This window comes from Prunus avium, chromosome 6 (genome assembly GCF_965620075.1).
Source record: "Prunus avium chromosome 6, drPruAviu1.hap1.1, whole genome shotgun sequence".
Classification (NCBI taxonomy): domain Eukaryota; kingdom Viridiplantae; phylum Streptophyta; class Magnoliopsida; order Rosales; family Rosaceae; genus Prunus; species Prunus avium.
In genome coordinates, this window is record NC_142289.1 from 4511999 (window position 1) to 4641002 (window position 129004).

General features: G+C 37.1%; 8 protein-coding genes, 3 long non-coding RNA genes and 2 pseudogenes across 17 annotated transcripts; 5 read left to right on the forward strand and 8 right to left on the reverse strand.

Annotated features, from left to right (window-relative positions):
* The first annotated feature begins 3260 nt into the window (after positions 1-3260).
* LOC110768381 (uncharacterized) lies at positions 3261-3865 on the forward strand. The gene is made up of 2 exons (XR_002528451.2): positions 3261-3416; positions 3520-3865. It is a non-coding gene; the product is annotated as an uncharacterized LOC110768381 (long non-coding RNA).
* A 17302-nt stretch (positions 3866-21167) lies between these two features.
* On the forward strand, positions 21168-27134 carry LOC110768382 (G-type lectin S-receptor-like serine/threonine-protein kinase At1g61500). Its single transcript, XM_088254113.1, has 5 exons — positions 21168-21216; positions 22839-23062; positions 25844-25857; positions 26659-26809; positions 26931-27134. Exons 1-5 carry the CDS (start codon positions 21183-21185, stop codon positions 27132-27134), a joined length of 627 nt encoding a protein of 208 aa, XP_088110239.1. The 5' UTR covers positions 21168-21182.
* On the reverse strand, positions 23662-25378 carry LOC148293512 (uncharacterized). Its single transcript, XR_015836440.1, has 2 exons — positions 25042-25378; positions 23662-23844 (listed from the first exon to the last, which is right to left on the reverse strand). It is a non-coding gene; the product is annotated as an uncharacterized LOC148293512 (long non-coding RNA).
* Positions 27135-27147: 13 nt separating the features above from the next.
* Positions 27148-27775, forward strand: LOC110768408 (cationic peroxidase 1 pseudogene; annotated as a pseudogene).
* A 540-nt stretch (positions 27776-28315) lies between these two features.
* On the reverse strand, positions 28316-32043 carry LOC110768390 (uncharacterized). 2 transcript variants are annotated; one of them, XM_021972117.2, is made up of 6 exons: positions 31884-32043; positions 30904-31005; positions 30528-30736; positions 30048-30245; positions 28966-29025; positions 28316-28740 (listed from the first exon to the last, which is right to left on the reverse strand). In XM_021972117.2, exons 2-6 carry the CDS (start codon positions 30992-30994, stop codon positions 28576-28578), a joined length of 723 nt encoding a protein of 240 aa, XP_021827809.2. In that variant the 5' UTR covers positions 30995-31005; positions 31884-32043; the 3' UTR covers positions 28316-28575. The 2 variants fall into 2 exon arrangements, with proteins under 2 accessions (XP_021827809.2, XP_021827810.2); XM_021972118.2 differs by lacking the exon at positions 31884-32043 and adding an exon at positions 31786-31809.
* A 1588-nt stretch (positions 32044-33631) lies between these two features.
* Positions 33632-36729, reverse strand: LOC110768392 (WEB family protein At2g38370). 2 transcript variants are annotated; one of them, XM_021972121.2, is made up of 2 exons: positions 36379-36729; positions 33632-35410 (listed from the first exon to the last, which is right to left on the reverse strand). In XM_021972121.2, the coding sequence occupies exons 1-2, from the start codon at positions 36532-36534 to the stop codon at positions 33899-33901; spliced, it is 1668 nt and encodes a 555-aa protein (XP_021827813.2). In that variant the 5' UTR covers positions 36535-36729; the 3' UTR covers positions 33632-33898. The 2 variants fall into 2 exon arrangements, with proteins under 2 accessions (XP_021827813.2, XP_021827812.2); XM_021972120.2 differs by having other exon boundaries at positions 33632-35413; positions 36379-36728.
* A 2234-nt stretch (positions 36730-38963) lies between these two features.
* LOC110768384 (uncharacterized) lies at positions 38964-39977 on the forward strand. The gene has a single exon (XM_021972107.2). It carries the CDS (start codon positions 39174-39176, stop codon positions 39741-39743), a length of 570 nt encoding a protein of 189 aa, XP_021827799.1. The 5' UTR covers positions 38964-39173; the 3' UTR covers positions 39744-39977.
* An 8277-nt stretch (positions 39978-48254) lies between these two features.
* LOC110768373 (cationic peroxidase 1-like) lies at positions 48255-50490 on the reverse strand. Its single transcript, XM_088255153.1, has 4 exons — positions 50157-50490; positions 49158-49349; positions 48910-49075; positions 48255-48772 (listed from the first exon to the last, which is right to left on the reverse strand). Exons 1-4 carry the CDS (start codon positions 50385-50387, stop codon positions 48387-48389), a joined length of 975 nt encoding a protein of 324 aa, XP_088111279.1. The 5' UTR covers positions 50388-50490; the 3' UTR covers positions 48255-48386.
* Positions 50491-53266: 2776 nt separating this feature from the next.
* Positions 53267-55282, reverse strand: LOC148293513 (protein NETWORKED 1D-like). The gene is made up of 2 exons (XM_088255154.1): positions 54872-55282; positions 53267-54187 (listed from the first exon to the last, which is right to left on the reverse strand). The coding sequence occupies exon 2, from the start codon at positions 54064-54066 to the stop codon at positions 53356-53358; it is 711 nt and encodes a 236-aa protein (XP_088111280.1). The 5' UTR covers positions 54067-54187; positions 54872-55282; the 3' UTR covers positions 53267-53355.
* A 2094-nt stretch (positions 55283-57376) lies between these two features.
* Positions 57377-60560, forward strand: LOC110768378 (uncharacterized; annotated as a pseudogene). Its single transcript, XR_015836640.1, has 7 exons — positions 57377-57745; positions 57857-57940; positions 58098-58567; positions 58672-58807; positions 58928-59080; positions 59173-59633; positions 59724-60560. The product of XR_015836640.1 is annotated as an uncharacterized LOC110768378 (transcript).
* A 15116-nt stretch (positions 60561-75676) lies between these two features.
* Positions 75677-83405, reverse strand: LOC148293514 (cationic peroxidase 1-like). The gene is made up of 4 exons (XM_088255509.1): positions 83068-83405; positions 82069-82260; positions 81820-81985; positions 75677-76194 (listed from the first exon to the last, which is right to left on the reverse strand). The coding sequence occupies exons 1-4, from the start codon at positions 83296-83298 to the stop codon at positions 75809-75811; spliced, it is 975 nt and encodes a 324-aa protein (XP_088111635.1). The 5' UTR covers positions 83299-83405; the 3' UTR covers positions 75677-75808.
* Positions 83406-87304: 3899 nt separating this feature from the next.
* Positions 87305-89807, reverse strand: LOC110768375 (uncharacterized). Of its 4 annotated transcripts, none has more exons than XR_015836299.1 (5): positions 89138-89807; positions 88677-88775; positions 88494-88572; positions 88165-88377; positions 87305-87600 (listed from the first exon to the last, which is right to left on the reverse strand). It is a non-coding gene; the product is annotated as an uncharacterized LOC110768375 (long non-coding RNA). The 4 variants fall into 4 exon arrangements; XR_002528444.2 differs by having other exon boundaries at positions 88677-88778; XR_002528443.2 differs by having other exon boundaries at positions 89317-89806.
* An 18730-nt stretch (positions 89808-108537) lies between these two features.
* LOC110768374 (cationic peroxidase 1) lies at positions 108538-121528 on the reverse strand. The gene is made up of 4 exons (XM_088255510.1): positions 121191-121528; positions 119404-119595; positions 119155-119320; positions 108538-108923 (listed from the first exon to the last, which is right to left on the reverse strand). The coding sequence occupies exons 1-4, from the start codon at positions 121419-121421 to the stop codon at positions 108538-108540; spliced, it is 975 nt and encodes a 324-aa protein (XP_088111636.1). The 5' UTR covers positions 121422-121528.
* Between the last annotated feature and the right edge of the window lie 7476 nt (positions 121529-129004).

A 129004-nucleotide genomic window follows, 5' to 3' on the forward strand; every position in this document is an offset into this window, starting at 1 on the left:
GAGATGGGAGGTGATGGAGGCGGAGAGATGAGAGATGAGATGAAGTTGCGTGAATTTTTTTTTTAATAGGTTTTCTTCAAAACAACGTCGTTTTGAGGTTTTGGTTTCTTTGAACATCGGTTTTAAGTTAAACGGACGTTTTAACTTTTAACATTCCTTTTTTGTTTATTTTGTGTTTGACTCCCCCAATGCTGTGCTTACCTTTTTTTTTTTTTGGAAAAACCAAGTGTAGCCGCGCTGCTATACCATTTCATCTACCAAAAAAAGAAAAGAAAAACGGAGTATAGCCCAACGGCTATACGTTTTCTTTAAAAAAAATTTAAAAAACGCGCTATTTCTTTTTAAAAAATTTAAAAAACCAATAGAAAACGGAGTATAGCCGTTTGGCTATACAATTTCTTAAAAAAAAGAATAAAAAAGGAAAAACCGATTCTAAAGCTTAATTTCAATCCAAGTGCACCCATAATCAGCTCTGTAATTTCATTTCATGGTTCTTAGGGCATTCATATGAGTAATCATGGTTTTTTTTTTTAATAAAAAAAATAGTATTGCCGCACTGCTATACTCGGTTTTTCCATTTTTTTAATAAAGAAATAGTATAGCACTGGGTTTTTTCTAATTTGTTTTTAAAGAAATAGTACAGCGCACGGCTATATTGGGTTTTTTTTCCAATTTTTAAAAGAAATAGTATCGCCGCCCAGCTACACTTGGTTTTTTAATTTTAAAAAAAATATAGAAATAGTAAAGCCGAGCACCGTTACTCGGCTCTTTCTATATATATACAGAGTATAGCCGTCCGGCTATACTATTTTTTTTTGAAAAATTAGAAAACCCCAGTATAGCCGATCGGCTATACTATTTCTTCTAAAGAAATTCAGGCATGGGGTTGGTAACACTATGAAGAAGAGTGAAAAATATTAGAAAATCCACATCGAAAATTCACACTCCTATTAAGGTGTTTATAAACAAAGCAAAATGATGATTTAGTAAGTGCGGTTAACATTGGAGAGTTGGGCTAACGGGCTTGGTTTTAGATTTGGCTTCCATTAATAATAATTAAATTAATCAAAGACTTGGGATTTGGGCCTTGGGGCTCTTGGGCTCTGGGGAAGTTTAATTAAAATAAATAAATATAAACTTAGGATGTTTAGGTTAATTAATTTTTTAAAATTTTATTTTTAGTAATTAAATAATATATTTGACTGATTTAATTAGTTAAATTAGTAATTATATTTTAATTATTCACTGAGTAAATAATAACCAAAACATAATTACTAATCAAAGTAATTAAAAAAGAGAAATACATATTATGCTACTTAAAGGCTTTGTACAATAGTATAGCCGTGCGGCTACACTTTTTTAAAAAAACATTAAAAAAACTGAGTATCGCCGCGCGGCTGTACTATTTTATATAAAAAAAAAAGAGGACCCCAGTCATATGGATTCTAAAAGGTCTATCTATACTATTTAATATATAAATTAAAAAAAAGAAAAGCGGACCCTCCAAGTTTCATGAATTTGTACTTTATAGATACTAGACTCTCCGCCCGCGCTTCTGCGCCTGCGAGAGGCTTTTTTTTAAAAAAATTTAAATTTATTTTAGAATTAAAAAAGATAATGGGTAGTTGTGTTCCATAAAAATACGATCTATTATCTAATTTTTCTTTTAATATGAAAAGTGTGAATTTACCATATTATCCTTATTTAATTAATAATTTCAATTCTTAATGTTTGCATTAACCAAGGGCATTTTCTGGTATTTTGAATGTTTCACCATTCTCTGCCTTTTGCTTTATATATATAGATTAATTTTCTAGTTTCAACATATCCAAAGTAGATATTAATAAGCCATTATATATTATTTTAGTATAACTTTTATAACATATATTATTCGTATTCAATAATATGTGAGAATTATTTGTATAATACGTGAACTTTACTGAAATTTTTGTAAAAAATATGTGTATTAAGCATTAGAAATATGTATGTACATGTATAATACGACTTAAAAAATAATAGACGTGTATAGAATACGAATGTATTATTGAAAAATACGTACGTATATATATACAAAGGACTATAGCCACTCTTGGGCTCTTGGGAAGTTTAATTAAGACACCCAAACGAAAATAAATTTTTTTTTTGCACAGAAGAATTTAAATTAAAAAGGATAAGATATTAAATAAATTAAAGAAGTCGGCCAAAAAAAAAAAGTGAAGAAACTAATTTTATATTTTAAAATTTTTTTTTTAAAAATAACATAAACACTTCTCCCGACGAAATTTCGTCGGCATAGGTCTATGCCGGCAAATGTTTGTCGGATTAGGTTTCTCCTGACAAAAGAACCTCTGCCGACGAAATTTCGTCGGGAGAGGTCTTTTAAAAAAAATAAATATAAACTTAGGATGTTTAGGTTAATTAATTTTTTTAAATTTTATGTTTAGTAATTAAATAATATATTTGACTGATTTAATTAGTTAAATTAGTAATTATATTTTAATTATTATTTATTTAATGAATAATTAGTATTAAATATTTTAATTAACTTCATGAATTATATTACTTAATAAATAGTAATTCAATTTTTCTTTTTCTTTTTTTCCTTTAATATTCACTGAGTAAATAATAACTAAAACGTAATTACTAATCAAAGTAATTAAAAAAGTGAAATATATATTATGCTACTTAAAGGCTTTGTAAAATAGTATAGCCGTGAGGCTATTCTGCTTTTCCCCCTATTCTGCTTATAATTATTTTTTGCAGCATCCATGCTAATGCTTAGAAGATTGATGGGTTTCTGAATTGAAATTTATATTGAACAATGAATAAGTTAGTGGAGATTGTGCTCTCCAAACTGCCTTTCTAGACCGCCCATTCAAACAAAAATTCGCCTAATCAATGGTTAACATTAAGAATTATGCTGGGATCAGTGGCCCCTCAAAATAGTCAGTCTTGCATAATAGGTTGCTAGAGTTTGCATGTTAGGCTGCTAGAGACTCTAGGATCCTTCAGTCTGACATGTTATATTGTTAGCGAAGTTTTTGAGTGCTTTATAGGTCTATTTAATGATTTTGATTGTTTACTGATGGACTTGGAGACGGTATAATTAGAATGTTCTGCGTATCGTCTCTTGCACCAATTTCAATTGCTGGATTCTTACCAAGATAATGGTGGAAAGTTGAATTGACCAAGGTTGTTTGTTGGAACTAATCCAAATTTGAGAGCGTTGTCAGAAGGCTGGTTTTTATCGACTCTCCTTTTCCCTATTATTGACTTGTCATGTTGCTCTTTTGACAGTGGGAAGCAGACCGAGTTTCATATTGAACCTGAATTGGTTCTGGAGTTGATGATGGCAGCCAATTATCTCCATACATGAGCATGCCATCTCTCTTGGGTGACCAAGTCCTATTTAACATGTAAGAAAATTTTTTGGAATCACTTCCTGAGATACACATGCATTAGTTTTCAGTTTAACTTGGTTTAAATCAAGTTTCTGTCCTTGTATTTGGATACCTCTAGTGATTGCCCAGGAGGATGTACGGGGATGTGATCGTTACCTGAGAGGGCGTGAAAAGCATAGGAAATCTACGTTGGTGTCAAGCACTGGAATTCTCTCCCAGACTGCAATGTAGAATATATATATAAGATTATTGTAGTCAAATTCATGCAGTTATAACTTATGAGATATTGTAAGATTACTTTCGAGACATTAATGATTAGTCTCAGAATCATCACCATAAGTAGAATAGTTTTTACAAGTTGTTTTCAATGTGTACTCTATTCTCAGAGCTGATGTAAGTTAGTTGTGCTTGTTGGCAAGGCAAGGGGATAAGTACAGTGACCTCTCGTTAGTGATATTCTTGGAGATATAACATCCCACATATACTTTATTTAGAGTGAATTTGGTGTTTTGGTGATGCCTTGAAAAATCAGTGTGTTGTAATGATAATTTGTAAAAATCAGTGTCTTTTTCTTATGTCAAATGATTACAATAGCCATGGTGTTGAAATATAATTTATCCATACGTTTGATTTAAAAGAAGTATTTTGTCAGTGGGGTATAGCTCAGTTGATTGAGCTCACCCCTCTCTTAATCTTTTGTACTAAAAAAGAAAATATTTTAACATGTATTCATGCGTTTCTCTTTAATATATAAATTCAGCTTTCAATTTAATAACCTCAATTAAGTGAGTTTTTCATTAATAAAAAGTGTGCTCTTTTTTTCTTTCTTTAATACAATTTTCAATAACTATTTTACAAGATGACTTCACACAAATATATGTTTCTATTGTGTAATTGAGATAGCACTATGCCAAATCAAACTAATGTTCATATTTCTCATATTTTATAATCCGATTTCAATAAATATTTTGACAATAAAATTTTCTAAATTAGCAGTTCGTCATGAGGATGTTAATTGTTACCAAAAACGTCAATATCTTGTAGCAAAGCCAAGCCAAGTGTTAGAAGCAAGTGTTAGAGCAGATGATAATGGTTGACCCTTGTATTCCAGATTAGCCAAATCCAGGATTTTGCAGCAACTTTAAAAGAAGACTGTGTACTTGAACATTACCATTTTGGTGATAGCTGGGTTTGACCTGCTATATCCATACATGAAATTCCCATGCTTTCTAATTGCAAAGCAAAGCCAAGTATTGTTAGAGCACCCTCTGCATGATAATGGTTTTGACATAATAATTAATTGCTGGTTGATTGCCACTACTGAATCCCTCTCTGCATGTCTTTCATTTGCAACAAACTTTAAATTATCTGGTGTCTGAATTTAATGCAAATCCCAATCTGATTGCAACTGCCTTTTAGGAGTGAGAAAATCTGGATGCATTAAATTAGTCCCAGTATATAAAGTGCACTTCAGCCATGAAGTTTTTGAGCATTGAACAATTTGAACAATGGCTAAGTATGGAGCTTTTCTGGTTTATAATGCTTTCTCCATTTTCATACTCACCATGAGCTTTTTATGCAAGGCCACTGATAAGGATAGAAAGGTAAGAGTCATTTGTGTAGCAAAACAAGTCTTCTTTTTTACTTGATGATTACTAATTACAATGCAGGTTCATATTGTGCACTTGGGGTCTCTTCTTGATGGGGAGTACTCTCCTATGGCTCACCACCTTAACATTCTACAGAGTGTTGTTCAGGGAAGGTAAGCATATCTGGATCCTTAAGCTTATTTTACATTTTGGGCCTTTTAGTCACAATCTCTCTCTCTCTCTCTCTCTCTCTCTCTCTCTCTCTCTCTCTCTCTCTCTCTCTCTCTCAGTTCTCCTGAAAATTTATTGGTAAGAAGTTACAAAAGGAGTTTCAATGGATTTGCTGCCAAACTCACTGTCCAGGAAAGAGAGAAACTTGCAAGTGACCTCACTGAGATACTTTCTTATTCCATTAATAAAAGGATTAGTATGGTTTGGTTTGAGAGTTTATAATGTTTATAATAAACTGTGTATTGCAGAGAGGAAGGAAGTAGTCTCTGTCTTTCCAAGCAGAACCTTCGAACTTCAGACAACAAGATCGTGGGAGTTTATGGGTTTAAATGAGAAAGTCAGTCGAAATTCTGTCGTTGAGAGTGTGAAACTAGCAAATTAATATATATAAAGTACAAACTAATGAAACTTGGAGGGTCTTTTTTTCTTTTTTTAATTTATATATTAAATAGTATAGATAGACCTTTTAGAATAGTGTAGTCGTGCGTCTATACTACGATTTTGTTTTCAAAAATAGTATAGTCACACGTGGCGTCTAGTCGCTGGAGGGTCCTTTTTTTAAATAAAAAAAAAACATAGTACCACCGCCTGGCTATACTCTGTTTTTAATTTTTTTTTTAAAAGTAGAATTGTCTTGACACGTTCTTTTTTTAAAATTTAAAAAACCAATAGAAAAACGGAGTATATCCGCCCAGCTATACAATTTATTTTAAATAAATTTGAAAAATCGAGTATAGCCGCCCGGCGATACTATTTTTTATTAGAAATAAATTAGAAAAACCAATTCTAAAGCTTAGGAAAACGATTCTAAAGCTTAATTTCAATCCAAGTGCACCCATAATCAGCTTTATAATTTCATTTCATGGTTCTTAGGGCATTCATATGAGTAATCATGCTTTTGTTGTGATGTGTGACCATAGCAAACCTAACAGATCGAACTTGACTACATTGCTATTGATGTCTGCATAAAGATTCAGATAGATTCAATCAGTAACAAAATTCAAAGCAATAGTGCATCCCCTGCAAATGCAAAGGAATTAGAAAGATCGAACTTGACTACATTCTAGTGATGATCTTATCTGTTGAAAAGCTTATTTAGTTATGCAGAACTACATAGTAAAATAACTTACCTTAACAACGTGAAAAATAAGAAAAGCCACCGAGACATACACAAGCATCGATAACTCCTTCCAGTAAATGTTGTGTGATATAGGTACCTGGACAGAGTTGTTCACAAATTCAATAAGACATAATCTGAAACAGCTTCAAAATTGCAGATCACCAAGAACTTGGAACTGACCTGCTCATCTTTGCAATGAAACCATCTGCAACAAAGGAGATGTGCCCTTTAGAGTTTTCTTTTAGTTCATAATCTCTAAACTTGGTCTATATATACACTCACCGCCAGGTTTGGAATCCAATTCCAACTGCTTTTCTGCTTCCTGAAAGTCATGTGAAACCTCAAATTCCATGTTAGTACGTTGGTAACAGACTCATTGAGAGCCCAGGGGATCCGGATAGTTGTGTGAAAATCTTACCTTCTTCATCATTATCTCTTTCTTCCATGTTTATATGCCTTTCATTAAAGCTTTGTTGCTGTACTAGCCAGAACTCAGAAGAATATCTAATAAGATTATTGGGAGTGTATATTCTGTAGAAAATGTAATATACTTCTAATAGTCATAGCATATGTACTCATATCATTTGACAGATTCAAACAATTAAGCCTATGTTGGTATAAGCGGTAGCAACTATCTCTAAATGTTACCAACTGCTCTTTGTTACCTAGTGATGGTCAATTTTTTCATTGTGAAGATTGGGATGTATTAATGACATTACTGTTATATTTTGAATTCCAAATTCCAATGCCAGGACGAGCAGTGCTTGATTGGGGTCGACGCTTCAAGATTATTCAGGGTGTTGCTAGAGGGCTTCTTTATCTCCACCATGATTCCTGTTTGAAGGTAATACATAGAGATTTGAAGGTCAGTAACATTCTCTTGGATGAGAACATGAACCCAAAATTTTCAGATTTTGGATTGGCACATATCGCTTAAGGCACGCAGAGTCTAGCAAATACTCACAAGGTTGTAGGAACAATGTAAGCATCATCTCTTTCTTTTCCAATTCTCGGAAATCTTCTCGAAATGTTAAATCCTTGAACACATTGTCACTCATATCTGAATAAATGGCCTAGGCAGGCGCTAGGCGGGGGCTAGGCGGGCTAGGCGGGCGCTGGCGCCTAGAAGAAAGAAAAGGCCATTTTGGAACTCCAAGGTCTAGGACGAGATGACAATGGTGCTATGAGGCGAGAGAGAGAAACGACGATGAGATTGAAGAAGAAGAAAGGTTGCGTGTTATGTTTAGGGTTTAGAAAAGGGCCTGGGCGAGAAAGAAGAGCTTGGGCTTCAGAAAATACAACATTAAATGGATTTTGCATTATGAAATCACAGTAACCACTAATAAGTAACAAATAACAAATAAATATTTCAATATCTTAAATCAAAATTTTTTTATACTATATGTTTAATATATAATTTATATATCCTTTTATTTTTCATGATTTTGGTATAAATTTATAATTTACAATACTAAATAATTTATTTAAAAAAGCATAGGCACTCGCATAGGCCCCGATTACACCACTAAGCGCTAGGCCCTTGCCTGCCGCCCCCTTACTGCATAGTGATTTTTTGAACATTGGGATTAACATGTTGGTAAATTGAGGTGTACCAACACTTCAATTTACAACCCCTGCAATTTTAACTGACTCCAATTCCCTTTTGTTTGTGTTCATAATTAACTAAAAATTAGTTGCATTGCATGGCGTTTAGATTTAACTTTTCTGGTATAATTTTTCTCAAGACTATAAACAAAGAAGCAATTTTGTCAGTTCTCAATTGATTGTGCAGTGGCTGTATGTCTCCGGAGTAAGTCATGGGCGGGATGTTTTCTGAAAAATCTAATGGCTACAGCTTCGGGGTCTTGCAATTGGAGATTATTAGTGGCAAAAAGAATACCAGCTTCTATTGCAGTGACCAACATATAGGCTTCCTAGCTTATGTAAGCTCACACTCTATAGCTTAAAGCAAAATCGTATCTTTCATACAGCTTAAGCAACCTATATGAAGCTAAATGCAGCAGAGTTTAACATTTCTGGCCAACATACATGAAATTTGTCAGGCATGGCACTCATGGAATGAAGGCAGGGGTTTGGAGTTGGTTAATGAAGTATTGGCAGATTCATATTCACCTTCAGAATCTCATGGATTTCTATTTTTGAAACCCAAAGGCATTGCATATGCATGGGTCAAGTTTCAAATTGGCAAGCACATGGAATTGCATAGAATTATATTGGATTTTTGCCTCAGTTTAGGTGCACATTGATGTGCCCATTTTTTCACAGACATGATCCAATTGGTATTTGGTATAACAAACACAAGCAACATATACAAGTTTTGGCATGCAGCTGGCATACCAAATTCACAAAACGTAAGTGGGGATAAAGGGAACCAAGGTCCCAAAAAGGAGTTGTCCAAAAGATGCAACTTCCCACACAAAACTCTCGTCTGGGGACTTGGGGGATTTCTATTTGTGAGGTAAAATACCTCTTAGGTCGAGCTGGGCTAAAGTACAAATGACTAAGTTGAGCTCGGGTTCAGGTGGTCGGGTTGAGCTCGATATCAATGGACAAGCTGGGCTTGAGCCCTTTGGCGGGATGTCCCTGGAGTATGAGTGCATGATAACTTTTCTAGAGTTCCAACTGTTCACTTTTTTAAAAAAAAAATAATTTTTTTTAAAGAAATATTCGTCACAATGACTCTAGCTCGGCCAGGTGTTGCATTCCTAAAAGGACACAAATTAATGTGCAAACAACCAATTAAAAATACCCGCAAGTGCACGAATCTATCGAAGTATAGATTATGTAAGTACGGGGTCGATCCCACGAAGAACTTGTCGGTTTCCTATAAGTTCTAATTCGAGTACAAAGAGAACACTTAATTAACACACCACAAAAGCACAAATGAAAGAGGGAAACTAGAAATGAGTAAAGAAGTGTAAAAGAAATGAAACAACACAAGAAAACTAAAGAAAAACACAAACATCACTTTTTATCACCCTTTTATCACCTATGAACAGTGCTAAAGCGACCGGTCGACCGGCAAAAGAGACCGATCGTTTTTGGGCAGAGTCGAAACTCAAATTTTGACGTGAAAAGCGACCGGTCGTCAGGTAAAAGCAACCGGTCTTTTTTGGGCAGATTCGTTTTCTCTGTTTTTCAGTTTCGACCTCTGTCCAGTGTTTTGCCTATAACTTTCCAACCGTTTATCCAAATTTCACGTTCTTTATACGGTTGGATTCAGCACAGAAAATGCAAGAACACAGCGCAGACCAAAAGTCCAAAACAATTACAGAAAGAAATAAAATTCAGTAACAAAGACACGTAACGTGTCAAACACGCAACTCACACACACATTTGGAGGGGGGGGGGGTTTGATTTGTTTGAAGTGACCTATTTCTATTGCATGAAAGTAAATGGACTTTAAAATTGAATAAGAAAGGCAGAGATGAATTATCAAAGAGTGGAATCAAGATGTAACAAACACTAGGGTTTCGGAATCCACCCTAAACAATTCTACCAATGTTCATGGATACTCAAGTGATGAACTCTAAACGTGTTGTTGAAGATGTTCGCAATCAAGGCCAGTACGAGTGGCTCAAGACGCATTGATTCTCTCTAATGTACGTAAAGTGCAGTACGAGTGCTACAATACTTGTGCCTTCCTTATAATCGAATCTAGGTGTGCTTAGTACTTTGATTCAATTACAAGAAAAACCCATTAAGTTCAAAGAGAATATGAACATCACAAGAACCCTAATAGCATGGTGTTTACATTAGGTATTCAAGAAACCAATTCACATGGATGATTCTTACTTCATCCATTTATTGCTTAGGATAACATGAAGATACACATAATCCCAACAATCTCAAGAAGCATGCTTTCAAAGGTGATCAATCAAAGAAGAACATACATCAAGGATAGATTAATTTGGTGAATTGGAATTCATCAACAATATCTAGAAATTCATACACTCAAGCATCAAAACAATAAGGTAATCATGTTTAGGGCTTCAACCTAAGCCCTAGCTATGGAGTTTAGTTCCTCATAATCATTTCAAACACAAATTCGAAATATAACTAGAAAGAGTTTACAGATTTGGAAATGATGAAAGCTTGAAGTCTTCAATGGTGGAAGTCTTCCCCCTTCTTCCTGCGGCTGCACCTCCTTCTCCTTCCTTAGCTTTTAGCTCCCCAATCTGCTCCTCAATTGTGGAATGATGTAATGAATCCCATACCCCCGTTGAAAAACCTCTCCAATATCAGATTGCACTTCCCTTTTGCCTCCCTCTCTCCTCCTTTCCAGCTTTGCTTTTAGTATTATATTTCCAAAATCTTCACCCATCATCCTTTGTCTCCTTTGTCATGATGAAGCCTTGACTTCACAAAGATGCCAAATGCTTCAGAATATATCTCTTTTACAAAGGTAATTCCTTGTTACCAAGAGTTATGGTAACAAGAAATTAAGATGACACAAAGGAGGTGAAAGCTGGCCAAAATCGGATTTCCAGAGCTGTGGTGACATGCTGGATTGGTTGGATAGGAAATACTTGTCCAATGGAGCTCAAATTTGGATATGTTGTAGTTAACATCCATTGGAACAAGTCTCATGAAGATCATGACCTCATCCGAGCACCAGAGCATGCTGATCTCAGGCCAAGAAGTTGACCTACGAAAATGAACAAAAACAAAGTTTATAACCAATAATGCACTTTTAGCTCATTTTCATTCCAACCAAGGTAAAATCTAAGAAAACACAAAAAGGAAGTAAAAAGCTATAAAATGTCAAGAACTAACTCAAAATAGTGGGTGAATAACATGAAAAATCATGTTTAAAAATGAACCGAACACCAGGATATTGTATAAATTTCAGTTTGTATTTAGGTTTAAAGTATTAATAGAACAACATGTTGAGGCAATATGGAGAATTGGAGAAAATTTCAAACTACACCACTTATAATATGATTCATATTCCTCCTCAAAATAAAAATATAATCTATATCATAAAACATATAATTTTTTCTTTAAAAAAAAAAACATAAACTACATCTGACTGCATATATAGCCAGTCAATGAATTGGTAATTGCTTAGGCAAGAACCTAAGGTATATAAACCCTAATATCCCCTCAACAAGATCCTCGATTAACTGACCTAAGAGAAAAGTATCCTAAACGTGAAGGGAATTCTTGATCTCTCTCAATTCGAAAATCTAGGATTTGAATTGATGTCCTTTCATTGAGTCCTCCTAAATTGTATTGATTTATCCTAAAGATTTCATTTCAATTGGAATTTGGTTATTCACCATGTACAAGGATCCCCGCTAAGCATCCATGGCTGAATGATTAAAGCGCCCAACTCATAATTGGTGCCATGGCTGAATGATTAAAGCGCCCAACTCATAATTGGTGAAAGTTTATCGCTATCATTCAACTCGTTGTTTACAGTTGCCTCATAATTGTCTTCCTGTTTTTTAGAATGAAGGAGATAAGGAGAATTGTTGATGATCTTGCAAAAACATAAATCATGTGTAAAGTGCTTTGTAAATTGATCAATTATAATCAAATATCTTATGTGTCTTTTAGAAAAACCGAGTATAGCCGGTCGGCTATACGATTTCTTTTTAAATAAAATTTAAAAACCAAGTATGGCCGAACGGCTATACTATTTCTTCAAATTCAAAACTTAAATTGGGAGGAAGGATGTGCTGTTGGGAATGCATATTATAAAAGTGAGCTTCATTTTCTCCTTTTCCCACATTGCCTTTTTGTGCGTTTAAGCAACATTTTGCACACCGAGAGCACAAATTGAATTGCATTTGGTGTGTCCAAGGATACTTGTCCTGTTTGACTGATCAATTTCATTCTTTTTTAAAGGTAATCTGCCATAGCCTTTTGTCTCATTTCCATATTAAGACCAGATAGAATTTCATTCTACTGTCTTCTCTTTTTTGGTAATCAGAAAATGTCTTCTTTTATAGAGACATTGTCCTTGCCAATGGTATACAGACCCGTCGCTATCATGATTAATTAACGCTAATTTCATGGAGTTGTTTTGGAATTTTCCAAGAGAGGGAAGATCATGAAATCTTCTTCTCAGGTTAGTGATTGATTGCGATTGGTTTTTTTGGTTTAGTCTCGTGGCTATACTATTTATTTTTTAAAAACAATTAGAAAAACCTCGTATAGCCGCGCGGCTATACTATTTCTTTTAAATAATATCTAATAAGATTATTGGGAGTGTATATTCTGTAGACACTACAGAGTTTCACTAAAATACCCAAAATGGGGGCTGAAATTATAAAAATACTCAACACCCAAAACACTTTATAAACATACCCAAAACTCATCATTACACACACTCAAAACCCATTTATAAACATACCCAAAACCCATCATTACACACATACCCAAAACCCATCATTACACACATACCCAAAACCCATTTTGGGTATGTTTCTATGTTTAAATAGTGCTTGGGTATTTTTATAAATACATGTCTAGGATTGGGTATTTTTATAAATATCTAAATTTTTTTTAGTTGGATAATGGTTGGTTATTCTATAAAATTTTCCTACATTTTTCCAAATAACTCAAGAAATAGTGACTTTCAGAAGGAACAAAGAGAGTTAATAAACAATCCAGTAGAAGCTTTGAAATTATAACAAAATAATTCAAATGTTTGGTATTGAAAGCATTTTTATGCCAAGTTTTGAAGTTTCTAGAGAACGATTAAGCGCAATATATATGAAGATTTGATGTGCTTTTCTTTTAGTTGTGTTCATATTCCATTTTATCAGTTCAGTTCTCAAAGTAAAAAACTAGTGAGGAAATTGTGGTCAAAATGTTATTACCTAAGAAGAGAATAATAAGTAGAACTGTGACCATCCAGTCAGCGAACATGAGGTTGAAGGAAACTCCTATGCTGATGCCCAGCATGAGCATTGGCTGAAAGAGAAATGTCAGATCATAATCTATAAGGGGCATGTCCAGTGTTGGGTGCCTAAGTCTCAAATTGAAGTATACAGTTGAAACTGAAGCACCCATTATCTTACCTGCACGATCACCAATAGGAGGGCATGTAGTTCTTTAATTCTGTCTAAACTGAATACATATAAAAGAAAAGAATAATAAGAAAGAACTAACACTTGGAAATGGCTGTGGAAGACTTGGGATCAAAACCAATGATCATGGAATTTTGAATCCAAACCTCTTCGGTGATTTTTCCCCGACAAGATTTTCTGATTGACAAAAAGAATAGAGTGAATTTTGTCTTGCGTTGAACCACACCTAAGGAGGAATTCCCAATTCAAGAAAAAGGGGTCCCAAGATGAAACCGCCTCCCAGCCCAAGTTGGCTACCCACCATACCAGCTACCATCCCACAGCTGCAGTAAGGAAAAATCTGATGCAACTTCCAGCTTGTGATTTCCTTTCCTTTGGATGCAATCACCCTGGTGCCTTTGCATAAGAATTGTTGGCTTCAAAGAGCGTAATGCAGACCGCAATTGGTACCTACGAAATGATAATATTTATGTTCAACTGGACATCATTCTTTTTATGTATGCTTGAGTGTATATAGTTAAGTGTTTCTATAGTGTCCGTGAAAGAAATCTTACTACTCTGGTTGTTAACCTTACCTGCAAGGAGTTCAGGACCCAATAATTCAGTAACAAAAGTTGAAATCATGGTGCTTTGGAAGCAAATACAGAGGTATTAGAAAGATGGAACTTGATTGCATTGCTAGTGATGATCATATCTTTTGGAGAGCATTTTAAGGTCTGGTATGCGAATAGATGAGTTCCTAGAAAAGCTTCTTTAGTTGTACAGAACTACAGAGAAAAATAACTTACCTTAACAATCTGAACAATAAGAAAAGCCACCCAGACATACACAAGCATCAATAACTCCTTCCAGTAAAAGTTGTGTGATATAGGCACCAAGATAGAGTTGTTCATCATTTATATATCAATAAAACAAAAACTGAAACCACTTAAAAATTGCAGATAACAAAGAAGTTGCAAAAGAATAAAGGCTTTGAATGTTCTGATATTCTTGGAACTTACCTGCTCATCTGGCAATGAAGCTGGACCACTAGATGCATGGTGTGGCTGCATTGCATCTATGTGCTCTGTCTCTGTCTATAATTTTTTCTCTCATGCAATGCGAGATGAGACACTCCATGTCATGAAGGGTGTTGTTAGCTTGATGCCCCATTCTCTTTCACTTGTCTTCACTTCACTCCCCTTTTACTGTAAGTCTGGCCAACTGATGTGTTTTTCCTTTGAAGCCATTCTTTCTAGATTAAATATAACACACTCTTGGTATGATTAGGGCTCATACATAGGGTGTTGTTACTCTTGCAATTGTGTGAGTTGGCTTTATGTTAAAAATATGCAGAAAACTCAACACCCACCAGCTTGGTTCTGCCTTGGCTTTATGTCTCCTCCATATTAAGAACAGAAACAATTCCGTTCTACTCTTATTATCACAAGTGCTTCCGTGCATTAGGCCATGCCAGTCAAAAATCCGATGATTCATATGACATGTAAGGGCTGGTAAGGACAAATTAATATCAAATGATTGTTGAGTATTATTTTATTAATTTTTCTTAATCTTTCATGCCCTTTTTACATGTTTTCTTATCTCTTCACCACGCAACACAAAAAAAGAAGAAGAAGAAACTCTGAAAAATAGACCTAGGCGGTGGCTAGGCGCTAGGCGGCCGCCTAGGCGGCTCCTAGGCGGTCCTAGGCGCTAGGCGGGAGAACACCGCCGAGAGTTCACCCTAAACGTTAGGGGTAGGCGCCAGGGAGTTAGGCGGCGCTTGGGTGCCCGCCTAGGCGGCCTGGGCGGGTCGGGTGGCTGCTTCTCTACTCTTCTCGACCCAACCAGTCGCGGCGACGGCTTCTTCTCTACTCGTCAGAGGTATCGTTGAATTTTTCTTCTTTTATTTGTAGCTGCTGCTGGTCTCACCTTATTTCAAGGGTGCACAAGAAGAGAGGATGGAGGTAGAGAAAGATGAGAGAGGATGGAGGTAGAGAGAGATGGGAGGTGATGGAGGCGGAGAGATGAGAGATGAGATGAAGTTGCGTGAATTTTTTTTTAATAGGTTTTCTTCAAAACAACGTCGTTTTGAGGTTTTGGTTTCTTTGAACATTGGTTTTAAGTTAAACGGACGTTTTAACTTTTAACATTCCTTTTTTGTTTATTTTTTAAATGTTTATTTTGTGTTTGACTCCCCCAATGCTGTGCTTACCTTTTTTTTTAAAAAAAAAAAAATTATAAATATTTTAACATGGACCTATATATACTATAACCCTAATATTATGTTTGGGGATTAATTATTATGCTTAAATAAGAATTAGTACTTATAATTTGTAGATTATTATGGTTCAATACGAATTAGTACTACAATTTAGTTGTAATGTATTATTTATAAATTTTTGTTATTAAAATAAATTAATATTTTAAAGACTTACGCCTCAATGTTTCAAGGCTTAAGTCTCGCAAAGCGCGACTAAAAACACATTGCCTCTACACCTCGCCTTTGAAAACATTGCTCCAAGCACATGTTGTTTCGTACGTACAACTGAGATTTTCCCAGTTGCCACTAAGGCTGACATTTGAATTGATATCTTTGTCTAGCTAGAACTTATAGTTTGATACAATATACAACTGAGTGGCCACATATTCTGATATGATCTTGCAATTTCATCGTTTATTTGTTGCAGAAGAAAACTTAAATTGGGAGGAAGGAAGTGCTGTTGGGAATGCATATTATAAAAGTGAGCTTCATTTTCTCATTTTCCCACATTGCTTTTCTGTGTGTTTAAGCAACATTCTGCACACAGAGAGCACAAATTGAATTGCATTTGGTGTGTCCAAGGATACTTGTCCTTTTTGACTGATCAATTTCATTGTTTTTTAAAGGTAATCTGCCTTAGCCTTTTGTCTCATTTCTATATTAAGACCAGATAGAATTTCATTCTACTATCTTTTTTTTTTTTTTGGTAATTAGAAAATGTCTTCTTTTATAGAGACATTGTCCTTGCCAACGGTATACAGACCCGTCGCTATCATGATTAATTAACGCTAATTTCATGGAGTTGTTTTGGAATTTGCCAAGAGAGGGAAGATCGTGAAATATTCTTCTCAGGTTAGTGATTGATTGCGATTGGATTTTTGGTTTAATCTCGCGGCTATACTATTTCTTTATATAAAAAAATATTAGAAAAACTGTGTACAGCCGATCGGCTATACTATTTCTTTTAAATAAAATTTAAAAACCGAGTATAGCAGCCGGCTATACTATTTCTTTGAAATTTAAAAAAAAAAACCAAGTATAGCCGCGCTGCTATACCATTTCATTAAAATAAAAAAAAATAAAAAACGGAGTATAGCCGATCAGCTATACTATTTATTGTATATAAAAAAAAAAAACCGCGCATAGCTGCGCAGCTAAACTATTTCTTTTAAATAAAATTAAAAAACACGTCTAGCCGCGCGGCTATACTATTCCTTAAAAAAAAAACGGAGGCTATAATATTTCTTGAATTTTTTTTTTTTCAAAAAACCGAGTCGGCTATACTATTTTAAAAAAAGAAAAAGAAAACCCCAGTATCGCCGAACGGCTATACTATTTCTTTTTTTAAAAAAATTTAAAAAAGAGTATAGCCGGGCGGCTATACTATTTCTTATCTTTTTGAAAAGCTTGTTTAGTTATACAGAACTACATTGTAAAATAACCTACCTAAAAAATGTGAACAATAAGAAAAGCCACCGAGACATACACAAGCATCGATAACTCCTTCCAGTAAAGGTTGTGTGATATAGGTACCTTAACAGAGTTGTTCACAAATTCAATAAGACAGAATCTGAAACAACTTCAAAATTGCAGATAACCAAGAACTTGGAACTGACCTGCTCATCTTGCAATGAAACCATCTGCAACAAAGGAGATGTGCCCTTTAGAGTTTTCTTTTAGTTCATAATCTCTAAACTTGGTCTATATATACACTCACCGCCACGTTTGGACTCCAATTCTAATTGCTTTTCTGCTTCCCGAAAGTCATGTGAAACCTCAAATTCCTTGTTAGTACGTTGGTAACAGACCCTGCTCATTGATAGCGCAGGAGATCCGGATAGTTGTGTGAAAATCTTACCTTCTTCTTCATTGTCTCTTTCTTCCATGTTTATATGCCTTTCATTAAAGCTTTTGTTGCTGTACCAGCCAGAACTCAGAAGAATATCTAATAAGATTTTTGGGATTGTATATTCTGTAGAAATTGTAATATACTTCTAATAGTCATAGCATATGTACTCATATCACTTGACAGATTCAAATAATTAAGCCTATGTTGGTATAAGCGGTAGCAACTATCTCTAAATGTTACCAACTGCTCTTTGTTACCTAGGGATGTATTAATGACATTACTGTTATATTTTGAATTCCAAATTCCAATGCCAGGAGGAGCAGTGCTTGATTGGGGTCGACTCTTCAAGATTATTCAGGGTGTTGCTAGAGGGCTTCTTTATCTCCACCATGATTCCTGTTTGAAGGTAATACATAGAGATTTGAAGGTCAGTAACATTCTCTTGGATGAGAACATATGAACCCAAAACTTTCAAATTTTGGATTGGCACATATCGTTTAAGGCACGCAGAGTCTAGCAAATACTCACAAGGTTGTAGGAACAATGTAAGCATCATCTCTTTCTTTCCCAATTCTCGGAAATCTTCTTTAAAAGTGAAATCCGTGAACACACTGTCACTCATATATGAATAAATGGCCTAGGCGGGCGCTAGGCGGTCTAGGCGGGTGCTGGCGCCTAGAAGAAAGAAAAGGCTATTTTGGAACTCCAAGGTCTGGGACGAGATGACGATGGTGCTATGAGGCGAGAGAGAGAGACGACGATGAGGTTGAAGAAGAAGAGAGGTTGTGTGTTATGTTTAGGGTATAGAAAAGGGCTGGGCGAGAGAGAAGGGCCTGGGCTTCAGAAAATACAACATTAAATGGATTTGCATTATGAAATCACTAAAGTAACTGCTAATAAGTAACAAATAACAAATAAATATTTTAATATTTTAAATCAAAAAAATATTATACTATTTGTTTAATATATAATTTATATATCCTTTTATTTTTCATGATTTTGGTAGAAATTTATAATTTATAATACTAAATAATTTATTAAAAAAAGCATAGGCACTCGCATAGGCCCCGATTACTCCTCTAAGCGCTAGGCCCTTGCCTGCCGCCCCTTTACTGAATAGTGATTTTTCGAACATTGGGATTAACATGTTGGTAAATCGAGGCGTACCAGCACTTCAATTTACAACCCTGCGACTTTAACTGACTCCAATTCTCTTCTGTTTGTGTTCATAATTAACTAAAAATTAGTTGCATTGCATGACATTTAGATTTAACTTTTCTGGTATAATTTTTCTCAAGACTATAAACAAAGAAGCAATTTCGTCAGTTCTCAATTGATTGTGCAGTGGCTATATGTCTTCGTAGTATGCCATAGGTGGGACGTTTTCTGAAAAATCTAATGGCTATAACTTTGGGGTTTTGCAATTGGAGATTATTAGTGGCAAAAAGAATACCAGCTTCTATTGCAGTGACCAGCATATAGGCTTCCTAGCTTATGTAAGCTCACACTCTAAATCTTAATGCAAAATCATATCTTTCATACAGCTTAAGCAACCTATATGAAGCTAAATGCAACAGAGTTTAACAATTCTAGCCAACATACATGAAATTTTGTCAGGCATGACACTCATGGAATGAAGGCAGGGTTTTGGAGTTGGTTGATGAAGTATTGGCAGATTCATATTCACCTTCAGAATCTCATGAATTTCTATTTTGAAACCCAATGGCATTGCATATGCATGGGTCAAGTTTCAAGCACATGGAATTATATACAATTATATTGGATTTTTGCCTCAGCTTAGGTGCACATTGATGTGCCCATTTTTTTCACAGACATGATCCAATTGGTATTTGGTATAACAAACACAAGCAACATATACAAGTTTTGGCATACAGCTGGCATACCAAATTCACAAAACGTAAGTGGGGATAAAGGGAACCAAGGTCCCAAAAAGGAGTTGTCCAAAAGATGCAACTCCCCACACAAAACTCTCGTCTGGGGACTTGGTGGATTTCTATTTGTGAGGTAAAATACTTCTTGGTCGAGCTGGGCTAAAGTACAAATGACGAGCTGAGCTTGGGTCCAGGTGGTCAGGTTGAGCTCGATATCAATGGACAAGCTGGGCTTGAGCCTTAGGCGGGATGTCTCCGAAGTATGAGTGCATGATAACTTTTTTAGAGTTCCAACTGTTCACATTTTTTTTAAAATAAAAAATTTCAAAGAAATATTTGTCACAATGAGTCTAGCATAAGGAATAGGCCAGGAGATTGTATAAATTTCAGTTTGTGTTTAGGTTTAAAGTATTAATAGAACAACATGTTGAGGCAATATGGAGAATTGGAGAAAATTTCAAACCACACCATTTATAATATGATTCATATTCCTCCTCAAATAAAAATATAATCTATATCATAAAACATATAATTTTTTTATTTCATTAAAAAAAACCATAAAGTACATCTGACTGTATACATAACCAGTCAATGAATTGGTAATTGCGTAGGGAAGAACCTAAGGTATATAAACCCTAATATCCCCTCAACAAGATCCTTGATTAATTGACCTAGGAGAAAAGTATCTAAACGTGAAGGGAATGGTAAAAGTGAAAGTTTATCGCTTTCATTCAACTCGTTTTTTATAGTTGCCTCATAATTGTCTTCATGTTTTTTAGATCAACTAGTCGTCGTTTCAAAAGAAGATCAAACTAGTAATATATATTACAAACGATATGAGGAGAGTTGGCAATCGAACTTAGGACCATGGATGCAGGGGTAAATACTCTTGACAACTTGAGTTACAAAGCCCTTACAACTGGTAGATATTCTAAATAAAGCAGTGTAGGGTGTTTTACAACTCACTTGTCACGTTGGGCATTGGAGATATTTACACACCAATTTGAGGAGGGGTGTTGGCATGTGATGATTAAGAGATTTGTTACTTTTTTATATATTTAAGTGTAATTAGATTTTACTTACCTTTTGTTAGCCCCCCAATGTTATCCTGTATATTTGCCTCTACAAGAAAGAGAATACATATAATAGTTTTACCCTAACTTGAATATCTGATCGATTTCCAAATTCTAACCCTTAAGGACAACGATGAGATTGCAGGGGCGGGTAAAGTTAGGAAACTGGGGTATTCTCATTGTAAATTGTTCTCTTTTAACCTTTTTTATGGCAAACCAAAAATCACCTGATATATGAGCAATGCTGAGTATTCAATACACAAAATTTCGGGTATATGGCGAATGCTGAGTATTGATACTACGGAGAATTCAAGAGACACTCTTCAAGAATATATCATAAACCAAGATCCATCGGAGCTATTCATCTATAATTTTGATAGCATATTGATCGCAATGAACAATATAAACATCACAAACAAACTCGGGGAAGGAGGATTTGGTCCAGTTTACAAGGTGATTGTTTATTTGTTTTTCTCTTTCTAAAGGAAAATATAGTATCACACAGCTACAATAACAGATAAGGACATGAATGAAGTGATTAATTTGTAGGTACCCTAGAGAAGGGAAGGAAATAGCAGTTAAAGGACTATCTAGTAGCTCAGGGCAAGGCATAGAAGATTTCAAAAATGAGGCATTGTTAATCTCCAAGCTCCAACATAAAAATCTTGCTAGGATCATGGGCTGCCGTGTCAAAGAAGACGAGAAGATACTGATTTATGAGTTCATGCCAAACAGAAGCTTGGACACTCTTCTATTTGGTTAGTTTCACTGGACTTTATCTTTGTAATTTGCCTACTAACTTAAAGCCACAAATGAATTCACATGAACTAAATGTTCGGGAACAAAGAATCAAAATTATTTTCGATTGATACAAAGAATCATTGATTTATTTGCAACACAAACAGTCAAGCAAGACATCCTGCAGATTTAATGCTCATAACTGTAAATTGAATTGTATACTACATGAGTACATTTCAGTTCTGAAATTGATACTTAGGTGACGAGGGGTAAATTTAACTAAACAAACAAGACACAACAACTCAACAATCAAGAGAACACACAGAGCATGCCACAAAGTACCTGCAGCCCTAGAAGATTACTAGTGACAACCTAGGCACTCAGAAGGACCCATCAATCTAGGCATCCCCTGTGCTAGCAACAACTATGGTGAAAGTGTGTGAAGTCATCATTATCAAGTAAACAGCAAACAGCAGATATAGATGACTAGTCAACCACCAAGAACAGAAACCCAGAAAAATTACAGATATGCAAAACAGATTTTGTTTACCTAGAAACCCACCATTGGGAAAAACTGGAAGTCATCAACCAACTAGGCAATCCACTAAGTAGAAAAAGATTCTTACAAAGGAATACAAGCAAGCTCAAGCAAAACCTAGATCTATTTAGGAAAATGAGCTATACCTCCTTTGTGCAATCTTCTTCTCCAACTTAGCAAAGCTCAAAGCTCAGTTCATCATGGCAATGGCAGCTCCTTCTCCAGCTCGATCATCCCATGGCACTAGCTTGCAAGCTCCAACTTAGAACGAAGCCAAACTTTGGATTCAAGGGAGAAAGACCAATTTCTTCAAGAAACCATACTCTTGAAGAAATTAGTCATGAATCCGATCTAGATCTATATGAGAGAATGATTTAAATAGCTAGATGCAGATTCATATTTCAAAAGCAGTTTTTCAAAAAGAAATCAATTAGAAAAACTCATAGATGAAATATATGGTTTACTCTTGAGGAAGAAGAAGAGAAAGATGGCAAGCCAATCTTTCCAAAACTTCCACACAAAAGAGGCGGCTTCCAAATGAGGGATTTTCTTGCTTTTACAGACAAAAGAATCCCTTAGGTCAGACTGACACATGGCAGCTGAGAGAGAAAATAGAATAGGACAAAACAGATGGTTAACCAGCTGGAAATCGCACTGAGCAAATATGACTAGTCATCTGTTATGAAAACAGTTTTAATGCATGATATGCAATGCATGATTTTCCTTTGTTAAATTGCTTGAACCTCCATAGGATAGATGAGATTTAAGAACACTTAGAGATGCTAATCTTAATCTATCCTTGAGCTTGATAAATACATATAAAAGACCTATTACAAAATTGTCAAGGGAAGCCAAAAGAATTAATCAAAATTCATACATTAACAAGTTCTTTATAAAGTAGAAGAGACAATGTTGAACTAGACCTGAAATCAATTTTGAATCTGATTACACCCTTGTTTCACTATTGTTCATACAAATGCGTCAGTATTTTCTGTAGAAATTTAAACGTAAAAATCTAGTGACAGTTTCATTGTTCAATGCATAGGATAGGATATATGAATGAAACTATTGGTTAATTATATTTCGAATGTTTGCATTTAAAAGATCCAGCGCGGAGACCTGAGCTTGATTGGGGCAGACGCTTCAATATTATTCAGGGTATTGCTAGAGGGCTTCTTTATCTCCACCATTATTCTTATTTGAAAGTAACACATAGAGATTTGAAGGTCAGTAATATTCTCTTGGATGAGCAAATGAACCCAAAAATTTCAGATTTTGGATTGGAGCGTATCATTCAAGGGACACAGAATATAACAAATACTCAGAAGGTCCTTTTCCTATTCTTGGAAGAACATCAAAACTTAAATATCAATGTTCAGCATATTGCCATTCATATCAATATATTAGTGAATTTATATGGAAGCAGCAGAGAATCAGAGATAACATGTAGGAAATCTAGTTGTACCATTCATTTTATTTGGAACCCTGCAATCTTAACTGAAATATTAGTTGCATGTCATTAAGATTAGGCCTGGGCACGGTTCGGGTCGGGTTGAATTTTGAGTGACCCGTGGGCCGAACCGAGTAAGATATCGGTTCTCGAGTCGGATCGGCTCCAAATTGAAAGCCGAAATTGGGCCGAACCGGTCAACCCGATAGGCTCCGGTTTGGTTCAGGCTTTTTGGTCGGTTTTGGGCTTTAGCCCACTACTAGTTATTTTTAAGCCCAAATCACTTTTTTGGGCCAAAATCTTTATTTTTTGGGTCAAATTGCCAAAACCTAATTGGCTTATTTATTCAAAAGCCCAAGTTTTTTCCACAATGCCAATTTTTCAAACAGGCCATCCATTAAAGCCCACTTCATTTTTCCTAAACCAAATCCTGTAAATTCAACTAAATTATAACCTGTTTTTTTTTAGTTTCTAAACTAAATCACAATCACAAGCATCACCCAACTATCAAATTAGTTGTTTCTTACATCCCATGACAAAAAATACAAGTAAAGTACCAAATTATATTTTACAACCCATGACAAAAAATACAAGTAAAACACCAAATTAAATTTTAAATACCAAACAGATTCACTCGTATGATTGTATCAGTTAAGGGAGCTGCAAAAAAAAATACACTTGTATCAGTTTAAAATCACTCACCAAACAACCAGAATCATACTCCAACTCGATAGTTAATTTCACCCAAAAAAAAAGTGTTTGCAGTTTCTGTCTGAAATCATTTAAACTGATCAAAACAAGTTATAGCACCTCAATCGACTCAAATACACAGATAAAAACACTTCTCAATTAGTTATCATTCAAAACATCTTATAAGCTCTGTTCCAAAGCAAACTAGATTCATCCAAAATGAAAGAATGAGTAAATTAATTAATGAACATTACAGGTGTGTATGTGAAGTTGCTTTTATATATCCTCTGAATGTGTGGGTAATGAAAGATTGTGGTGAAGAAAAGTCTTGGACGAAAATGTTTTATATTGATCCAGGTTGTCATGAGGAGTGGCCTTATGGCTTATATCAACTGATGAAAAGCTTTGAAAATGGGGGATTTCTGATGTTTCATTCTAGTAGTAATGCATTCATTTACTATCACCCAGAAAACTACATATTCAAATACCTGAAGCTTCGCGGGTTTCAGTCAAATTTTGAAGCAAAATCAACCAAGTAAAATCAAATACCTGAAAACTACAGATTCAAATACCTCTCTCCAAGTAAAATCAACCAATTGAAGTACAAGACCACTTCTTATTTTACATATTCAAATATATTTTTATATTGCTAAAAATCTTACAGTGCCATCAATATATGATGGGCATGCACTACAAAAAACAGCAGATTTAAAAAAGCATTCCATGGCTTGTTCTTAATGATATTATTTGTATGTTTCCTACAAAAATTGAACATAAAAATTCATGGCCAAAAAGAAAGAATCTGGAACCCAGCAGTACAATATGAACTGCAACAAGGGGCGCTTCAAGGATAGCCAGGTATCTTAAAGATAGATGCACAAAGATCCCTCTTTGCAACCAATATAATCAACCAATACACACTGATAACAAGTGTATATACGCAGGGAAACTAAATAAATAAACAAAAACCCATAAACCCATCAAATAGGTTATTTGAAAGTTGAAATACACACCCATACAGCTTTATTCACCCATATCAACTCATATTTATTTGTCAGAAATAGTTGAAAACGTTTGAAAGAACTTAATCATAAAACTAATGAAGAAAAAAAGACAAATAACAGATTGAACATTGTAGGCATTCAAAGAAGAGATGCTGCGACTCACAGTAGCATTGAAAATCCATGAAACTTGGGGAACATAAGCAACAGTCCCCCTGATTACAACACCAGAATCTGCTCTGGGAGGCAGCGCTCCAAGCATGGCTAATACAAGCGATGTCTTCCCTTCTCCAGTGCCGCCAACAACTGCCACTAAGCTTCTCTGCCTGCAAAAAGAACAAAATAAAAACCAGAAGATGAGATAGGATGAGGTCGAGAGAGAGAGGATGAGGTCGAAAGAGACAGGAGATGAGAGGAGAGAGAGAGAGAGATCGATGACGGTGAGGGTGAGGTCGGGAGAGAGACGATAGAGGTAGAGGGTGAGAGAGGCGGCGATTGAATTTGAGAGAGTGAAATGAAAGAGAAAGGTGAAGGAGCTAGGTTTAGTTGTGGTTGTGATCTAGTGCAAGCATCCTCAAGGTAAAGCTCTTCTTTTACCCAATAAACAGAGGCCACGTGGTATATTTATATATTATTGATTAATGCTCGGTTCGGGTCAGGTTTTCCGGTTCCAAATTTTTTTGAACCGAAGGCCGAACCGTTGACTTCGGTTCGGGTCAAGTTTAGTGTTGACTTTTTCAGTTTGGTCAAAAAAACCTCATTTTTCGGTTCGGTTTGGTTTGGTTCGGTCGGTTCATTCGGTTTATCGGTTTTTATGCCCACCCCTAATTAAGATATAAATTCGGTGGCACTTTTCTTAAGACCAGAAACAAAAGAAATACTGTCAGTTAATAGTAATACGAAAACTTTCAGATTTTGGATTGGCACATATCGTTTAAGGAACGCAGAGTCTAGCAAATACTCACAAGGTTGTAGGAACAATGTAAGCACCATCTCTTTCTTTTCCAATTCTCGGAAATCTTCTTTAAAAGTTAAATCATTGAACACGCTGTCACTCATATCTGAATAAATGGCCTAGGCGGGCGCTAGGCGGGCGCTGGCGCCTAGAAGAAAGAAAAGGCCATTTTGGAACTCCAAGGTCTGGGACGAGATGACGATGGTGCTATGAGGCGAGAGAGAGAGACGACGATGAGATTGAAGAAGAAGAGAGGTTTGCGTGTTATGTTTAGGGTTTAGAAAAGGGCCTGGGCGAGAAAGAAGAGCTTGGGCTTCAGAAAATACAACATTAAATGGATTTTGCATCATAAAATCACTAAAGTAACCACTAATAAGTAACAAATGACAAATAAATATTTTAATATTTTAAATCAAATTTTTTTTATACTATTTATTTAATATATAATTTATATATCCTTTTATATTTCATAATTTTGGTATAAATTTATAATTTATAATTTATAATACTAAATAATTTATTTAAAAAAGAATTGGCACTTGCATAGGCCTCGATTACTCCTCTAGGCGCTAGGCCCTTGCCTGTCGCCCCTTTACTGCATAGTGATTTTTCGAACATTGGGATTAACATGTTTGTAAATCGAGGTGTACCAGCACTTCAATTTACAACCGGGCAATTTTAACTGACTCCAATTCCCTTCTGTTTGTGTTCATAATTAACTAAAAATTAGTTGCATTGCATGGCATTTAGATTTAACTGTTCTGGTATAATTTTTCTCAATACTATAAACAAAGAAGCAATTTCGTCAGTTCTCAATTGATTGTGCAGTGGCTATATGTCTCCGGAGTATGCCATGGGCGGGATGTTTTCTAAAAAATCTAATGGCTACAGTTTCAGGGTCTTGCAATTGGAGATTATTAGTGGCAAAAAGAATACCAGCTTCTATTGCAGTGACCAACATATAGGCTTCCTAGCTTATGTAAGCTCACACTCTAAATCTTAATGCAAAATCATATCTTTCATACAGCTTAAGCAACCTATATGAAGCTAAATGCAGCGGAGTTTAACAATTCTAGCCAACATACATGAAATTTTGTCAGGCATGGCACTCATGGAATGAAGGCAGGGGTTCGGAGTTGGTTGATGAAGTATTGGCAGATTCATATTCACCTTCAGAATCTCATGGATTTCTAATTTTGAAACCCAAAGGCATTGCATATGCATGGGTCAAGTTTCAGATTGGCAAGCACATGGAATTGCATACAATTATATTGGATTTTTGCCTCAGTTTAGATGCAAATTGATGTGCCCATTTTTTTCACAGACATGATCCAATTGGTATTTGGTATAACAAACACAAGCAACATATACAAGTTTTGGCATGCAGCTGGCATACCAAATTCACAAAATGTAAGTGGGGATAAAGAGAACCAAGGTCCCAAACTAATTGTGGCTTTCTCTAAAAAAGGCTTCACCGTGAAAGAAACTGTGGCTCTATCAGGAGCTCACACTATAGGGCAAGCGAGGTGCGCAGTCTTCCGTGGACGTCTTTACAACAACACCCATATCAACGCTCCGTTTGCAGCAGCTGTGAGAGCAAAGTGCCCAGGCAATCGAGGCTCAGGCAACAACAATTTGTCTCAACTTGACGTCACAATCCCAACCACGTTTGACAATGCCTACTTCAAGAACGCGGTGAGCCAGAAGGGGCTGCTGCACTCAGACCAGCAGCTATACAGTGGCGAGTTCACAAAGACCGCGGTGGATGCGTATGCAAATAATGCTGCCAGTTTTATGGAAGACTTTGCCGAAGCGATGAACAAGATGGGACGCCTTAGCCCTCTGACGGGCTCCAGTGGTCAAATTAGAACAAACTGTCGAAAGGTCAACTAGACCTTGTTTTAAGAACTACAGCTTAGCCTTGGCTTGGCTGGTTTGAAAATAATATGCCTTGCTTGTTCTAGAAATATGGATAAATTACACCAGTAGTTCTCGAGATTTCAGTATATGATTAGGATTTAGAATTAAAGATGTGCCACTTTTCTTTTTAACTGGATCCTTTGGGATGGGACACTTCTGCTGTCGGATCGGATGTTTCATATATAACAATGAATTAATTTGATAAATTATTTAAAAGGGTTGAAATCCAAGTCTAATATGATGAGGCTTCATTGTGCCAAACTGTGAAACAAAGATTGGACACTGGACTTTTCAAACCACTTGAAAAACATGTGGGTTTGGAAATAGGCCAGCAAGGGAAGCTTCATGAAACCAACAAAATGCCCTACCAATTCTTCTCTTTAATTTATTTTCCAAAAGAAGAAACACCAAAGCATGCACTTGGCATCGCTCGAACCTTCTGGTCTCACACTTATTTAGACTTGTGGTAGTCATTTTCACATGCTTGACTGTTTTGATTATGAGAGCTGGAAATGGATTTGACCTGTTTCGTAATTTTTCGATTTCACCACAAGGAAAGTTGAAGTTTCAGGATCAAACATTTTCATAAAAGCATTTGAGTTTTATAGCACATATTTTACAACAAATGTTCAATCATGTGTCCAGTCACAAATATATAATAGCACAGGCACGCAGGCAAGCACCTGGGAGTGTAAAAATACATAAAAGTGAAGTGGTAGGCACACCATTCCAGGGTATCTTTGTTGCCAAGACTAAGATTCGGACAGTCAAGACAGAATGGATACATCATTCCTCCATCACTCCAGTATCTCTTTGTTGCCGAGACTAAGAGTCAGACAGAACAGTTACAACTGTCACTGGCGATGCTTCCTCGGTACTAGCTACGCTTGAATTGCAGGCATGAAGTGTAGTGCATATGTCTGTTGTTTCAAGGAACTGCTCTGCATTGGCAAGAAATAACGGTCCATATTCGAAAACGATCCTCTTGCACTGCCAAAAAAATTTAGGATATTAGAAGAACTAAACGAACGTCCTGAAGAAGTGAAACTACATTGAATGATGAATATCAACTTTCAGTTTGATCAGCCGTTCATGAAAATCTCTCTTCTAGCTATATTCTAGTCCAACATTATTGGGCCAATAAATCTTTAGTAAAGCTAACTTTCTGGTAAAAACACACTATAGATATTGACTAATTTTCTTAATTGTCCTCACCTTTTTGGCATAGTTCTCCACCGAATTGCACGCCTTCAAAAGCAACTCAATGATCTCCAGCTGACAGAAAAAGAAAGAGAGCATTTAAGTTGTCTAGGTAGAATCATGCCATTTGGCTCATGGAATATAATATTTCTGAATGTATATGGATGAATGAAGTATCTCCAATAAGAAATGTCATACTATAAGTAATCATAGGCATTTCTCACTAGAAATAATTGCAAAGTTGCTAAAATCAAGAGAAATTCCAGCAGTATGTTCTACCCACACTCCAACTGAAAAGTTCCTTATTAAGTTTTCACTCAGGATTCAGGTACATCTTTTTAGTTCTCCTTATGGTCAATGCATTTATAACATCACTATATTACTCATATCTACCAAAATTGTATTGGTATCTCATCTACGTTCGCAGTCAGAAGCATTTCTGAAAACATACATCCCAAATCCTGATAAATATTCCACACAATTGTTCAAAGCTGCCAGTGTATCTGTAAGCTTTGCAACTCAACCAATTCTGTCAGTCTATCTAAGTAGTGGCTGCTCATTTACAAAACAGTTTCTACCCCTCTTTGTATACTTTATAATATCCTTCTACTTTTTGCAAAGGGTAGTGGTGGAGGTTATCCAAGCTTTGGAGAGGGCTTGAAGGCGATTACGAAAAGCTACCAATAAGAGGATAAAAAGCATTTCAGGTTTAGAGTCATTTATTATTTATTTGGCCTTAGATGGATCCAATAACAGCAATCTAGCATGGGTCAAGCGTGGTACATGATTTAACTCAATTCACATGTGCAGTAGTTTGTGACCTTTTGGATACAAACTAAATATCAGTGATTAATAAAGAAGGAATACGAATTTAGATTGATGTATGGACGGCTTCAAGTTTTCTTCTTAAGCTTGAGGATTCTATAAAACTGGCACAGGGTTCCATCTTGTAAGTTCCAAAGGATAATGGTAATTATAATTAATCACACCAAAAAAAAAATATTTGTGGGCAAGTCAAGGTCAAGAAAAGTAAACATTAAGAGCTACTAATCAAAATCTGATGAATGAATAGTTAAATGAATAGTGCACGTACGAACCTGTGTATCAGGATCTTTCAACTTAACCAATATTTCTGAAACAGCACGGTGACATAATCCACAGCTATCCTCTCGGAGTTGTGAAGAAAATAAAGCAACCTGCTGACAGAGGTTGACCTTCCGGCAGAACTCACTAGGTTGTAGAGAGGAGACCTCTAAGAAGAAGAGAGGAGCATAATAGTCCACCAAAGTGATACACTGTCCCACAAAAAGAAAAAGAGAAAGAAAGAGAAAATAGACATTCAGGATGTTTTTTCCGGAGGTAGGGGGCTTGGGATAATTATCAGAACTCTATAAAGCTTCTTATAGTAATAAATTTCATAGCGTATTAGAACTCAACAAAACTTCTTGTAAATTTGTACTGACATGCTCAAAAACTAATAGAAACAATTTTGGGGATGGCAGCAGTTAACCAGACACATCTTTTAGTTTATGTGCAGTTTCTACAAAACTATTGTCGCAATTAGAAAAGGCAACTACCTGCTGCTTGAAAGAGTGCAATTGAGAGCAGGTCTGATGTAGGGTTTCAATGATCTCAGTCTGGGTCTTGTTTTCACCAAGGTAATCAAGTGCCTGACCAGCAAACTCCTCACACAATGTGCACACATTATCATTCCCAACAAATTCATCCCCAGAAACTTGTAAAGTTTGAATTTCCACCTCTTGAATATGGTGGGCTGTCTTTGTAACTGAATCAGAGAGTAAAGCTATTAGTTAAGCAATATGTTTGCTGCATGAGAAGCAATTACTTCTCCAGAAAAATTGAGGTGTCAGTGGGACCCTAGATTTTCAACGACAATTGAATTACCAAAAACATGTTCCACTTTCATTCTCATTGGAAAGTGGATTTTTTTACCTGGTAAATTTAGGTTTGCCAGTTGTCTAGCATCACCAGCCCAACTAGCTCCCAGCACAAAAAGAACTAAGACCCCAACTCTCACATCCATGGTGCCTGAAGCTGCAATCATCCAACAACATAAGAAGGCCTCTATGAAAAAAAAATTTAGTACTTGAAACGATGACAGCCCATAATTGATCATACATGTAGGTTCACAACATAAAGAAACCGAAGAAAGTGGCGGTGAGATAATCTTAATGTAGTAACAAGAGAGCTTAAGGTGCAAACAAGGTTCAAGAATAGATAGAAGACCCAATCAGAATTTTGTGACTTCATTCTAATTACATTCTAAGATTAAAACTGGGAAATTATTGCCTTATGTCACGAGATATCAACACAACAAGGGCTCAATGAACTAGGATAAGGGCCATAGCCTTCCATTCATCACTCACTTCAATACTGTTTGTAACACACCTGTCTAAGTTTTGATCAAGCTGAATTCACCAAACCAAAGTGGGCAAGGAAAAGCTAGTAGTCTACTGGAAGCTGAATTCACCACTCTTTGGATTTGCTAGTCATGTTCATGGTGATTACCCAATTGAAATGATATTACTAGTTAAAACATAACAGCAATAACATCAACAACCAAACAAACACAACCTTACTTAGAGACCAAAAGCAAGAAACTTTGTCAACGACATAGAAACAGAACAACGAAATAAGCAATCATACATAACCAAATACCAGACATGCAGAAAACATTGAAAGGAAAAGCAAAACAAAAAAACTAGATAGAGAGATATCAAATAAAATCTTAAAAATCTCAGCTTGGTACTTTCTGCTGAGAAAACGTGGGAAATGAAACGAGGAACAAGTTTGAGCCAGGATTTGGAGTTATACTTGTAAATATCTTACGATTTTCGATGCAGGAAAAACAAAAAGGAGCAGAATTGAAACCCCAAACAATCGGAGATTGATAGATGGATAGATATATTTACCTGGGTTAGTGGAAAAAACAGGATTTTGAAATTCCGCTTCTTTCCTTTCAAGTGTTGGGGGGTTTGGCGATGCGTTGAATTGTCGTTGGTGGTTGCTTGCTTCCTTTATTTATACAGCTGCCTATCTGGGTTTGGCTTCTCTGTGCTACGCAACATGCCACATGGACTGCTTCCAACGTGTCACATTGGAAGTTGTGATCTCCTGCCTATCCAATTTTTTTTTTTTGGACGAACCTGCCTCTCCCATTAGAATGGGGGGTTTGTCACTTTTTTTTTCCATGTAGTTTACTTCTTTTTTATTCTTCGTCCCTTTAGAGCATTCACAGAATCACAGTGGAACGGTGTATTTTCGGGGGTGTAAAGTCATTTTTATATTCCCTTTACACCTTCAGGGGTTGTAAATGTGATTTTTGTAGTATAATTAATTTCTTTCACCTTTTCTGTTGTAGGTCCCACCTTTGTCCACTTTTTCTCACTTTTTTTCTCATGTAGGTCCCACTTGCAAAAGATGTGAAAAAAGATGTATATGTGTATCTAAATTTTCATCTCATAGTGGTAATGCAAATTTACACTCATTTAGAGCATCCACAGTGGGGGGGTGTATATGGGGGTGTATGTTAAATATACACCCCGAGTCACCGGAATGGTCTCCAATGGTGAGATGTAAATGGATGTAAATATACATCACCACCATGGGGATGTAAAATAAAATGTATATTTACATCCATTTTTACATCTCTTGCAGGCGGGACCCACCCGAGAAAAGAGAAGAAAAATTAAGAAAAGTCAACATAAAAAGCTGGGACCCACGGCTACACCCCCGAATTTACACCCCCCACTGGAGCAAAAAACATATTTACACCCCCCGGAGGTGTAAAGGGGATGTAAAAGTAGCTTTACACCCCCGAATTTACACCCCCCCACTATGGATGCTCTTACACCTCTCTATTGCGGGTGATTCCGATCACAAATTGTGTATATTTAACATACACCTCATTATACACCCTAACACTGTGGATGCTCTTAGTTAGTTTCATTTTGTTCAATTGTGCCTTTATAGTTTCATAATTATAGCAATTTAAGGACAAATTACAAATTCCGTCAATTTCTTTCACAGCGTCAATGGTATTTCTGTTCATTTTTGTTCAATGTTGGGTAAAAAAACAAATTCCAATCAACCCATCATTATTCAAAGTAGTGAAAAAAATTGAGAATTGCATTATTTTCTATTTAAATTCATATTTTACAATTGTGCAGATTCATCTCTTTTGACCAGTTTTTACTAATACGGCTTGTGAGTGCATGTGGAGTTATCTTAAGTACTAGCGGATATTCTAAAGAAGTATTTTTTGTTCTATTTTTTTTTCTTGTTTGGATGAAAATTATTCAGAAACACATTATTAAAAAGAAGGGATTAAATCATCAATAAGATGAAATAGGGTTATAACTTTTGAAATGGAAATTGGCCTGTTTTGATGAATTCTTTTATATCGTAATTTGGTCAAATTTGCACGCCTGATGAATCCCAATTGGTTTTCTTTTTAAACCAATTGATTATTGGCTCTTTACAGCCTCTGATATCTCTACCAACAATTGTTTTTTGGGACAAAGTACAATTCTTTTTCGGGACAAAGCACAATTGACATTGACCACCATGTATGAAGTTAATAAACAATTAGATTACTTGGAACAATGACCACAGATTTGGACTAAGCATCTAGAAGCCTATCTTCAATTGTTTCCACACCTTTCTGGGAAGAGATTAAACATCACTCTAGAGAAGAGTTTTAGCATTAGATAGATACGTGTCTTTTACAAACATTTTAACAACCAATACATAAAGGCTATATAGATAGATAAGTAAAACCAGAAGTCTGGGAACAATTCCCATCTAATCGAAACAAATTAATTCTTAAGCAAGAACAATCGGAGACGGAGGCGAGGAAAAACACGCGTGCACGCACACACAACTAAAGTCAGTTCATGATTGAGGTCAGCTGATTGACAAAGCTGAATCACTTCAAGTTTGGAGTTGGCTTCTTCTTTTTCCTGCTTTGCTTTGTCAAAAGTAGTGAGAATCGAGCAAATCCAGACTTCTTTCTCTTAGCAGAAGAATTCCTGACATTGCTTTCCCTCTCAGACCTCCTAGAAAAGGGTTGATCGCCATTTTGTTTCTGAAGCATTTGCCCCAGTGACATCTTTTGCCTTACAGGGCTTCTCCCGGCCACCTCCATTTCAACCTCTTCTGGCAAAAGCAGCTTCCTGCTTAGTATCTGTCCTATTGATAAGGTTGGCTTCAGAACGGGTATTGGCCCATCAGTAACAAGATTCAGACCATTTACATCACGTAATTGCAGATCTCTCCCATGATTAGATGGGTGTGGATTTTTGAACTTGGTAGAGTTGTGTACAGAACGTCTTTTATGACCATGCTGGGATCTCCATTTGCGAAGAGCTTCTTCAACTGCTAGTTTCCCCTTATTTGCAGTCTCCACTCTGTTCAGAGCTTCTTCCAATGCCTTTTTAGTGGTTTTGACTTCTTCGGTTGCTTCCTCTACCTTTTTCAGGATTTCTGTTTTTGATACGTTTGCTTCATCAAGATGAAGCATGGCATCTGTTACCCTGTTCTTAGAAAGTTCCTCTGCATCTCGAACTTTGCGAGTTAGAGATGAGTATTCCTCAAATGAAAGAGTTACTCTGTCATGCTTCTGCAATGAATCTCCAGATGAACTCTCGTGGTATGATAGAGCCTTAATCTCTGCAAGAGCAACAGCTTCTACCGCTCTTGCTGCCTCTTTCATTTTTCTGGCAGCAACCAACCTGATTTCAGCTGTTTTTATCTTAGTTCTTGTCTGTTCAATCTCAGACGTTGCTCTCACGACCTCTGACTTTGCAGCTTCTGCCATTCTTTTGAACTGCTCTGTCTCAGAACTCAATCGGTGAAGCTCCTTTGAAATATCTAAAGAATTATCAGGACCACCTTTAGTTTCAGCATCCTTTGCCAACTGCAGCTTTAGTTTTGTTTTCTTTAGCTCTTCTTCAAGAGATAATACTTTCAAAGAATTTGATGTTAACCTCACGCGGGTTTTCTCAAGCATGATTCTTTCTTTCTCTAGTTTCTTGTTGAATGATTCAACAGAAGCTCGAATGTCAGCAAGATCAGTGGTAGTCCTGGTAAGGTTCAACTTAGCCTGTTTCAATTCCATTAAGATTAAACCTGGAGCTGAAGAAGGGCATGGAGTCACACCTTCCATTGAATTACAGCGACCACCCTCATTCCCATGGTTTTCCTTATCGTCTTCATTTACCACTGGAGTCGTGTATTCCTTACCTCTATTTGTCTCAAGGGCCATATTCACTTCAGATGCTTCTTTCTGTAGCTTCTTTTTTAACTCATCAATAACCTTTTTAGTTTGTTCAAGTTCTATTAGAACATCCAGAGTTTCCTTTTCTTTCAAAGTGAGATCCTTCTCCAACTGTAAAGCCTGCTCCTCCAGTTTCGCAGTGCCAACCTCTTCCATGTCATGCTGCTAATAGGAGAAATATCACCATATGATAAGGTTATTAAACACAGAGAACGAGAAACCATGATTCATTTAGCATTTTGGCAAGCAATAAATAGAAGCGGAATAAATAATTAATATAAAGAAGGAAAAACACTTATACGAGAGATATCATGAGAACAAAAAAGACAGAAAATTAAATTGTAGAAAGCTAGCTTCTGTTATCAAGTAATCGTTCTCGTTCATGAAGTTGTAGACGCAGAAATATAGAAAATCTGGGGCTAAAGGAGTTACGGCCAGTCTCTCTATGAGAGGAAATATATAGAGAATCAGGGTCTTAGGAGGAGGTCATGGTCCAGTAATTCCATAAAATGGGTACCCTAAAAATTGATTTGAACACCAAAAGAGCCCAGAGTTACAACTTAGTGGAACTACATACTAATATATGGCAAGATGTATCAGAAAACATTACATTATGGAACAAACCAAAACCTTGAGTCCCCTACAGTGACATAATCCACTATTGCTTTGAGACTAAAGTAAACACAAAACCCCGGTTTTCTCCACACGAAAAGATTATCCTGTGGGATCTTCATGAGCCATAAAGCCATAAAATCCAACAATGGCAGGAAGAGACAGCTAATGCCTAATATGCTAGTGCAGACTCTTTCGCACACCATTGCATACAAACTGACAGTCACAAATTTCTTTAAAAGTTAAACTACGTTTGGAAGCAAACGGATCACTTGGGTTGCTCAATGTGAGAGTGCACCTCCATTACAATTATCAATGTGAACCAACAACCAACGTTAAAGAACACAAAAGTACATTTAACTCAAACTTCCTCCTGACCCCAAAGAACAAGGCCAGAAATCCCAATCCATGTAATTTTTCTGCTTAAAATAAAAACCCCATTCCCAATTTCTTCATTTTCCAAAAGAAAAACCCTATCTTTATTCGTCTGGAGAGAAAGAAAGTAAGCGGGAGCATACCTCAGGCCCGGAAGGCTTAGTCTGAGAGGGTTTCCAGTAACCGATTCCACCGAATCGACTCACTGCCTCCCTCACCGATTCAAAAGGAGCTGAAGTATCGATCTCTGCCCTGAAAACCCTCTCCTTCTTCACATCCAAACCCGAATCAGGCTCCATATTAAAACCCGACAACTGAAATGAAATCCCAACAAAATGAAAAACAAAGATCCAAACTTTCAGAAACCCAAGACTTGTTATGAACAGAAGGAGTTTGGTGAGAGATAAAATTAGCAAGTAATGATGTTTGGTTATAGTTTGAGCAGAGCTCAGAGTATTCAGTTAGACAAACCTAAGAAGCACGGCTATTAGTACATAGCCAAAATCGAGACAAGAGGGAAACATAAAAAGAAAAAAAAAAAGCAAAAATCAAAAGAGACGTTTGGTTTATTTGAAGTTCCATAATTACCCTTGCGGTATGGAGTGTTTTACGGACGTTGCAGGGGTAGATGAGGAGATATAATGCTGAGTTTTTATGGGCCTTATTGGAAAGGCGGGGGATGAATAAGATGACACGTGGGAAAGGAGGGAGAGGTGAATGGAGTGATATGCGCATTGATTTTTGAAAATGGTGGGGGCATTGTACGCGCGAGTGTCTTTCGTTTTTCAACGGCAACAAAAAGCCATATCACCTAACGGGCTTCTGCCTTCTGGGTAATCATAAAAGCGCGTTATGAAAAAGCACTTTGTCCTCTTCGGCTTGGGCCGTTGGGCTGTTACTGTTAGTTCGAATCTCTCAGATATACTCGAGTGAATCCATGGGCCCCAACGTTCACCAAAACTGAGAGAAAGCAGTAATTGATTAAAAATTAACGATTTTAGAGCTTAGAAGTTTAGAAGATTGTTTTAAGGTGCAAAATTTTAGAGCTTAGATTTTAAGGTAGCTAGTCTTGGATTAATTAATCGCTTCGATTTTAGGTTTGACGTATCATACTTTGGGCAATGTTAATAAACAGAATCAAAGTTGAATTGAAGAAAAATAAGTATAAGTGATGTTTTCTCAACATGTAATATCTTTAAGAAATATATATGACGTTATGCATAAAGAGTTTAGGAACAACGAAATCTATAAATGCGGTACAATAGTAGCTACATAATACTAATTAACTAAATACATTAAAAGAATGAATTAGATATAAGTGAGGAATTAAGAAAAGGAACATAAAAGTGGAACGAACCAAAGATAGTTTGGTTGATATTCTCTCACTTTATCAACTGTTTTGTGTCATTGTGGGTTTGTGTGCAGAGTCACTTTAACCTTTTAACCTTAACGAACATTATGAGTGAGGTATTGAGGTTACCGTTTCAACTTTCAAACACTGTAAAAAGCAAAGTATGAGTTTGAATTTTACTTCTGTTGGGCCCAAGTATTGAGTTCATGTGTTCCATGTCCAAAATAGCAAAGTATTGAGTTCTTATGAGAGTTTATAGGTGTAAAATCTGAGGCCCAATTAAAGGATTTCCCTCCCTTTCATCCTTGTAGAAATGAAAAGGACAATTCCACACATAAAAAACACATGTGCTAGCAAATAGCAATAGGGCAATTTTGGCTTCACAAACTTTTAGGCGTGTAGCAGTTGCGACCACAGAAGCCATTTGATCGAGAGAGAGAGATATGAGTGCATGCAGCATGCAATTGAAATCTAATAAATTCATGTCACTTTCTCAGTTCTCGTCATATAGATTAGATTTCAGCCAAAATATAAAGATTAGATTTATGTTTTTATTTATAGCAAACGGAATTCAAATAAGTTAATTATATACAAATGCATATATAATGCCAGTAGTAAGTAGAGATATGATAATAGTACGTAAGAGGGTTTTTATTCAAAACATTACTTGCTTCTAATAATAAAAGTGATTTAAGTGTTTCGAGATTTGGGTCAGTTCTGAATTATTAGGACCAATCGAACAAACAATCCTTTTTGTTTACGGGCAAGATTCTAGTCTCTCTCTTTTTTGAAGACTTTGGTATAATTAAACAACTGTGACCGTCCAAAAAACATAAAAATATAATTACATGAGTGTGACTTTAGAACCAGGAACTTAAGACTTTGAACAATTCCTCTAAGAAAAGAATGCACATAATTTATTGTGGCATGATACTTGCTTGACAAAAAATCAAATTATATCCATCAAAAGACCCATTTTATTTTACTACGCAAAGGTCATATTGCTCATACACATTCTTTCACATCAAATTAAATTTATGTTACCAGCTGAATTATAGACCTCCATTTGGCCGATGTGTTGGCGGTGCACGTGCAAGGCAGTTAAGAAATTTTCTGAAAAGAGTTAATTAAAATCGAACAATAAGCCTTAATCAGGAGGACAGTGCCCAAGGACCACAAACATTTGATACCCAACTACTGATTTATTAGTTCAGAGTTCAGACCCAATGATATATCCCTTGCAACAACTACGTATTCTTCTTGATTTAGCATCCAACGGCCCTATTGAGCCCACGTCATCCGTTTGTTCACACAAATCTGCGGAAAAAGCTGCATGTAATTAAAGTAAACAATTTAGTAATTATGCTTGCTCAACATGGTTAGATTATTTTATATTATGAACGTATCATGTTTGTTTGACTTGATGATGTTGTGGATTTATTTAGTCCCAACTTGAGAGAAGACTAAATTTGCCTCCTCTCCTACTTCCACCTCCTCTCACCACTTGAAGTTGAAGCCCCTTCTTCTAACTCACTCAAGAGCCAAAGAGCCAAAGAGCCAAAGAGCCAAAGAGCCAAAGAGCCAAAGATGTTGAACACTGGCAACCCAGAGCTTCCTCAAAAATCCCAAGATGAAAACAAGTTCTTCTCTAGGCTTCTGTCCAAGGAAAGCTCCATAGCCAATCCATCTTTCAAGGTCTACTATGGAGGCCTGGCTGGTAGTGTTCCATTCATCTGGGAATCTCAGCCTGGCACCCCAAAACACACATTTAGTGATGATCCAATTCCTCCTCTCACTCCTCCTCCTTCCTACTATTCAAAGTCCTTCCAAAAACCAACCAAAAAGCACTCAAGATCCAATCTTTTACGCACCATTTTCCCAAAAATAAGTCTCAAGAAAACCCATGTACCATCTTCTCCGTCTTCACCTTCCTCACCTTCTTCTTCATTCTTTTCGCCATCAGATTCATCTATGCATGTGCCAGTGAGCACAAGGAAGTTCCATGGAAGGTGGAGCCGGTTTTCGAGCACAAGCTCATCGTTTGACTCCATGGGAGACTTTGAGGAGGAGGAGGATGCTGGCTCGCCTACTTCAACATTGTGCTTTCGATTCAGCAGAGTGACTAGTGGAGGCAACCGAGGCTGCCATCAATTTTAATGGCCTTGATGAAGTCAATATTTAGCCATGGATCTGGGCCAAAGGTACCTCTTATAGCTAGTGACGATGCTCTGTAATCTTCGCTCATGTTTTACTTAATTAATGTTTAGAATGTATTAATGTGGTAGTAGTAATTACCTCAACTGCTTGCTGCCTAAGATTCCCCCTTAAACATATATGGTGGTGTTAAGATTGTTAATCTGAAAGCACCTAGCAATTGGCTTTTTGGATGCACGTACGATTTCAGGTCATTAATACTTCTTTTGCTTTTCATTATATATGCAAGTTCAGAAACACATATCATCAGTGAAGTAAATATTACCAGAGAGAGACAGCATTTTTGTTTGAGAGTATGAGTAGGTTTTGAAAGAGGGATTGCATCTGGTTGCTTAGCTAGTTGGTTGTTGCGAACATTTTGTGCTCGCTTGATATATAATGCAGTGAGGAAAGATGGGGTACAGGTTCCGATCCTTGTATTCAATAGTGGCATCATGGCATGGCAGCGTGGTTTGATGTTTGGAATCTTTCTGGCTCTGCCTTGTCCTCATCACATATGTTTATTGCATTTTCGAAGAGTAAAAGCTTCTCTGTTTTGTTAGATACATATTAAATTAATCAGTCCATTTAGCCAACGGCTTTGATCGGTACCCTTTCAATCTTGTTACCCCATAATAATTGAGTTATCTGATATTCATCCTACAAAGCCTTCTATAATCAATCTCGAGACTTTCCCACATAAAAGCAAGACCATGAAAATGCACTTTTTTTATATTTTATATTATCACAAGACAAGATGTGGTGAGGGATTTGTGCCTTTAGTGTTCAAGAATAGTTTTCTCTTCACCGGAAGTACTGTGTTCGAATTCCTTCTACCCAATATCGCTTCTATAAAAAATAAAATAAAACACAATATATGTATGTGGGGCTCATCTGTGTTCAAGTCCCAAGCATAGGCGTATATAATTTGTACCAAGAAGATCAATAACAAATACAGTATAGGGTACTGGGTGGTACACCATATATTTATATCTTTTGTACCTACTAAGCCTACAAAGAGATTTTATTCTTGGCATTTTAATGAATGATGAAGAGGAAGGTAAAGAACATAAACAGGAAGCGAAATGGAAAGGATTAATTGAAAAACCACCAACCAAACCAGACATATGCAAAAGTTATTTGTTTATCTATTTTGTCGGCAGCCTCTGGTGGTGAAGTGAGTCCACTGCTGCTTGCTCTCCATGTGCGCGCGGGCCATTCATTGCATGGTATATTATAGACACACATGGCTCCAAGTACATCCCGACGTACGCCACTTGCCCAAAGTCATCACTGAGTTTTTGGTTATGGAATTTTTGGCAACCTTCAATTCTAGGGTTAGGGTATGATATGATCATAAATTGATATCTATTATTTTAGTCTCAAATTAATGGATGATCCATTTGTTGAAAAGCCATCTGACGCTCTCCAATTGGGTTTTTCTCATGGTCAATAAGATCTTTTGAAACTAGGAATTACTTAATTATATTTCCACTACTCAAGATAGGTTAATAGTTTTTTTAATTTTTTTTATATATATAATTTAAATTTCCAAAGGCAGGAAAGGGAAACGGAAAATTCATACACACGAGTACCATGGGGATTTCAATCCAAGACCACTTGGGAGTATACCAAATGCCTAAGCCAATTCAACTAACACCCGGTTGGTTAGGTTAATAGTTGAGTACTCAATTTGTATATTACAATAATGCACCAAGATTACTTATAAATTACAAACAATTGCCACTATATACCAATTTTTATTTATTACAATTGGTATAATAAGGAGCCGCAACCATTATAAGCAAGTGATACCATATTCAATTGTTAAATCACTCTGATTCAAAACCCTCACGAAGTAGACTTACCCTATAATAAAGTTGTATTGGTTATACGCGGAAATGATAATGAGAATGCTAAGGGGTCATCTCTTAGATTAATGAACGGAATTATGTGACATGTAATGTGTCAACTTCAATTAATCATAATAATAGACGTAACAAGTCAACCTCACCTATCACATAATATAATTCATTAATGTAGCTATGTAATAATATGATCTTTTTCCCATTACTCGCAATTTAAAGGTGGTTACTTTTACAAGCAATACCTTCATTTCAATAAACAATCCACAAACGAGCCAATTTACGACAAACAACAATTCCACAAGCGATCCCTCTACTTGCAGTAACTTTCAATAGCATGTGTGGGTAGCTTAGTGTTAAATATGGCTAGAGGGGAATCTCCCTAGCTATATACACATGTGTACATGAACCAGTGTTACGAAGCTTCAATGCACATTAATTTGTTGCATATTCAAATGCTAGACGATTGTGACCAGAAGAGAAAGGGAGAAACCTACAGCTACGTACCACTAAGCATTAGAATCTTTTTTTAAATTCAACTTATACGTGACATATGAAATGTATATTCTGCACACACATACATGACCTTTATTTATTTATATATATATATATATATATATATATATATATATATATATATATTCTAGGGGTGGGCATCAATCCGGCCAAATTGATGAAACCGGTCGAACCAAACCATAATTACTGGTTTGATTTGGTTTTGACTAATAAAAAGTCAAATGGTTTAAAAATCAAACCGAACCGTATATGATTTGGTTTAGTTTGGTTTTGAGCTTTTGTAAACCGGCTTAAACCAAACCGGACCATTTATGTGTATATTTATTTATTTATATTTTATTTTATATGTGTAATACTCTAATTAGTTAATAACCATATATGAATATTTGAATTGAGCTATATTAGTTAGTGAAATATGAAGTTTGATGACATTTTGAGCTTTAGGATGGTTTCGTACTCTAGAAAATTATTTATGTAAGAAGCAAGTTGTGAATTTGTTGGTTATAATTGGGCTAACAATGTTGAAAAAATACAAAAAGAAAGAGAATTGGGCTTAGGCCCAAACCGGCCGAACCAAACTGAACCAAACCGTCTTAAATTGGTTTGGTTTGGTTCAATTTCCCTTATAACTTTTATCCAAACCGAACTAAATCAAACCGTCATATTGTAATTGGTTCGGCCATAATTTTAAGATAAAACCGATCCAATCTAGACTGTGCCCACCCCAAATATATTCTTCCCAATTAGTTCCTTCTATTACCCAAGTGTGTGTTCTGAAGAGGACCTCATGAGGACCACTTTTTTTTTTTTTTTTTGACAACTTTGCATTTGCATCAACTTGAGAGATGTAAATAGAATTATAAACTCACAAGATGTGAAATATAAAGCGGTAGCGTTCATCTATATTATTATTCTACAGGCCTTTATTTGCCTGTTTTGTTTTGTTACGTGGGCCCTATTTTTAGTGATCTCTCTAATTGTATTTGGGCTGGGCCACAGTTATGTTTTAGTTGTTGCCCATTTGGGTGATTTGTGTAAAAGCCCTCTGACGCTCTCCAATTGGTTTTTCTTTATTTTTTCTTAAAAGTCGAAATCTTTTGAAACTAGGAATTAGTTAATTATATTTTTACTATTCTAGCAACTCATTTGGGATTGATTATAAATTGGCCAAAAATCACTTCTATAGATCAGGTTAATAGATGATTACTCAACTTGTATATTTAGAAAGTTGAGGTTCACCCCAAAACCAATTGGCAATGGGAAGAGTAGCCCAACTTCTCATAAGTTTTTGCTAGGTTTCTCAATTATGAAATTTTCACTTTCGCATTCACACGCACCACACATATGTGGTGAATTTTCAAGCTTAACACGTGGGCAACATATATTGGGTGGCTACTTATTTGGTCTATTGCTAAACCTGTCAAATGTGTAGACTTGGGCGAATCTAGCCCAAAGAAGTGTGAGCCCAAGTTCTACCCAGTGACGAGCTTTTTCAGACCTAAAGAGTGACTGAGCCTAGTTGGGCCAGCCTTATGTTGAATATACTAAGCCCAGGCCCTACCAAAGGGCTAAAAGTTTCGGGCCTATATGGAAATAGTTGATTTAGAAGGTTACAAATCATTGTTTTTGTTTTTCAATTGCTAAAACAACCTTGTGGACTAAGTTGGAAAGTGCCACTCAGTAGGAGAGACTCCATTACGACACACTTTAACAGAATTGATGACATCCCTAGCCCTTTCGCAACCTTGAGCTAGCTAGCCAACTCGTTCAAAGTAAAAGGCTTTACTATGCAGGTTATTGTTGCTCTATTGTGTAGGCTAATAATTTTAATTTGATAACTCTAATTTTAGATATTAATAAAATTGAATGATCAATACTAATTATGTTTCCTAAATGGCTCGCTAATGCAGGATCACATACAATTGGCCACACTCACTGCAACATTTTCAATGGAAGGTTATACAACGAGACCGAAATCAATACCGAATTTGCAACCTCAAGGAGGACCACTTGTCCGTTGAGAGGTGAATATGACAACTTGTCCTCCCTGGATGCAACCACGCCTACGAAGTTTGACGCAACATACTACAAGGACTTGGCTAAGCGCAACGACTTACTGTATATATATTATCCTAGTGAGCATAAATGGAAGTGCAGCGATGGAGAAGTATCTCACTGGCGAGGGTGCCTTCGGCCTCGATTTTACCGCGACCATGCTGAAAATAGCCATTTGCGCTCTCTCACTCGCTCCTAGGGCCAGGTCCATCATCGGTTCAGCCCCGTCAATGAGTGAATTGATTAATTGTCATTAGCATACCACTACAGAACCTCAAATAACTTATAATAGTATTGTTAAAATATTTAGTTTCTCGGTGTATCTAAGTATCCTAGATTATTTTTGTTTTTTTATGAAGTATCTTGACTAGTTTTAAGGATTAATGAAGACTGCTTATTTGGTCTATTGCTGAACCTGTAAAATGTGTAGATTCAGGTCAATCCGGCCCAAAAAGGTGTGAGTCCAAGCCATACCTAGTGACGAGCTTTTTCAGGCCTAAAGAGTGAACATGCATGGTCGGGCCAGCCTTATGTTAAATATACTAAGCCCAGGCCCTGCCCAAGGACTAAAACATTTCGGGCTCATAGGTCGGGCCTATATGGAAATAGTTGATTTATAGGGTAAAAAGTTATCGTTTTTGTTTTTGAATTGCTAAAACAACCTTGTGGACTGAGTTAGGAGTTGCCACTCAGTAGGAGATACTTCCTGGATGCAGCCACGCTTGCGAAGTTTGACGAGACATACTACAAGGACTTGGCTATGAGTAACGACTTACTGCATTCATATCATATCCTTGTGAGCATTAATGAAAATGCAACAATGGAGAAGTATCTCATCAACGAGGCTGCCTTTCGCTTCAATTTGGACATGACCATGCTGAAAATAGCCCATTTGCGCACTATCATTGCCTCCCAAGGGCAGGTCCGTCGTCGGTGCAGCTCCGTCAATGAGTGAATTGGTTACTTGTCATTAGCTTACAGCACCTCAAATAACTTATAGTAGTATTATTAAAATATTTGGTTTCTAAGTATCCTAGATTTTTTTTTTTAAAAAAAAAAAATTTATGAAGTATATTGACTTGTTTTAAGGATCAATGAAGACTGCTTATTTGGTCTATTGCTGAACCTGTAAAATGTGTAGACTCGGGCCAATCCAGCCTAAAGAAATGTGAGCCTAAGCTCTACCTAGTGACGAGCTTTTTTAGCCCTAAAGAGTGAATGAGCCTGGTTGAGCCAACCTTATGTTAAATATAGTAAGCCTAGGCCCTACCCAAAGGCAAAAACATTTCGGGCTCACGGGTCGGGCTTATATTGAAATAGTTGATTTAGAGGGTAAGAAGTTATCGTTTTTGTTTTTGAATTGCTAAAACAACCTTGTGGACTGAGTTAGGAGCTGCCACTCAGTAGGAGATACTTCCTGGATGCGGCCAAGCTTGCGAAGTTTGATGAGACGTACTACAAGGACTTGGCTATGAGTAACGACTTACTGCATTCAGACTATATCCTTATGAGTATAAATGAAAGTGCAACGATGGAGAAGTATCTCACCGACGAGGTTGCCTTTCGCTTCAATTTGGACACTACCATACTGAAAATAGCCCATTTGCGTGCTATCATGGTTTTTATTAAAGTTGTCATGAACTAATTTCTTTTTGCTAGGGCTACAGATGTAGCCTAGCCATGAATACATCAATTACTTTAGTCAATGTTAATTCCAAGTATTTTTCCTTGTTGAGTATCTATTACCATGCTTAATGCTTTGAATGTTTGGCCAACATTTAATTGTTTTGATGCTAAATTGACGATAGGGATATCCAATTTGGGGTTGCTTCTTGTAATAGATGCCTTGAGTTACATAATTAGACAGGGATGTTTGTCATGACTTATGTGATTGTTTTGCAGGTTTTCCAAGGAGTTTAGTGGGTTCTTATTATCTTAATTCCATCACTAGGGATACAGTGGGTTGGTAATAAGAATACTTTTTGTATAACCAGGGATGGAGTATAGAATAAAGTAGGGAAAATCAACTGTCAACGTGGAGAATAATTAGGATTAACAATGCTAAGGGAATTGGGTAGAATTGGCTATGGTGAAATCGGAAGCTCTAATGCTCTCATAACTTGAATCTTACTACTTATTTTTCTACGCTTACTTTTATTCATTGTTTTAGTTAATTAATCAATCGAATCTCATCATTCAATTGTTCAAATAAAATCTTGGGTTAATCACAATCGGTACTTAATAAATTAAATCACTCTTCGTGGAAACGACACTTCACTTATTACTATATTACTTGTGCGAATTGTGCGCTTGCAATAAATTCACAACAATAGGCAACCTCATTGAGCACTCGTCAAAGTTCCTTAGTGAAAATACTCTTGACAAGCTCACACAATCCTCTACGCCACTCAAGCGTAGTCATGCGCGAAAACATTCTTGCAGAGCCGATCTCGTGGTTGAAGTAGGGTGGGTCAAGCTTCAGCGAGTGCAGGCACTACAAAAAATAGTGGCAACAGTTACCATTATTTGGTGACATTTGGTGACTGTTGTAGGGGTTACTAAAGGTTTTAGTCACTAAAAAAAGCAAAAAAGGTGACTAAAAGCCTTTTTAGTCACCCAAAAGGTGACTAATGCCTTTTGTCACAACCACAAATGTCACCAAATAATGGTGATTGTTGCCACTTTTTTTACTATAGTAGGGGAAGGGAGAGATAGGGAGGGAGTGTTTGAGAGAGAGAGGTGAGAAGGTCGGGGATGGAGAAAGGCATTGGATGACAGTTTATGCAATATTCCAATCCAATCCAATTGTAAAATTTACTTCAATTTATTAAGTCCACAGCACTCATACGAACACTATATTAATTACTATCAAACAAACATGCTCATGCTGCAAACTTATATCCGAATCTAATAAAATCAAGGCAAATTATAATCTTACGCGAAAGGTGGTATAATTATTTTCAAACCAACTAAGCTATAATTCTTAAAGAAAAATAATGTCTAGTTGACCCTTCGACAGTTTGTCCTAATTTGCCCATTAGAGCCGGTGAGAGGGCTAAGTCTTCCCATCTTGTCACAGTCTTGTAGATAACGTTTTCCAAGTATGTTCGGATAATTTTTGCTTATTTCATCAATACTATGATGCAGGTCAGTTTCTCTCTTTCCTTATGTTACTCAATCTTATATATATTTTGGTCTTATGACCTTTCAATTTCAGAAAAGTTTGCGTGTGGATTTTGCTACGCCAATTTTCTTTTAATCAAAACCTATATGGTAAGATCCAGTGGAGTACGTACTCAAACCAAGTGATCAAATTCCAATGGGAGTACACAAACCAATTTACGATGATCAACGTTTAACAATTGACACAATTATGTAACACCTAGTCCTCCAAATTAATCAAATCAAACGACCAAAAAAGAATAGGGAATTAGGTGGTGGACTGGACTTTCTAAAAGAATAGGGAATTGGGTGGAGTTGCTATGAGTCTCTCTCAATCATTTAACGCGGCATTCTAAAAACGAATGGGCCTACCTAGGGTTGGATCAAATTATTAATTTTCTTCTTTTTTGCCTAAGTTTTCAAAATTCTTTGATTTCATATTATACATGGTGCACTCTGCACTCCATATTCAACAAATAACCCTAGAGTTTTATGACTCTAGATGTAGGCGTACATTGAACTTTTGGGTTTTGCCCCTTCTCGATACTTGAAGACTTATTGAATTCATTTTTTAAAACAGATTTGAAGTACACCAATCATTAGGTGTCTCAAAGCAGTGATATTCTAAATATAAAGAAATAATTGGAGCTTCAAGATTAGCTCTTTGTCTGTTTTTGCTTTGAAAATAACTGGATGAGGAGAAACCTAGTAAGGCTATGCAATCTTTATTTGTGCTTTGAAAATATTAATTACTTTTGACGTTTTGTTTTTAAGACTATGCAATCTTTATTTATTTATTGTAGTCCCAAATAAAAATAGACAATTAATCACTTAAACATGGACATGTAATAGTTATTTACCCATATTTCTTGTGGTATGTTTTAAAAAAAAAACTTTTATTAATGGAGTTCATCTTACATAATATCCCTCGGAAAAAAGCAACCAATAACCCAATAAGATCAAAATGGACACTTGAAAAATAACCAACTAGCTATTTTTCTTAAAAGCCCTAGTTGACCTTTCTACAATTAGTCCTAATCTGACCATTGGTGCCCGTGAGAGGGCTAAGGTTTCCCATCTTCTTCATAGCATTGGCAAAATCTGCCCTGAAAGTCCCAGTATTGCTGATGTAAGCATCGACTATGGTGTTGGTGGACCCACCACTATAGAGCTGCTGGTCTGAGTGCAACAAACCCTTCTGGCTCACCAGGTTCCTGAAGTAAGCGTTGTCGAAAGAGGTTGGGCTTGTGACATCAAGTGGGGAAAGTGTGTTGTCGCCTCCACTGCTTGGACACTGTGATTTCAAGGATGTTGCAAATGACGCGTTTATGTTGGCTTCGTTATAAAGTCTATTCCGAAATGTTGTGCACCTAGCTTGGCCAATGGTGTGGGATCCTAATGAAACAAGAAAAAAAGAACAAAGTAATTAGATATTAAACTTGTAGATGTGGTTTAGGTCAATTGGTCAAATACTGATAATAAATAATAAAGATTGAACTTAATTTATAATGTTTAGTAATTGATTTCTAAACCTGAGAGAGCCACCATTTCCTTAGCGGTGAAGCCTTTGTTTGAGAAAGCAGAAATGAGGGCAGCCAGGTTCAACTGGGGACCAGGTATGTCGGAATTGGCAGCACTTAAGCTTGCGGTGGTTGCGTCTCTTCTGCCTAATGGCACTGTGTAGGTCGGTCCACCCAACTGATTAAACAATTTAATTAGTTAGTCCAAAAAAGAAGAAGAAGAGATAATGACATAAATTATGTTGGAGCTTTTGACTTACTGCAACAATAGAGTCCCTAGCGGCAACGGTCAAGATGTCAGCACAAGAGACCACCTTGGGGCAAAGGCTCTCCAATTGGGTTTTAATGGTGTCGATGACATCAAAACCCCTCAAAGAATTAGCATTGGGACCTGCCGTTTTCTCTCCAGTCAAAGTGGCTGTGTCGTCCAACAGAACCGAACCATCACATCCCTGTTTCATGTAAAATTCACATCTCTTAATTATTCAAACTGGTAACAAAAATGAAAAAAAAAACATTTGCATGAATGATTCATAGCTTGTCACTAAATAGATTTTGCACAAAAAGCAAAAGCTAAAAAGGCACATAATTGAGCCCAAAAGTAACCCAAAATATTTTTCTTTTTGGTCGGTGAAGGATCCAATATGCTTTACGAATATAACAAATAAGGGGTTTTCAATCATGGTGCTCATTCCTGCTAGCTATAACTTCAGCAGTATTTTTTTTTATCGTGTTGTTGTTTGCATAGCCTTGGGCAACACTAGGTAGTTCGAAACGCGTGGAACGCCAAGACTGAAACAAAGGGTCAGAGCAGATTGTCGTATGGTGAAATATGAATTACTTGAAAAGGAAAAAAACATACAGAGAATAAAAAAATACTTTTGTGAACACAATTAGAAAGTCAAATAATTTGCATTAGAAAGTCAAATATTTTGCTATTTGAGGGTTCAAACTGTTTTGCATGTCGACAAGACAAATTGCGTTAGGCTTAGAATTTAAATTAATCTAAGATTATCTTTCATTTTAGAATTCTAGATAACAACAATAGCAAACGAAAAACTTTTCCCTTGTGATATTTGGAAATGTTTCTTCCTCATTTGTCACAGAAAATAATCCTCATTTGTCACAGAAAATAACAAGATCTTAAAATAAAAACCAATTGCATGAAATGAGAATCTAGAAATGTATGGAATAAGAAAATGCATGAGCTAGAACAAACCATTGGGAAATAATTGAAAAAGGAGAAATTAAAGACTTGCATTAACAAAGCAATCATGGAAATGAAGACGGAGCAAGGAAGCTCCCATGCGAGCCTCGCTGGACACAGCTGAGTCCACAGCTGATTTTATGGTGGACAGGGCATTGGGGCAAGATGTTGAATAGAAAGTAGGGGACAATTGAGCTGAAGCTACTCCCACAAGAAACAAGAATAATGAAAATGAGATTTTAATGTTTGTGGCAGTGCAGGAGCCTGCATGGTAGGAGCCCATGGCTAATGGCCTAATGGGCGAGAACTGAGAGAACAAGAAAGGAATAAGCAAAAGAAGAAGGAGCCTAATGGGTTGCGCTTTAAGTGCTTGGTTTAAGGCACGATGAAAGCCAATGTATTTATAGCCAGTGGATAATTGGATGCTTGCGTTTTTGTGTAATGCTTCTAGACTTCGAGTCAACTCAGAAATAAAAGAATAATATATATGTAAAGAAAGAAAGAAACTTCGGGTGAGGCATGGTTGTCTTGGGCTGTTCACTTTGGGTGAAGTCGCACAAAGCACACCCCTTATCCCCGAGTGTGGAGGTGATTTTCATCTATGGTTATGATTAATTAATCATTAGGATTATTTTAGCATTGATCTTCATATTTTTTAAAATTTTAAACAAAGAAAGATTTTTTTAATTAAATTCATGTGGATGGTTAATGCTAATTCAAGTTCATTAATACCAAATATCATTAAGACTTAATGCTTAGGGGAAACAGTGGATCCTATTGTATGCATGTGGATTTTGGCTCGTTTTATCTTCTTCCTGCTATTTTTTCAACAGGATGGGTGAGCGATGATCCGGAACCAAAGTCAACTAGGGACATATCGTTTGTGCTGCAGACAGACAAAAAGCAGCAGCACATTCGCCTTTTCTTTGCCATAGGGACATATAGGCCACACAAGTTGCGACGAATAAAGATCTCATGCTTCTGGTTAACTTTGACTTTAGATAGCCAAAACATTTGAATACTTCGGATTTTCACTAGCTACAATATTGTTGTCTTGTGAAGATAATATATATATTAGTACTTTATGAGCTTAATTGTAATTAAGCAGGAAGTAGCTGGTATGAATAAATTAACTTTGAGAGTGACCGTGTTTTCAAATGAAAATTATATATGGTAATTACATATGTGAATGAATTAGCTTTGAGATTCATGTATATGTTGAGAAGCCATATTCTTGAGATATATATAGCCTTGTAAGGGGAGAAGCCAATCTTTAACACCAATCCACGAAAGTGATTTTGGATAGGCCAATAATTACTTCCAGCGGCGGATCCAGGAATTTTCCTGGAAAGGGGCAACATTTAAAAGGTTAAAAACTCAAAAGAAATACCTGAATTATTCAAAAAAGGATTTAGGGTTTATGGTTACACAAAGATAATCAAATCAGAAAACGAAAATAATATCTCTAAAAAAAACAACAATATTAAAATACATATTAAAAAAACAGAAGGAAAAAAAACCAGAAGAAAAAAAAAAGGGAGAAAAAAAACATTCAAACTTGGAGAAGAGGGATGGATCTGCAGCAAGACTCAGGAGCACGCAAAGCTTCGTGAAGAATCAAGGCATCCCTTGGTCCATTTAATTCCAACTTGGACTCCAAGAACACGCTCCTCTGTTTTGTGGAAATAAGGCTTCAGGTTTGCTATTTAAAATTTTTTGTTTTTGCCTGACCCAAACGACATCGTTTGGCCAATACTTAAAAAACAGAACTCGGGCTGCACTCAGCGCAGCATCGCAACAAAGAAAAGAAAGGTCGCTGGGTTGCTGAGGCATTTATTCGAACAGGTGGTGGGCACCTCCAAGGTAGAGCCGAGGGGCAAACTCCGGCGACTTCAAAGTTTTTTCCGGCAAGGGGAGGTGCAGCTGCACCTCCTTGCACAGTGATTATTTCTATGGAGAATCACTTTAAATGGTTTTAAGTAATTTTGGGGAAAAGCACCTCGTATGTGCTTCTCCTTGGAATCGTTTAAAATCACTTAAGGTGATTATATCAAAAAGCATGTGGGAATTATTCTCTGCATAAGTGATTCTAATCCTTACAGTCCGAAACAAGGAAAAAAAACAGAATAAGAAGGACAAAAATACTTTTTTGATTGAGAAAGAGAATCCAATACAGAATGAGTGCTTGTTAATTTCATTCGCTATGTGCTGACTAGATAAAGCCATTTTCCTTTGAATCAAGAGTACATGCATGCACATACACCATTTACATCTAATAATAAATAATAATAAAAAACAAGATAAAGACACATTGGGGCCTAGTAGTTAGCAGCTAATTGCCTCCCGTATTAGTAGTATTAAAATTTGGTTAGTTTTCAAAAGTCTCATGAATAGTGAGAGGATAGTGTTACTTTAATCACCTCTCCGACGTCCAGTCAATTCAAGCAATTAAATTTCATTAACATCATATGCACGATTCGTTTTCTCAAGGTATTTATTTGCTTTCCTAGAAAGAGAGTGCGATTATCTTTGTTCTTTCGCCTATTTGACTTTATCTCAGTTTTGACACCAAGTAAAGCAAGGAGATAATGAACACGAGCTTGCATCCATCCATGCATCCCTTGGAAATTTCTGCTCAACAGGACCAGGATAGGGACGACCCCACACACCCATTGCTTTATGAACCACCGAGAGGCACTTGATTTTGATTAATTATTAAATCAAAACTTTTTCCACAATAATTGTCATCAATTTATAGATTTTCTTTGTGATCAATAATTATGTTTTGCATGCATGCATGGTAATGAAAGATTAATTATATGAGGTTTGGTAAAGATCTTTCAAACACCACATGTTTGGTATCTGTTGATTTTCCCACGTAAAACCTGAATACTATGTTGTCTTACTATTTGATGGTTGACTTGCTTTTTCAGTCTTGCTTTGCTTGGCGCTAGCTGTTCGTCCGCTCATGACCACTTATTCGATGATTACTTAATTCTACATTGATCAAGGTCGTCTAATCTCTAATGACGATGTTTTGACAAATCAAATCTGAATTTAACAATTTTTTTCAAAAGGCGGCAATGAATAGTCAAAGTTTGAACAAGAATAACTGAGAACAAAAATACTTAAGTCCAAAGCTTAATTAACAACTGGATTAGGCCATTTCCATAGCGACCCTCGACACAAAGTAACACCTCAGTATATATAATGTACTGTTCAGACGGATTTGGGGTGTGAAAGTCTAACTTTTACGTGGGAAAATTCAACAAGGTCGCTTTTTTCATACTTGAGATGTGACAATCGATTTTCAGAGGAGCATCTTCAACGTTTTTCGTCAATTTTTGATTGACATCAAACAACTTAGTGATGGCCTCGTCAGCTTCTTCCAGCTGCCCCTTCACTTTTTCAAACTCAATACCTTTGCCCTTTTTGCTCTTTTCAGTAATCTCCACCTTCCTCTTCAGGTCTTCCACGGTTATTTGAAGGTTTCTCAACGTTTGTACATCAGAATCAAGTCTTTCTAGAATCCTTCTCTTGTTGCCTTCTTGACGTTGCTCTGTAAATCTCTTACAGTTCTCTAATTTGTCCACGCCAAATTCCTTCTCAACCAATGATTCTGAAGAGGAATATTTATTCTTGTGTTCCTTTACTGCTTCAGTCTGACTGTGGTCAGTTGGTACAACGTCCACCTTCTGGTCAGTTGGTACAACTATCAAATCAATGCTGGCATCTTGGTCAGTGGTTTCCCACAACTCAAGCATCTGACCATCAGCCTCTATGGTGTCTCTTCTGCTTATCCCATAGGATGAACACTCTGATATCTGATCAAGAATGATGTCTTTTGTCAGAATTTCATTTCCTAAGCCAGATATTTCACGCTTCTTCATAGTGTTACCAACCCCATCCCCGAATTTCTTTTCTACCTGATTTGCGGAAAAACGCCTTTCCTTTTCCACCATTGCCTTTTCAATAGCTTTAATTCTTCTTTGTAAATCCTGCAAGTCCGAAACACCATATGATACCGTGGCCACTTGATCTCCATCCAACTGAGAGCTTTCAGCATGCAGAAAATCATCCTGGCTACAAGTGGAATATAGATGTGTCAAATTCAAATGATATCCAAAATTGCATGCACCCTTGAACTATTGAAATCAAATGCAACATGCCATAAGCTGAACAATTCATGTCCAGCCCAATGTAGATAGCAACCAGCTTACTTTCCATAAAATTTCCCAAAATTGAAGTACCACTTAAAAAAAAAAAAAAAAAAAAAAAAAAAAAAAATATATATATATATATATATATATATATATATGAAATTTGAGGCCTCAAAAGTAAAATAAAAGGAAGTTCAAAAGAGAATCCTGGAGCCACAAACAACTTGCATAATTCTGAAGATAAACCATATATTCAAATACTGGCTCCGCAATTAATCTAATATAAAAAGCAAGTCTTTCAAAAGACTTTCTGGCTAGAAGACCATACACGATGGCATTGAAGCAAAGAACATAATTGCATTAGTGAGAACTCATGGGTGCATGTCTAGATGATTTTTGAAGAGTTCATACCGGTTCAAAAGAGGATAGAAAATGTGCAGGACCAGTCAAAAACTGCTAACCCATTATGGATAAGGAAATAAATGGAGTAAAGCTTTAAGTTCCAGATAGAAAAAAAGAAGAGAGTATTGAAGCTTTGATAAATGGATCATCACCTCAGTCCAATTTCCCATTGCAGAGGGAATGTATAAACAGACATGGAGATTACCTCTGATTCTTCTGTGTCTAGTTTATGAGATGTGGCGTCTGCAAGCACATGCTTCTCAAGTGCTGTTGTACACTCCTTCAAAGAGATGACAGACGGAATATAGGCAGCCAACTGATCTTGTAGCCCTGATAAACGAAAACCAGGGAAAAAAAAAATGCAAGTATAGCCGATCGGCTATACTATTTATTATAAATAAAGACGGCCAAAAAAGGCCGTACAAGCTTTACATTTGCCTCGCTGCCTGGCTCGCTTCACTGAATAACTTCCCATCAAAATCTTCAAGTTCAAGGCCAAAAAAAAGGTGGGAAATTCCTCATTTGAGCTCTCATGGCGTCTCCCAAGAAATCAAAGAAAAGCAAGAAAGATAGGAAATTGGAGAAAAACTTAAGCTTGGTTCCAGTCGAGCCTAAAGCCACAGACTCTGACTGGTGGGATAGTTTCTTCAACCCAAGGTTTTTCTTTTCACTAAGCTCAGTCTCCAATTACTCTGCTTCTTGCTTTTTAGTGGAATGCATTCAGATTACTTGTAGTTTTAACTAAATTATCTTTATATTTTTGATTATTTTGGAAAATCTATGATGCACAGAAATCTAGAACAGGTGGTGGATTTTGATCTGTTATGTTAAATTCGGTAATGATGTTCATAATTAGAGCTCAAAACCTATAAACTGTGCTTTTGTTCAGTTAGGCTGTTGGAAAAATCAGCCTAGGCGCTAGGCGGGTCTAGGCGGGTCCCTTTTTTTTTTTCTTTTTTTTTTTCTTCTGACTTTAGCTCAATTATGAAATCGCTTCAATTTCTGATGGCCGCTATACGAAAACTAGCTTTTGATTATGCATCCTGAAAAGAGAAAGATGTGGTAGAAAAGTTATTACTAGAGGGAGCAATAGAGATTTTAGCCTGTAAAAGTAATATGTAATTGTTAGGAATCTGGTTTGGCCTAAGTTAGGGATGGCAATTTTCCCCGCGGATAAGGATCTTCGCGGGGATTTGACCCTAATGGGTCGGGTATGAAGGACAAAAATTGGGTATGGGGATGGGTATGGGGAGTTTTTTGGGTATGGTGTTCAGGGAGGGGCGGGGATGGTATTTTAATCCCCAACCCGAACCCTCCCCGTTTAGAATATATATTAATTTTTTGATGAGGTATATATATATATATAATATGCTATTAAAGTGATTGTACCGACTAAGTTTTATATTTTATATTATTATATTATATACTTATATAATTTATACAAATCTTAAGCCACACTACTTTATTTATTTAGTTAACTTCCAATACATATATAAACATTCTCATATTGTCTTCTAAGTATATATTATATATATATTTATTATCTTGAATTAGTATTTTATTTTTCTTTCAACAAAGTAGTTATATATTGGTTTTTTCTTCCGTAATGGGGAGGGTCGGGGAACCCATTCCCCAATGAAGGTGGGGATGGGGAATCCCCGATATGAATATTGCGGGTATGAAGGCGGGGATGGGGGAGAAAGGCTTAACGGGGATGGGGATGGGAAGGCCATACCCACCCCCGATTCGACCCATTGCCATCCCTAGCCTAAGTTGGATGAGTAGTTGGAAATCCTGACTGAATCAGACATGGGGAATGTATAGACACAGAAACACATAGTCGGGCTTTGCTTGTTGTCATAGACTATGAAGCCGCAATTCACCTCTGGAAGGTTGACAAGTTTGACTTTGTTGTCTGCACGAGTGCCTATATCGGCATCGTTTTTGGCAGCTTTGAAATTGGACTAGTCTTAGCAGTACGTATCATTATTGTGTGTGACGGTAACACTATATCTAACAACTTAAAACTACGCATTAGAACTAATATTTCTTTTTTCTTCTGTGTAGGTTGCAATATCTGTGATCAGGGTACTTTTGTTTGTGGCAAGGCCAAGGACTTTTGTTGAAGGAAACCTTCCAAATTCCATGGTTACAGAAATGTTGAGCAGTATCCCAATGCAATCAATGTTCCTGGAATTCTCATACTTGAGATTGATGCTCCCATTTACTTTGCAAATACCAACTACTTAAGAGAAAGGTACTAATTAATTAAACCTGAGAAAGAACTAAAGATTTGGAGCTTAAGATAGATAAGTGGCTTATTTATGGGACTGGGAAAGAGACATCCCACTTTGTTTGAGAAGGTTTGAATCAGACATTTGATTTTTATGATCATTACACAAATTTTCATATACAAATTGACTGAATAACTAGTGTAGTGCTTCAAGTTACCAGTCGCTTCTAACCAAGGTGCTTTCTGATAGTGCCACCATACTCATTAAACATAGAGACCTCTGCGTGTCATTCGTTCGATTCTAATAATTTCCAAGTGTTAAGTTGGTTAACTGGCCTAACGTTTGAGCCATAAATTACTGAAACAGTCTCATGATGAAAGAATTGATTGCGTTCTCATGATTATTTGTGATCATAGAAACTGCTTTCCAGAAATCCTTTAATCTTCTCTAATGTATTTTGTTTCATTTGTAGGCACACAGGTTGGAGAGGACTTGATGAAGGCATCATTATAGTTGGGACTTGCATGATTTAAAAGATACAATGGCTGGTTGCATGTCAACCCCATCCAAAACAATTAAATGACCAAAAAAACACTATCAAAGGGTCATCAAACGCCCTAGAAAGGCAACCTGCTCCGCTTCAGATGGTACCAAGAAAAGAAATACCAGTTTCAAGAAAATAAATAGTGATGCAGGAGCTCGCGTGAGTGACTATGCTGTTAGTGAGTTTGTTGATGTGGACTTTGAGAATGGTGCAAGAACTACTCACAGAAGATCTAAGGTTTCTAATTCAACATTCCATCTCACCCAGCTGCAATGGCACCACAGTCAATATGATTCGAATGGTGTGTGCTTTCTTTCATCAGATTTCAACTATCTTTCAATTTCAACCAATAGTGCTGACAAGAAAATTCATAGCTCTTGAATCTCATATTTTGAAAGTTATTCATTTGCAGTAATTTTCCAAGGGGAAGCTTGGTTTGACTCAGTGAGTATTCTGGAGTCTGACTCGGATGATGACTTTATCAGTATACATGGAGGTATTGGCCATCGGCCTGTAACGACATATTACAGAATGAAAGCCTTGTGGTCTTGTTTGATCGCAAAACGTCATTACTACAGAAGTAATTTTACTTGAGCTACTTATTGGAAAAGGACTTTGTTTTGTTTTCTTAATTTTCTTCTCTTATTCTACAGATGGTTTTCCATTAGCAAGCAATCCAGTTGGGAATATCTCAGGTGGCCAAGTACTTCAGTACGAAAGATCTGCTCGCTTTGTTGATAATGAGTGTAAGTATGAAGAATACCAATGCTATATGAAAATAGATGGAGGTAAATCAGATAAAATCATAGGAAAAGATGAGCGCAGGGAATCAAATCGGTTTTCGCTTATTAGTACCCAAGGCTATGAGTTTTCTCGCTTAGGGAAGGCTGATTTAGTTCGTAGTAAGAGGAAGAATATATTAGATCACTCTTATGGAAGCTTTAAAGGACTTAGAGGATGGAAGTGATTTTAATGAAAAAATTCAAGACAATGCCCTGAAATCCGGCTTATCTCGATTGGTACCTTCTGTAAGTTTCAACGATAAGATTCTAAGTGCACAGAGTTTGGTTCAGACTTTCTTTTAAAAGGAGATCATGTGATGCAGAAGAAACCATTGAACAATGTAAGTATTCAAATAATTCAATTTTCTTTGAATAGAAACAAAACTTAGAATATTGGGATTGATGTACATGTATATTACTGAACATTTCAATGATATATCCACAGGTCAATCAAAAAGGTTTTTGTATCGGCCTAGACCAGGATATATCATTCCATGTTGTAGAGTAGAGAAGCCGACTTCAGGATCTTGGTCTGAGATTCCACCCTCAACTTTTAAATTCCGTGGCGAGAACTATTTCAAGTATGACTTTGGTTTTTTCTTTTGTCAAAACCAACCTTAATTGAATTTAGACATTTGCAACTAATTACTCTGTTCTGCCTTGCTAATGATAATATTATTTTTTGTTGGTCTACCATCTAGAGATAACGAAAGTCAACTGCTCCGAACTACATTCCATATACTCCAATAGGTGTTGATGTGTTTGTATGCGCTAGAAAGATACATCACATTGCCCAGCATCTTGAGCTTCCCAAAGTGAAAGCAAATGGGAAAATGTTCATTGTAAACATACAGGTATTTTTTTCATAATGGATTTATCTTGTTATGTTTTGTTTGTTATATTTTGGCAATATCTAATGATATTTCTGCTCTGCGCCTTGTTGCAGTTGCCTACTTATCCTGCTGCAATGTTTCTTGGTGATAGTGATGGAGAGGGGATGAGTCTTGTAATGTATTTCAAAGTTTCTGAGAATTTTGATAAAGACATCTCTCCTCAATTCCAGGACAACATCAAGGTAACTTCATTTTTTATACAACTTCATCCATTTGGATAGGCATGTACTTTATTCTGATGTACTCTCCCTGATGGAAATGTGATCTTATGTTCTATTGGAACACTTAGTCTGTTGATATATTTGAATGATGCTTTTAGAAAATGATTGACGATGAGACGGAAAAAGTTAAAGGATTCACAAAGGACCCCACTGTACCTTTTAGAGAAAGACTAAAGATCTTGGCTGGAGTGGTAAATCCTGAGGATCTTGGTCGGAGTTCTGCTGAGAAGAAGCCTTTACATGCATATAATGACAAACCATTTCTTTCACGCCCCCTGCACAATTTTTACAAGGTAAACATTGAACATTTATGTTGCTGAGTGTTAAGATGATGAAACATAAAAACCATGTTGTTTGACTTTATCAAGCTCTCTCACATGCAGGGTCCTAACTACTTTGAGATTGATCTGGACATTCATCGCTTCAGCTACATATCAAGGAACGGTCTCGAATGGATTCGAGTACGTCTAAAAAATGGAATACCGGAATACCGGCGTGGCTATACTCGTGAAATATTCTATTTATAGCGTATAGCCGTGTGGCTATACTTTTAAAATATATCTTTTAAAATATTCTGTTTATGGAGTATAGCCGCGCGGCTGTACCATTAAAATATTCTTTTTATGGCATATAGTTGAGCGGCTATACTTTTAAAATATTCTTTTTATGGCATATAGTCATGCGGCTATACTTTTAAAATATTCATTTTATGGAGTATAACCGATCGGCGATACTGTTTAATATTCTATTTATAGGGTGTTGCTGAGCAGCTATACTGTTAAAATATTCTTTTTATGGCGTAGAGCCGCACGGCTATACTCTCTTTTAAAATGTTCTGTTCATGGCTTTTAAATATTCTTTTAAAATATTTTATTTTACGAATATAGCCGCACGGCTGTACTCTTTAAATATAACCACCAAAATCTAGATTTCTCTGTAGCAAAGCTGAGCCTTGAGATAATGAATCAATTAGACATGGTATGTATTTACGTTCTAGCTTTGTTCCTCTATGTGCGTTTAGGGTTGATAGAAAATTTATGTCTTGTTTGTGTTTTGCATATGTATGAGAAGTGATATAATGACGTTGCTTATCTTTTTAGGTGTCCTTTGTCATATTTCCTAAATATATTCGAATATTTAAATAGTATAGCAGCGCATCTATATTCAAATAATAATATAATTACTAATTGAAGTAATTTTAAAAAGCTAAGATATTACTTAATGACATATATATTAAATTAAAGAAGTTGGGAAAAAAAAAATAAAAGTAAAGAAATTAATTTTATATTTTAAAAATAAATAAATAAAAAGCATGATGGAAAAAGAAGGTCCCCTGCGGACACAAAAGAACACCTCTAATGATTAGTTTATTGAAGATGTTTTTTTTATAGTAATTAGTTTATTGAAGATGTTGGCTTACAATAAAATAGGTCATTTAAATAAGTAGATCCAAAGCACACCTAACCCATCAAGCTGGCCCCTAGATTTGGCCTTCTCTCAGTGGTCCATTTTAAACTAGTTTTTTTATTTTATTTTTGGATGTAGTCTCTCTGGCTCTGCTAGATTTAACTGAACTCTTTGAGATGATAAGATAGAGGGATCTTGGAAGTGAAAGCAAAGCTAGCTAGGCTGCAGTGCAGATAACCCTTTTGTTGCTGATGGAGGTAAGAGGTAATTGATCCCATCCCATGAACAACAAGTTACAAGTTACAAGTTACAAGTTAGAGAAGGAGACAAATGGAACCATTTGATTCTTTCTATCTGCAGCAACATGGTGTGTTGTTTGGTCAAAGTGGGGACATAAAAAAACTGGTATTAGTTTTAGGACTGCAGAGAAGAGATCAAAGAAAGATGGCGTGGACCCCATATGTTTATGTAAAGTGGTCACCTCCTCTCCAATTCCATTCTTCTTTTCTTGCTTGCAATTTGCACAGCTGCGGCTTCCCTCTACTCTCTGTGTTCTATGTATATGTCCTTTCACTTTTGCCATGGTTGGTTTCAATTTCAAACAAGTTCAATGAATCCAAGCCAACAGTCACAGACTCACAGCATGAGGAGGGCTAAGACTTTGCTTCTTCTTGTTGGACGTTCAAAGCACTAGAGACAGATAGAGACGTTTTGCCCCTTTCTTTTGGTTTGGGCCAGCTACCGCCACAAGACAAGAGATTCAGCTTTGGATGCTTCTCGTCCTAAATCCTAAGGAGTTGTTGGGATTAATGAAAACTGTTTATCGCTAAGCCTGTAAAATGGGTCGGGTCGGGCCAGCTCGCTCTGTAAGCCCAAGCCCTACCCAGTAACAGGTTGTTTCAGCCAGTGACGGATCCAGGATCCGTAACCCAAGGGGTTATAGTGTAAATGTTCCAAAAGAAAATTTTAGAGAATTTTTCCTTTTTTTAATCTATTTTTTCAAGAGCTGCTGCTGCTTTGTTTTTCTAAAGCATGCAGCACTTCTATATATTTATATTGACTGTTAAAATAGTTTTTTTGTTTGTTAGATAATCTTCTATTTTATATTGGCCCATAGGATAAAGTTTTTAAATAATTCACACATTACCATGAAGCCAAACCTCATAAAACCGATAAAACCAAAACTAGCCCATTAAACCCATCGACAATGACAAGAGGCAGCCAAGTGTTGAACACTAAACCCACCGTTTCACTAAAGGAGGCTAATCACAAAACGGTGTGTTTCGTTTATAAGGGCACCAAGAAAAGCCAGACATCGTCTTCTTTGCCAGGCACACAGTGCCTCCTCTGCAACTCAGAAAACCTTACTAAAGGAGGCTCCCCTACCCCTACCAAGCTCTGGTGTTTTCGGTCTCTGCTTCGTGGAATAGAGCCATCACAGACTCAGAGACAAGCTGGGACTTTCATCGAGCACCTTGTGTGCACACAAGGGGTTGCTCCGTAGCTGTCCAAGGGGTCGTCCATGGAGTACACAACCAAATTTCAGGCATTCCAAGGGGTCGTTAGACCCCTCTTGTCCCAACGTGCGCCCGCTTCTGATTTCAGCCCTAAAGAGTGAATGGGTCGGTTGGGCCAACCCTATGTTAAACATATTAAACTCAAGGCCTACCCAAGGGCTAAAAAATTTCAGGCTTATGGGCCGAGCACATTGGCTTTGCTTTATGTTCTATATTGGAAATGCTAGTGTGCCTCTCTCTGCCTAGAATGGATCTAAGTGGCACGCTTATGTGTATTTTAACATGCTAATAGAAACTATTTAATTAAAAAACTGCTAAAAAGAACCTAGAAATGGTTAACTGGCTAATATTAATTTTTCTACCGTTGATTATGGCTTTCATTTTCTTTTGGAGAAAACATTACACATAATGCCGAAAGGAATCAAATATTGTTGGATAATATTATTTATATTGTTACATTACATATAAATATAAATAATATTAATTAATTTATAAATTATTTAATTATAATTGGGTTGGGCCAGACTGCCCAATGGCTTAAAATCATAGCCCAAGTATTTCCTATTACATAACGGGTTGGGCAGTGTAAGCCCATAGCCAAGTAAATAAGGCCGATTTCGTGCTTGCCAATTGACCCTGGGCTGTTTTAAAAGGCCTATCTATAGACTCTACAATTGGATTCTTAGTGGCTTTCATATACGTAGAAGAAGTTGTTCGCATTCATTGGTTTTGTTGAGCCCAAAAATAGACACAACTTAGAAGTGAGCATGCTTTCGGTCTTGTGGGCCCTTCAGCACATATGAATACATATGTAGAGACGAAAGGCAACTGTAAGATTTTAGACACCAATGTGGTACCGACCGAAGGTTCTGCGATGCTTAAGTTAGCTTAAGGACGAAATGAGTAAGTAATTGGACAAACTAAGGGTACATATGCCAATTTACTGTTATATGATGCTTTGGGAAAAAGCCCAATTTATAAAGGAGAAAAGTGGAGCACTTTTGGATTATTCTTTCGATGTGGGGGCTATGGTCATTGCTCGAGAGCATGCCATGTGTCCCCACTCAAAAGTAACACGACAAGTACTAGTGGCTCAAAATGGTGTAAATTTGACGCATGGGCGGAACTAGGCTAATGGCTATAGTGGGCTATAGCCTAGGGAGGTTTTTGGGGATAAAAAAAAATTCAAACCAATATATTTGACTTATTTTAAATATAGCCAAGTATGTATTAACCTATTAAAGTAAAAAAAAAGTCCAATTTTTTATGAATTTAATCGCAGGGCATCATTAAAAATATACATGAAACTATGTACACTTTCAATTATGTTGTTGAACATATTTTCATTTTGATAATATGTGTTTTTTGGTTGCATTTAATTTGTATTTGTTTTATGCTAAAACTTATGGGAAATTAGCATTTAGCCTTGTACTCGAGGAACTAGTGTGGTTTATATGATTTAATGTATATTTTTATCTCTAGAAACACAATAGAAATTGTAAGTACAAAAGAAAATGATTATTAGATTTTTAAGCTAATAAATTTAGCTAGTCCACCTATTAATAAATTCCTGGTTCCGCCCTTGATTTGACGATTCTTATTGCCTACCTATGATGTTTGCCGCTACTTTTATGATTAGCTTGAGCACCAACGTCAAGTGAACATGCGGCGTCGCTTGATAAATGGGAGGATTTTGAGGTATTCTTAGCACATCTGCAAATATGGGCTAAAGTGTTGAAGAAATGCCATATGGAAGTTTCATTTGGCCCGGTTGACTGTGCAGTCGATGAAGACATCGTCGACGAGCTCGGTGACTTAGACAACGATCAACAGTTGAAGTGGCCCGCCGGAGTAGTTCATGCAAACAAATTTATGTCTTTTATTAAGGAGAGAGTAAAACGACCCTATAATCGAATCTAGAGACATTGGTGTAATTCCCCATCTAGGTGTAATAATCTAGAATAAGACATGGCCGAGCTTTAGAAATTGTGCACAATACATATCTTAATCTCATCTTCCCAACAGTAGATGTAACAACTTTGTTTTGTTGAGAATCGGATTCATTCGTACTTTTATCCCACAATACGGCATATAATCCACTCAAAATCAGTAGTCCGCCTTGTATGCTTAGATTTGAAGTGATACAGCTGTCGGAGTTGGCTCGACTAAACGAAGGAAAGAAGGAAGCAACCCAGCATGCAGACGCTCGAGCGGAACTGTAGGCCCTCGAGCGGCAGAGGCATCTTGGCGCAGGCGCTCGAGCGGATTGCGATTTCCTGTTTCAAAACAGGTCGATTTTTGGCTTAATTTTGGGAGGTTTTTTAGTTTCCTATTCCTTGTATGATTGTGCTAAAGGCCTATACATATAAATAGGTACTTTAGACTAGGGTTTATAAGAGATTCAAGATACACAAACCTAGGGTGAGAGAAAAAGAGATCTAGAGAGAGAGAGAGAGAGAGAGATCAAAAGGGGTTCTTTATTGTAACCAAAGGGATTTTTCTCATACTAGTGAATTTTCTCGGGGATCATCGGAGAGGACCTATGCACGACGTCGAACCTCTATAAATTCTTGTGTGTTCTTGTGTGTGTTTACTTTTGTGGTTTCGTGTGCGATTTATCTTTGCATAGCTTGTGTTGTGATTGTTGCGTAGTCCATCAACGACAAGGTCTTGGAAGTGTTTTCGCACAACAAGTGGTATCAGAGCCAGGTTGCGGCGGGCGTTGGTCTATGCCCAAGTGCTCTTATAACTTTAAGAGAGGCGGTGTGTTGAAGATGGCAGGCGACAAGGACGAAGAATGTTCTGGTACTAAGTCACAACGGGTATCAAACACAAAGGTGGAGTTAAAGCTGTTCACCGGCAAGGAGAACTTCACGCTTTGGCAAAGAAGAATGAAGCATGTTCTTAAGCAGCAGGGTCTCAGCAAAGTTTTGAAAGGCAAGGAAAAGAAGCCGGTAACCATTACAGATGCAAAGTGGGATGACCTAGACGAGCTTGCTAGAGGATCCATCGAACAACATCCAACTGATGAGGTGTTGTGTAATGCGATGGAAGACACCGCAAAGCAAACATGGGAAAAGCTAGAAGAGATGTTTGCGTCAAAATCATTGTCCAACAAGCTTTTCTTGAAGGAAGAGCTTCACTCTCTTAAGATGGAGGAGGGCGCAAGCATGATGGAGCACGTAAGCACCTTTAATAGGTGTATTGCTGACTTGCAGAGAATGGATGAGGTTTATAAGTCGAAAGACAAGGCCGTGATGTTGTTGACATCCCTACCACTGTCTTATAAACACTTTCGCACGACGCTTATGTTCGGGAAGGGAACCTTGAAGTATGAAGAGGTCATGCAAGACATCCTGACGCATGACAGAATGGTTCAACGTTCCGGTGGAGTCTCTTAAGGTGAAGGTCTTGTGGTCAAGTCCGGAGAGAGAGGTAGATCGAGCAAGCGTGAGGGCAAGAAGAGTAATAAGGGAAGTTATGATGCACTTGCTATTAGCATTGTTAATACTGATGCACTTGCTATTACTTCCAGGGTTTCTGCTTCTGATTGGATTTTGGATTCCGGGTGCTCGTATCATATGTGTTCAAACAAGTCTTGGTTTGACACATATGAGATGGACAATGGCAGCGAAGTTATGATGGGGGACGGCTCAGTTTGTAGAGTTGAAGGAACAGGTACAATCAAGGTGAAGATGCATGACGGTGTGGTTAGAACATTGGGTATGGTTAGGTACATACCTAAGCTGAAGAAGAATCTAATCTCCCTTGGTACTTTTGACAAGAATGGTTATTCGTATAAGTGTATGGGAGGAAAGCTCATAATTTCGAAGGGCTCACTCGTGATTATGAAAGGGGAGATTCAACCTAACTGCCTATATCGACTATGTGGTACAACAGTGACCGGTGGAGCAGCTATATCTACCAAGAAGAACTCAGAAGATGATACTCAACTTTGGCATTTGAGGCTAGGGCACATGAATGAGCGAGCCATGCAAGAGTTGCACAAACGGAAGCTTCTAAAGGGCGTGCACAGTTGCAAACTTGAGTTCTGTAAGTATTGTACCATGGGGAAGCAGTCGAAAGTGACACTCAAGCTGCAAGACAAGGAAAAAGGAGCACGAGAGTGCTTGACTATATTCACTCAGATGTATGGGGGCCCGCGCCAGTTAAGTCATTGGGTGGAGCTCGGTACTATGTTACTTTCTTGGATGATTTTTTCTAGAAAGGTTTGGGTCTATTTCATGAAGGAGAAATCCGAGGTCTTCACAAAATTCAAGGTGTGGAAGGCAGAAGTAGAGAACCTGACAGGAAGGAAGATCAAGGTCCTTAGGAGTGACAACGGGGGGGAATATAAAGATAGCAAATTTCTGGAGTTTTGCAAGAGCGAAGGTATCAAGAGGCATTTTACCGTGAAGAAGACGCCCCAACAGAATAGAGCCGCAGAGAATATGAACAGAACTCTCATGGAGCTTGAGAGGTGCATGAGGATTCATGCAGGCTTGCCCGAGTCATTTTGGGCGGAGGCGGTTAACCACGCTTCCTATTTGGTTAACCGGTCACTATCAAAGTATCTTGATTTCAAGTGTGCGGAAGAGGTATGATTTAACAAGTCTATTGAGTATTCTATTTTGAAAGTATTTGGATGCAGTGCCTATGCTCTTATACCTAGTGATGAGAGAACCAAGTTGAAGACAAAGTCTCTTGAATGCATATTCCTCGGGTTTGAGAGTGGTGTGAAGGGTTTCAAGTTATGGGATCCAGTGAACCGGAAGAAGATACTCAGTAGAGACGTTGTCTTTGACGAGAAGACTATGCCTATGATTAAAGTCAAGAAACCAGAGGTGAAGGAGAATGTTGTTGGGACAGAAACAACCGTTACAGAATCATCTAGTAGAGTGTTCGGGGATACTCCGAGTTTGCAGCCAATTGGAGACGTCCATGAAGCAGTGGAGTCCGACACTGAGGTGGAGGAATTTGGGCAACAACAACAGACTCAAGATGAAGAAGAAGAAGAGGCTCAAGATCAGGTGGAGCCACCATCCATAGCAAGGTCTAGGCCCAAGAGAACCATCAAACCTCCTCAACGGTTTGGATGGGAGACGAACGTAGTTCACTATGCTCTAAACATAAGTGAAGGAGACCCAACTACGTTCTAAGAAGCAGTTGAGAGTGCGGAGCGGGAAAGTTGATGAGATGGAATCTCTACATCGGAACTCCGTTTGGGAGTTGGTCCCTAAACCCAAAGACAGAAAGGTGATTGGCTGCAAGTGGGTGTTTAGGAAGAAGGAAGGAATATGTGATAAGGAGCCAACTAGATTCAAAGCTCGTCTAGTGGCGAAGGGATACTTACAGAAGGAAGGAATTGATTATGATGAGATTTTTTCCCTGGTTGTAAAGCATACTTCTATACGGTTATTGCTCTCCATAGCAGTACAGTGGGACATGGAGGTGGAGCAAATGGATGTGAAGACAGCTTTTCTCCATGGAGACTTAGAGGAAGATATCTATATGAGTCAACCTCAAGGGTTCGTTGAAGCAAGTAAGGGAAATCTGGTTTGCAGGTTGAATAAGTCTTTGTATGGGCTCAAGCAATCTCCAAGACAGTGGTACAAGCGTTTTGACACTTATATGTTGCGGATTGGGTATAGAAGATGTGAATCGGATTGCTGTGTGTATTCTCATGTGTTCAAGGATGGGAAGATCATTCTGTTACTACTTTATGTGGATGATATGCTGATTGCGCGTCAAGATGTGTCAAAGGTTCAAGAGTTGAAGATCCAACTTGGGAAGGAGTTTGACATGAAGGATCTTGGACCCGCACAAAAGATCCTAGGAATGGAAATAAGGAGAGACCGAGATGAGGGCAAGTTGTGGCTGTCACAAAGCAAGTACATAGCTAAGGTACTTGAAAGATTCAATATGTTGGATTGCAAGCCCGTGTCTACTCCTTTGGCGGAGCACTTCAGGCTAAGTGCCCAAGAGAGTCCTTCTAGTGACAAAGAGAAGGATGAGATGAGTAAGATTCCGTATGCAAGCGCAGTAGGGTGTCTCATGTACGCAATGGTTTGCACACGCCCCGACTTGGCTCAAGCTGTGAGTGTAGTTTCAAGATACATGGCAAATCCGGGTAAACAACACTGGAATGCGGTGGAGTGGATTTTCAGGTATTTGAAGGGCACCAAGAGGTTTGGGATTTTGTTTGAAAGACAACAAAGAAAGGCATGTGTGTTGGGATATGTGGATTCAGATTATGCGGGAGACTTAGACAAGAGAAGGTCCACCACAGGGTATGTTTTCGTTTGTGGTGGAGGACCGATTAGCTGGAGAGCGGTGCTACAATCAGTCACTGCATTGTCCACTACTGAAGCGGAGTATATGACGCTAACGGAGGCTTCTAAGGAAGCATTATGGTTGCAAAGATTGGCACAAGAGTTCGGGATAGCTCAAGACCTGGTGGTGATTAAGTGTGACAGTCAAAGTGCTATATGTTTGGCCAAGAACCAAGTGTATCATGGAGGATCCAAACATATTCATGTACGGTACCACCGGATAAGGGATTGGGTGAACGAAGGGGACATTGCGATAGAGAAGGTTCGTACAGATGAGAACGCTTCAGATTGCTTGACCAAGCCAGTTACAACTGAGAAGTTCAGACATTGTTTGGGCTTGCACAATCTTGTTACATGCTGAAGATTGAGGTGGAGCTCTTGGGAGTTACTAGAACGATTTCCAAGAGGTTTGAAGATGTTCTAGGGATCAATGGTTTTCACAAAGGTGTTTAGGCTCGCCAAGGTGGAGATTGTTGGAGTTGGCTCGACTAAACGAAGGAAAGAAGGAAGCAGCCCAACATGCAGGCGCTCGAGCGGCAGAGGCATCTTGGCGCAGGCGCTCGAACGGATCACGATTTCCTGTTTCAAAACAGGTTGGTTTTTGGCCTAGTTTTGGGAGGTTTTTTGCCTAGTTTTGGGAGGTTTTTTAGTTTCCTATTCCTTGTATGATTGTGCTAAAGGCCTATACATATAAATAGGTACTTTAGACTAGGGTTTATAAGAGATTCAAGATACACAAACCTAGGGTGAGAGAAAAAGAGATCTAGAGAGAGAGAGAGAGAGAGAGAGATCAAAGGGAGTTCTTTATTGTAACCAAATGGATTTTTCTCATACTAGTGAATTTTCTCGGGGATCACCGGAGAGGACGTAGGCACGACGCCGAACCTCTATAAATTCTTGTGTGTTCTTGTGTGTGTTTACTTTTGTGGTTTCGTGTGCGATTTATCTTTGCATAGCTTGTGTTGTGATTGTTGCGTAGTCCATCAACGACAAGGTCTTGGAAGTGTTTTCGCACAACAACAGCAAGTTTAATTAATACATAATTTATGGTAATTAAAAATTAAGTTAACTAGCAAAGGACCTACTAGTGTAGTGGTTTGTAGTATTTACTCCCTCAGGTAAGGTCCTGGGTTCGAGTCCCAACATTCATGTAGTGTGTGTGAGTTTAGTATACTATCGCCCCTCTCAATAGGAAAGATCCTAAAAATAAATAAATAAAATTAACTAACAAGAAACAAAGTCTTCACCAAGGAAATTATCGAGAAATCGTAGATGAAAAAAAAGACCCGAGATTTTGTGAACATTGTGGAGTTCGAATTTGTTGATTCTCGAATACGAAGATATCAAATGGGCTATATCAAACTAGCCTGCCCAGTAACCCATGTGTGGTATTTGAAATGTCTTCCTAGTTATATCGCGAATCTTTTAGATAAACCTCTTAAAGAATTAGAAGGCCTAGTTTATTGCGATGTGTGATTTGATTAAAATTATGATTTTACAGATTTAGAATCAGAAACTGTCGTCCCATTCAATTGAATTGGGATGCCTGGATTTGACATGTCTCTTGGTAGGAGTAACATGAAACTCGGAATTATGGGTGTATTCAATACTCCCAAAGTAAAAAAAGGAATTGGTCTATGGTCGATTCAGTAAAAAATAAATAGGAATTTATAGTTGTACCTTGTCAAAAAAAATACTCTTTCGTGGAATTAAACATTCCCTTTCGTTTAGAAATAAAAGAAATAAAATTATGTTTATGTCCAAAAATAAGCAAATATGTCATGGTTGCAGGAGCTTATCCATCGCATATAGGCTTTAAGGATATCGTGACATAACTGTTGAGACAAAGTAGAGACCTAAAAGATCGAATGGAATGATACATAGACAAGTAAATCCCTTAGTAATATATATTTACTCTACTTCTGAGTGCGAAGAGGCTATCGTGAGAGAAATCAGTGAGTAGTTCAAGGTCCCCTGACATGGCCAATTGGAGTAGTTAAAAAGTACGGTCGGATGTTAATATGAATAGGTAGGGCCATCCCTGATTTTTGAGTGGCCAAGGGCTAGAAATTAAATTAAGGCCCTTAATTTTTCTTTGTATGTAATCATAATTTAAACAAAAAAAAAATATTTGCACATGTATTTTCTTTTTGACTTAAATAAAGTAGTTTAATTGAACTAAAATAACAAATGCAAACTATCATATGGTTGGCAAAAAACAACATTAAATTAAAAGAATTAAAAAATTTCTTGAAGGAAGCCTTTGATTAATTGCATAGTTGTTGTTCCAAAGCAAATTAAAAAAATTTAAGTGGTGCATGGAATTCAGAAATGTATGGAATAAGAAAATGCATGAGCTAGAACAAACAGAAGACCGGAAATAATATTATTGGAAACTATTGAGGAAGAAAATATAAGGAGATGAAAAAGGAGAAATTAAAGACTTGCATTAACAAAGCAATCATGGAAATGGAAGCTCCCATGCGAGCCTTGTTGGACACAGCTGAGTCCACAGCTGATTTTATGGTGAAGAGGGCATTGGAGCAAGATGTTGAATAGAAAGTTGCAGACAATTGAGCAGAAGCTACTCCAACAAGAAGAAAGAATAATGAAATTGAGATTTTAATGTTTGTGGCAGTGCATGAGCCTGCATGGTAGGAGCCCATGGCTAATGGCCTAATGGGTTCGCGAGAAGTGAGAGAACAAGAAATGAATAAGCAAAAGAAGAAGGAGCCTAATGGGTTGTGCTTAAGTGCTTGGTTTAAGGCATGATGAAAGCTAATGTATTTATAGCCAGTGGATAATTGGACGCTTGCGTTTTTGTGTAACCCTTCAAGACTTCGAGTCACCTTAGAAATAAAAGAATAATATATATGTAAAGAAAGAAAGAAAAAAGGAATGGAGGCTGTTTTCATCTACGGTTATGATTAATTAATCATTAGGATTATTTTGGCATTATTAATCTTCATATTTTTCCTAATTTTAAACAAAGAAAGACTTTTTTATTTATTAAATTCGTGGGTGGTTAATGCTAATTCAAGTCAATTAACACTTAATTGGTTTGTATCTAGTGTAGGTTTCATGGCCAATATTGTTGATATATATATATAGCTTTCATGGACTTATCAATGCATTAGGGTTGTCATTTTCACGGTGCTATTAACCTTATAATTCCCGTTATAATATCGATGGCTTAGGGGAAAAGAAAGGATCATATGACAGTCACTCTGTGTAGTCAGTTTGGGATTAATGATATTATATAAAATGTGACAAAATCAATATAAATATACAAGTAAAAAAGAAAATTGTATTTATTATGGTGTTGATTAAGCAAAAAATCTAGGGGTGCATCCATCATGATGGAATGCTTATATATATATATATATAAAGGGTTTATCTAGGGGCACACTTTTCATTGTGAGAATGTGAAGATAAAGAGTTTAATTAGCATTTTGTGAAAATTGGAGGAGCCAAAGGTGTTTTATCTAGGGGTGCATCCATCATGATGGAATGCTCGCCAAGGCTACCCATGTACAACAATGACTTAGGAAGGGAAATTCGACCAAAACTCGCATGCAACTGAAACCATTGTCGTACCTAGGCAACCTCATTGAGCACTCGTCAAAGTTCCTTAGTGAAAATACTCTTGACAAGCTCACACAATCCTTTACACCACTCGAGTGTAGTCATGCACAAAAACGTTCTTGCAGAGCCGATCAAGTGGTCGAAGTAGGGTGGGTCAAGCTTCAGCGAGTGCGGGGAAGTGACAGATAGGGAGGGAGTGTTTGAGAGAGAGAGGTGAGAAGGTCGGGGATGGAGAAAGGCAGTGGATGTCAGTTTATGCCTTGAGTTACATAATTAGACAGGGATGTTTGTCATGACTTATGTGGTTGTTTTGCAGGTTTTCCAAGGAGTTTAGTGGGTTCTTATTATCTTAATTCCATCACTAGGGATACAGTGGGTTGGTAATAAGAATACTTTTTGTATAACCAGGGATTGAGTATAGAATAAAGTAGGGAAAATCGACTGTCAACGTGGAGAATAATTAGGATTAACAATGCTAAGGGAATTGGGTAGAATTGGCTATGGTAAAATCGGAAGCTCTAGTGCTCTCATAACTTGAATCTTACTACTTTATTTTTCTACGCTTACTTTTATTCATTGTTTTAGTTAATTAATCAATCGAATCTCATCATTCAATTGTTCAAATAAAATCTTGGGTTAATCACAATCGGTACTTAATAAATTAAATCACTCTTCGTGGAAACGACACTTCACTTATTACTATATTACTTGTGCGAATTGTGCGCTTGCAATAAATTTACAACAATAGGCAACCTAATTGAGCACTCGTCAAAGTTCCTTAGTGAAAATACTCTTGACAAGCTCACACAATCCTCTACACCACTCAAGCGTAGTCATGCGCGAAAACATTCTTGCAGAGCCGATCTCGTGGTCGAAGTAGGGTGGGTCAAGCTTCAGCGAGTGCAGGCACTACAAAAAATAGTGGCAACAGTTACCATTATTTGGTGACATTTGGTGACTGTTGTAGGGGTTACTAAAGGCTTTAGTCACAAAAAAAAGCAAAAAAGGTGACTAAAAGCCTTTTTAGTCACCCAAAAGGTGACTAATGCCTTTTGTCACAACCACAAATGTCACCAAATAATGGTGATTGTTGCCACTTTTCTTACTATAGTAGGGGAAGGGAGAGATAGGGAGGGAGTGTTTGAGAGAGAGAGGTGAGAAGGTCGGGGATGGAGAAAGGCATTGGATGACAGTTTATGCAATATTCCAATCCAATCCAATTGTAAAATTTACTTCAATTTATTAAGTCCACAGCACTCATACGAACACTATATTAATTACTATCAAACAAACATGCTCATGCTGCAAACTTATAACTGAATCTAATAAAATCAAGGCAAATTATAATCTTACACGAAAGGTGGTGAACAAGCATGTGTTAAGGTTTATTTCTCAGAATTATTTTCAAACCAACTAATAAGCTATAGTTCTTAAAGAAAAATAATGTCTAGTTGACCCATCGACAGTTTGTCCTAATTTGCCCATTAGAGCCGGTGAGAGGGCTAAGCCTTCCCATCTTGTGAGAGTATTGTAGATAATGTTTTCCATCTATGCTAGGATAATTTTTGCTTATTTTATCAATATTATGATGCAGGTTAGTTTTTTTCTTTCCTTATGTTACTCCATTTTATATATTAGGGTATTACTTGGTCTTATGACCTTTCAATTTCAGAAAAGTCTGCGTGTGGATTTTTCTACGCCAATTTTCTTTTAATCAAAACCTATATGGTAAGATCCTGTCACCGCAGTTGGTTTATTGTTTCCGTTATTGTATGTCGCCGGCCCTTTTTTTGCTCTGTTTGTTTCTTTTGCAGATTTGAGATTTGATTCATGTTGGAAAACAATTTCAGATCTGTGATTTGGTGGCAAACGGGGTGACCAAGCGTTCTGTGCGATTCTCTTCGGCCTTTTGTGCTGCTTTTGTTTTCAACCCGTTTGTGGTGTTGATCAATATTCTCTTCTAGTTTTTACTTGTAAGAGCCTCTAGTGCTTGATATGCATTTTCTCCTCCTACCAATGGCGGCTATTTCTCGGCACCTTCCCTTCACCACCATCTTCAGCGCCTCGACCACACGAGGGTCTCCTCTCCTTGGTGACTCTTATGCAGTTGGGGTTGCTTTTAAAGTGCTTATGTCACTTATTGTTTGGATTATGTTAGCGCTCTTTGTAGCTTTGGTGGCTTGTCCACCACCATTTTCTGTCTCGAGCATTGGTTACTGGTTCCTCTCTGGTGGGTGTGGGCTTGTATTGATTATGCTACTGTTTGGTTATGGGTGGTGTGGCATTTCCTTGTTCTGTATTCACTACCTTTTGGGTGCACTTTGCTTTTCTGGGCTTTATGTCATCTTCAAGTTTTACGATGTAGTAGGTTTTATGCCTTATTGTGTTGCAGTTAGTCGAATTCATTTGTGGAGCTCACTTTGTTGTAATCGGCTTTTGCTTTCTATCTAATAAAATTTGATTCCGACCAAAAAAATAATCTAGTGGAGTACGTACTCAAACCAAGTGATCAAATTCCAGTGGGAGTACACAAACCAATTTACGATCAACATTTAACAATTGACACAACTATGTAACACCTAGTCCTCCAAATTAATCAAATCAAACGACCAAAAAAGAATAGGGAATTAGGTGGTGGACTGGACTTTCTAAAAGAATAGGGAATTAGATGGTGGAGTGGACTTTCTAAAAGAATAGGGAATTGGGTAGAGTTGCTATGAGTCTCTCCCAATCATTTAACGCGGTATTCTAAAAACGAATGGGCCTACCTAGGGTTGGATCAAATTATTAATTTTCTTCTTTTTTGCCTAAGTTTTCAAAATTCTTTGATTTCATATTATATATGGTGCACTCTGCACTCCATATTCAACAAATAACCCTAGAGTTTTATGACTCTAGATGTAGGCGTACATTGAACTTTTGGGTTTCGCCCCTTCTCGATACTTGAAGACTTATTGAATTCATTTTTTAAAACAGATTTTAAGTACACCAATCCCTTATTCCATGTATATTCGCTCCTTCTCAGTACTTGAAGACAATTTTGATGAAGGGTACTATGAGGCATGTGACCCTTGTCCTATTCAAAAGAAAATATATTCTTCTAGAAACGATTACGTGATATTAGAGAAAGGCGCAAACTACTTTGTACCCTTTGATATATCTTATTGTAAGCGTGGGAATGAAACTCAAAGTTGAGGCTGAGTAATATTTTTCTTCATTAGGTGTCTCAAAGCAGTGATATTCTAAATATAAAGAAATAATTGGAGCTTCAAGATTAGCTCTTTGTCTGTTTTTGCTTTGAAAATAACTGGATGAGGATAAACCCAGTAAGGCTACGCAATCTTTATTTGTGCTTTGAAAATATTAATTACTTTTGACATTTTGTTTTTAAGACTATGCAATCTTTATTTATTTATTGTAGTCCCAAATAAAAATAGACAATTAATCACTTAAACATGGACATGTAATAGTTATTTACCCATATTTCTTGTGGTATGTTAAAAATAAAAAACTTTTATTAATGGAGTTCATCTTAAATGATATCCCTCGGAAAAAAGCAACCAATAACCCAATAAGATCAAAATGGACACTTGAAAAATAACCAACTAGCTATAGTTCTTAAAAGCCCTAGTTGACCTTTCTACAATTAGTCCTAATCTGACCATTGGTGCCCGTGAGAGGGCTAAGGTTTCCCATCTTCTTCATAGCATTGGCAAAATCTGCCCTGAAAGTCCCAGTATTGCTGATGTAAGCATCGACTATGGTGTTGGTGGACCCACCACTATAGAGCTGCTGGTCTGAGTGCAACAAACCCTTCTGGCTCACCAGGTTCCTGAAGTAAGCGTTGTCGAAAGAGGTTGGGCTTGTGACATCAAGTGGGGAAAGTGTGTTGTCGCCTCCACTGCTTGGACACTGTGATTTCAAGGATGTTGCAAATGACGCGTTTATGTTGGCTTCGTTATAAAGTCTATTCCGAAATGTTGTGCACCTAGCTTGGCCAATGGTGTGAGATCCTAATGAAACAAGAAAAAAGTGTAAACTATAATGACTACACATGATAGAACACACATCAAGAATATACAAGAGCACATCTCCTCAATCCGATCCCTTCATACACTCATTCTAGATGGGGTGAATTCTTTTGTGTGGGTTGGCTTGATCGGTTGAGCAGGGGCACTTGTATTTATATGCATCTTCCTAAGAGTCTTGCCCATCAAGAAACTCTTAAGAAGTCCTTATTGCATTAGGTTTATAACTTCTAATCCACAATTAAGATAGGAATCCTTCTAGCTCTTATATTAGCCTTAAAACACTAACTTTAATAGAGCTGCAGGTTTAGTTGTATTTGAACTCCTAATTGATATCAAGTCTTAGAATCCTTTGATGATTATAAGACCACACTTTAATGGGTTAGACATCTACACGTCTAACATTCTCCCACTTGGTCTAATGATCATCAAGAACTCAATATCAATTACTGTAAGGCCTATGGAATTCAATTCAACTATAATTCCTAATCAAGTCACTGTCAATCAAAAGAACATGCATGGAACTATCAAGACTTATTGAACATTTCTATATTTCAAGGTCTTTACAATTACACATACAAGCTCTCAAGATCACATGAGACTTCCGTCAAGACTAGAATGCAGAATGATCATGACCAAACTTAATTTGTGTTTACAAAGGTCACTTTCATTCATACGCCCTCCCTTTAGAGATTACCAAGATCTCTCCTTAATGACTCTGGTATGAATTCATGTCTTATGCAGTGACTGTAGCTAGCTATATTGCATGATGACATGTAACTGGATTCATTTGTCAAGAATAATAAATATAAAACTGAAGTCACATAATTTATCAAAAGAATTGAACCAAACAGTAGTAAACAAAATAACTGAACTGTCTCCAAGAAAATAACGAAATTAAGTGGAATAAAACTCAGCTCCCACTAATTCTACATATCAAAACTTAACGGCATAACCATAATTGTAACAAGTATGAAACAACCTTATTCAATGAATCAATGAACCACTGGAAAAATTCTTTCTTTTGCCTTCTCCCTTACAAGCATGAACCAAAATCCAAATGCTTATTAGCAATCACAAATTTCAATTGAAAAGGCAAAAGTCATTGATTAACTACTGAAGATTTGAACAAAACTGTATGAAATAATAAGAACATATAACATACGTAAACCAAACTTTGTTCTTATTAGCCTTAAAAAACCTTAATGCAAAACTAGATTGTTAAGCGATTAATCAGAAATATCCAAATTACCGAATACATCCTCAAAGAAGATCATTAAACGCTCCCACTCATCAAAACATATATTTTGCATGTTACAAAAATGGATCAATACCATATAAAATGAATGAATACATTATAAAACTTTATCGCAGTCCAATCCTTAGAGTTAGAGCTCAAATTTAATTTATTCAATTCTTTCTCAAACAACACTTTACATGTAAGTTGCATGTAGATGAGAAAAACAAAAAAACTGTAATGGAAGCATTCAACTTTATTCCACTCGTATCTTAAACACCGATATTCAATTTTCTTTAAGCAATACAAGTAGAAAACAATAAGCATGGTAAGAATTTTAATAGCCAAAACGAAACAGTCAGTCATCCAAACAGTTCCAAGTATGCTTATTAGTACTCAGAAAACTTCAATGTGTCAAAAACCAGAAAAAACCAGAAAAGAATTCCATGTATGCTCCAAAACCTATGTGAGCTTTATCAAAATACAAGATAATAAGGTATTGAGTGTGAAGCCCAAAACTTTACATCACTTCTCCCACTTGGGCAAACACTCACTACTTTGCTACGTCAATATATAGTGCACCAATAACCTTATGATTAGAAAAACTGTGACAAAAAGGTGTAAAAGAACTTTCAAGGCGTGCTCCTAATGTACTTCACAGTATAAGCCTAAATGCACAAAACTGTCAAGAAAATTCCAGCAATGATATGTGATTACTTGAGAATTTGCCATAATTAATTTATAAATCGGATTAGCATAAAAAATAATGCAAACAAACTAGAGTCATTAATCTTCAAACAGAAAAATTAATGAGTCGTTTTAGAGCTAATTAAAAAGTCTGAAATTGACCTACAAGGTTACTCAGAAAATTTGTCAGCACATACTTTTCCTGAACACAGATCACTAATAAAATTCTCACAAATAATCTATACATCCAATAATCACGAAACTTTGCAGAATTCACGAAGACACGTATATGCTCAACATATCAAAAATTCAGTTCATTTGAAGATCTTTAAGTGAGTCATTCAACAATCTTTATTCATAATGCGGAAACTGTCAGGAAAATTCCTGTGCATCTGTTTCAACTTTATAAATTCACCAAAAATTCAATTCTCAATATATTTTCATGAATTTAGCGTCTAAAGAAAGCTTAGAAAATGATCTTTATCGCCTAATTTTATCACAAATTAATTCGTACTACAACATTATGTAAATAGACATCATAGCAGCATAGTTCAAAACTGAAAAATTAGTTAACTAGAGAATTATGAATGCTATCAATATGCTTCTCAAAATTTAATTATCCTTATGTGCATTCTAAACATCATAAAACAGTAAGTTGCATGTAGGTGCAAACGAAACAATTAAAAACATATCACAAAACCAAAATATATAAAATGTCACTTTTGAAAAAACACCTTTGAGCAATCTAGAGATCGTATCTTGAGTATTTTATATATAGCAATGTGCCGTATCTTAAGTGATCCTTAATCAAAAGTGCAATTTTATCCATGCATCTCATTCATTAAGAAAAAGCAATACAACAGCAGAATATCCTTATTTCTAATGCAAGATCTAAACTTCATATAGCATGACATTTTCCTCATATTAAAACAAAAGTTTATCCAAATAATTTGCCATGCAAAACCCAAGTTTTTCTTTAGGTTATCCTTCAAAATTATCCTTTCTTGGGTGAAACGATCATATTTCTTAATATCAAGCATGAATACTATATAACATGACATATAATTAGACGTCGATAAACTGAAAATTGAAAACTATAATGGCAATAAAAAAGTGATATTCCTTAAATGCAAGTGATATAACCACAATTAATACTTGTAAATATATATTCACAAGGCAAGTTTGTCTTTATCCAATACTGAAAACATCAAATATAACACCAATCAAGCCTCAAAAACACTTGCAGCAATACGCCATACCATTTAAAACAAGCCAACTTTATTTTATTTCATTCTATATGACGAACACAACCTTACAGATCAATCCAACTTTACGTGATTCAATCCAATTAAATATGTATGTATCAATCCTTTTACATGTATGAATCAATCCAGCTGTATGATATAAAACAGTCACTTGATTGCATATGAAAAATAGCCAAGTATCAAACATGTCCATACATAACCAAATAAGAAAACACAAATTTTCGATCAATCAAGTCACAAATACCAAAATTGCATACATTCTATGAATATGCATAAACCTTGATGTGAACTAATAGTGATCAGAAACTGTAGTGTAACTTGAGAGAATATTTGATATGAGAAATTAATGCAATCAATTTTTCATACTCATATCTCCTTTATGTGATCAACCAAAAATCTATTTCTTTGTCATACCATTAACTTTCATGACTATTCAAGATCACCAATATCAAATTATCATCAACAACTTAAACATGTTACAATCCGTATAACAAGAACAAAATTTGTATGCCAATGGAGTTAAGGTTCATTGTGACATAACTGAAATCTTCCAAAATATATCATATAATCAATCTGTCCCCATATCCTCAATCAAACATAATTAATTCACACCTTTGGGTAGAGAATTAAACATGTTTTCAACACTAGGACATGCACATACACGAATTTCCGGAACAAAGAAACTCCCACATCTTTGGACTGAAGAAATTCCTTGCTAATTCATGCAGTGCATCTCCCATATTGTTCCATTATAAGTGTACTCATGTTAAACCACTCACATCTTTGGACAGAGAGTTTTTTAACACGCCTTCACCTATAATGCCAATTATGATCAATTCTTTAAATCCAGAAAACTATTAATGATTGAGTTGCTTTGGCTCACTCAACCATTGCTAGAATATCTGTAGACTATGATCATAAAACTTCCAAATATGAAAGTTAAAACTTTATACTTTTATCACATTTAATAACCAATCTTAGAATCAAATGTTCTTTAATCAACTAGGTTGCTTTCGCTCTTTAAATTGAAACAAGAACTCTTGAAACTTTGATCTCAACCCTTCAAGCATGAACGAGAAAAAGCTGTATATCGAAACACGCTTAACAAAGTATGTTAGTGTAATAAAGGGTAATAAAACAATATATTACTTAACTTTCAGTTTTAGGTTTTATCACTTTGGGTTGGTACTTTATAACCTTTCGCATGTGTATAGTTGCTATGCTAATATAAAACCTAAACCTCAATAGAACATATTTCTCCAAAATGGGTCACGACAAAAACAGTTCATGACATATGCGATTACTTAACATGCTTGGGTCAATTTAACATTAATAACTGAAGCTACGGCTGAAAGTATGTATCAATTTATGAAAATTAAGCATGCTTGACATATAGAAAACTGATGTCATCTTTATAAAATATTTTAACATGCCGCAATTCACAAACTCAGTATGCATGATATCGTAAACTGAAACCATATGAATATCATGCAAATATGCCGTAAAACAAGATGTTTTTATTTGAAATTGTATTTAATTTGTGTCCAGGGAGGTATAAAAGGGGAAACAATACAAAGGCAAACAATATAAGTGTCACGACATGAGTTCATATTAGAGGTCCTTTATAATACTAGTTGCCAATTCTTTAGGATTAAAACTAATTCGTGACCACTCGATGCAATTTGCATAATTAAAAACATGAAACTAATGTTATAGCCGCAAACTTTAGCAATCAATTCATATTCAATAAAATATCATACCCCATGGAAGCTTGATCAAGATGCAGCAAAAAAGGAGGAAAACACAACAGCCCAAAGTCGTACAGTGTAAGCCAGCAGCAGCAGAAAACGTGGGCGATTTCTTTTGGTTCTAAAACATGTAGCCTAGGCTCTGATACCACATGTAAACTATAATGACTACACATGATAGAACACACATCAAGAATATACAAGAGCACATCTCCTCAATCCGATCCCTTCATACACTCATTCTAGATGGGGTGAATTCTTTTGTGTGGGTTGGCTTGATCGGTTGAGCAGGGGCACTTGTATTTATATGCATCTTCCTAAGAGTCTTGCCCATCAAGAAACTCTTAAGAAGTCCTTATTGCATTAGGTTTATAACTTCTAATCCACAATTAAGATAGGAATCCTTCTAGCTCTTATATTAGCCTTAAAACACTAACTTTAATAGAGCTGCAGGTTTAGTTGTATTTGAACTCCTAATTGATATCAAGTCTTAGAATCCTTTGATGATTATAAGACCACACTTTAATGGGTTAGACATCTACACGTCTAACAAAAAGAACAAAGTAATTAGATATTAAACTTGTAGATGTGGTTTAGGTCAATTGGTCAAATACTGATAATAAATAATAAAGATTGAACTTAATTTATAATGTTTAGTAATTGATTTCTAAACCTGAGAGAGCCACCATTTCCTTAGCGGTGAAGCCTTTGTTTGAGAAAGCAGAAATGAGGGCAGCCAGGTTCAACTGGGGACCAGGTAGGTTGGAATTGGCAGCACTTAAGCTTGCGGTGGTTGCGTCTCTTCTGCCTAATGGCACTGTGTAGGTCGGTCCACCCAACTGATTAAACAATTTAATTAGTTAGTCCAAAAAAGAAGAAGAAGAGATAATGACATAAATTATGTTGGAGCATTTTGACTTACTGCAACAATAGAGTCCCTAGCGGCAACGGTCAAGATGTCAGCACAAGAGACCACCTTGGGGCAAAGGCTCTCCAATTGTGTTTTAATGGTGTCGATGACATCAAAACCCCTCAAAGAATTAGCATTGGGAGCTGCCGTTTTCTCTCCTGGCAAACTGGCTGTGTCGTCCAACAGAACCGAAGCATCACATCCCTGTTTCATGTAAAATTCACATCTCTTAATTATTCAAACTGGTAACAAAGAAAAACATTTGCATGAATGATTCATAGCTTGTCACTAAATAGATTTTGCACATAATTGAGACCCAAAATATTTTCCTTTTTGGTCGGTGAAGGATCCAATATGCTTTAAGAATATAACAAATAAGGGGTTTCAATCATATAGCTTTAGCAGTATTTTTTTTTTATCGTGTTGTTGTTTGCATAGCCTTGGGCAACACTAGGTAGTTCGACACGCGTGGACCGCCAAGACTGAAACAAAGGGCCAAAGCAGATTGTCGTATGGTGAAATATGAATTACTTGAAAAAAGAAAAAAACATATAGAGAATAAAAAAATACTTTTGTGAACACAATTAGAAAGTCAAATATTTTGGCTATTTGAGGGTTCAAACTGTTTTGCATGTCGACAAGACAAATTGCGTAGGACTTAGAATTTAAATTAATCTAAGATTATCTTTCATTTTAGAATTCTAGATAACAACAATAGCAAACGAAAATAACAAGATCTTAAAAAAAAAAAAAAAAAAGCTGTCCTAGTCACAGAAAATAAAAATCGAGGAGTGATTGAGAATCCATTTTTTTAATTGATAAGCTATCTTCTCATTTGTTTCGTGGAATTTGATTTTATGATCTTTAAAAAAACCAATTCCATGAAATGAGAATCTATATAGAAATGTATGGAATAAGAAAATGCATGATATAGAACAAACACAGGACCGGAAATAATATTATTGGAAACCACTGGGGAAATAATTGAAAAAGGAGAAATTAAAGACTTGCATTGACAAAGCAATCATGGAAATGAAGACGGAGCAAGGAAGCTCCCATGCGAGCCTCGCTGGACACAGCTGAGTCCACAGCTGATTTTATGGTGGACAGGGCATTGGGGCAAGATGTTGAATAGAAAGTAGGGGACAATTGAGCTGAAGCTACTCCCACAAGAAACAAGAATAATGAAAATGAGATTTTAATGTTTGTGGCAGTGCATGAGCCTGCATGGTAGGAGCCCATGGCTAATGGCCTAATGGGTTCGCGAGAACTGAGAGAACAAGAAAGGAATAAGCAAAAGACGAAGGAGCCTAATGGGTTGTGCTTTAAGTGCTTGGTTTAAGGCACGATGAAAGCCAATGTATTTATAGCCAGTGGATAATTGGAAGCTTGCGTTTTTGTGTAATGCTTCTAGACTTCGAGTCAACTTAGAAATAAAAGAATAATACATATGTAAATTTAGAAAGAAAGAAACTTTTGGGGAGGCATGGTGGTCTTGGGCTGTTCATTTTGGGTGAAGTCCCCCAACCACCTTTTGTGTAGCAAATCAGAAAGAAAGAAAGAAAAAAGGAAGTGAGAGAGTACTAGTGTGGAGGCGATTTTCATCTATGGCTATGATTAATTAATTATTAGGATTATTTTAGCATTGATCTTCATATTTTTTAGAATTTTAAACAAAGAAAGACTTTTTTATTTATTAAATTCGTGTGGATGGTTAATGCTAATTCAAGTTAATTAAGATTAAATTGGTTTGTATCTAGTGTAGGTTTCATGGCCAATATTGTTGATATATATATATATATAGCTTTCATGGACTTATATATCAACGCATTAGGGTTGTCATTTTCACGACGCTATCAACTTAATAATTCCCGTTATAATATCGATGGCTTCGGGAAACAGTGGGTCCTATTATGGTGTTGATAAAGCAAAAAAATCTCATGCTGGTCTACTATACTATTGTATGCCTGTGAACTTTGGCTCGTTTTATCTTTTTCCTGTTTTTTTTTTTTCTACAGGATGGGTGAGCGATGATTCGGAACCAAACTCAACTATTTGCAGACAGACAAAAAGCAGTAGCACATTCGCCTTTGTGATCAATAAGGCCATAAGGACATGTAGGCCACATAAGTTGCGACGATGTGATATAAAGATCTCATGCTTCTGGTTAACTTTGACTTTAGATAGCCAAAACATTTGAATACTTTGGATTTTCACTAGCTACAATATTGTTGTCTTGTGAAGATATAGGAAATAGCTCGTATGAATAAGGGGAGAAGCCAATCTTTAACACTAGTCCACGACAGTGATTTTGGATAGGCCAATAATCACTTTTATGGAGAATCACTTTAAATGGTTTTAAGTAATTCTGAGGAAAAACACCTCACATGTGCTTCTCCTTGGAATCGTTTAAAATCACTTAAGGTGATTATATCAAAAAGCATGTGGGAAGTGCTTCTCTGCATAAGTGATTCTAACCCTTACAGAATTATTCTGAAACAAGTGAAAAGAAACAGGGATCAATAGACATTTTTGATTGAGAAAGAGAATCCAATGCAGAATGAGTGCTTGTTAATTTCATTCGCTATGTGCTGACTAGATAAAGCCATTTTCCTTTGAATCAACAGTACATGCATGCACATACACCATTTACATCTTTTGTTATAATAATAATAAATATAAAAAAAACAAGGTAAAGACACATTGGGGCCTAGTAGTTAGCAGCTCATTGCCTCCCGTATTAGTAGTAATAAAATTTGATTAGTTTTCAAAAGTCTCATGAATAGTGAGATGATAGTGTTACTTTAATCACCTCTCCGACGTCCAGTCAATTCAAACAATTAAATTTCATTAACATCATATGCACGATTCGTTTTCTCAAGGTATTTATTTGCTTTCCTAGAAAGAGAGTGCGATTATCTTTGTTCTTTCGCCTATTTGACTTTATCTCAGTTTTGACACCAAGTAAAGCAAGGAGATAATGAACACGAGCTTGCATCCATCCATGCATCCCTTGGAAATTTCTGCTCAATAGGACCAGGATAGGGACGACCCCACACACCCATTGCTTTATGAACCACCAAGAGGCCCTTGATTTTGATTAATTATTAAGTTAAAACTTTTTCCACAATAATTGCCATCAATTTATAGATTTTCTTTGTGATCAATAATTATGTTTTGCAGGCATGCATGGTAATCAAAGATTAATTATATGCTACTCTCGTATGGAGTCACCACTTTGGCCAGCACTTTACCCCTTACGAGCCGATCCGGTGTGATCGGGGATTAGTTTGGATTGTGGTTAAGGCTTAAAGGTGTCACTCATAGTTGGAGCCCATCCAGAACCACCTCGTGATTCAGACCAAAAAAAAAAAAAAAGATTAATTATATGGGGTTTGGTATCTGTTGATTTTCCCACGTAAAACCTGAATACGACTTTTGCTTTTTCAGTCTTGCTTTGCTTGGCGCTAGCTGTATGTCCGCTCCGCTCATGACCACTTATTCGATGATTACTTAATTATACATCGATCAAGGTCGTCTAATCTCTAATGACGATGTTTTGACAAATCAAATCTGGATTTAACAATTTTTTTCAAAAGGCGGCAATGAATAGTCAAAGTTTGAACAAGAATAACTGAGAACAAAGATACTTAAGTCCAAAGCTTAATTAACAACTGGATTAGGCCATTTCCATAGCGACCCTCGACACAAAGTAACACCTCAGTATATATAATATACTGTTCAGACGGATTTGGGGTGTAAAAGTCTAACTTTTACGTGGGAAAATTCAACATGGTCGCTTTTTTCATACTTGAGATGTGACAATCGATTTTGATTGGGTGGAGTGGCGCCTATGAGTCTTAATCGACGCTGTATTCTAATTTAATTTTGGATATGTATCACATTATTAATTTTGTTCTTTTGCCCGAGTTTTCAAATTATTGATTTCATATATATGGACATGGCGAATATTAAATACAGTCGCTATTTTCTCAAACCAATTAAAATCCATGACAGTTCATGTGAGAGCAATGGTGTAACAACTTCGAGATGCTAGATATATATCCCCAGTCAAGTAAATAAACCAATTAAAATTGATGACATTTTTTATGGAATTAATGTAAAGAAAAAAAAAACTTCTTTTATGGAATTAAACATTCCCTTTCATTTAGAAATAAAAGAAATAAAATTATGTTTATGTCCAAATAAGCAAATATGTCATAGTTGCAGGAGCCTATCCATCGCATATAGGCTTTAAGGATAACGTGACATAACCGTCGAGACAAAGTAAAGACCTAAAAGATCGAATGGAATGATACATAGACAAGTAAATCCCTTAGTAATACATATTTACTTTACTTCTTAGTGCGAAGAGGATGTCGTGAGAGAAATCAGTGAGTAGTTCAAGGTCCCCTGACAAGGCCAATTGGAGTAGTTCAAAGTACGGTCAGACGTTAGTGTGAAGAGGTAAGGCCGTCCTTGACTTTTGAGTGGCCAAGGGTTAGAAATTAAATTAAGGGCCTTAATTTTTCTTTGTATGTAATCATAGTTTAGCAACAAAAAAAAATTTGCACATGTATTTTCTTTTGGGCTTAAATAAAGTAGTTTAATTGAACTAAAATAACAAATGTAAACTATCCTATGGTTGGCCAAAAACAAAATTAAATTAGAAGAATTAAACATTTTCTTGAAGGAAGCCTTTGATTAATTTAATTGCATAGTTGTTCACTACTACAAAAATCTCAATAGACGATGGTAATCCACGGTCGTGTATCCGGTTTTTCAACCGTCGTGAAATCGACCGACATCTTTTGATGCATAAAACCACGACGGTAAATCCCCGTCGTCTATTAGATGTAAAGACGACAGTTTTTTTGACAAAACCATCGTTGTTTATGTGTAAAGCCGACGGTTTATAAATAACCGTCGTTATTTATGTGTAAAAACGATGGTACTTTGTTAAAGCCATCGTCATTCAAATATAAAGATGTCGGTATTTTAATTAAAAAGCGTCGTTAATTGTACATAAAGATGACCGTAATGTGTTTAAAACGGTCATTGATTATATGCGTAGATGATGGGATTTACATTAAAACCGTCGTCTAAAGAGTTCCCATTATGTTTGAATGTGAATTAATGCCTAAAAATCGCCGTTGATTAGCTATGAAGACGACTATTGTATTGTAAATTTGTTGTCTACAACAATTTTAACTAGAATTCCAACTATATTGTTTTATTCATGAATACATACACTGAAAAATTATTTATTTCATAAAACTTGAAGATTCAATATTATTACATAGTTAATCAATCTTTTTTCCTATCACATACATACTTCCTAAATAACGGAGTATACTAAATTACATGATTCCTAAAATCAACCTTTTCTCTTTCCCTTCTAGTTCTGTATCAACTTATAGCAGACTGATGAGATAAGCAGTCCAGCTTCCCACCAACCCATAAAAAAGCTGAAATAGAATCCCATATAGCAAACTCAGTTGGGAAAATGAATATGCATGGCAGTGTGAGAAGCACTGGAGCAACCTGCATTAAAAATTCCATTAAAACCAAATTAAGATATATAAACATAATTAGCTACACACATTAAATACACAGTTACATTAACACAAATCCAGTGGTGCAACTAGTGGATATGACAGCATGCAAATCCAGATGTTAATGCCATATGATGATGGTCGATAGTCGATATAATCTATTAACTTGTTGCTGTAGTGATGTAGTCTAGAAAATGTAAACCTATGTCCTCTTCTTTGTTTTCATTTTCAGTTTATTTGGATGTTTTTAATTCAAGATGTCTTTCTGCCAGTGATATATGATCAGTTGAGAATTGAATTGATCTTTTTTCAATTAGAGATGTCTTCGCATGCCTTTAATTGCAAAATGTCTAGAGTGAGTTTTGTCTGAATTTTTGTTTGCAAACATATCTTCTTAACATTGCAACTGAGACAAACAGAGAAATTATTTTAGCAGCCCTGGACATGAACAACAACAAAGCAGCACTGCATAGCCACATAATGAGAAGTCTTATTGGCTGAGGAAAACTAAATGAAGTCCAAACCAATCTAGGGAAGAAGTACACGCACTCACCCCTTTTGAAAACATTCACATTTGAAAAACAGCTGTCTTCCTGCAAGAGCATTCAAAGATTCAGAGGACAAGACAGGAGTTTGGTGTATGAATGGCTTGATGCGTGCTTCTGCTTCCCTAATAGAGCAAATATCAGCAGCATATTTTACCTCCCTCATTTGACTCTCTGCTTCCATCTTTATATCACCAATAAGAAAAACTTGATTTTTATAACTGGGTAAGAAACAATCACACTGAACTTTTAGCAACACCTTCAACAATCTAAGAATTTAAAGAGATATTCAAAAGTTCTCATAAATCAATCAGGAAAAGTTCAAAATGAATCATACCCATTAATTCCTCGGTGTTAAAGATTATGCTTTAAAGTCTCTTTCTCAATCTTACTTCCTACAAATCCCTTCAATTTTTCTGTAGCAGTGAAGTTTTCAATGGGTTTTTACATTTACATTCGATAATTCATCAAAGAGACAAGAGACAAGAAAATATGAGAGTTTCAACTTTCAAGGACTTACACTGTTGAGCAAATAACAAAACGCCAAATTTCCCAGCTGATTTTGTTGTTCTACTCCGCTATTTTCCCAGTAAGCAACGCTCAACGGGCATCAAATCATCTTCTAAAAGAAAAACAACAAACATCTCTCAAAGGGATTAACATAAATGTACAAGCCCAAACACAAACACAAAGAAGTTAGAAAACCAAATTCATGAAACCAAAACAATTGCTTGTTGGAATACTGATTTAAACGAAGCACTCAAATGAACAAGCACAAAGTAATTATTTAAGGGAAACTAAGAACAAAAAAAAAAACAGAGGACGGAGAGGGGGAGAGGTACAAAACACGAAGATGCACACTAAAATCCACACTTGCAAAAAACAAAAACAAAATCCACATAATAATCAAACCCATTGATACAGATAAAAGGGTGGAGAAAGCTAAACCAGTAGAACATAATGCTAGAAATGGATTCTTACCCAATAAACCCTCAAAAAGAGGAAGAGGATGAAATTTGTGTTTTAGATCCTCTAATTTATGTGTCTAATTTGGGAATTGAAGAAATAGTGGAAGAAATTAGGGATTCTGATATTTGGGAATCAAAGAAATGAGAGAAAGAGAGGGAGAAGGTGAGGAGGCTGAGGGTAAAGAGGCTAACCTTGAATGCCACCTACCACAGAACTCTGACACACGAATTTGGAAAGGGTAGTAACATGAGGGAAATGGCGAGCTCGGCGAGCTTGTGACATCGACAACGCGAGCTCGGTGACCACGAGAGCGCGAGGGAGATGGTGCTTCAGATATGTGATAGAGAGATGAGATTGGAAGTACTTATAGGGAGGCAGATCTCGGTGACCTCCTTGACAGCGAGCTAGGTGACGATGGCAACCAAGGGGCTCAAGTGGCCACGAACGTTAAATCGAAAACTGTGAGCTCCTATGACGGCGAGCTCAGTGACGCCGGCAACGAACAGTTACAGATTTGTTTAAGAGACTGAGAAGATGAGATGAGAGGGAATGTTGAAGAGAGTTGAGGAGGGTTTCGAGTCGTGGGTGAAATCTGAAATTTTTAAGTGGCCTTTTGGTTTACCGTGTTTTGAAAAGACGAGACTTGTTCAATTGACAACGTCGTGTATTTAAAATCAACCCAATTGAACTGGCTTTTAGCGGTGTATTAGATCATATATCACGACTGTTTTGTAAAAACGTCGTCTTTTAAAAATATAACGGTTTTAAAGTGCACCGTCTTATATTTGGGGTCGTGGTTTAAGGATATTGTAGTAGTAGTTGTTCCAAAGCAAATTAAAAAATTTAAGTGGGCCTTGTATTGTAAATGATTTGAAGTGATGCATGGAATCCAGAAATGTATGGAATAAGAAAATGCATGAGCTAGAACAAACACAAGACCGGAAATAATATTATTGGAAACTATTGGGGAAGAAAATATAAGGAGATGAAAAAGGAGAAATTAAAGACTTGCATTAACAAAGCAATCATGGAAATGGAAGCTCCCATGCGAGCCTCGTTGGACACAGCTGAGTCCACAGCTGATTTTATGGTGGAGAGGGCATTGGAGCAAGATGTTGAATAGAAAGTTGCAGACAATTGGGCAGAAGCTACTCCAACAAGAAGCAAGAATAATGAAAATGAGATTTTAATGTTTGTGGCAGTGCATGAGCCTGCATGGTAGGAGCCCATGGCTAATGGCCTAATGGGTTCGCGAGAAGTGAGAGAACAAGAAAGGAATTAGCAAAAGAAGAAGGAGCCTAATGGGTTGTGCCTAAGTGCTTGGTTTAAGGCATGATGAAAGCTAATGTATTTATAGCCAGTGGATAATTGGACGCTTGCGTTTTTGTGTAACGCTTCAAGACTTCGAGTCAACATAATATATAAGAATAATATATATGTAAAGAAAGAAAGAAAAAAGGAAGTGAGTGGAGGCTGTTTTCATCTATGGTTATGATCGTTAGGATTATTTTGGCATTATTGATCTTCATATTTTTCCTAATTTTAAACAAAGAAAGACTTTTTTATTTATTAAATTAGTGTGGGTGGTTAATGCTAATTCAAGTTATTTAACACTTAATTGGTTTGTATCTAGTGTAGGTTTCATGGCCAATATTGTTGATATATAGCTTTCATGGACTTATCAATGCATTAGGGTTGTCATTTCACGGTGCTATAAACCTTATAATTCCCGTTATAATTTCGATGGCTCAGCGGAAAAGAAAGGATCATATGATAATCACTCTGCGTAGTCAGTTTGGGATTAATGATATTATATAAAATGTGACAAAATCAATATAAATAAACAAGTAAGGAAGAAAATTGTATTTATTATGGTGTTGATTAAGCAAAAAATCTAGGGGTGCATCCATCATGACGGAATGCTTTTATATATATAAAGGGTTTATTCAGGGGCACACTTTTCATTGTGAGAATGTGAAGGTAAAGAGTTTAATTAGCATTTTGTGAAAATTGGAGGAGCCAAAGGTGTTTTATCTAGGGGTGCATCCATCATGATGGAATGCTCACCAAGGATACCCATGTACAACAATGACTTAGGACGGGAAATTTGACCAAAACTCGCACGCAACCGAAACCATTGTCGTACATAGGCAACCTCATTGAGCACTCATCAAAGTTCCTTAGTGAAAATTCTCTTGACAAGCTCACACAATCCTCTACGCCACTCGAGCGTAGTCATGCACGAAAACGTTCTTGCAGAGTCGATCAAGTGGTCGAAGTAGGGTGGGTCAAGCTTCAGCGAGTGCGGGGAAGTGAGAGATAGGGAGGGAGTGTTTGAGAGAGAGAGGTGAGAAGGTCGGGGATGGAGAAAGGCATTGGATGACAGTTTATGCAATATTCCAATCCAATCCAATTGTAAAATTTACTTCAATTTATAAGTCCACAGCACTCATACGAACACTATTAATTACTATCAAACAAACATGCTCATGCTGCAAACTTATAACTGAATCTAATAAAATCAAGGCAAATTATCTTATGCGAAAGGTGGTGAACAAGCATGTGTTAATGGTTTATTTCTCATAATTATTTTCAAACCAACTAAGCTATAGTTCTTAAAGAAAAATAATGTCTAGTTGACCCTTTGACAGTTTGTCCTAATTTGCCCATTAGAGCCGGTGAGAGGGCTAATGTAATAACCCGGTCCTAAATTAATTTTTAATTATTAAATTATTCAAGTAAAAGACGATTTTACCCCGGGAATATTTAAATGATTTTAGTGTTGACCTTTCTGTTTGGGGAAATTTTTGGTGAAACTGTAACATTCTGGTTCGAAAAAGTAATAAAATAATTAAAATAAGAGAAAATAAATTGTAATAAACAATAAAATAAATTATTTGAAATAATTAAGGTTTTTGAAAATTAAAATATTATTTGTTATTTAAAGAGGGGTAAAAAGGTCATTTTAAGTTCAAGAAGGAATTTGGAAATTCCGATTGTACCGTTGTGTAGAGCACGTCGAGATGAGTCCGTAGACACGTAGTGGGCTCGAACCGAAGTCGTAACAAAAAAGTTACGATAAAAATTGTACCAGTGGCAGAATCATAATATTTTCGAAAAATATTTTTAAACCCATCTCTCTCTCTCTCTCTCTCTCTCTCTCTCTCTCTCTCTCTGCGTCGCGCCCCCCTCCCCTTCGGTTTCTCTCCCAGCTGACACCACCCATCCTCCAAGCCGCTGCCACCGTACACCACCGGTCGTAAGACCGGCTAAGAACGAACCACCACCACTCCAGCATCTCACCCTGCCACACCTTGACGCCACCGGCCGCCAAAATCCGTCGGAAAAACGAAGAGAAATTCCGGCCGGTTTGAACGGAATTTCCCACCGTTCGATCTCCGTCCTCTGTCCACCATTTCCGGCAATCAAGGTATGGATTTTCATCTACTCTTCGAGCTCTGGCTAATGGTTGGTGTAATACCTCGAAAAAATTCAAGGTGGATTTTCATATTTTAGTGAAAAATAATATAATGGTGGAGAATGATTATGGATATTTTATCAAGTGATTTTGGATTGAGATTATTAAATTAAGTGTGTTTAATTTCAAGTTGGACAAACATGACCAAAATACCCCTATGTGTGGATAATTACCAAAACACCCTTGTAGGCAAAGAAAAAGTGAAACGTGGAGGACATCAAACCATCCTCCTCCCATTCTTCCCCCCTTGCCTCAAGCTTTCATATCCACTATTTATGAAGAGATGAGTCACCTAGTCTAAAATGGTGAGTCACCTAGCCTAATTAAGATTCTTAAATCATGAAATTATTCTCTTCCTTCCCATTCATTGTATCATCACTCTCTTCTAACTTGATGACTCACCTAGCCTAAGGCTCTTCAATCATGAATTTACTCTTATCCTCATCATTCATTGTATCATCCCTTTCTTCCTCATTCACCTTAGTTTAATCCTTATTCTTCTTTTGTTCCTATTCAAAATCCAAAATTTGTCACTTCCTTGGAGCAGCCGAGAACTCAAATTTCGGAAGCTCAAATGAGAAAAGTTTCTTCATAAAAGTTGTTCATTTACGTGATTCCTATAAGATACTCAAATTTCAGCTCAATCTGACTAGTATAGGCTCTAAAATGTTGGTATGATCACAATAAGTTTACCATTTCCTGATTTCACAGTAGTATGCTCGGTTTCAATATGTTTCTGTGATTTCCTGTACTCAAATGACTTTGGTTCCTTCATCAAAGTTGTTTGAAATGCTGTCTATTATCATATATCAAACGTTTAGGTTGATCGGACTTCTATAGCCATCTTGGGAACATTTAGAGTGGAACTTGTTTATAGTCTTCGACCTTAGTTCCTTCCCTCGTTTTCAATCCAAAACACTCATTTCAAAAGCTCAAAACACTATGGTTTCTTCATGATAGTTACTCCAAATTCTCCTCTTTATAACATATCCAAAGATCATCCAAACGCAACCATTATAACTCTCTGAAAATTGGTATGAACAAAACTTGTTCAATTGATTATGTTGAATTTCTTGTTATAGATGTGTACTTTCTCTCAAATGGCTTGTTCCTTATCATTCAATTGCTCAAATTAGCCACTATCATCTCAAGTAAATGATTCTTTGAAGGCATGAAGCTCATCTTTTTATTGTCTCTTTGAGTACTAGTTATAAACCAAGTGTTGGTTAGAATGCCTCAAGGATATATATATCTTTCGAAGTGTGTTTTTGTGAAGTTCTAGATTATTTCGATGTGAATTTGTTCCAATTTCATTATGGGATTTTGTTACATCAAAATGAATATCTCAAGGGTTATTTCAAAGTTGGTTTTGTGTCATTTGAATTTAAATTTATTTTTGTGAAATTTCAAAGTAGAGACTATCCTGCTGGAATTGTTGTGATTCTGCTGCATACCCTGTTTTGAATAAGTGTTTGAAAACTTCCTAAACTTGGATTTTCATGAAATTGTAGTACGTTTTACTTTCTCGTATTTTCTTCAAATCTGGAAAGTTTTATCCAGTTTGGTTGGTGATCGGTTCATAATTGTATATCATTTTGTACCCTTCTAGCTTATGATTTGGTTATGTTTTTGAGTTAAACTTGTGCTTTTAATCATTTTTGTGTTTATCTTTCAGTTCATTGAGCTTTAGGTAATAATGATGGCTTTAGAGAGCATAATTCATGCAATTCAAGCATGTTAAGGCCTAATTTGGATGAATGGATGAAGAGCTTAAAGACAAACTCATTTTGGCTACAGCCCCCTGCCAGTCCAGTTCCGTAGGTCATATTGCAAGCTTTGTTTCAACAACCTACATAGCTCTAATGAGGCCACATTCTTCATGAAAGTTGTTCCAATTGGTGTGTACTATAACATATCCAAAATTCAGCCCCATTGGATAAATCTGGAGTCCGTTACCTAGCAAACACAGAACCATGCTCAGGATGGATCTTATCAGCGCGGAAAATGAGTTAGCAATTTGTTTCGGCCTTAACTTCTTCCTCCGACCTTGGATTGGCCCAAATAACATATGGCTGGAAATAAGACATTCTGAACTTCAATTTCGAGTGCTTAAAGTTCTAATTTGATTAAGAGAAGCCCAAGTTGTAAGCCCTTGAAGTTGCTGGTCATGCTGACCTCAGCATGTGCTGGTTGGATGCTTGGTCATGGTGAGCTAGGTATGAGCTATCATTTCTGGTTGGAAGCTTGGTCATGGTGACATGAAGATGAGCTAGGGCTGCTGGTGGGATCTATTGGTGAAGTGCATCACCCAATTTAGATTTTCTAATACAAGTGCATCAACCATTTCAGATTTTATAAAACAAGTGTTGTATGCATTAGCCATATTGAATTCAAATTTTCACTTCCCCTAGGCCTATAAATAGGGAAGTTCTCTAAGCTTGTAAACACACCCCAAGGGGGGGAGCTCTCAAACACTTCTCTAGAGCTCCCTTCCATTCTCTCTCTCAAATTCTCTTAGTTTCTCTTTCTAGTTTTCAATTGTTGTAATGAAATCTTTTGTGCTGAAATTTTCCTTAAGTTTTTCTTAGTTCCACTTTACTTTTCATTATGTAAATTCTTTTCTTTAGTTTCAAGTTTGATTAGTTTCCAAGTTTCAATTATGGTTTTTGTTCTTATTCATTATGCTTATAAGTTAATATGCTAGTTTGAATGATTGATCACCATTTAGGCTTGCATGTTAGCTATCTTGGTTTGAATTAAGAGTAGACACCATGCTTTAATTCGAATTGAACTATGAATAGGAAGAGTATGTATGGACATTCGACAACAGGGATTAGATACATGCTTGGTTGTTTAAATTGTTCTTCTATGCTTAATGGGTTCCTAATGCTTAATTTTAGGTTAGACAACAAACGATCAAATTAGGGAATTAGGAACACAAGGTTATGACCAAACACCATGGCTTAATCATACTTTAGCTAGAATCAATCCATTAATCTAATTGAACTTGGGAACTTATCTGCTTGAGTTAGTAATTTCTTTCTTCCTTGTTTTATTTATTTCATTTCTTTTTCATTTCTGTTTTGTGTAGGAAAAATGAATTGGATCATTCAATTACCAATCCTCGTGGGATCGACCTCGCACTTACATATGCTATACTACCAAACGGCTCGTGCACTTGCGAGTATCACAAGTTGAGGATGCAACTGAATCCATTTTGGTGCAGCTGTATCTACGCAACAGTTGGAAATTGTAATTTTGGTGATTTTTCAAAATAAAGTGTACAAACCTAAAAAAAAGAACGTTATGCAGCCTAGTCTGTTTTGGTTTCTATTTTGACATGCTTCCTTAACCCTAATTTTTATCAAATTTTGACATCTTTAATGTTTCTATGTCTAGTTGTGATCTGGAAAGTTTTACATTATTCTGATTTGAACTCAATATTTAGTGAATTTTCAAAGTTAACGTGTTCCAATCCAAATGTTTAGCAAAACTGAAATTTTAGTTTTAAATTGATGTTTTAAATTTTCTTTATGAGTCTAGAGCCAAACCACCTTATTTTAAACATCCCAAAGAGTAGAACTATTATAGGAGGTTATAGGAGGGGAATAGATTAGTTTTTCATTGACGCTTGGTTCTATGCTTGCTTGCATGTGAGGTTAAGGGAGTAACAATTGGGTCAAACAACTTGTTAAGTGTATTATGGGGTTTTAGGTCTATGTGCACTAGTAGGACACTCAAAATTTGTTTCCTTATTTCCAATGAATTTTAATCAGTAAATTATCTTAATTAGGTGTTCTACTCTGCGTACTTTCGAGGATGAAACCGCACAAGGTTAAGCTAGCTGGACATGAGGTAGAGTTTCCTGATTTCCCGATGCTTGGGCTATGTCACTTTTAATCTTGGTGCTTATATCTAGTATTATAAATATGAATATTATTGTTGCTTTGCTCGATGAATATTATTTGATGATATGTGAATATTATTATTGATGTTTTTTCCGTGGATATTATTTGATGTTGGGTGAATATTATTATTCTTGTGATTAAGCCTGATATATATTATTGTTATTATTTGTATCATTATTTCGCAGAGATAAATGAGGTTTGCACTGCATTACATATGCATCATAAATATAGTGGTGTTTGGGGTGTGTGTGTGTCATTTGAGGTATATCTAAGGGGTGGGAGAAGGCCTTAGATATATCTGAGTAAAAATGCGGAATATATTTAAGTGACAGGAGCAGAGCTTGAATATATTGAGGTGATGGGAGCAGGGCCTCTAATGAAAAGTGAAAGTTGAGAAACTCATAAATAAAAGAAAAATGGGTTAAGGGACAGATGGGCGCTAGTTCATATTTTAGGGTATTCAGAGCCACGGTGGTAAAACGCATGGTATGGGACATGCAGGCTTGTTGCCTTAATATATGAATTAGTGGGATTAGAAGGGAGTGAGTTCATGGCATCATCACATATGCAAATTTATTTATTTGGTCTGATTGCATAATTTATATATCTTGTGTTGTTTGATGCATGACATTTTGATTAACTGGGATAATTGACCTTGAGGGGTTCGACGGTACTCTACTGGGCATTAGAATGCTCATATCCTAATAGATTGTGCAGGATTAAAGAAGAAGTTTGAGGAAGCGGGTTCAACTAAGCTGCTGGGCTTTTATTGTTGATTTGTGTAATTAATATTTGTAAGTAGTCAACCGTTTGTTAAAGATCTTAGTGTGTAGTTAACTACAAGCTACTGCGACTCTGATTTTGTGATGTTCAGTAAATTTGTATTATTTTGTGGTTCTATTTCTCATCATATCATGGTTGTAGGATTTTATTCTTATAACTATGGTATGACTCACACCATGATTCGGGAATATTCCTTGTTTTCGAATCGGGTTGTGACAGTTGGGTAGGATTGGAACAATTTCTAGCCTAGGTAACTCGAATTACAATTCAAAGTTTGGCCAGTTATCAATTTGAAATTTCAGCCACTTCCGGTCATTTTTCGGGGTAGGTCCAAGAACAAAAGTGGCTCCAATTGATGTCTTGAACCTAGGGTAGGAATCTTGGCCCTTGATTTTGAAGTTTTCCGGCGATCAGTATCGCTTAGGACACCCACACGCTGCCAACGCATGGGCACTGTAGCAGAGGGGCATTTTGTTCCGATGCAATCCCCTTGTTGTCATGAGCGCGTAGGTGTGTTCAGATTTCAATTCGAATATCGTTTGAGTCTCGTACGGATTTCGCCCATTGTGCGTTATCCGGGTTCGATTGGTTCGAACCGTTGGATCGTCTTGAATTTAATATATGTTGATCTAGGCACTCCTAGGATCGTATAGGATTTCGCGAATCGTGAATCGGAGTCCCGGATATTCCAATTCAACAATTTGGAATTTAATTAAACAATAACCGTCCGATCGTGCGATCGTGAGTAATCCGACCGTTCGATTCGGACCAAACTTACAGAACGTGTTTTCTAAACTTACAGGAACCCATAGGAACTCTTGGATTGTGAAATGAAGGTCGTGGGCCCGTGGGTCCGGTTGACCAGATTTGGGTAGTCTGATCGCTAGGTTGATCGAGAGTCTTCCGAGGTAGTTTCATCCTTTGTGAAGTGTAAAAACAACCCTATAAACAAGGATTGATTGTGTGTGCATTGACAGGACTCGTCTCGAATATCCTTGGAATCCAGGACGAATCCCGTCTTTTCCGGCCTACATTTTAAACACCAAGACTTCTGCCGAAATTTCGGCAGAGTCTCCTTTGTTATTTGGACAAACCCAAAAATTTCAACCTGCGAAGCAATCACATAGTACTCAACCAGCAGCATGCAGTTAACATTCAACAGTCAACAAGTATATGGCCTCTAGCCTCACACATACACCCTAGCATGGGCGATAACAGAGCATCTAAATGTGAATTACTACAACAAGTAGTTTAATAACAGATAGAGTTTAAGACCTATACTACATAGGTACACGACTTGACGACTTCAGGAGTGGATTTTGCGACTCCCCTGGAGCAACTACTGTCTGTGGAGCGCAAAATAGGAAAACATGTGAGTGGACAAAAACAAAGGTTGAATTTAAAATTTCAAAATAACATAATATCCCCACCATTTAAAATAATGCACAAAACATGCTGTCGGCTGCGCAGATCTCACGACCTGGGGTTCCGGGCCGAGGGGATGTGCGTTGACACGTGGCTTCCTGCTTTTGGATGTGGTGCGGTTGTGCGCGGGCGTACCAGCACGGTCTACCGTGCGTCGAGAGGTTGATGTGGATGGAAATGGTTAAGTGGTGCGCCTGTTTGAACTCGTCTTCTAATCAAACGACTGTAGCCGAGAGAGGAACTGATCTCGGCTGCAAGGTTCACGGCTTGAGCTACAAGGCCGTTTAGGGATGGTGCTGATGGTGGGTTTTGGGCGGTGCTCCGGCGCTCTGCTTAGTGAGCGGCGGTCGTATAATATATGGGGTGAATGAATGAGTAATAGAGATGGTGCTCCGGCGTCTTGAAAATCAAGGGTCGTATGATATATTGATGAATGAATTTTCCTTACAAACTAACACTACTCCTAGGAAAGTAAGTAAAGATATTGAAAGTGCATTACAGGAAAATATAATTTGCTCCGTGGGAGGCTTTTGTTTGGTGTTTGAACCATTTGAAAGTAGTCTTGAGCCTTGTATTTATAGGAAGAGTTTCTGGAGGAGTAATCGAGGCTGAAATCCTGCATAGTGGAGTCTGATTAAAGCAAGTGGGTAGTCCAATCGACATTTGGGATCGTGAAGTATGGTGGTGTGACCCCATAAATCCTGGTGAATCTCGGCCGCCGCCCTAATCGTGGGTTCTGCGCCTCTGGCCGTGGGGACGCATTTATTGTTCTAATAGCTGGTCACCCAATCTTTCAAGCTGTAAGAATCCTTGTGAGAATGTCTGCGTCTAATCACTCTGTTTCCTGTCGCCACAACCTGACTTCAGTCACTTCCCACCTTCCCTCGTGCATTAAATTGTTATTTGTGGCCAGTGGGTTTGCTGCAATAAACAGAGGCATTACTTCATTAAAAGAAGCATGGGACCCTGCTATCACGTGATGATTTGATTTTTTAATATCATTGGCCGTAATTTTGTTCGGCCTCGGCCTATTATCGAGGCCGAGATGATCGTGCCTTAGCAACTTTTCTTTTGTCTTCAGGAGGGCCGAATATCTTGGCGAAACGCTGCGTTTGAGCAAATGCCAGGGCCGAGAAAAGGGGCTCCTTTGGTCAGTTCATGGCCGTGATTTATTAGGCACAAACACATGCAGGAACTCAAACTTTTAATTCGATTATAAACCAAGCTCTATATTTCCTCTTCCCGGAAATACGCACGATCCTTCATCATCAAAACTTTAAAACATTGTACCGTTCTTTGAATTTCTTATTCACCACAATCATAATCATACCAGTACGTAAGTATATATGGATATATATATATAAGTAAATAATATTTAATACACTACTTAGGTACCGGGGGAAACAATCTAACCAGGGGATTGTTTGGCTATTCCGCAGGATTTCCTGTTTCTATCCTACGCCTAGGGATGAGTAGTCCAACTGGAGGACAAACTCGATAGCACATAAGCCGGAAAATTTCCAACGCCACGTGTGGCTCAAAACTAAGTCCTACGCGCGCAGACTACATCATCACACGCCAGAATTCTCCAACGCCACGCGTGATGATTCGTATAAATAATAGGGTCTCACACGCCGGAATAATCCAACGCCACATGTGAGACCTATAATCGTATATCTTCCTACACACCGGAAATTTCCAACCCCACGTGTGAGTAATCCTATAATTAAGGGATGGTACTTAGCATAGTGTAACTATATATACAATATCCAGAATTAATTCACAAATAACTTGACAATCTACCCCGTTCATCCTCAAGTAATTTAGACTCTCAAATATCAAATTTCAATCAAATTCCCAATTAAATATTTCAAATAATATATATATATATAATTTTCAATCATCATTCCAAAATAATTCATGCATATTCTTGCATTCATTGAAAATAATGCATATTCAAAATAAATGTACACTCACAAATAAATATTCTTGCATTCATTAAAAATAATGCATATTCAAAATAAATGTACACTCACAAATAATCCCACGCTGCCTGACTCGGGGAGGGTCCCGCTTGCTGCGAGTGAGCGGCTTGTGAACCTTACACGTCAAATTTGGTGGCAAAAGGAGAGAGAACAAGAGCTTGGAATTTTCGAACCAAAACCAGCCTGTTCCAGGCAGATTCCGGCGGCAGGACAACGGCTGGTGGCGGGGGATGGCTTGGGGGACAAAGGCGGCGTCGGTCCGGTACGTTTGGCTCCGGTGCCGTGGCTTCTGGTGGTTGGAGGCGGTGGCTATGGTGGTTTGGGGTGGGACGGCTGGAGGAAATCACAGGGGAGGGGGTGCTGCAACGCGCGAGAGAGAGAGCGAGAGAGAGTTCATAATTTTTAAAATAAATCCAACTTTGAGTTATTTACGATTTTGCCATTGGAGGTATTTTGATCATATCTTTTTCATTACAACTCCAATTCAAGCCTACCGCATCTCTACGGATTCGTCTCGGTACGACCTACGTAAAAATACCACTCGTTGGCCCAAAAATCTCTATGAAACAAAAAGTGACCATTTTACCCCTACCCCCGGGGCAAAATCGTAATTTCACATTTAAACTATTTTATTTAATTCGAAATTATTCAAAATTATTATAACTTTGGGTCGGGATGTTACATGCATTGTCTCGATTATGTTTGAATTGAGTTTATGTTATATCTGGATATTCGAAGTTATCTTGTTACTAATCTAATTATTAGTATTATCAGAAGTAACTTGGAAATTTAACTATATGATATATTGATATAGGGTGTGTTGCATTTTATCTTGGTTTAATAGGGTTAGAGAGAGATTTGTCTTTTTCATTAGTGCACGGATTGATCAACTGAATAATGAAAACACACTTAATTATAATTAAGATAACCTTGAGAGGATGGTTCTTAACTTTTGGATTTCCACAGTTTATAGTTAAATAATAATTAAAAGTGCTTTCTTTTGATTTTCTTTGATTAGCCAATTGACAATCCTAGATGATTTACTCTCGGTATCAGACACCCATATCAAATTTGTGTGTATTTTAAATATACATATCTAATGGGTAATGCTACATGTGTTGTTATAAATTTCTTCTGGTGTAATCTATGTTGGAAAATGGATTTCTGGAATAAGGAAAATTTATGATAAATTTCAGATTATGATTTACCAACCCACCATAGGAGTACCCACAGTTGCCTTGAAACAGTTTGTCATTCATAAATAATGCCCCACGAGTTTCAGGGACGCCTGAACCGTGTGGTGCGAGGAATGCGACTCATGCTGACTAATGGTCCCCTGAGGCCTGCGAGGAATGCGGCTCAGATTGACTCTGTGTTACCGAGGCCTGTGAGGATGTGTCATATAATGTGACACAAGGAATTGACAGATTATCAGTAGAATTGACGGACTAATATTGGAATTGACGGTATTAATGGAATTGACGGATCAGGAATGGGGGTACGCCTAGGTGGAGAGAACTTAAGTTTTGAGGTGTTTTTTAAACTAAAATTGAGGATTTTATTTTGGTATTTTATGGACAAAAAGTTTTAATATCTATTTTACTGATAGTATGAGACAAGAAATAAATGTTTACAAGTTTTAAGGATTTTATACAGTTCACCATTACTTTCTTAAGCGACGAGTTGTTTTACAAGTAAAAGAGGAAAAATATACATATTCCACTTAAGTTGTTGACATATATGTAGATATTTATATAATGAGTCTTATGTGAGTTTGTAGGAAAAGATAAAAGTGTCTTTGGAGCTTGTTGGTTATTTTGTTCTTATTCTTATTTTTATTCTTATTCTTATTTCTTATTGTTTATCTTTATTTTTTCTTATTATATATATATATATAATTTAAGTCAATAATATACAAGTGGATTTATGGGTTAGAGGAAGTTCAGTGAGTGGCCTATTTATGTTCTGAGTATGAACTGTTCTAAGAATTTGGGAAGTTGAAAAATATGTACTTTAGAGCTTGTGAGTAATGGTGATATATGAGAACTTGAATTGTTTTGGCAATCACATCGAAAGAACTACATGTGGCTTGATCCCACAGTAAGGGTACGTAGGCAACCTAGTATTATTAGGTGCAGCCACAAGTTGGAGTGTTTGAAATTGTCAATGTATTATTAATGTTTTAAAAGTTGAAATCAAATCCAGTTAGCAGAACGATTTATTTGTGTTAAAGAGGCCTGAGGCCATAAAATTTTGATGTTTGAATGTACGTATTTTGTCATTGTGCATGCTGAACGATTGTGGACAATAAATTGCTGGTTTTTACAAGTAAAAATTTTGGGAAACGAGCAAATTACAGGGGAGACTCTGCCGAATTTTCGACAGGAGTCAAGCTTAAATAAAAAGAACTTAGAAAATTTAGAAGGGCACGTTGGTCAAATGTGCCCGGCATTTGCCAAGTGTCGGACACGCACAGGGTTCGGCTCAAATTCCAAAGTGGAATTTGGGTCGGATCCTGTCAGCTAAGCCTTCCCATCTTGTGAGAGTCTTGTAGATAATGTTTTCCAAGTATGTTCGGATAATTTTTGCTTATTTTATCAATACTATGATGGAGGTCTGTTTTTCTCTTTCCTTATGTTACTCCATCTTATATATTATTTGGTCTTATGACCTTTCAATTTCAGAAAAGTTTGCATATGGATTTTGCTACCCTAATTTTCTTTTAATCAAAACCTATATGGTAAGATCCAGTGGAGTACGTACTCAAACCAAGTGATCAAATTCCAGTGGGAGTACACAAACCAATTTACGATCAATGTTTAACAATTGACACAATTATGTAACACCTAGTCCTCCAAATTAATCAAATCAAATGACAAAAAAAGAATAGGGAATTAGGTGGTGGACTGGACTTTCTAAAAGAATAGGGAATTGGGTGGAGTTGCTATGAGTCACTCTCAATCATTTAACGCAGAATTCTAAAAACGAATAGGTGTACCTAGTGTCATGGTCCGCATGTTGAAGGCTCAACCCAACAACTATTACGCCAACCTGGAGGATCCATTTGTGAAGGTCAAGCCCCACAAGAGAAGCTCAAGGCCCGGCCCGTTGGATGGATCACTCTGGATCTCTTAGCCCACATGTCTAGATTCAATGTACAGTAGTAGGTAGATTCCGGATGGTTAGGTAACAGTCGATCCTAGCCCTCTATTGTGGTGGTAAGTAGGATAGGATCTCTATATAAGGAGGATGTATCACTGTGTATCCTTACCCCTCAACTTGTAAAGCATTGAGTAGCAATACAAGAATATATTCTCCCAAACTCTCTTGAGTGTTCTTTAGCATTCTTATCGTTCTTGCTCCTGTTATTGTGTTCTTGCTTGGTTCGATCTTATTTTGTAGGAAGGAAGGTTGACTTAGCTTGTTCGAGAGGCGATCAAATCTAAGGCCGCACGGAAGGAAGACTCTGAAAAAGTCATCCCGTGACAGTTGGTATCAGAGCGAAAGCTCGAATCATTCGAAGAAGCATGCCAAAGAGAGGATCTGATGTGGAGACGAATATGTCCAAGGTAAACTTGGATCGTAGGGGCAAATCAAAAAAGGACCGATCCAAAGATGTGGTAACAGCGATGAAGAAGCGGCTTTCAAAGATGGAGAATGTCGTGGTCGAGTTCGATCAGCGACTCGAGGAGGATGTCCTTACGAAGGAAGGCTTTGGAACCGTGGTGGAAGAGCTTCAAGGCCAATTTCAGGGAGCCCTCAACTCCATGTTGGACACAGTCAAGCTGGATGTCCAAACCCAACTAGATCATTTCATGGCGGAGCTTACTGCACTTCGTGATGAAGTGAAGGATGTGAATGGAGATTGGGCCTTGTGCAAAGAAGCTATCTTGAATAAGACCCAGACTCCAAAGGAACCCAAGGTGTTATATTCTTTCAAGACCAAATCCTATAATGGGAAGACGGGCAAAGGTGCTGGACACGTTTTTGTGGAATATCGAAAGGTATTTCAAGTATCTCAAGATGGAGGATGATGAGCTTAAGATTACTACAGCAACATTGTTTCTCACCAACAATGCTCTCATGTGGTGGCGTCGTCGATCTATGGAGATCGACCAAGGTACGTTTACACTTGAGACTTGGGATGAATTTAATAAGGATATTGTGTTGAATTTCTATCTAGAGAATGCCAAGTATGAGGCAAATGAGAAGCTGAGATGGCTAAAGCAAACGGGGAGCGTGAATGACTATGTCGCCATGTTCACCAACCTGTTGTTCGAGGTGTCTAGCATGACAGATTAAGACAAGCTCATGTAGTTCATGAGTGGCCTATATAATTGGGCCAAGCTGGAGTTACAAAGGAGACACGTCCAAACCTTGTTAGAGGCAATTGATGCAGCTGAGTCTCTTGTGGAGTTTAAGAAGAATAATCAAAGTGACTCCAAGTTCAAAGGAAAGAAAGGTAGCAATGGATCTGGTGGGGGAGACAACAAGCCAAAATAGGGTAGCAAGTTAGGAGACAAGTCTGGTAATCACAAGTCATCCGTGAAGAAGAATGACAAAGGTGACAAGGGGAAGGACAAGTCGAAGCTAGCTTGCTACTTGTGCGATAGACCGCACATGATGCGGGATTGTCCGCAAAAGAAGGCCTTGAATGCTATGAACCAAAAGAAGGAAGATGAGGCCGACATGGAAGCAGGAATAGGGGCCATTCACCGCTTCAATGCCCTACAGGCCAAAGTCGCTCAACCACAAGTTCAAGCTAAATGAGTGATGTTCGTCGACGCCATGGTGAATGGCAAGACAACCCATTGTCTGGTGGATACAGGTGCCTTGCACAACTTTATGTCAGTGCAGGAAGCAAAGAGACTTGGGTGTCGAGTCTTAAAGGAAGCAAACAGTATGAAAAAGGTGAATTCAACTGCCAAACCGATTTATGGAGTAGCTCATGATGTGGAGCTACACATTGCTACTTGGAAGGTAGTAGCTGACTTCTCTGTGATCTTGATGGATGACTACGATGTCGTACTAGGAATGGAGTTCATGAACAAGGTAAAGGCATTTCCTATTCCATTTTACAATACTATGTGCATAGCACATGGTGGAGCAATGCCATGCATGGTGCTAGTGGTGAGGCAACAAGGCGAGTCAAAGCTTTTGTCAACCATGCAATTTTTCAAGTCTTGGAAAAAGGGTGAGCCGACATTCCTTGCAACTATGAAGATGGATACAGTTGAGAAGGAAGTCCACCCAGTCCTTAAAGCTGTGAAGGCAGTCCTTAAGAAGTTTGCAGATGTCATGCCCAATGAGCTGCCCAAAATCTTACCACCTAGGAAAGAGGTGGATCATGCCATTGAGTTGGAACCGGGTGCCAAGCCCCTTGCCAAAGCGCCATATCGGATGGCACCTTCTGAGTTGGAGGAATTAAGGAAGCAATTCAAGCAGTTGCTGGACGCTGGGTACATCCAACATTCCAAAGCCCTTTTGGTGCCCTGGTCCTGTTCCAGAAGAAGAGAGAAGGGACACTAAGGTTGTACATTGACTACCGGGCACTGAATAAGGTGACTATAAAAAACAAGTATACAATCCCTTTAATTGCAGATTTGTTTGATCAGTTGGAAGGAGCTAAGTACTTCACCAAGTTAGACCTACGCTCAAGGTACTATCAAGTGAGGATCGCACCGGGAGATGAACCGAAGACTACATGTGTGATAAGATATGGGTCTTATGAGTTCCTTGTCATGCCGTTCGGCCTGACCAATGCCCCTGCAATCTTTTGCACTCTCATGAAGACGGTATTCCATCCTTTCTTGGACAAGTTTGTTGTAGTTTACATCGATGATATTGTGATGAACATCAATTCTCTAGAGGAGCACCTCGAGCACTTGCAGAAGGTGTTCCAAGTTCTGAGAGAGAACAAGCTATATGTGAAGAATGAGAAGTGCTCATTTGTCCAAGAAGAGGTAGAGTTCCTTGGTCACAAGATACGGAGTGGACAATTGCTCATGAAGGAGGGCAAGGGGCGAGCCATTCAAGAGTGGGAACCACCAACCAAGGTACCTGAGTTGCGGTCTTTCCTTGGGTTGGTCAACTACTATTGCAGGTTCATCAAGGGATATTTAGCTATTTCGCCCACTTGGTGGATTTGCTGAAGAAGAACAAGACGTGGCAGTGGACGCCACTATGCCAATATGCCTTCGACGAGTTGAAGCGGGCACTTATGGAGGAACCAGTGCTGAGACTACCCGATCTTAGCAAACCTTTTGAGGTACACACTAATGCATCATATTTTGCTATTGGTGGTGTACTCATGTAGGATAGACACCTATTGGCTTTCGAGAGCCGAAAGCTCAATGACACCGAGCGGAGGTATACCGTTCAAGAGAAGGAGATGATAGCCATAGTGCACAGCTTGCAGACTTGAAGGCACTACCTACTTGGTTCTCAGTTCGTGGTCAAGACTGACAATGTTGCCACAAGCTACTTTCAGTCCCAACAGAAGTTGTCACCCAAGCAGGCTAGGTGACAAGACTTCTTAGCAGAGTTCGACTACAAATTGGAGTACAAGCAAGGGAAGACGAATGTCGTTGCCGATGCCTTAAGCCGGAAGGCCGCACTCGCAGCTAATGTACTACCCCAAAGTTCTCTCATGCAGAGGATACGATAGGGCTTATTGCATGATTCCCAAGCCAAAAGTCTGTTATAGCTTGTCAAAGATGGGAAGACAATAAGATTTTGACTCCATGATGGTGTTCTCTATGCAATAAGGAAGAGAATCTATGTTCCAAGATGGGACAATTTGAGGCGAGAGCTACTGAAGGAGTGTCGACTCAAAGTGGGCGGGACATCCAGGTACTCATCTAACTTTAGCATTGATGAGTGAAGCTTACTACTGGCCATAGATGTGGGAACATGTAAACTCGTTCGTGCAAACTTGCCTTGTATGATAGGAAATGGACCCTCATATCTCCTCAGCAACACCTTGTGTACCTTACTAGTGGACTTGTGTTGAGAGGGGTTAGGTAGTAGTTGATCCTAGCCCTCTATTGTGGTGGTAGGTGGGATATGATCTCTATATAAGGAGGATGTCTCATTCTGTATCCTCACCCCTCAACTTGTAAAGCATTGAGTATCAATACAAGCATATATTCTCCCAAACTCTCTTGAGTGTTCTTTAGCATTCTTATCGTTCTTGCTCTTGTTATTGTGTTCTTGCTTGGTTCGATTTTATTTTGTAGGAAGGAAGGCTGACCTAGCTTGTTTGAGAGGCGATCAAGTCTAAGGCCGCACGGAAGGAAGACTCCGAAAAAAGCTGACTTAGCTTATTTAATTCATTTTTTAAAACAGATTTTAAGTACACCAATCCCTTATTCCACGTATAGTTGCTCTAGACAATTTTGATGAAGGGTACGAGGTATGTGACCCTTATCCTATTCAAAAGAAAATATATTCTTCTAGAAACGATTACGTGGTATTAGAGAAAGGCCCAAACTACCTTGTACCCTTTGATATATCTTATTGTAAGCGTGGGAATGAAACTGGATGAGGATAAACCCAGTAAGGCTATGCAATCATTATTTGTGCTTTGAAAATATTAATTACTTTTGACATTTTGTTTTTAAGACTATGCAATCTTTATTTATTTATTGTACTCCCAAATACAAGTAGACAATTAATCACTTAAACATGGACACGTGATAGTTATTTACCCTCGGAAACTTTCATTAATGGAGTTCATCTTACATAATATCCCTCGGAAAAAGCAACCAATAACACAATAAGATCAAAATGGACACTTGAAAAATAACAAACTAGCTGTAGTTCTTAAAAGCCCTAGTTGACCTTTCTACAATTGGTCCTAATCTGACCATTGGTGCCCGTGAGAGGGCTAAGGTTTCCCATCTTCTTCATAGCATTGGCAAAATCTGCCCTGAAAGTCCTAGGATTGCTTATGTAAGCATCGACTATGGTGTTGGTGGATCCACCACTATAGAGTTGCTGGTCCGAGTGCAACAAACCCTTCTGGCTCACCAAGTTCCTGAAGTAAGCATTGTCGAAAGAGGTTGGGCTTGTGACTTCAAGTGGGGAAAGTGTGTTGTCGCCTCCACTACTTGGACACTGTGATTTCAAGGATGTTGCAAATGACGTGTCTATGTTGGCTTCGTTATAAAGTCTAGGCCGAAATGATATGCACCTAGCTTGGCCAATGGTGTGTGATCCTAATGAAACAAGAAAAAAAGAACAAAGTAATTAGATATTAAACTTGTAGATATGGTTTAGGTCAATTGGTCAAATACTGATAATAAATAATAAAGATTGAACTTAATTTGTTTGTTCGGTTCATTTTTACACATGATTTTTCATGTTATTCACCCACTATTTTGAGTTAGTTCTTGACATTTTATAGCTTTTTACTTCCTTTTTTGTGTTTTCTTAGATTTTACCTTGGTTGGAATGAAAATGAGCTAAAAGTGCACTATTTGTTATAATTTCTGTTTTTGTTCATTTTCGTAGGTCAACTTCTTGGCCTGGGATCAACATGCTCCGGTGCTCGGATGAGGTCATGATCTTCACGAGACTTGTTCCAATGGATGTTAACTACAACATATCCAAATTTGAGCTCCATTGGACAAGTATTGCCCATCCAACCAATCCAGCATGTTACCACAGCTCTGAAAATCCGAACTTGGCCAGCTTTTACCTCCTTTGTGTTATTTTGATTTTCTTGTTACCATAACTCTTGGTAACAAGAAGTTACCTTAGCTTTGAGATAATTTCTGAAGCAATTGGCATCTTTGTGAGGACAAAGCTTCATGATGGCAAGGGGACAATGGGCTAAGGCTTTATCAAAGGTGGTAGTTTTATATTAAAAGGTAAAAGCTGGAAAGGAGGAGAGAGGGAGAAGAAGTCAAAGGGCAATCTGATTTGGGGGAGCTTTGCAACGGGAGAGAGAGGCTATTCCATCAGTCTACACATTGAGAGCAGATTTTGGGAGAGTTGGAGCTAAGAGAAAGCCAAGGTGCAGCCAAGAAAAGTGGAGAAGAAGACTTCCACCATTGATGATCTTGAAGCTTTCATCATTTTCTGAAAATCTGTAAACTCTTTCTAATTTTATTTTGAGTTTGTATTTGGAATAAGTATGAGCAACTAAACTCCATAGCTAGGGCTTAGGTTGAAGCCCTAAACATGATTACCTTATTGTTTTGATGCTTGAGTGTATGAATTTCTAAATATTGTTGATGAATTCCAATTCACCAAATTAATCTATCCTTGATGTGTGTTTTTCCTTGGTTGGCCATCTTTGAAAGCATGCCTCTTGAGATTGTTGGGATTATGTGTATCTTCATGTTTTCCTAAGCAATAGATGGATGGAGTAAGAACCATCCATGTGAATTGGTTTCTTGAATACCTAATGTAAACACCATGCTATTAGGATTCTTGTGATGTTCATATTCTCTTTGAACTTAATGGGTTTTCCTTGTAATCGAATCGAAGTACGAACCATACCTAGGTTCGGTTATGAGGAGAGCACAAGTATTGTAGCACGAACCATGCACTTTACGTATATTAGAGAGAATCAATGCGTCTTGAGCCACGACCCATGGTCTTGATTGCGAACATCTTCATCAACACGTTTAGAGAGTTCATCACTTGAGTATTCATGAACTTTGGTAGAATTGTTTAGGGTGGATTCCGAAACCCTAGTGTGTGTTACATTTTAATTTCACATCTTGATAATTCATCTATGCCATTCTTGTTAAATTTAGAGTTCATTTACATTCATGCAATAGAAATAGGTCACTTGAAACAAATCAAACCCCCCCCCCCCCCCCAAAATGTGTGTGTGAGTTGCGTGTTTGACACGTTTTGTGTCTTTGTTACTGAATTTTATTTGTTTCTGTAATTGTTTTGGACTTTTGGTCCGCGTTGTGTTCTTGCATTTTCTGTGCTGAATCCAACCGTATAAAGAACTTGAATTTTGGACATACGGTTGGAAAGTTATAGGCAAAACACTGGACAGAGGTCGAAACTGGAAAAACAGAGAAACGAATCTGCCCAAAAACGACCGGTCGTTACTGTTCAGCGACCGGTCGCACTGTTCACTGTTCACGGCACTGTTCACTGTTCACAGCACTGTTCACAGGTGATAAAGTGGTGATAAAATGGCGATAGAAAATGCTGTTTGTGTTTTTGTTTAGTTTTCTTGTGTTGTTTCATTTCTTTTACACTTCTTTACTCATTTTTAGTTTCCATTTTGCATTTGTGCATTTGTGGTGTGTCAATTAAGTGTTCTTTACGTACTCAAATTAGAACTTATAGGAAGCCGACAAGTTCTTCGTGGGATCGACCCCGTACTTATACAATCTATACTTCAATAGATTCGTGCACTTGCGGGTATTTTTAATTGGTTGTTTGCACATTAATTTGTGTCCTCTTAGGAATGCAACAATTTTTGGCGCCGTTGCCGGGGAACTGGCACGGTTGCTTATCTGTTTTGTTTGAGTATGTTTAGAGTACTTAGTTTTATTTTTGTTTATTGATTGTTGTTTCATTTTATCTTGATTTGTTTTTGTTTCTTTTTCTTATAGGAACATCCGAGGAGTCATCTCCACCATCTCCAATGGCAGCCGCAACTGAAATTGTGGAACTTACTATGCAAGAATACTCCAATAAATTTGGGATGGAGGAAGCAAATGCATTTGGCTCATTTCAGAATGAGTTGACTATGAATGAATATTTCCAACAAACATACAATCCGGAGTGGAGAAATCATTCAAACTTCTGGTGGACCGACAATCCAAATTTTCAACAAGGGCCATATCAACCATATCAAGGCCAACATAATACTTGTCCACCTCATGATCAACCTCGACATTACACTCCACCACAATCTTACCAACAACCTCAAGGACCGACTTTGGAAGAAATTGTTGCTTCAATGATTAGAAACACAGATAATTTCATCATGCAGAGGAATGACACTCACATGCAGAGGAATGATACCCACATGCAGAAAATGAATAAGGCCATTGCCAATCTAGAAAATCAAGTGGGGCAAATTGCTATAGCTTTGAGTCAAAGGGAAGTTGGGATGATGCCTAACCAAACAGTGATACCAACCGGGCATGAGCATGTTCAAGCAGTTACCTTGAGAACTGGTAAGGTAATTGGTGAAATTGATGGTTCTAAAAATTTGATTCACAATGTTGATGACATGCAGGTTGAACAAGTGACTGAGCCTAAAGAAAAGGATGAAAGCAACAAAGAGAAAGATAAACAAGCAGCTTCTTCATCCGAATGGATCCCAAAGCATGAACTTGCAAGAAGGGCAAGAAAGGAGAAGGTAAGTCGTGAACCTACTGATGAAGAAATCTTACGTGCTCCTTTTCCTCACAGGCTTATGAGTTCCAAAAAAATTCAACATACCAAGGACATATTGGAAACTTGTAGGAAAGTGCAAGTCAATATTCCTCTATTGGAGGATCTTTGTACCAACAAGAGGAACTTCAAAAATGATGAAACGGTTGCACTAACGGAAGAGGTTTCTGCTGTTTTACAAAGGAAGCTTCCTCCCAAGTTGGAAGATCCAGGAAGTTTCACAATTCCATGTGTAATTGATGATAAATTGTTTGAGAAATCTTTAATTGATTTAGGTGCTTCAATTAATCTAATGCCTTATCCTGTTTTTGAAGTACTAGAGGAAGACAAGCTGAACATCCATGTTCCAAGTACCAACCATATGTTCAATGTCATTCCTTCTACTCAAATGAGAAGGCCACCCAATCCTAAATATGTGCCTCATCCATCTAATCAACATATTGAAGAGCGCTTAAAATTGCTTTTGAAATCTACTTATGCGCATAAAAAGAAAAGAATACGAAATGGGTTGATTGGATGGCAAAGAGATTTGAAGAAACTTCATGTTCGGCACAAGGAGGCGATTGAGCCAAAACCCCCTAAGTGACCATGGTATGTTGGAAGTCCGGCAAAAGACTTTAAACTTAGCGCTTCTTGGGAGGCAACCCAAGGTGAATAAAAGAAGTTTGTTGTTGTCCTAATCGCTTCAAAGTGGAGTTTCTCTAGACTCAAACTTTCTTTTATTTTATTTTTATTTTATTTTATTTTATTTTTGAGTTAGGGTTACATTTTTCCAACCAAGGTAATTTCGAATTTCTTGTTGTTTCTCTTTGTTTTTCTTACTCTTTCTTTCTTTTATTTGTTTGTGTTTCTATTTTGTTAGTAAGTTTGGGAAGTAGATTGCTTCATGATTGCACACTCTGAACTTTGGCTCAAATGCTTATTCCATTTCATAACATGTGATTACATTTATAAACTTGAAAATGCATACATAAAATTCCTAATCACACGTTCATTGTTGCATTCTGCGCCACCTGAGGCTTCTGCTAATTGCCTCTATCTGTTCTTGCTTGTAGAATCTGCAGCAGCTCTACATGATCATCATTCCTTTTTTGCAGCATCTCTACATGCTGGTTGGCACTGTAGAGCCGCTTCTGCAGGTCCGCCACCAGAGCTTTCAGGGCCGCCACCTCCTCACTCAGTGCCCCGCACTCTCGTGTTCTCGCCAGTAGGCGCATGCCCAAATTTGTGGCCGAGACCGCGTTGAGCACGGTTAGATTGTGGGACTCGTCCACTGCCATCTGGTCAGACCTCTGCGCCACATGCAGATGATCTGCAACTGTAAGTCTGCTGACAGTCATGCCCTCCGGCATTACTGCCCTTCGCGGCACCACCTCAGAGAAGTTTGAGGCCGAGCCATGATGGTATGAGGAGTTTGGGAAGATAGGGTTTGGAGGAGCCCGTATCTGGGCATTTGGTGGTGCAAGCGACAACTCAAGGTTAAGGTCATCAACAAGCATATCTGGGGATGCCATTGATTTTTCTGTCTGGGCTTTTTGATGGTTTTTCTTGAGTTTGCAGGTTGAAATGCAGGATGCTCCTTCTTTCAACCGAGAAGTGGTTTAAATAGACTTATTCTCATACGGGAGCCGACACCACTTTGTATTTCCGGAGCAATTTGCGGATGAGTCAAGTTAAACAGGGAAGCATTTCTGCTTTCACTTTACTTTCTTTCCCTCCCTGTTTTCTGGTGCATTGTGTTTTGATTTCTTTTTAGTTTGTCGTCTTTGTTTTATTTCCGTTGGGGAAGTGTGCTTTGTTTCTTTTTAGTTTGTCGCATTCCCTTTATTCAAGTTTGGGAAGTGCGTTTTGTTTTTCTTCTTTGTCTTTTGCAACTTTCTTTTCTTTTATTTCCGAAAACGAGAAATTGAAAAAAAAAAATAATAAAATAAAAAAATTCACCGAAAGGCAAAGACAAACAGGCACACCAATAATACACTAGAATCATTTTTTTCCAGTGCTCGGTGTCTCGACCATAGGACCCTTGAGTTTAGCCCTTTGGCTATCCACTTCCGGGGCTTCACGCACAGCCTCTTGGGGCTCATCACTCGAGCTCCCAAAGATTGCATTCTTAGCTTGAGCGTAACCACTCTCGCGGTCTGTTTTCTTGCGTTTTCCCGGTCGGTCTATGTCCTCCAGCTGCTTTCTCATGTCATGGGCGTAAACACTTACCATCTTTGAGAGATTTTTGTTCTCTTCCCGCAACGCCTCCAGCTGGTGTCGATTCACCTCTAGTATCCTTGCCCTTTCTGTTTTTAAACTTTTAATAATACTCTGGCACTCTTCAACCATACTTCGCTCTGCCGCCAACTGACCTCTTAGCACCTCCGCCTCATGGGACTTCGCAATTAGGCGATGACCCACACTTGCGACTGTTGTTGTGCTTTGCACGCTTAGTGCCAGAGCATCGCTCACGACCCGGTTGTCATCCCTTGATCCCAGCACCCGTATATCCTTGGGAGTCACTAGATTTCTAGCAACTCCAAGGGCAACATCGTTGTCCAGCAGTATCGAGTCATTCACTGTCACGTGCCCCCGTGCTGAGGCAAAGTAGGGCATCCACACTGGTGCCACTGCTTGGCCCTGAGTCTGAGTTGGTTGAGCTAGGTTGAGATCCAACGAGAATGGGTAGGAAGAGGCCATTTGAACTTTCTTTTCTTTTGTTCTTGCTTTTCTCTTTTGTGTGTTTCTGAGTTTTGTGTATTTTCCCCCAACTCTTTCTCTTCTTCTTTTATAGAGTTAGTTTCTACGTAACCCTAGCCACTGCGCTTCTGGTTTGGCGCGGCCCTTGCGGCCTATCCCCCTCTATCGCCTCACCTGTCCCCCAACCCCTTTAATTGCATTTCCGCCTTTCAGCGCTTTCAAGAAACGAAAGTCGTCACGCCTTCCTATGAAGGCAATAATTCTGGCTTGTCGACACGTCTCTCACTTTGTATCCCGTGACTCACAATAGCCGAGACATCAGGGCCCACTATTTCTATTTTTCTGAGTTCTCGCTCTTTGTGCTTCTGACTTGGTTTCTTTGTTTTATATACTTTCTTCGCTCTTGGGCTTTCATTTGGGTTGGGCTTTCATTTTGGTTTGTGCGTTTCTTTGGGTTGGATTTCTGCATGTCTGAGACTGTTGTTAGGGCTTACTGTTTTATTTTATTTTTATTTTTTATTTGGTTTCGTTTTTGTTTTTGTTTTTGCAGCTTTGTTGTAATTTTATTTCATGTTTGTTCTTGTTTTTAATTTCTTTATCCCTTTATTTCTTGTTATAACATTGTTGATGCCTAAGTTCTTTAACATTGAGGACAATGTTTATTTCTAAGTTTGGGAAGGGATAGCAAGTCTTTTTCGTTTCACTTAAACTCTTGCTTTCTTTTATTTTGTTTTCTTTTCTGTTTTCAGTCTTTTTGTTTTCGAGTCACTTTCCGGACATATACGATGAGACTGTGATGAATGTTTACATGACTTGATTGAAAATGCTAAAAAAAAAAAATTTGTTATTCACTAAATGGCATCGTTCTAGCATGATATGTTTGAAACCCTCTATGCACTTGCCATTTGTTTCATAATTCTCCAGTTGAGGGATTTGCATGATCCAAAGAATTGTATCAAGCATGAATTAGACTTGTATAACCATATAATGTGAGCTTTGAGCCTTTTGCTTCAATTCATGAGTGTTATACACATATTCTTATTTTCTTGTCATCCGAGTTGTTGTTTGATCTCATTATTCATTGATTTGGTTGAGCACTTAAAAGTCACTCATTCTTGTGCAATTTGATTACATGACATTTGAGAAATGATATTGAGGCCCTCTTTGGACCGTTTGTGCCTTTCAAGCTAACCGTATGCATGCTTAAGCATGATTTTCCATTGTTAACCACCTTGAGCCTATATGTATGTAAGCCTTTTCTTTCAAGTAACCAATTTTTACTTCTAGCCTTAGCCTGAAAAACAAGAATATACCTTTCTAAGGAACTCATGAGCTTTAATTTAGATGTGTTTTTCATGCTAAGTTTGGGAAGGGTTATTACATTTCAAAAAAAAAAAAAAAAAGAGTACTTCACTCAAAGGGTGAAAGAAAAGAGAAAAGTTGTGGTTAAGTGGCAATGGTTTCAAATCCAATTCCATGTTTCTTGGTTGTTCGAATGGAAGGAAGGAGTGTGAATCATAATTAGTGGAGGTACAAGGCTTTGTGGTCTATTTGATCACCCCTAAAAATAAAAAAAAATTAAAAAAAAATAAAAAAAAATTTGAAAATCTTAAGCGTGATGTTTCAAAGTCTTTTAGTCAACGATTATATGCTCTTACATTGTGAGTTCCTTGGACTTTGTTGTATCCATATCCTTCATTTCTTACTCACCTTGCACCCTTAGCCCCATTACAACCTATAATAAAGACCTAAATTGATCCTAAATGTCATGTGGTTGATTTGCACACATTTTTCAGCTTTTGAGTGTTTAGCATCCTTCTTGAGATCATATTCATGCATGTTTTTCAGCTTGCTAATTTTGAGTTAAGTCCCTTATGGTTTAACTCTATTCTCATGTCTATTATTGAGTGTTGCATTGTAACCCTCTCCCGAGTGATTCATTTGTGAGAGGACAACTTTGGTGAGATTTGAAGTTACATTTGTGCTTGGTATGATTTTTTGAAGTTGTGTGAAAACTGAAATTGGAGAATGAGTTTCATTTGGCCATCACACTACTACACTTGAGCATGTTGTGTTCTGAACTTTGCCGCCTTGTGACTAATGTCTAAACTAAGTTTTTCTTGTGAAAATTTTTGAGTCATTTGCATAAGTCACTCTCTCTTTGGAAAGTGTTCGGAAAGTTTTGTTTCGAGTCTTGTTTTAGTTTCTGTTTTGCTCGAGGACTAGCAAAAGATAAGTTTGGGAAGTTTGTTCGGTTCATTTTTACACATGATTTTTCATGTTATTCACCCACTATTTTGAGTTAGTTCTTGACATTTTATAGCTTTTTACTTCCTTTTTTGTGTTTTCTTAGATTTTACCTTGGTTGGAATGAAAATGAGCTAAAAGTGCACTATTTGTTATAATTTCTGTTTTTGTTCATTTTCGTAGGTCAACTTCTTGGCCTGGGATCAACATGCTCCGGTGCTCGGATGAGGTCATGATCTTCACGAGACTTGTTCCAATGGATGTTAACTACAACATATCCAAATTTGAGCTCCATTGGACAAGTATTGCCCATCCAACCAATCCAGCATGTTACCACAGCTCTGAAAATCCGAACTTGGCCAGCTTTTACCTCCTTTGTGTTATTTTGATTTTCTTGTTACCATAACTCTTGGTAACAAGAAGTTACCTTAGCTTTGAGATAATTTCTGAAGCAATTGGCATCTTTGTGAGGACAAAGCTTCATGATGGCAAGGGGACAATGGGCTAAGGCTTTATCAAAGGTGGTAGTTTTATATTAAAAGGTAAAAGCTGGAAAGGAGGAGAGAGGGAGAAGAAGTCAAAGGGCAATCTGATTTGGGGGAGCTTTGCAACGGGAGAGAGAGGCTATTCCATCAGTCTACACATTGAGAGCAGATTTTGGGAGAGTTGGAGCTAAGAGAAAGCCAAGGTGCAGCCAAGAAAAGTGGAGAAGAAGACTTCCACCATTGATGATCTTGAAGCTTTCATCATTTTCTGAAAATCTGTAAACTCTTTCTAATTTTATTTTGAGTTTGTATTTGGAATAAGTATGAGCAACTAAACTCCATAGCTAGGGCTTAGGTTGAAGCCCTAAACATGATTACCTTATTGTTTTGATGCTTGAGTGTATGAATTTCTAAATATTGTTGATGAATTCCAATTCACCAAATTAATCTATCCTTGATGTGTGTTTTTCCTTGGTTGGCCATCTTTGAAAGCATGCCTCTTGAGATTGTTGGGATTATGTGTATCTTCATGTTTTCCTAAGCAATAGATGGATGGAGTAAGAACCATCCATGTGAATTGGTTTCTTGAATACCTAATGTAAACACCATGCTATTAGGATTCTTGTGATGTTCATATTCTCTTTGAACTTAATGGGTTTTCCTTGTAATCGAATCGAAGTACGAACCATACCTAGGTTCGGTTATGAGGAGAGCACAAGTATTGTAGCACGAACCATGCACTTTACGTATATTAGAGAGAATCAATGCGTCTTGAGCCACGACCCATGGTCTTGATTGCGAACATCTTCATCAACACGTTTAGAGAGTTCATCACTTGAGTATTCATGAACTTTGGTAGAATTGTTTAGGGTGGATTCCGAAACCCTAGTGTGTGTTACATTTTAATTTCACATCTTGATAATTCATCTATGCCATTCTTGTTAAATTTAGAGTTCATTTACATTCATGCAATAGAAATAGGTCACTTGAAACAAATCAAACCCCCCCCCCCCCAAAATGTGTGTGTGAGTTGCGTGTTTGACACGTTTTGTGTCTTTGTTACTGAATTTTATTTGTTTCTGTAATTGTTTTGGACTTTTGGTCCGCGTTGTGTTCTTGCATTTTCTGTGCTGAATCCAACCGTATAAAGAACTTGAATTTTGGACATACGGTTGGAAAGTTATAGGCAAAACACTGGACAGAGGTCGAAACTGGAAAAACAGAGAAACGAATCTGCCCAAAAACGACCGGTCGTTACTGTTCAGCGACCGGTCGCACTGTTCACTGTTCACGGCACTGTTCACTGTTCACAGCACTGTTCACAGGTGATAAAGTGGTGATAAAATGGCGATAGAAAATGCTGTTTTTGTTTTTGTTTAGTTTTCTTGTGTTGTTTCATTTCTTTTACACTTCTTTACTCATTTTTAGTTTCCATTTTGCATTTGTGCATTTGTGGTGTGTCAATTAAGTGTTCTTTACGTACTCAAATTAGAACTTATAGGAAGCCGACAAGTTCTTCGTGGGATCGACCCCGTACTTATACAATCTATACTTCAATAGATTCGTGCACTTGCGGGTATTTTTAATTGGTTGTTTGCACATTAATTTGTGTCCTCTTAGGAATGCAACAATAATGTTTAGTAATTGATTTCTAAACCTGAGAGAGCCACCATTTCCCTGGCGGTGAAGCCCTTGTTTGAGAAAGCAGAAATGAGGGCAGCCAGGTTCAACTGGGGACCAGGTAGGTTGGAATTGGCAGCACTTAAGCTTGCGGTGGTTGCATCTCTTCTGCCTAATGGCACTGTGTAGGTCGGTCCACCCAACTGATTAAACAATTTAATTAGTTAGTCCCAAAAAGAAGAAGAACAGATAATGACATAAATTATGTTGGAGCATTTTGACTTACCGCAACAATAGAGTCCCTAGCGGCAACGGTCAAGATGTCAGCACAAGAGACCACCTTGGGGCAAAGGCTCTCCAATTGGGTTTTAATGGTGTCGATGACATCAAAACCCCTCAAAGAATTAGCATTGGGACCTGCCGTTTTCTCTCCAGTCAAAGTGGATGTGTCGTCCAACAGAACCGAAGCATCACATCCCTGTTTCATGTAAAATTCACATCTCTTAATTATTCAAACTGGTAACAAAAAAGCAAAAAAAAAAACATTTGCATGAATGATTCATAGCTTGTCACTAAATAGATTTTGGACATAATTGAGCCCAAAAGTAACCCAGAGTACTTTTCTTTTTGGTCGGTAAAGGATCCAATATGCTTTAGGAACATAACAAATAAGGGGTTTTCAATCATGGTGCTCATTCCTGCTAGCTATGACTTTAGCAGTATTTTTTTGGGAGATTCACTATTATACTCAATATAGGAGCTCAAATTATAAAAATAAAAAAACCCTATATGAAATGGACTTTAGAAACACACTCAAAGCCCATTTATAACATAACAAAAAGGTTTTTAACTTCTTTAAATTACAAAACTGTCATTGATTTCTTAAAACAAACTCAACCTCAAAACCTCATAAAAAAGCCCAAAACACCCAGTTTGGCATTGCTGTGCTGTGAAAATAATCACTGTCAGATTTGCTGTGAGAGAAATCAGCTGTGAGGGAAAGCAGTTTGGCGTTTGTTAAACTTTTTGTTAAAAGTGTTGTTGGTATTGATTTCCTCATAATCAGAAAATTATTGTGGCATAATCATTAAACCCATCGCCTCTTCAAAACTGATTCCTGCATAATTAGAAAATGAAAGCACCTCATTAGCTGCTTTCTCTTATAGCTTTCTCTCACAGCAATTTTTAATAATAAGTGATTTTCTCACAGTTTACCAAACGGCCTGGACTTCCCAAATTTTTTTTAAAATCACTTGTCAACCCAAATAAGAAATGCCAAACGGACACTAAATAGGGCATCAAAGTAATTTAATAATCAAAATTAAATTCAATAGGGCCAGTTATCATTTTTTAGGTTTTTTTTTTTAGAAATTAAATAGTGTATAATTTTTTTATAATTTTAGTGCTAAGAATAGGTATATAACTAAATATCTCTATTTTTTTTTATCGTGTTGTTGTTTGCATAGCCTTGGGCAACACTAGGTAGTTCAAAACGCGTGGACCGCCAAGACTGAAACAAAGGGTCAGAGCAGATTGTCGTATGGTGAAATATGAATTACTTGAAAAAGAAAAAAACATACAGAGAATAAAAAAATACTTTTGTGAACACAATTAGAAAGTCAAATAATTTGGCTATTTGAGGGTTCAAACTGTTTTGCATGTCGACAAGACAAATTGCGTAACACTTATAATTTAAATTAATCTAAGATTATCTTTCATTTTAGCAACGATAGCAAACGAAAAACTTTTCCCTTGAGATATTTGAAAATGTTTCTTCCTCATTTGTCACAGAAAATAACAAGATCTTAAAATATAAAAAAGCTGTCCTAGTCACAGAAAATAAAAATCGAGGAGTGATTGAGAATCCATTTTTTTAATTGATAAGCTATCTTCTCATTTGTTTCGTGGAATTTGATTTTATGATCTTTAAAAAAACCAATTCCATGAAATGAGAATCTATATAGAAATGTATGGAATAAGAAAATGCATGATATAGAACAAACACAGGACAGGAAATAATATTATTGGAAACCACTGGGGAAATAATTGAAAAAGGAGAAATTAAAGACTTGCATTGACAAAGCAATCATGGAAATGAAGACGGAGCAAGGAAGCTCCCATGCGAGCCTCGCTGGACACAGCTGAGTCCACAGCTGATTTTATGGTGGACAGGGCATTGGGGCAAGATGTTGAATAGAAAGTAGGGGACAATTGAGCTGAAGCTACTCCCACAAGAAACAAGAATAATGAAAATGAGATTTTAATGTTTGTGGCAGTGCATGAGCCTGCATGGTAGGAGCCCATGGCTAATGGCCTAATGGGTTCGCGAGAACTGAGAGAACAAGAAAGGAATAAGCAAAAGACGAAGGAGCCTAATGGGTTGTGCTTTAAGTGCTTGGTTTAAGGCACGATGAAAGCCAATGTATTTATAGCCAGTGGATAATTGGACGCTTGCGTTTTTGTGTAATGCTTCTAGACTTCGAGTCAACCAAGAAATAAAAGAATAATATATATGTAAATTTAGAAAGAAAGAAACTTTGGGTGAGGCATGGTAGTCTTGGTCTGTTCACTTTGGGTGAAGTTGCACAAAGCACACCCCTTACCCTCGGGTTAGTAGGGTCCCCCAACCACAAAATGTGGGTAGCAAATCAGAAAGAAAGAAAGAAAAAAGGAAGTGAGAGTGTGGAGGCAATTTTCATTTATAGCTATGATTAATTAATCATTAGGATAATTTTAGGATTGATCTTCATATTTTTTTAGAATTTTAAACAAAGAAAGACTTATTTTTATTAAATTCTGGTTAATGCTAATTCAAGTTAATTAAGATTAAATTGGTTTGTATCTAGTGTAGGTTTCATGGCCAATATTGTTGATATATATACATATAGCTTTCATGAACTGGTATATCAACGCATTAGGGTTGTCATTTCCACGATGCTATCAACTTTATACTATTGTATGCGTGTGAACTTTGGCTCGTTTTGTCTTTTTCCTGCTTTTTTTTCCACAGGATGGGTGAGCGATGATTCGGAACCAAACTCAACTATTTGCAGCCAGACAAAACGCAGCAGCATATTCGCCTTTGTGATCAATAAGGCCACATAAGTTGCGACGATGTGATATAAGGATCTCATGCTTCTGATTAACTTTAACTTTAGATAGCCAAAACATTTGAGTACTTTGGATTTTCACTAAGCTACAATATTGTTGTCTTGTGAAGATATAGGAAATAGCTCGTATGAATAAATTAACTTCGAGACTGACCGTGTTTTCAAATGAAAATTATATATGGTAATTACATATGTGAATGAATTAGCTTTGAGATTCATGTATATGTTGAGAAGCCATATTCTTGAGATATATATATATGTATATATATTGCCTTGTAAGGGGAGAAGCCAATCTTTAACACTAGTCCACAAAAGTGATTTTGGATAGGCCAATAATCACTTCTATGGAGAATCACTACTTTAAGGGCTTGTTTGGTATGCCTCACTGGACTGGACTGTGTTAAATAACACTTGAAACCCATGTTTGGCAAAGGAAGGGATTAACTTAAATGAGACAATATAGTCCAACAGTTAAAAAAAAGGGGGACTCGTGTGTCTAATATAGAGAACCCGAAATTGGGATCGCTAAATAGCGAGCGTGTTATTTTGAACACGCGAGTCCGATGGTTTTCCTTGGCTTGAATCAAAACCATGATCGGTTCATAATTGTATATCATTTTGTACCCTTCTAGCTTATGATTTGGTTATGTTTTTGAGTTAAACTTGTGCTTTTAATCCTTTTTGTGTTTATCTTTCAGTTCATTGAGCTTTAGGTAATAATGATGGCTTTAGAGAGCATAATTCATGCAATTCAAGCATGTTAAGGCCTAATTTGGATGAATGGATGAAGAGCTTAAAGACAAACTCATTTTGGCTACAGCCCCCTGCCAGTCCAGTTCCGTAGGTCATATTGCAAGCTTTGTTTCAATAACCTACATAGCTCGAATGAGGCCACATTCTTCATGAAAGTTGTTCCAATTGGTGTGTACTATAACATATCCAAAATTCAGCCCCATTGGATAAATCTGGAGTCCGTTACCTAGCAAACACAGAACCATGCTCAGGATGGATCTTATCAGCGCGGAAAATGAGTTAGCAATTTGTTTCGGCCTTAACTTCTTCCTCCGACCTTGGATTGGCCCAAATAACATATGGCTGGAAAGAAGACATTCTGAACTTCAATTTCGAGTGCTTAAAGTCCTAATTTGATTAAGAGAAGCCCAAGTTGTAAGCCCTTGAAGTTGCTGGTCATGCTGACCTCAGCATGTGCTGGTTGGATGCTTGGTCATGGTGAGCTAGGTATGAGCTATCATTTCTGGTTGGAAGCTTGGTCATGGTGACATGAAGATGAGCTAGGGCTGCTGGTGGGATCTATTGGTGAAGTGCATCAACCAATTCAAGATTTTCTAATACAAGTGCATCACCCAATTTAGATTTTCTAATACAAGTGCATCAACCATTTCAGATTTTATAAAACAAGTGTTGTATGCATTAGCCATATTGAATTCAGATTTTCACTTCCCCTAGGCCTATAAATAGGGAAGTTCTCTAAGCTTGTAAACACACCCCAAGGGGGGGAGCTCTCAAACACTTCTCTAGAGCTCCCTTTCCTTCTCTCCCTCAAATTCTCTTAGTTTCTCTTTCTAGTTTTCAATTGTTATAATGAGATCTTTGTGCTGAAATTTTCCTTTAAGTCTTTCCAAGTTCTACTTTAATTTTCATTGTTATGTAAATTCTTTTCTTTAGTTTCAAGTTTGATTAGTTTCCAAGTTTCAATTATGATTTTTGTTCTTATTCATTATGCTTATAAGTTAATATGATAGTTTGAATGATTGATCACCATTTAGGCTTGCATGTTAGCTATCTTGGTTTGAATTAAGAGTAGACACCATACTTTAATTCGAATTGAACTATGAATAGGAAGAGTATGTATGGACATTCGACAACAGGGATTAGATACATGCTTGGTTGTTTAAATTGTTCTTCTATGCTTAATGGGTTCCTAATGCTTAATTTTAGGTTAGACAACAAATGATCAAATTAGGGAATTAGGAACACAAGGTTATGACCACACACCATGGCTTAATCATACATTAGCTAGAATCAATCCGTTAATCTAATTGAACTTGGGAACTTATCTGCTTGAGTTAGTTATTTTCTTTCTTCCTTGTTTTATTTATTTCCCTTCTTTTTCATTTCTGTTTTGTGTAGGGAAAATGAATTGAATCATTCAATCACCAATCCTCGTGGGATCGACCTCGCACTTACATATGCTATACTACCAAACGGCTCGTGCACTTGCGAGTATCACAAGTTGAGGATGCAGTTGAACCCATTTTGGTGCAGCTGTATTTACACAACAAACCACACCACCACAGACGCAATCGACTGTGGCAGAACCCAACGCCCAGCGCTGCCCCCAAATTTCTTCTCACATAACCACCACCCTCAAGCCACGAACACAGACCCAGCACCGAGAATCCCAAGCCACCCACAGATTCATCTCCTAAGAAGCATGGATCTCATAAAAATAACTGAATATTGATGCAAAAATTCTCCTTTCATAAAATTAATTGTTGGCCTTACAGTCGGAGCGTCTAGATTGGATCTTTTGGTAATGAAGCTCATGGCACCTCCAGGATATGCACCCATCAATGTCTCTCCCAATCCCTTAACTATCTGTGTTTCCATGAAGAAACAATGATGATGATATTGTATTGATTTAAAACCCAGTATATCCAGCTGAGAGAGAGAAAGAGAGAGGGAGGGAGGGAGAGAGAAAGAGAGAGACAGAGCGGCGCTCGCGAGGAAGAAGAAGATGCGTTTGGGTGACGACGTCATTTCCTAATATTTTTTTTTCATAGATCTGTTTAGGGTTTGGTTCTTAAGCAATATTAAAATGGGCTTTGGGTAATGATATGTTTGGGTGAAAAAAGCCATAAATGCCTACAAATACTAAGAATAACAAAAAAAAAGCCCAAAATGCTACAATATATTTATAATTTTCAATTTTTTTATTTAATTTTTTTTAAAGTTATATATATATTTATATATATTTATTTTTAGGTTAAAATTTCTAATTAAAATTAAATATTAAAATAATTATTTTTTAGTCTGACACATCACCAAACATAGGTCTTCACTATTTTTACAATCCAGCTTCTTAGTCCGATGCAGCACCAAACGTAGGTCAGTACTTAATCCAGCTTAGTCCAATCCTAGCTAATCCAAGACAGTCCCAGGATTTAGTCCAGTCCATGACAGTCCGCTGTACCAAACGACCCCTAAATAGTTTTAAGTAATTCTGGGGAAAAGCACCTCATATGTGCTTCTCCTTGAAATCGTTTAAAATCACACTTAAGGTGATTATATCAAAAAGCATGTGAGAAGTGCTTCTCTGCATAAATGATTCTAGCCCTTACATAATCAATCTGAAACAAGTTTGAAAAAAACAGAATAATATGGACATATATACCTTTTTGATTGAGAAAGAGAATCCAATACAGAATGAGTGCTTGTTAATTTCATTCGCTATGTGCTGACTAGATAAAGCTATTTTCCTTTGAATCAAGAGTACATGCATGCACATACACCATTTACATCTTTTGTTATAATAATAAATAAATAAATAAACAACAAGGTAAAGACACACTGGGGCCTAGTAGTTAGCAGCTCATTGCCTCCCGTATTAGTAGTATTAAAATTTGATTAGTTTTCAAAAGTCTCATGAATAGTGAGATGATAGTGTTACTTTAATCACCTCTCCGACGTCCAGTCAATTCAAACAATTAAATTTCATTAACATCATATGCACGATTCGTTTTCTCAAGGTATTTATTTGCTTTCCTAGAAAGAGAGTGCGATTATCTTTGTTCTTTCGCCTATTTGACTTTATCTCAGTTTTGACACCAAGTAAAGCGAGGGGATAATGAACACGAGCTTGCATCCATCCATGCATCCTTTGGAAATTTCTGTTCAACAGGACCAGGATAGGGACGACCCCACACACCCATTGCTTTATGAACCACCGAGAGGCACTTGATTTTGATTAATTATTAAGTTAAAACTTTTTCCACAATAATTGCCAACAATTTATAGATTTTCTTTGTGATCAATAATTATGTTTTGCATGCATGCATGGTAATGAAAGATTAATTATATGAGGTTTGGTAAAGATCTTTCAAACACCACACGTTTGGTATCTGTTGATTTTCCCACGTAAAACCTGAATACTATGTTGTCTTACTATTTGATGGTTGACTTGCTTTTTCAGTCTTGCTTTGCTTGGCGCTAGCTGTTCGTCCGCTCATGACCACTTATTCGATGATTACTTAATTCTACATTGATCAAGGTCGTCTAATCTCTAATGACGATGTTTTGACAAATCAAATCTGAATTTAACAATTTTTTTCAAAAGGCGGCAATGAATAATCAAAGTTTGAACAAGAATAACTGAGAACAAAGATACTTAAGTCCAAAGCTTAATTAACAACTGGATTAGGCCATTTCCATAGCGACCCTCGACACAAAGTAACACCTCAGTATATATAATATACTGTTCAGACGGATTTGGGGTGTGAAAGTCTAACTTTTACGTGGGAAAATTCAACAAGGTCGCTTTTTTCATACTTGAGATGTGACAATCGATTTTGATTGGGTGGAGTGGCGCCTATGAGTCTTAATTAACGCGGTATTCTAAATTAATTTTGTTCTTTTGCCCGAGTTTTCAAATTATTGATTTCATATATATGGACATGACGAATATTTTCTCAAACCAATTAAAATCCATGACAGTTCATGTGAGAGCAATGTGCAACAACTTCGACATGCTAGCTAGATATCCCCAGTCAAGTAAACAAACCAATTAAAATTGATGATACAGTTCATGTGAGAGCAATGTGCAACTACTTCGACATGGATCCTAGCTAGATAAATAAAGCGATAGGAAAAAAAGAGTAATACAATGGGAATAAGTCTACTCACATCACTTATCAAAGAAGAGAGCGATAGGAAAAAAAGAGTAATACAACGGGAATAGGGAAGTATTTCTTGTCAAAGTTATAACCTATATACTCGGGGGCCAAAAAGATAGAGATTTGTACTGCAATCATTTTCTCCTTCCAAAAAATGAACATGTAATAAGGGAAGTAAAATGTTAATCATAATAAAGCTCTCTCAATTGATTTAAAGGGATCATAGAGTAAAAAACTAATGATAAAATGTTGGTACACTTAATGAGATTTTTCTAAGTGGAAGGCATGATGGTGATAGTGGCGATGATAGATGGATTAAATTCTGGCGCACGTGGCTTCCTGTGGTGTTATTGGTCTGGGTTGGTTCACAGGAGGGGGGCAGTTGGAATTTTAGTGAGAAGCTTTAAGTTATATTAGGTAACTTGCTTAGTTGGATCCTAGTCATCGGGTATTATTTGAAAAAAATTTGGTATTTTAAATTAAAAAAATAAAGGGAAGGGTTGTATGTGATTTAAAATGAATTTTATGGGTCTAAGCTCAATATAGTTGCCATTATTTTCTCAAACCAATTAAAATTCATGATAGTTCATGTGAGAGCAATGGTGTAACAACTTCGAGATGCTAGATATCCCCAGTCAAGTAAACAAACAAATTAAAATTGATGACATTTTTTGAGAGCAACGTCTAAGAACTTGCGATCATATACATCTTTATGTTAGATTTTATTTTAACCCTATTACATGAAGCCGGTCAAATGATCTTTGACTGAAATGGTTCATTGCATGAGTATTTGATTATATACATAGCAGAACAATGGAAACAACAATTAATAGAGAGGCTCGCCTAATTCCCTATAGGCTATAAACTTGGTTTTTTATTGCACTTATTCTTTCTCAATTATCAATAAAATACTGCCGCTCTTACTGAAAAGAAAAAATATATACATACATATAGGCCACTGGCGGACCCAATACATGCCTACTGTGGACAGCTGCCCACACTTAAGTGTTTTCTTCACCCATCTAGTCAAACACTTTGCCAATAAAAATAAGACACTTGGTTAATATTTTGCATGCAAAATCCCCACTCAGAACCCTAAATAAGTAAAGCCTTCAAGGTTTTAGCCCAAAACTTCTCCTATATTGAAAATATCAAGACCCAAGACTTGATAAACATGTGGTCCAATATATAAAGCCTTAGATTTTGGCCCAAAATCATATATTAAAAAAATTATTGAAATAGATTATGTGTTATAATATATATCGTATTACTATGAAAACCTAGACTTTGTAGGAGTCAGTTATGAAATTGTTTTTTATGCCCCCAGATGGACAAAAGTTTGGGTCCGCCATTGATATAGGCAATGATAATTAGGAATTTTAAGAATCAATAATTAATCGACAGTCATCAAGGAAGAGTGATTTTTGGCATGATCTCAAATTCTCAATGGGTTTAAGAAAGATAGGGCATAATCAAACATGATCTCAATGGGTTTAATATATTTTTAAAATTTATTCCCTGTACATTACTACATTTCTTTGATAACTTTTCTCGTGGAACTCTTAGTTAATCCGTTTAATTTCAAAAGCTTCCTGTGAGTGATTCAAAAGCTAAGCCAGTATATTATCTTAATCAATCACCTCATAGATGCTAAGATCCGGCCAAGGACTCGAACCATTTAAAATTGATGAAACTTTATGAGAGCAACATGTAATTAACAACTCCTATGCTAAGATCCAGTCAAATGCTCAAACCAAATTAAATTAATTTTGGCCCTATTACTTGACATTGCTTCTTTTAATGATTTGTCTCATGATTTCAAACCCTCAGATATCTTATTTGTGCAAGCACGCTTTGTGTGTGG

Excerpts from the sequence above, each read along its gene's own strand:
- LOC110768392 (XM_021972120.2), bottom strand. The coding sequence starts at position 36,534 with ATGGAGCCTGATTCGGGTTTGGATGTGAAGAAGGAGAGGGTTTTCAGG. Across the intron at positions 35,414-36,378 it reads CTAAGCCTTCCGGGCCTGAG|CAGCATGACATGGAAGAGGT; the intron begins GTATGCTCCCGC and ends TTCTCCTATTAG.
- LOC110768384 (XM_021972107.2), top strand. The coding sequence starts at position 39,174 with ATGTTGAACACTGGCAACCCAGAGCTTCCTCAAAAATCCCAAGATGAA.
- LOC110768390 (XM_021972117.2), bottom strand. The coding sequence starts at position 30,994 with ATGGATGTGAGAGTTGGGGTCTTAGTTCTTTTTGTGCTGGGAGCTAGT. Across the intron at positions 30,737-30,903 it reads GGCAAACCTAAATTTACCAG|TTACAAAGACAGCCCACCAT; the intron begins GTAAAAAAATCC and ends TCTCTGATTCAG. Across the intron at positions 30,246-30,527 it reads TGCACTCTTTCAAGCAGCAG|TGTATCACTTTGGTGGACTA; the intron begins GTAGTTGCCTTT and ends TTTGTGGGACAG.
- LOC110768382 (XM_088254113.1), top strand. The coding sequence starts at position 21,183 with ATGCCAAACAGAAGCTTGGACACTCTTCTATTTG. Across the intron at positions 21,217-22,838 it reads CTTGGACACTCTTCTATTTG|ATCCAGCGCGGAGACCTGAG; the intron begins GTTAGTTTCACT and ends TGCATTTAAAAG. Across the intron at positions 26,810-26,930 it reads ATATAGGCTTCCTAGCTTAT|GCATGGCACTCATGGAATGA; the intron begins GTAAGCTCACAC and ends AAATTTTGTCAG.
- LOC110768373 (XM_088255153.1), bottom strand. The coding sequence starts at position 50,387 with ATGGGCTCCTACCATGCAGGCTCCTGCACTGCCACAAACATTAAAATC. Across the intron at positions 49,350-50,156 it reads TCCATGATTGCTTTGTTAAT|GGATGTGATGGTTCGGTTCT; the intron begins GCAAGTCTTTAA and ends TACATGAAACAG. Across the intron at positions 49,076-49,157 it reads CTAGGGACTCTATTGTTGCA|TTGGGTGGACCGACCTACAC; the intron begins GTAAGTCAAAAG and ends TTGTTTAATCAG.
- LOC110768374 (XM_088255510.1), bottom strand. The coding sequence starts at position 121,421 with ATGGGCTCCTACCATGCAGGCTCATGCACTGCCACAAACATTAAAATC. Across the intron at positions 119,321-119,403 it reads CTAGGGACTCTATTGTTGCG|TTGGGTGGACCGACCTACAC; the intron begins GTAAGTCAAAAT and ends TTGTTTAATCAG. Across the intron at positions 108,924-119,154 it reads GGAAATGGTGGCTCTCTCAG|GATCACACACCATTGGCCAA; the intron begins GTTTAGAAATCA and ends TTGTTTCATTAG.
- LOC148293514 (XM_088255509.1), bottom strand. The coding sequence starts at position 83,298 with ATGGGCTCCTACCATGCAGGCTCATGCACTGCCACAAACATTAAAATC. Across the intron at positions 82,261-83,067 it reads TCCATGATTGCTTTGTCAAT|GGATGTGATGCTTCGGTTCT; the intron begins GCAAGTCTTTAA and ends TACATGAAACAG. Across the intron at positions 76,195-81,819 it reads GGAAATGGTGGCTCTCTCAG|GATCTCACACCATTGGCCAA; the intron begins GTTTAGAAATCA and ends TTGTTTCATTAG.
- LOC148293513 (XM_088255154.1), bottom strand. The coding sequence starts at position 54,066 with ATGGTGGAAAAGGAAAGGCGTTTTTCCGCAAATCAGGTAGAAAAGAAA.